We start from the raw sequence: 138742 nt of genomic DNA on the forward strand, positions 1-138742 counted from the left end.
CCTCAGCACGGTGTCATAAACCCGCATGGAGCGAAATCCTCTATGCCTGGGCAAACCCTCTGCCGGAGAGAGAAGCCCGGTGGAGCCTGTGGAAAGAGCCTTTAGGAAAGGGACACGTTTTTCACTGCACTCCCTAGGAGCATGTCTGTGGAAGGTGCAGCACGCTGCCCGGGGAGAAGAGCAGGAGCATTTGGCCTTCTGGTCTCGAAACGGTTGCGAAGCAGGAGAGCCGGCAATACAAGTATCACCCGCTCCCGGTGCAGAGAGAAAGAAGCCTGGCTGCTAAGGAGACAGGTGGTGATGAGGTGGGCAAGGCGCGTGCTCCACTCTTTAGAAGGAGTCTGGGCAGAGAACCTGCCTGTCCTGAGCCTCTGGGCCCAAGGAGACAGTAGCTCCTTGGCCAACTGTCCCTGGGGCAGACATGCGCTAGCCACCAGGCGCCAACGCTGAACTCGCAGAAACAGCTCCCTGAAATAACGGGGTGTCAGATGCCGTCTTCCTCCAAGATGTGGAGCTTGGAGGAGGCACGGGGTTTCAGTGGAAGGAGTGGGGACAGTTCCCCAAAGCTCCCTATTAGTGCAAGTGCGGTGTGAAGGGATCCTGTCACCTCTCCTTTCCTGTGGGGAGGGCACTGGCCTAGACCGAGAATCCGCCTGAGCGCCAGAGTAAAAGCCCAAGCGATGCATACACTGGGAGATGGTAGTGTGCCTAGAGTGCCATCCTAGACTACGCACGCTACTGCGGGGTTGTGGCTGTGTCTGCTTAGTTCGGCCTGGCTGGGTGAACCCAGGACGCGATCATGGAGCCCGGGAAAGCAAGGCCCAAGAGGCACCAGCTCTCCCGCAGCTCTTCTTCTCTGACGCGACTGAAGCCTTGCTGAGGAAGCAGCAGCGAAGTGCTGTTTGCTCCAAGCCAAAGCCTCTGCGAAAGCACAGCATTCGCTGAGAAATGTTCTGCGGGCTCCTGCTGCTTGCCTGAGCCCAGTCTCGCGGTGGGAGAAACCCGCATACAGCGAAAGCCTCTTTGCCTGGGCATCTCCCCTGGGAAAGCACAGCGTTCCTTGGGAAATCAGAGTTGGGTTTGGGGATGCTGCTGCTGCTTGCCTGAGCTCGTCTCTGCAGCTCTGTGGAAGATACACGCATGGAGCGAAATACTCTTTGCCCTAGCATCCCCTCTGCCTGAGAGAGAAGGCAAGTGTGGGGAAGGCGCAGAACGCCGCCCCCGGAGAAGAGAACGAGCCGTTGGCCTTGGGGTCGGGAAACGCTCGGAAAGCAGGATAGGCTGCCGTGGCACGAACAGCAGGCCGGTCGCAAGACAAGGGTCACCCGCTCCCTGTGCGGAGAGATGGAAGCCTGGCTGCTAAGGAGACATGAGGGGTCGACTAGGGCGGAGGCGCGTACTCCACTCTGAGGAAGGAGTCTGGGCAGATGGCAGACCTGTCCTGTGCCTCTGTTCCCAAGGGGAGAGCATCTCCTTGGCCACCTGTCCCAAGGGCAGACTTGGGCTTGCCACCAGGTGCCATACCCGGAACTCGCAGAAACAGCCACATGGAGAAACGAGCAGACAGATGCCGTCTTCCACCAAGATGTGGCAGCGATGTGGGTGGGAGGGGGTGTGCCGGGGAAAGAGTGGAGACAGTCCCCCACGGTTCCCCATCCCACTGCACGGGCGGTGTGCAGTGACCCTGTCGCCTCCTCCCTCCTGTGGTGAAGGACAGGCGTAACCCCGAGTCTGCCTGAGCACCAGAGCAAAAAGCAAAGCCTTACCTACCCCAGATGATCTTAATAGGCATAGAGTGCCATGCTAGGACACGCACGCTGCTGCAGAGTTGTGACTGTGTCTGCTTAGTTCGGCATAGCAAGGTGAACCCCGGGCTTGAACTTGGTTCCCGGGAAAGCAAGTCCCAAGAGGCACCAGCTCTCCCGCGGATCTTCTTCCCTGCCGCGCAGAGTGAACACCCAAAGCCTTTCTGAGATAGCAGCAGCGAAGTGCGCTTTGTGCCAAGCTGAAAACATCTGCGAAAGCATTGCAGTCGCGGGGAAATCAGAGTCGGTTCTGAGGGCTGCTGTTGCTGCTTGCCTTAGCCTAGTATTCGCAGCACTATGGGAGAAACCCGCATAGAGCGAAAGTCTCTTTGCCCTGGCATCCCATCTGGGAAAGCACAGCATTCTTTGGGAATTCAGAGTCCGGTCTGACCGATGCTCCTGTTTGCCTGAGCTGGTCTCCTCAGCACGGTGTCATAAACCCGCATGGAGCGAAATCCTCTATGCCTGGGCAAACCCTCTGCCGGAGAGAGAAGCCCGGTGGAGCCTGTGGAAAGAGCCTTTAGGAAAGGGACACGTTTTTCACTGCACTCCGTAGGAGCATGTCTGTGGAAGGTGCAGCACGCTGCCCGGGGAGAAGAGCAGGAGCATTTGGCCTTCTGGTCTCGAAACGGTTGCGAAGCAGGAGAGCCGGCAATACAAGTATCACCCGCTCCCGGTGCAGAGAGAAAGAAGCCTGGCTGCTAAGGAGACAGGAGGTGATGAGGTGGGCAAGGCGCGTGCTCCACTCTTTAGAAGGAGTCTGGGCAGAGAACCTGCCTGTCCTGAGCCTCTGGGCCCAAGGAGACAGTAGCTCCTTGGCCAACTGTCCCTGGGGCAGACATGCGCTAGCCACCAGGCGCCAACGCTGAACTCGCAGAAACAGCTCCCTGAAATAACGGGGTGTCAGATGCCGTCTTCCTCCAAGATGTGGAAGCTTGGAGGAGGCACGGGGTTTCAGTGGAAGGAGTGGGGACAGTTCCCCAAAGCTCCCTATTAGTGCACGTGCGGAGTGCAGGGATCCTGTCACCTCTCCTTTCCTGTGGGGAGGGCACTGGCCTAGACCGAGAATCCGCCTGAGCGCCAGAGTAAAAGCCCAAGCGATGCATACACTGGGAGATGGTAGTGTGCCTAGAGTGCCATCCTAGACTACGCACGCTACTGCGGGGTTGTGGATGTGTCTGCTTAGTTCGGCCTGGCTGGGTGAACCCAGGACGCGATCATGGAGCCCGGGAAAGCAAGGCCCAAGAGGCACCAGCTCTCCCGCAGCTCTTCTTCCCTGACGCGACTGAAGCCTTGCTGAGGAAGCAGCAGCGAAGTGCTGTTTGCTCCAAGCCAAAGCCTCTGCGGAAGCACAGCATTCGCTGAGAAATGTTCTGCGGGCTCCTGCTGCTTGCCTGAGCCCAGTCTCGCGGTGGGAGAAACCCGCATACAGCGAAAGCCTCTTTGCCTGGGCATCTCCCCTGGGAAAGCACAGCGTTCCTTGGGAAATCAGAGTTGGGTTTGGGGATGCTGCTGCTGCTTGCCTGAGCTCGTCTCTGCAGCTCTGTGGAAGATACACGCATGGAGCGAAATACTCTTTGCCCTAGCATCCCCTCTGCCTGAGAGAGAAGGCAAGTGTGGGGAAGGCGCAGAACGCCGCCCCCGGAGAAGAGAACGAGCCGTTGGCCTTGGGGTCGGGAAACGCTCGGAAAGCAGGATAGGCTGCCGTGGCACGAACGGCAGGCCGGTCGCAAGACAAGGGTCACCCGCTCCCTGTGCGGAGAGATGGAAGCCTGGCTGCTAAGGAGACATGAGGGGTCGACTAGGGCGGAGGCGCGTACTCCACTCTGAGGAAGGAGTCTGGGCAGATGGCAGACCTGTCCTGTGCCTCTGTTCCCAAGGGGAGAGCATCTCCTTGGCCACCTGTCCCAAGGGCAGACTTGGGCTTGCCACCAGGTGCCATACCCGGAACTCGCAGAAACAGCCACATGGAGAAACGAGCAGACAGATGCCGTCTTCCACCAAGATGTGGCAGCGATGTGGGTGGGAGGGGGTGTGCCGGGGAAAGAGTGGAGACAGTCCCCCACGGTTCCCCATCCCACTGCACGGGCGGTGTGCAGTGACCCTGTCGCCTCCTCCCTCCTGTGGTGAAGGACAGGCGTAACCCCGAGTCTGCCTGAGCACCAGAGCAAAAAGCAAAGCCTTACCTACCCCAGGAGATCTTAATAGGCATAGAGTGCCATGCTAGGACACGCACGCTGCTGCAGAGTTGTGACTGTGTCTGCTTAGTTCGGCATAGCAAGGTGAACCCCGGGCTTGAACTTGGTTCCCGGGAAAGCAAGTCCCAAGAGGCACCAGCTCTCCCGCGGATCTTCTTCCCTGCCGCGCAGAGTGAACACCCAAAGCCTTTCTGAGATAGCAGCAGCGAAGTGCGCTTTGTGCCAAGCTGAAAACATCTGCGAAAGCATTGCAGTCGCGGGGAAATCAGAGTCGGTTCTGAGGGCTGCTGTTGCTGCTTGCCTTAGCCTAGTATTCGCAGCACTATGGGAGAAACCCGCATAGAGCGAAAGTCTCTTTGCCCTGGCATCCCATCTGGGAAAGCACAGCATTCTTTGGGAATTCAGAGTCCGGTCTGACCGATGCTCCTGTTTGCCTGAGCTGGTCTCCTCAGCACGGTGTCATAAACCCGCATGGAGCGAAATCCTCTATGCCTGGGCAAACCCTCTGCCGGAGAGAGAAGCCCGGTGGAGCCTGTGGAAAGAGCCTTTAGGAAAGGGACACGTTTTTCACTGCACTCCCTAGGAGCATGTCTGTGGAAGGTGCAGCACGCTGCCCGGGGAGAAGAGCAAGAGCCGTTGGCCTTCTGGTCTGGAAACGGTTGCAAAGCAGAGGAGAGGGTAATACAAGTATCATCCGCTCCCAGTGTAGAGAGACAGAAGCGTGGCTGCTAAGGAGAGAGGAGGGAATGAGTAGGGCAGGGCGCGTGCTCCACCCTTAGGAAGGAGTCTGGGCAGAAAGCATGCCTGTCCTGAGGGACTGCGTCCAAGGAGACAGCAGCTCCTTGGCCACCTGTCCCTGGGGCAGACATGCGCTAGCCACAAGGCACCTACACTGACCACGCAGAAACAGCTCCCTGAAATTACGGGGAGTCAGATGCCGACTTCCTCCAGGATGTGGAAGCTTGGAGGAGGCACGGGGTTTAAGGGGAGGAGTTGGCACAGTCCCCCAATGCTCCCTATTCAGTTCACGGCCGTGTGCAGGTATCCTTTCGCCTCCTATCTCCTGTGGTGAAGGCACTGGCCTAGACCCCGAGTCTCTCCAAGAGCCGAAGCAAAAAGCAAAGCCTAACCTACCCCAGGAGATGGTAATAGGCATAAAGTGCCATGCTAGGCCTAGCACGCTGCTGCAGGGTTGTGACTGTGTCTGCTTAGGTCGGCATAGCAAGGTGAATCCCGCGAGTAAACTCGGAGCCCAGGAAAGCATGTCCCAAGAGGCACCAGCTCTCCCGCAGCTCTTCTTCCCTACCGTGCAGAGTGAACATCCAATGCCTTTCTGAGGAAGCAGCAGCAAAGTGCGGTTTGTGCCAAGCTGAAAACCTCTGTGAAAGCATAGCAGTCGCTGGGAAATCAGAGTCGGGTCTGAGGGCTGCTGTTGCTGCTTGCCTTAGCCTAGTATTCGCAGCACCATTGGACAAACACGCATAGAGCGAAATCCTCTTTGCCCTGGCATCCCCTCTGGGAAAGCACAGCATTCTTTGGGAAATCAGAGTCCGGTCTGAGGGATGCTCCTGTTTGCCTGAGCTGGTCTCCTCAGCACGGTGTCATATACCCGCATGGAGCGAAACCGTCTATGCCTGGGCATCCCCTCTGCCTGAGAGAGAAGCACGGTGGCGCCTGTGGAAAGAGCCTTAAGGAAAGGAACACGTTTTTCACAGCACTCCCTAGGAGCATGTCTGTGGAAGGTGCAGCACGCTGCCCGGGGAGAAGAGCAGAAGCATTTGGCCTTCTGGTCTCGAAACGGTTGCGAAGCAGGAGAGCCGGCAATACAAGTATCACCCGCTCCCGGTGCAGAGAGAAAGAAGCCTGGCTGCTAAGGAGACAGGAGGTGATGAGGTGGGCAAGGCGCGTGCTCCACTCTTTAGAAGGAGTCTGGGCAGAGAACCTGCCTGTCCTGAGCCTCTGGGCCCAAGGAGACAGTAGCTCCTTGGCCAACTGTCCCTGGGGCAGACATGCGCTAGCCACCAGGCGCCAACGCTGAACTCGCAGAAACAGCTCCCTGAAATAACGGGGTGTCAGATGCCGTCTTCCTCCAAGATGGGGAAGCTTGGAGGAGGCACGGGGTTTCAGTGGAAGGAGTGGGGACAGTTCCCCAAAGCTCCCTATTAGTGCACGTGCGGTGTGCAGGGATCCTGTCACCTCTCCTTTCCTGTGGGGAGGGCACTGGCCTAGACCGAGAATCCGCCTGAGCGCCAGAGTAAAAGCCCAAGCGATGCATACACTGGGAGATGGTAGTGTGCCTAGAGTGCCATCCTAGACTACGCACGCTACTGCGGGGTTGTGGCTGTGTCTGCTTAGTTCGGCCTGGCTGGGTGAACCCAGGACGCGATCATGGAGCCCGGGAAAGCAAGGCCCAAGAGGCACCAGCTCTCCCGCAGCTCTTCTTCCCTGACGCGACTGAAGCCTTGCTGAGGAAGCAGCAGCGAAGTGCTGTTTGCTCCAAGCCAAACCCTCTGCGAAAGCACAGCATTCGCTGAGAAATGTTCTGCGGGCTCCTGCTGCTTGCCTGAGCCCAGTCTCGCGGTGGGAGAAACCCGCATACAGCGAAAGCCTCTTTGCCTGGGCATCTCCCCTGGGAAAGCACAGCGTTCCTTGGGAAATCAGAGTTGGGTTTGGGGATGCTGCTGCTGCTTGCCTGAGCTCGTCTCTGCAGCTCTGTGGAAGATACACGCATGGAGCGAAATACTCTTTGCCCTAGCATCCCCTCTGCCTGAGAGAGAAGGCAAGTGTGGGGAAGGCGCAGAACGCCGCCCCCGGAGAAGAGAACGAGCCGTTGGCCTTGGGGTCGGGAAACGCTCGGAAAGCAGGATAGGCTGCCGTGGCACGAACAGCAGGCCGGTCGCAAGACAAGGGTCACCCGCTCCCTGTGCGGAGAGATGGAAGCCTGGCTGCTAAGGAGACATGAGGGGTCGACTAGGGCGGAGGCGCGTACTCCACTCTGAGGAAGGAGTCTGGGCAGATGGCAGACCTGTCCTGTGCCTCTGTTCCCAAGGGGAGAGCATCTCCTTGGCCACCTGTCCCAAGGGCAGACTTGGGCTTGCCACCAGGTGCCATACCCGGAACTCGCAGAAACAGCCACATGGAGAAACGAGCAGACAGATGCCGTCTTCCACCAAGATGTGGCAGCGATGTGGGTGGGAGGGGGTGTGCCGGGGAAAGAGTGGAGACAGTCCCCCACGGTTCCCCATCCCACTGCACGGGCGGTGTGCAGTGACCCTGTCGCCTCCTCCCTCCTGTGGTGAAGGACAGGCGTAACCCCGAGTCTGCCTGAGCACCAGAGCAAAAAGCAAAGCCTTACCTACCCCAGATGATCTTAATAGGCATAGAGTGCCATGCTAGGACACGCACGCTGCTGCAGAGTTGTGACTGTGTCTGCTTAGTTCGGCATAGCAAGGTGAACCCCGGGCTTGAACTTGGTTCCCGGGAAAGCAAGTCCCAAGAGGCACCAGCTCTCCCGCGGATCTTCTTCCCTGCCGCGCAGAGTGAACACCCAAAGCCTTTCTGAGATAGCAGCAGCGAAGTGCGCTTTGTGCCAAGCTGAAAACATCTGCGAAAGCATTGCAGTCGCGGGGAAATCAGAGTCGGTTCTGAGGGCTGCTGTTGCTGCTTGCCTTAGCCTAGTATTCGCAGCACTATGGGAGAAACCCGCATAGAGCGAAAGTCTCTTTGCCCTGGCATCCCATCTGGGAAAGCACAGCATTCTTTGGGAATTCAGAGTCCGGTCTGACGGATGCTCCTGTTTGCCTGAGCTGGTCTCCTCAGCACGGTGTCATAAACGCGCATGGAGCGAAATCCTCTATGCCTGGGCAAACCCTCTGCCGGAGAGAGAAGCCCGGTGGAGCCTGTGGAAAGAGCCTTTAGGAAAGGGACACGTTTTTCACTGCACTCCCTAGGAGCATGTCTGTGGAAGGTGCAGCACGCTGCCCGGGGAGAAGAGCAAGAGCCGTTGGCCTTCTGGTCTGGAAACGGTTGCAAAGCAGAGGAGAGGGTAATACAAGTATCATCCGCTCCCAGTGTAGAGAGACAGAAGCGTGGCTGCTAAGGAGAGAGGAGGGAATGAGTAGGGCAGGGCGCGTGCTCCACCCTTAGGAAGGAGTCTGGGCAGAAAGCATGCCTGTCCTGAGGGACTGCGTCCAAGGAGACAGCAGCTCCTTGGCCACCTGTCCCTGGGGCAGACATGCGCTAGCCACAAGGCACCTACACTGACCACGCAGAAACAGCTCCCTGAAATTACGGGGAGTCAGATGCCGACTTCCTCCAGGATGTGGAAGCTTGGAGGAGGCACGGGGTTTAAGGGGAGGAGTTGGCACAGTCCCCCAATGCTCCCTATTCAGTTCACGGCCGTGTGCAGGTATCCTGTCGCCTCCTATCTCCTGTGGTGAAGGCACTGGCCTAGACCCCGAGTCTCTCCAAGAGCCGAAGCAAAAAGCAAAGCCTAACCTACCCCAGGAGATGGTAATAGGCATAAAGTGCCATGCTAGGCCTAGCACGCTGCTGCAGGGTTGTGACTGTGTCTGCTTAGGTCGGCATAGCAAGGTGAATCCCGCGAGTAAACTCGGAGCCCAGGAAAGCATGTCCCAAGAGGCACCAGCTCTCCCGCAGCTCTTCTTCCCTACCGTGCAGAGTGAACATCCAATGCCTTTCTGAGGAAGCAGCAGCAAAGTGCGGTTTGTGCCAAGCTGAAAACCTCTGTGAAAGCATAGCAGTCGCTGGGAAATCAGAGTCGGGTCTGAGGGCTGCTGTTGCTGCTTGCCTTAGCCTAGTATTCGCAGCACCATTGGACAAACACGCATAGAGCGAAATCCTCTTTGCCCTGGCATCCCCTCTGGGAAAGCACAGCATTCTTTGGGAAATCAGAGTCCGGTCTGAGGGATGCTCCTGTTTGCCTGAGCTGGTCTCCTCAGCACGGTGTCATATACCCGCATGGAGCGAAACCGTCTATGCCTGGGCATCCCCTCTGCCTGAGAGAGAAGCGCGGTGGCGCCTGTGGAAAGAGCCTTAAGGAAAGGAACACGTTTTTCACAGCACTCCCTAGGAGCATGTCTGTGGAAGGTGCAGCACGCTGCCCGGGGAGAAGAGCAGGAGCATTTGGCCTTCTGGTCTCGAAACGGTTGCGAAGCAGGAGAGCCGGCAATACAAGTATCACCCGCTCCCGGTGCAGAGAGAAAGAAGCCTGGCTGCTAAGGAGACAGGAGGTGATGAGGTGGGCAAGGCGCGTGCTCCACTCTTTAGAAGGAGTCTGGGCAGAGAACCTGCCTGTCCTGAGCCTCTGGGCCCAAGGAGACAGTAGCTCCTTGGCCAACTGTCCCTGGGGCAGACATGCGCTAGCCACCAGGCGCCAACGCTGAACTCGCAGAAACAGCTCCCTGAAATAACGGGGTGTCAGATGCCGTCTTCCTCCAAGATGTGGAAGCTTGGAGGAGGCACGGGGTTTCAGTGGAAGGAGTGGGGACAGTTCCCCAAAGCTCCCTATTAGTGCACGTGCGGTGTGCAGGGATCCTGTCACCTCTCCTTTCCTGTGGGGAGGGCACTGGCCTAGACCGAGAATCCGCCTGAGCGCCAGAGTAAAAGCCCAAGCGATGCATACACTGGGAGATGGTAGTGTGCCTAGAGTGCCATCCTAGACTACGCACGCTACTGCGGGGTTGTGGCTGTGTCTGCTTAGTTCGGCCTGGCTGGGTGAACCCAGGACGCGATCATGGAGCCCGGGAAAGCAAGGCCCAAGAGGCACCAGCTCTCCCGCAGCTCTTCTTCCCTGACGCGACTGAAGCCTTGCTGAGGAAGCAGCAGCGAAGTGCTGTTTGCTCCAAGCCAAAGCCTCTGCGAAAGCACAGCATTCGCTGAGAAATGTTCTGCGGGCTCCTGCTGCTTGCCTGAGCCCAGTCTCGCGGTGGGAGAAACCCGCATACAGCGAAAGCCTCTTTGCCTGGGCATCTCCCCTGGGAAAGCACAGCGTTCCTTGGGAAATCAGAGTTGGGTTTGGGGATGCTGCTGCTGCTTGCCTGAGCTCGTCTCTGCAGCTCTGTGGAAGATACACGCATGGAGCGAAATACTCTTTGCCCTAGCATCCCCTCTGCCTGAGAGAGAAGGCAAGTGTGGGGAAGGCGCAGAACGCCGCCCCCGGAGAAGAGAACGAGCCGTTGGCCTTGGGGTCGGGAAACGCTCGGAAAGCAGGATAGGCTGCCGTGGCACGAACAGCAGGCCGGTCGCAAGACAAGGGTCACCCGCTCCCTGTGCGGAGAGATGGAAGCCTGGCTGCTAAGGAGACATGAGGGGTCGACTAGGGCGGAGGCGCGTACTCCACTCTGAGGAAGGAGTCTGGGCAGATGGCAGACCTGTCCTGTGCCTCTGTTCCCAAGGGGAGAGCATCTCCTTGGCCACCTGTCCCAAGGGCAGACTTGGGCTTGCCACCAGGTGCCATACCCGGAACTCGCAGAAACAGCCACATGGAGAAACGAGCAGACAGATGCCGTCTTCCACCAAGATGTGGCAGCGATGTGGGTGGGAGGGGGTGTGCCGGGGAAAGAGTGGAGACAGTCCCCCACGGTTCCCCATCCCACTGCACGGGCGGTGTGCAGTGACCCTGTCGCCTCCTCCCTCCTGTGGTGAAGGACAGGCGTAACCCCGAGTCTGCCTGAGCACCAGAGCAAAAAGCAAAGCCTTACCTACCCCAGATGATCTTAATAGGCATAGAGTGCCATGCTAGGACACGCACGCTGCTGCAGAGTTGTGACTGTGTCTGCTTAGTTCGGCATAGCAAGGTGAACCCCGGGCTTGAACTTGGTTCCCGGGAAAGCAAGTCCCAAGAGGCACCAGCTCTCCCGCGGATCTTCTTCCCTGCCGCGCAGAGTGAACACCCAAAGCCTTTCTGAGATAGCAGCAGCGAAGTGCGCTTTGTGCCAAGCTGAAAACATCTGCGAAAGCATTGCAGTCGCGGGGAAATCAGAGTCGGTTCTGAGGGCTGCTGTTGCTGCTTGCCTTAGCCTAGTATTCGCAGCACTATGGGAGAAACCCGCATAGAGCGAAAGTCTCTTTGCCCTGGCATCCCATCTGGGAAAGCACAGCATTCTTTGGGAATTCAGAGTCCGGTCTGACGGATGCTCCTGTTTGCCTGAGCTGGTCTCCTCAGCACGGTGTCATAAACGCGCATGGAGCGAAATCCTCTATGCCTGGGCAAACCCTCTGCCGGAGAGAGAAGCCCGGTGGAGCCTGTGGAAAGAGCCTTTAGGAAAGGGACACGTTTTTCACTGCACTCCCTAGGAGCATGTCTGTGGAAGGTGCAGCACGCTGCCCGGGGAGAAGAGCAAGAGCCGTTGGCCTTCTGGTCTGGAAACGGTTGCAAAGCAGAGGAGAGGGTAATACAAGTATCATCCGCTCCCAGTGTAGAGAGACAGAAGCGTGGCTGCTAAGGAGAGAGGAGGGAATGAGTAGGGCAGGGCGCGTGCTCCACCCTTAGGAAGGAGTCTGGGCAGAAAGCATGCCTGTCCTGAGGGACTGCGTCCAAGGAGACAGCAGCTCCTTGGCCACCTGTCCCTGGGGCAGACATGCGCTAGCCACAAGGCACCTACACTGACCACGCAGAAACAGCTCCCTGAAATTACGGGGAGTCAGATGCCGACTTCCTCCAGGATGTGGAAGCTTGGAGGAGGCACGGGGTTTAAGGGGAGGAGTTGGCACAGTCCCCCAATGCTCCCTATTCAGTTCACGGCCGTGTGCAGGTATCCTGTCGCCTCCTATCTCCTGTGGTGAAGGCACTGGCCTAGACCCCGAGTCTCTCCAAGAGCCGAAGCAAAAAGCAAAGCCTAACCTACCCCAGGAGATGGTAATAGGCATAAAGTGCCATGCTAGGCCTAGCACGCTGCTGCAGGGTTGTGACTGTGTCTGCTTAGGTCGGCATAGCAAGGTGAATCCCGCGAGTAAACTCGGAGCCCAGGAAAGCATGTCCCAAGAGGCACCAGCTCTCCCGCAGCTCTTCTTCCCTACCGTGCAGAGTGAACATCCAATGCCTTTCTGAGGAAGCAGCAGCAAAGTGCGGTTTGTGCCAAGCTGAAAACCTCTGTGAAAGCATAGCAGTCGCTGGGAAATCAGAGTCGGGTCTGAGGGCTGCTGTTGCTGCTTGCCTTAGCCTAGTATTCGCAGCACCATTGGACAAACACGCATAGAGCGAAATCCTCTTTGCCCTGGCATCCCCTCTGGGAAAGCACAGCATTCTTTGGGAAATCAGAGTCCGGTCTGAGGGATGCTCCTGTTTGCCTGAGCTGGTCTCCTCAGCACGGTGTCATATACCCGCATGGAGCGAAACCGTCTATGCCTGGGCATCCCCTCTGCCTGAGAGAGAAGCGCGGTGGCGCCTGTGGAAAGAGCCTTAAGGAAAGGAACACGTTTTTCACAGCACTCCCTAGGAGCATGTCTGTGGAAGGTGCAGCACGCTGCCCGGGGAGAAGAGCAGGAGCATTTGGCCTTCTGGTCTCGAAACGGTTGCGAAGCAGGAGAGCCGGCAATACAAGTATCACCCGCTCCCGGTGCAGAGAGAAAGAAGCCTGGCTGCTAAGGAGACAGGAGGTGATGAGGTGGGCAAGGCGCGTGCTCCACTCTTTAGAAGGAGTCTGGGCAGAGAACCTGCCTGTCCTGAGCCTCTGGGCCCAAGGAGACAGTAGCTCCTTGGCCAACTGTCCCTGGGGCAGACATGCGCTAGCCACCAGGCGCCAACGCTGAACTCGCAGAAACAGCTCCCTGAAATAACGGGGTGTCAGATGCGGTCTTCCTCCAAGATGTGGAAGCTTGGAGGAGGCACGGGGTTTCAGTGGAAGGAGTGGGGACAGTTCCCCAAAGCTCCCTATTAGTGCACGTGCGGTGTGCAGGGATCCTGTCACCTCTCCTTTCCTGTGGGGAGGGCACTGGCCTAGACCGAGAATCCGCCTGAGCGCCAGAGTAAAAGCCCAAGCGATGCATACACTGGGAGATGGTAGTGTGCCTAGAGTGCCATCCTAGACTACGCACGCTACTGCGGGGTTGTGGCTGTGTCTGCTTAGTTCGGCCTGGCTGGGTGAACCCAGGACGCGATCATGGAGCCCGGGAAAGCAAGGCCCAAGAGGCACCAGCTCTCCCGCAGCTCTTCTTCCCTGACGCGACTGAAGCCTTGCTGAGGAAGCAGCAGCGAAGTGCTGTTTGCTCCAAGCCAAAGCCTCTGCGAAAGCACAGCATTCGCTGAGAAATGTTCTGCGGGCTCCTGCTGCTTGCCTGAGCCCAGTCTCGCGGTGGGAGAAACCCGCATACAGCGAAAGCCTCTTTGCCTGGGCATCTCCCCTGGGAAAGCACAGCGTTCCTTGGGAAATCAGAGTTGGGTTTGGGGATGCTGCTGCTGCTTGCCTGAGCTCGTCTCTGCAGCTCTGTGAAGATACACGCATGGAGCGAAATACTCTTTGCCCTAGCATCCCCTCTGCCTGAGAGAGAAGGCAAGTGTGGGGAAGGCGCAGAACGCCGCCCCCGGAGAAGAGAACGAGCCGTTGGCCTTGGGGTCGGGAAACGCTCGGAAAGCAGGATAGGCTGCCGTGGCACGAACAGCAGGCCGGTCGCAAGACAAGGGTCACCCGCTCCCTGTGCGGAGAGATGGAAGCCTGGCTGCTAAGGAGACATGAGGGGTCGATTAGGGAGGAGGCGCGTACTCCACTCTGAGGAAGGAGTCTGGGCAGATGGCAGACCTGTCCTGTGCCTCTGTTCCCAAGGGGAGAGCATCTCCTTGGCCACCTGTCCCAAGGGCAGACTTGGGCTTGCCACCAGGTGCCATACCCGGAACTCGCAGAAACAGCCACATGGAGAAACGAGCAGACAGATGCCGTCTTCCACCAAGATGTGGCAGCGATGTGGGTGGGAGGGGGTGTGCCGGGGAAAGAGTGGAGACAGTCCCCCACGGTTCCCCATCCCACTGCACGGGCGGTGTGCAGTGACCCTGTCGCCTCCTCCCTCCTGTGGTGAAGGACAGGCGTAACCCCGAGTCTGCCTGAGCACCAGAGCAAAAAGCAAAGCCTTACCTACCCCAGGAGATCTTAATAGGCATAGAGTGCCATGGTAGGACACGCACGCTGCTGCAGAGTTGTGACTGTGTCTGCTTAGTTCGGCATAGCAAGGTGAACCCCGGGCTTGAACTTGGTTCCCGGGAAAGCAAGTCCCAAGAGGCACCAGCTCTCCCGCGGATCTTCTTCCCTGCCGCGCAGAGTGAACACCCAAAGCCTTTCTGAGATAGCAGCAGCGAAGTGCGCTTTGTGCCAAGCTGAAAACATCTGCGAAAGCATTGCAGTCGCGGGGAAATCAGAGTCGGTTCTGAGGGCTGCTGTTGCTGCTTGCCTTAGCCTAGTATTCGCAGCACTATGGGAGAAACCCGCATAGAGCGAAAGTCTCTTTGCCCTGGCATCCCATCTGGGAAAGCACAGCATTCTTTGGGAATTCAGAGTCCGGTCTGACGGATGCTCCTGTTTGCCTGAGCTGGTCTCCTCAGCACGGTGTCATAAACGCGCATGGAGCGAAATCCTCTATGCCTGGGCAAACCCTCTGCCGGAGAGAGAAGCCCGGTGGAGCCTGTGGAAAGAGCCTTTAGGAAAGGGACACGTTTTTCACTGCACTCCCTAGGAGCATGTCTGTGGAAGGTGCAGCACGCTGCCCGGGGAGAAGAGCAAGAGCCGTTGGCCTTCTGGTCTGGAAACGGTTGCAAAGCAGAGGAGAGGGTAATACAAGTATCATCCGCTCCCAGTGTAGAGAGACAGAAGCGTGGCTGCTAAGGAGAGAGGAGGGAATGTGTAGGGCAGGGCGCGTGCTCCACCCTTAGGAAGGAGTCTGGGCAGAAAGCATGCCTGTCCTGAGGGACTGCGTCCAAGGAGACAGCAGCTCCTTGGCCACCTGTCCCTGGGGCAGACATGCGCTAGCCACAAGGCACCTACACTGACCACGCAGAAACAGCTCCCTGAAATTACGGGGAGTCAGATGCCGACTTCCTCCAGGATGTGGAAGCTTGGAGGAGGCACGGGGTTTAAGGGGAGGAGTTGGCACAGTCCCCCAATGCTCCCTATTCAGTTCACGGCCGTGTGCAGGTATCCTGTCGCCTCCTATCTCCTGTGGTGAAGGCACTGGCCTAGACCCCGAGTCTCTCCAAGAGCCGAAGCAAAAAGCAAAGCCTAACCTACCCCAGGAGATGGTAATAGGCATAAAGTGCCATGCTAGGCCTAGCACGCTGCTGCAGGGTTGTGACTGTGTCTGCTTAGGTCGGCATAGCAAGGTGAATCCCGCGAGTAAACTCGGAGCCCAGGAAAGCATGTCCCAAGAGGCACCAGCTCTCCCGCAGCTCTTCTTCCCTACCGTGCAGAGTGAACATCCAATGCCTTTCTGAGGAAGCAGCAGCAAAGTGCGGTTTGTGCCAAGCTGAAAACCTCTGTGAAAGCATAGCAGTCGCTGGGAAATCAGAGTCGGGTCTGAGGGCTGCTGTTGCTGCTTGCCTTAGCCTAGTATTCGCAGCACCATTGGACAAACACGCATAGAGCGAAATCCTCTTTGCCCTGGCATCCCCTCTGGGAAAGCACAGCATTCTTTGGGAAATCAGAGTCCGGTCTGAGGGATGCTCCTGTTTGCCTGAGCTGGTCTCCTCAGCACGGTGTCATATACCCGCATGGAGCGAAACCGTCTATGCCTGGGCATCCCCTCTGCCTGAGAGAGAAGCGCGGTGGCGCCTGTGGAAAGAGCCTTAAGGAAAGGAACACGTTTTTCACAGCACTCCCTAGGAGCATGTCTGTGGAAGGTGCAGCACGCTGCCCGGGGAGAAGAGCAGAAGCATTTGGCCTTCTGGTCTCGAAACGGTTGCGAAGCAGGAGAGCCGGCAATACAAGTATCACCCGCTCCCGGTGCAGAGAGAAAGAAGCCTGGCTGCTAAGGAGACAGGAGGTGATGAGGTGGGCAAGGCGCGTGCTCCACTCTTTAGAAGGAGTCTGGGCAGAGAACCTGCCTGTCCTGAGCCTCTGGGCCCAAGGAGACAGTAGCTCCTTGGCCAACTGTCCCTGGGGCAGACATGCGCTAGCCACCAGGCGCCAACGCTGAACTCGCAGAAACAGCTCCCTGAAATAACGGGGTGTCAGATGCCGTCTTCCTCCAAGATGTGGAAGCTTGGAGGAGGCACGGGGTTTCAGTGGAAGGAGTGGGGACAGTTCCCCAAAGCTCCCTATTAGTGCACGTGCGGTGTGCAGGGATCCTGTCACCTCTCCTTTCCTGTGGGGAGGGCACTGGCCTAGACCGAGAATCCGCCTGAGCGCCAGAGTAAAAGCCCAAGCGATGCATACACTGGGAGATGGTAGTGTGCCTAGAGTGCCATCCTAGACTACGCACGCTACTGCGGGGTTGTGGCTGTGTCTGCTTAGTTCGGCCTGGCTGGGTGAACCCAGGACGCGATCATGGAGCCCGGGAAAGCAAGGCCCAAGAGGCACCAGCTCTCCCGCATCTCTTCTTCCCTGACGCGACTGAAGCCTTGCTGAGGAAGCAGCAGCGAAGTGCTGTTTGCTCCAAGCCAAAGCCTCTGCGAAAGCACAGCATTCGCTGAGAAATGTTCTGCGGGCTCCTGCTGCTTGCCTGAGCCCAGTCTCGCGGTGGGAGAAACCCGCATACAGCGAAAGCCTCTTTGCCTGGGCATCTCCCCTGGGAAAGCACAGCGTTCCTTGGGAAATCAGAGTTGGGTTTGGGGATGCTGCTGCTGCTTGCCTGAGCTCGTCTCTGCAGCTCTGTGGAAGATACACGCATGGAGCGAAGTACTCTTTGCCCTAGCATCCCCTCTGCCTGAGAGAGAAGGCAAGTGTGGGGAAGGCGCAGAACGCCGCCCCCGGAGAAGAGAACGAGCCGTTGGCCTTGGGGTCGGGAAACGCTCGGAAAGCAGGATAGGCTGCCGTGGCACGAACAGCAGGCCGGTCGCAAGACAAGGGTCACCCGCTCCCTGTGCGGAGAGATGGAAGCCTGGCTGCTAAGGAGACATGAGGGGTCGACTAGGGCAGAGGCGCGTACTCCACTCTGAGGAAGGAGTCTGGGCAGATGGCAGACCTGTCCTGTGCCTCTGTTCCCAAGGGGAGAGCATCTCCTTGGCCACCTGTCCCAAGGGCAGACTTGGGCTTGCCACCAGGTGCCATACCCGGAACTCGCAGAAACAGCCACATGGAGAAACGAGCAGACAGATGCCGTCTTCCACCAAGATGTGGCAGCGATGTGGGTGGGAGGGGGTGTGCCGGGGAAAGAGTGGAGACAGTCCCCCACGGTTCCCCATCCCACTGCACGGGCGGTGTGCAGTGACCCTGTCGCCTCCTCCCTCCTGTGGTGAAGGACAGGCGTAACCCCGAGTCTGCCTGAGCACCAGAGCAAAAAGCAAAGCCTTACCTACCCCAGGAGATCTTAATAGGCATAGAGTGCCATGCTAGGACACGCACGCTGCTGCAGAGTTGTGACTGTGTCTGCTTAGTTCGGCATAGCAAGGTGAACCCCGGGCTTGAACTTGGTTCCCGGGAAAGCAAGTCCCAAGAGGCACCAGCTCTCCCGCGGATCTTCTTCCCTGCCGCGCAGAGTGAACACCCAAAGCCTTTCTGAGATAGCAGCAGCGAAGTGCGCTTTGTGCCAAGCTGAAAACATCTGCGAAAGCATTGCAGTCGCGGGGAAATCAGAGTCGGTTCTGAGGGCTGCTGTTGCTGCTTGCCTTAGCCTAGTATTCGCAGCACTATGGGAGAAACCCGCATAGAGCGAAAGTCTCTTTGCCCTGGCATCCCATCTGGGAAAGCACAGCATTCTTTGGGAATTCAGAGTCCGGTCTGACGGATGCTCCTGTTTCCCTGAGCTGGTCTCCTCAGCACGGTGTCATAAACCCGCATGGAGCGAAATCCTCTATGCCTGGGCAAACCCTCTGCCGGAGAGAGAAGCCCGGTGGAGCCTGTGGAAATAGCCTTTAGGAAAGGGACACGTTTTTCACTGCACTCCCTAGGAGCATGTCTGTGGAAGGTGCAGCACGCTGCCCGGGGAGAAGAGCAGGATCATTTGGCCTTCTGGTCTCGAAACGGTTGCGAAGCAGGAGAGCCGGCAATACAAGTATCACCCGCTCCCGGTGCAGAGAGAAAGAAGCCTGGCTGCTAAGGAGACAGGAGGTGATGAGGTGGGCAAGGCGCGTGCTCCACTCTTTAGAAGGAGTCTGGGCAGAGAACCTGCCTGTCCTGAGCCTCTGGGCCCAAGGAGACAGTAGCTCCTTGGCCAACTGTCCCTGGGGCAGACATGCGCTAGCCACCAGGCGCCAACGCTGAACTCGCAGAAACAGCTCCCTGAAATAACGGGGTGTCAGATGCCGTCTTCCTCCAAGATGTGGAAGCTTGGAGGAGGCACGTGGTTTCAGTGGAAGGAGTGGGGACAGTTCCCCAAAGCTCCCTATTAGTGCACGTGCGGTGTGCAGGGATCCTGTCACCTCTCCTTTCCTGTGGGGGGGGCACTGGCCTAGACCGAGAATCCGCCTGAGCGCCAGAGTAAAAGCCCAAGCGATGCATACACTGGGAGATGGTAGTGTGCCTAGAGTGCCATCCTAGACTACGCACGCTACTGCGGGGTTGTGGCTGTGTCTGCTTAGTTCGGCCTGGCTGGGTGAACCCAGGACGCGATCATGGAGCCCGGGAAAGCAAGGCCCAAGAGGCACCAGCTCTCCCGCAGCTCTTCTTCCCTGACGCGACTGAAGCCTTGCTGAGGAAGCAGCAGCGAAGTGCTGTTTGCTCCAAGCCAAAGCCTCTGCGAAAGCACAGCATTCGCTGAGAAATGTTCTGCGGGCTCCTGCTGCTTGCCTGAGCCCAGTCTCGCGGTGGGAGAAACCCGCATACAGCGAAAGCCTCTTTGCCTGGGCATCTCCCCTGGGAAAGCACAGCGTTCCTTGGGAAATCAGAGTTGGGTTTGGGGATGCTGCTGCTGCTTGCCTGAGCTCGTCTCTGCAGCTCTGTGGAAGATACACGCATGGAGCGAAATACTCTTTGCACTAGCATCCCCTCTGCCTGAGAGAGAAGGCAAGTGTGGGGAAGGCGCAGAACGCCGCCCCCGGAGAAGAGAACGAGCCGTTGGCCTTGGGGTCGGGAAACGCTCGGAAAGCAGGATAGGCTGCCGTGGCACGAACAGCAGGCCGGTCGCAAGACAAGGGTCACCCGCTCCCTGTGCGGAGAGATGGAAGCCTGGCTGCTAAGGAGACATGAGGGGTCGATTAGGGAGGAGGCGCGTACTCCACTCTGAGGAAGGAGTCTGGGCAGATGGCAGACCTGTCCTGTGCCTCTGTTCCCAAGGGGAGAGCATCTCCTTGGCCACCTGTCCCAAGGGCAGACTTGGGCTTGCCACCAGGTGCCATACCCGGAACTCGCAGAAACAGCCACATGGAGAAACGAGCAGACAGATGCCGTCTTCCACCAAGATGTGGCAGCGATGTGGGTGGGAGGGGGTGTGCCGGGGAAAGAGTGGAGACAGTCCCCCACGGTTCCCCATCCCACTGCACGGGCGGTGTGCAGTGACCCTGTCGCCTCCTCCCTCCTGTGGTGAAGGACAGGCGTAACCCCGAGTCTGCCTGAGCACCAGAGCAAAAAGCAAAGCCTTACCTACCCCAGGAGATCTTAATAGGCATAGAGTGCCATGCTAGGACACGCACGCTGCTGCAGAGTTGTGACTGTGTCTGCTTAGTTCGGCATAGCAAGGTGAACCCCGGGCTTGAACTTGGTTCCCGGGAAAGCAAGTCCCAAGAGGCACCAGCTCTCCCGCGGATCTTCTTCCCTGCCGCGCAGAGTGAACACCCAAAGCCTTTCTGAGATAGCAGCAGCGAAGTGCGCTTTGTGCCAAGCTGAAAACATCTGCGAAAGCATTGCAGTCGCGGGGAAATCAGAGTCGGTTCTGAGGGCTGCTGTTGCTGCTTGCCTTAGCCTAGTATTCGCAGCACTATGGGAGAAACCCGCATAGAGCGAAAGTCTCTTTGCCCTGGCATCCCATCTGGGAAAGCACAGCATTCTTTGGGAATTCAGAGTCCGGTCTGACGGATGCTCCTGTTTGCCTGAGCTGGTCTCCTCAGCACGGTGTCATAAACCCGCATGGAGCGAAATCCTCTATGCCTGGGCAAACCCTCTGCCGGAGAGAGAAGCCCGGTGGAGCCTGTGGAAATAGCCTTTAGGAAAGGGACACGTTTTTCACTGCACTCCCTAGGAGCATGTCTGTGGAAGGTGCAGCACGCTGCCCGGGGAGAAGAGCAGGAGCATTTGGCCTTCTGGTCTCGAAACGGTTGCGAAGCAGGAGAGCCGGCAATACAAGTATCACCCGCTCCCGGTGCAGAGAGAAAGAAGCCTGGCTGCTAAGGAGACAGGAGGTGATGAGGTGGGCAAGGCGCGTGCTCCACTCTTTAGAAGGAGTCTGGGCAGAGAACCTGCCTGTCCTGAGCCTCTGGGCCCAAGGAGACAGTAGCTCCTTGGCCAACTGTCCCTGGGGCAGACATGCGCTAGCCACCAGGCGCCAACGCTGAACTCGCAGAAACAGCTCCCTGAAATAACGGGGTGTCAGATGCCGTCTTCCTCCAAGATGTGGAAGCTTGGAGGAGGCACGGGGTTTCAGTGGAAGGAGTGGGGACAGTTCCCCAAAGCTCCCTATTAGTGCACGTGCGGTGTGCAGGGATCCTGTCACCTCTCCTTTCCTGTGGCGAGGGCACTGGCCTAGACCGAGAATCCGCCTGAGCGCCAGAGTAAAAGCCCAAGCGATGCATACACTGGGAGATGGTAGTGTGCCTAGAGTGCCATCCTAGACTACGCACGCTACTGCGGGGTTGTGGCTGTGTCTGCTTAGTTCGGCCTGGCTGGGTGAACCCAGGACGCGATCATGGAGCCCGGGAAAGCAAGGCCCAAGAGGCACCAGCTCTCCCGCAGCTCTTCTTCCCTGACGCGACTGAAGCCTTGCTGAGGAAGCAGCAGCGAAGTGCTGTTTGCTCCAAGCCAAAGCCTCTGCGAAAGCACAGCATTCGCTGAGAAATGTTCTGCGGGCTCCTGCTGCTTGCCTGAGCCCAGTCTCGCGGTGGGAGAAACCCGCATACAGCGAAAGCCTCTTTGCCTGGGCATCTCCCCTGGGAAAGCACAGCGTTCCTTGGGAAATCAGAGTTGTGTTTGGGGATGCTGCTGCTGCTGCCTGAGCTCGTCTCTGCAGCTCTGTGGAAGATACACGCATGGAGCGAAATACTCTTTGCCCTAGCATCCCCTCTGCCTGAGAGAGAAGGCAAGTGTGGGGAAGGCGCAGAACGCCGCCCCCGGAGAAGAGAACGAGCCGTTGGCCTTGGGGTCGGGAAACGCTCGGAAAGCAGGATAGGCTGCCGTGGCACGAACAGCAGGCCGGTCGCAAGACAAGGGTCACCCGCTCCCTGTGCGGAGAGATGGAAGCCTGGCTGCTAAGGAGACATGAGGGGTCGACTAGGGCAGAGGCGCGTACTCCACTCTGAGGAAGGAGTCTGGGCAGATGGCAGACCTGTCCTGTGCCTCTGTTCCCAAGGGGAGAGCATCTCCTTGGCCACCTGTCCCAAGGGCAGACTTGGGCTTGCCACCAGGTGCCATACCCGGAACTCGCAGAAACAGCCACATGGAGAAACGAGCAGACAGATGCCGTCTTCCACCAAGATGTGGCAGCGATGTGGGTGGGAGGGGGTGTGCCGGGGAAAGAGTGGAGACAGTCCCCCACGGTTCCCCATCCCACTGCACGGGCGGTGTGCAGTGACCCTGTCGCCTCCTCCCTCCTGTGGTGAAGGACAGGCGTAACCCCGAGTCTGCCTGACACCAGAGCAAAAAGCAAAGCCTTACCTACCCCAGGAGATCTTAATAGGCATAGAGTGCCATGCTAGGACACGCACGCTGCTGCAGAGTTGTGACTGTGTCTGCTTAGTTCGGCATAGCAAGGTGAACCCCGGGCTTGAACTTGGTTCCCGGGAAAGCAAGTCCCAAGAGGCACCAGCTCTCCCGCGGATCTTCTTCCCTGCCGCGCAGAGTGAACACCCAAAGCCTTTCTGAGATAGCAGCAGCGAAGTGCGCTTTGTGCCAAGCTGAAAACATCTGCGAAAGCATTGCAGTCGCGGGGAAATCAGAGTCGGTTCTGAGGGCTGCTGTTGCTGCTTGCCTTAGCCTAGTATTCGCAGCACTATGGGAGAAACCCGCATAGAGCGAAAGTCTCTTTGCCCTGGCATCCCATCTGGGAAAGCACAGCATTCTTTGGGAATTCAGAGTCCGGTCTGACGGATGCTCCTGTTTGCCTGAGCTGGTCTCCTCAGCACGGTGTCATAAACCCGCATGGAGCGAAATCCTCTATGCCTGGGCTAACCCTCTGCCGGAGAGAGAAGCCCGGTGGAGCCTGTGGAAAGAGCCTTTAGGAAAGGGACACGTTTTTCACTGCATTCCCTAGGAGCATGTCTGTGGAAGGTGTAGCACGCTGCCCGGGGAGAAGAGCAGGAGCATTTGGCCTTCTGGTCTCGAAACGTTTGCGAAGCAGGAGAGCCGGCAATACAAGTATCACCCGCTCCCGGTGCAGAGAGAAAGAAGCCTGGCTGCTAAGGAGACAGGAGGTGATGAGGTGGGCAAGGCGCGTGCTCCACTCTTTAGAAGGAGTCTGGGCAGAGAACCTGCCTGTCCTGAGCCTCTGGGCCCAAGGAGACAGTAGCTCCTTGGCCAACTGTCCCTGGGGCAGACATGCGCTAGCCACCAGGCGCCAACGCTGAACTCGCAGAAACAGCTCCCTGAAATAACGGGGTGTCAGATGCCGTCTTCCTCCAAGATGTGGAAGCTTGGAGGAGGCACGGGGTTTCAGTGGAAGGAGTGGGGACAGTTCCCCAAAGCTCCCTATTAGTGCACGTGCGGTGTGCAGGGATCCTGTCACCTCTCCTTTCCTGTGGGGAGGGCACTGGCCTAGACCGAGAATCCGCCTGAGCGCCAGAGTAAAAGCCCAAGCGATGCATACACTGGGAGATGGTAGTGTGCCTAGAGTGCCATCCTAGACTACGCACGCTACTGCGGGGTTGTGGCTGTGTCTGCTTAGTTCGGCCTGGCTGGGTGAACCCAGGACGCGATCATGGAGCCCGGGAAAGCAAGGCCCAAGAGGCACCAGCTCTCCCGCAGCTCTTCTTCCCTGACGCGACTGAAGCCTTGCTGAGGAAGCAGCAGCGAAGTGCTGTTTGCTCCAAGCCAAAGCCTCTGCGAAAGCACAGCATTCGCTGAGAAATGTTCTGCGGGCTCCTGCTGCTTGCCTGAGCCCAGTCTCGCGGTGGGAGAAACCCGCATACAGCGAAAGCCTCTTTGCCTGGGCATCTCCCCTGGGAAAGCACAGCGTTCCTTGGGAAATCAGAGTTGGGTTTGGGGATGCTGCTGCTGCTTGCCTGAGCTCGTCTCTGCAGCTCTGTGGAAGATACACGCATGGAGCGAAATACTCTTTGCCCTAGCATCCCCTCTGCCTGAGAGAGAAGGCAAGTGTGGGGAAGGCGCAGAACGCCGCCCCCGGAGAAGAGAACGAGCCGTTGGCCTTGGGGTCGGGAAACGCTCGGAAAGCAGGATAGGCTGCCGTGGCACGAACAGCAGGCCGGTCGCAAGACAAGGGTCACCCGCTCCCTGTGCGGAGAGATGGAAGCCTGGCTGCTAAGGAGACATGAGGGGTCGACTAGGGCAGAGGCGCGTACTCCACTCTGAGGAAGGAGTCTGGGCAGATGGCAGACCTGTCCTGTGCCTCTGTTCCCAAGGGGAGAGCATCTCCTTGGCCACCTGTCCCAAGGGCAGACTTGGGCTTGCCACCAGGTGCCATACCCGGAACTCGCAGAAACAGCCACATGGAGAAACGAGCAGACAGATGCCGTCTTCCACCAAGATGTGGCAGCGATGTGGGTGGGAGGGGGTGTGCCGGGGAAAGAGTGGAGACAGTCCCCCACGGTTCCCCATCCCACTGCACGGGCGGTGTGCAGTGACCCTGTCGCCTCCTCCCTCCTGTGGTGAAGGACAGGCGTAACCCCGAGTCTGCCTGACACCAGAGCAAAAAGCAAAGCCTTACCTACCCCAGGAGATCTTAATAGGCATAGAGTGCCAAGCTAGGACACGCACGCTGCTGCAGAGTTGTGACTGTGTCTGCTTAGTTCGGCATAGCAAGGTGAACCCCGGGCTTGAACTTGGTTCCCGGGAAAGCAAGTCCCAAGAGGCACCAGCTCTCCCGCGGATCTTCTTCCCTGCCGCGCAGAGTGAACACCCAAAGCCTTTCTGAGATAGCAGCAGCGAAGTGCGCTTTGTGCCAAGCTGAAAACATCTGCGAAAGCATTGCAGTCGCGGGGAAATCAGAGTCGGTTCTGAGGGCTGCTGTTGCTGCTTGCCTTAGCCTAGTATTCGCAGCACTATGGGAGAAACCCGCATAGAGCGAAAGTCTCTTTGCCCTGGCATCCCATCTGGGAAAGCACAGCATTCTTTGGGAATTCAGAGTCCGGTCTGACGGATGCTCCTGTTTCCCTGAGCTGGTCTCCTCAGCACGGTGTCATAAACCCGCATGGAGCGAAATCCTCTATGCCTGGGCAAACCCTCTGCCGGAGAGAGAAGCCCGGTGGAGCCTGTGGAAATAGCCTTTAGGAAAGGGACACGTTTTTCACTGCACTCCCTAGGAGCATGTCTGTGGAAGGTGCAGCACGCTGCCCGGGGAGAAGAGCAGGATCATTTGGCCTTCTGGTCTCGAAACGGTTGCGAAGCAGGAGAGCCGGCAATACAAGTATCACCCGCTCCCGGTGCAGAGAGAAAGAAGCCTGGCTGCTAAGGAGACAGGAGGTGATGAGGTGGGCAAGGCGCGTGCTCCACTCTTTAGAAGGAGTCTGGGCAGAGAACCTGCCTGTCCTGAGCCTCTGGGCCCAAGGAGACAGTAGCTCCTTGGCCAACTGTCCCTGGGGCAGACATGCGCTAGCCACCAGGCGCCAACGCTGAACTCGCAGAAACAGCTCCCTGAAATAACGGGGTGTCAGATGCCGTCTTCCTCCAAGATGTGGAAGCTTGGAGGAGGCACGGGGTTTCAGTGGAAGGAGTGGGGACAGTTCCCCAAAGCTCCCTATTAGTGCACGTGCGGTGTGCAGGGATCCTGTCACCTCTCCTTTCCTGTGGGGGGGGCACTGGCCTAGACCGAGAATCCGCCTGAGCGCCAGAGTAAAAGCCCAAGCGATGCATACACTGGGAGATGGTAGTGTGCCTAGAGTGCCATCCTAGACTACGCACGCTACTGCGGGGTTGTGGCTGTGTCTGCTTAGTTCGGCCTGGCTGGGTGAACCCAGGACGCGATCATGGAGCCCGGGAAAGCAAGGCCCAAGAGGCACCAGCTCTCCCGCAGCTCTTCTTCCCTGACGCGACTGAAGCCTTGCTGAGGAAGCAGCAGCGAAGTGCTGTTTGCTCCAAGCCAAAGCCTCTGCGAAAGCACAGCATTCGCTGAGAAATGTTCTGCGGGCTCCTGCTGCTTGCCTGAGCCCAGTCTCGCGGTGGGAGAAACCCGCATACAGCGAAAGCCTCTTTGCCTGGGCATCTCCCCTGGGAAAGCACAGCGTTCCTTGGGAAATCAGAGTTGGGTTTGGGGATGCTGCTGCTGCTTGCCTGAGCTCGTCTCTGCAGCTCTGTGGAAGATACACGCATGGAGCGAAATACTCTTTGCACTAGCATCCCCTCTGCCTGAGAGAGAAGGCAAGTGTGGGGAAGGCGCAGAACGCCGCCCCCGGAGAAGAGAACGAGCCGTTGGCCTTGGGGTCGGGAAACGCTCGGAAAGCAGGATAGGCTGCCGTGGCACGAACAGCAGGCCGGTCGCAAGACAAGGGTCACCCGCTCCCTGTGCGGAGAGATGGAAGCCTGGCTGCTAAGGAGACATGAGGGGTCGATTAGGGAGGAGGCGCGTACTCCACTCTGAGGAAGGAGTCTGGGCAGATGGCAGACCTGTCCTGTGCCTCTGTTCCCAAGGGGAGAGCATCTCCTTGGCCACCTGTCCCAAGGGCAGACTTGGGCTTGCCACCAGGTGCCATACCCGGAACTCGCAGAAACAGCCACATGGAGAAACGAGCAGACAGATGCCGTCTTCCACCAAGATGTGGCAGCGATGTGGGTGGGAGGGGGTGTGCCGGGGAAAGAGTGGAGACAGTCCCCCACGGTTCCCCATCCCACTGCACGGGCGGTGTGCAGTGACCCTGTCGCCTCCTCCCTCCTGTGGTGAAGGACAGGCGTAACCCCGAGTCTGCCTGAGCACCAGAGCAAAAAGCAAAGCCTTACCTACCCCAGGAGATCTTAATAGGCATAGAGTGCCATGCTAGGACACGCACGCTGCTGCAGAGTTGTGACTGTGTCTGCTTAGTTCGGCATAGCAAGGTGAACCCCGGGCTTGAACTTGGTTCCCGGGAAAGCAAGTCCCAAGAGGCACCAGCTCTCCCGCGGATCTTCTTCCCTGCCGCGCAGAGTGAACACCCAAAGCCTTTCTGAGATAGCAGCAGCGAAGTGCGCTTTGTGCCAAGCTGAAAACATCTGCGAAAGCATTGCAGTCGCGGGGAAATCAGAGTCGGTTCTGAGGGCTGCTGTTGCTGCTTGCCTTAGCCTAGTATTCGCAGCACTATGGGAGAAACCCGCATAGAGCGAAAGTCTCTTTGCCCTGGCATCCCATCTGGGAAAGCACAGCATTCTTTGGGAATTCAGAGTCCGGTCTGACGGATGCTCCTGTTTGCCTGAGCTGGTCTCCTCAGCACGGTGTCATAAACCCGCATGGAGCGAAATCCTCTATGCCTGGGCAAACCCTCTGCCGGAGAGAGAAGCCCGGTGGAGCCTGTGGAAATAGCCTTTAGGAAAGGGACACGTTTTTCACTGCACTCCCTAGGAGCATGTCTGTGGAAGGTGCAGCACGCTGCCCGGGGAGAAGAGCAGGAGCATTTGGCCTTCTGGTCTCGAAACGGTTGCGAAGCAGGAGAGCCGGCAATACAAGTATCACCCGCTCCCGGTGCAGAGAGAAAGAAGCCTGGCTGCTAAGGAGACAGGAGGTGATGAGGTGGGCAAGGCGCGTGCTCCACTCTTTAGAAGGAGTCTGGGCAGAGAACCTGCCTGTCCTGAGCCTCTGGGCCCAAGGAGACAGTAGCTCCTTGGCCAACTGTCCCTGGGGCAGACATGCGCTAGCCACCAGGCGCCAACGCTGAACTCGCAGAAACAGCTCCCTGAAATAACGGGGTGTCAGATGCCGTCTTCCTCCAAGATGTGGAAGCTTGGAGGAGGCACGGGGTTTCAGTGGAAGGAGTGGGGACAGTTCCCCAAAGCTCCCTATTAGTGCACGTGCGGTGTGCAGGGATCCTGTCACCTCTCCTTTCCTGTGGCGAGGGCACTGGCCTAGACCGAGAATCCGCCTGAGCGCCAGAGTAAAAGCCCAAGCGATGCATACACTGGGAGATGGTAGTGTGCCTAGAGTGCCATCCTAGACTACGCACGCTACTGCGGGGTTGTGGCTGTGTCTGCTTAGTTCGGCCTGGCTGGGTGAACCCAGGACGCGATCATGGAGCCTGGGAAAGCAAGGCCCAAGAGGCACCAGCTCTCCCGCAGCTCTTCTTCCCTGACGCGACTGAAGCCTTGCTGAGGAAGCAGCAGCGAAGTGCTGTTTGCTCCAAGCCAAAGCCTCTGCGAAAGCACAGCATTCGCTGAGAAATGTTCTGCGGGCTCCTGCTGCTTGCCTGAGCCCAGTCTCGCGGTGGGAGAAACCCGCATACAGCGAAAGCCTCTTTGCCTGGGCATCTCCCCTGGGAAAGCACAGCGTTCCTTGGGAAATCAGAGTTGTGTTTGGGGATGCTGCTGCTGCTGCCTGAGCTCGTCTCTGCAGCTCTGTGGAAGATACACGCATGGAGCGAAATACTCTTTGCCCTAGCATCCCCTCTGCCTGAGAGAGAAGGCAAGTGTGGGGAAGGCGCAGAACGCCGCCCCCGGAGAAGAGAACGAGCCGTTGGCCTTGGGGTCGGGAAACGCTCGGAAAGCAGGATAGGCTGCCGTGGCACGAACAGCAGGCCGGTCGCAAGACAAGGGTCACCCGCTCCCTGTGCGGAGAGATGGAAGCCTGGCTGCTAAGGAGACATGAGGGGTCGACTAGGGCAGAGGCGCGTACTCCACTCTGAGGAAGGAGTCTGGGCAGATGGCAGACCTGTCCTGTGCCTCTGTTCCCAAGGGGAGAGCATCTCCTTGGCCACCTGTCCCAAGGGCAGACTTGGGCTTGCCACCAGGTGCCATACCCGGAACTCGCAGAAACAGCCACATGGAGAAACGAGCAGACAGATGCCGTCTTCCACCAAGATGTGGCAGCGATGTGGGTGGGAGGGGGTGTGCCGGGGAAAGAGTGGAGACAGTCCCCCACGGTTCCCCATCCCACTGCACGGGCGGTGTGCAGTGACCCTGTCGCCTCCTCCCTCCTGTGGTGAAGGACAGGCGTAACCCCGAGTCTGCCTGACACCAGAGCAAAAAGCAAAGCCTTACCTACCCCAGGAGATCTTAATAGGCATAGAGTGCCATGCTAGGACACGCACGCTGCTGCAGAGTTGTGACTGTGTCTGCTTAGTTCGGCATAGCAAGGTGAACCCCGGGCTTGAACTTGGTTCCCGGGAAAGCAAGTCCCAAGAGGCACCAGCTCTCCCGCGGATCTTCTTCCCTGCCGCGCAGAGTGAACACCCAAAGCCTTTCTGAGATAGCAGCAGCGAAGTGCGCTTTGTGCCAAGCTGAAAACATCTGCGAAAGCATTGCAGTCGCGGGGAAATCAGAGTCGGTTCTGAGGGCTGCTGTTGCTGCTTGCCTTAGCCTAGTATTCGCAGCACTATGGGAGAAACCCGCATAGAGCGAAAGTCTCTTTGCCCTGGCATCCCATCTGGGAAAGCACAGCATTCTTTGGGAATTCAGAGTCCGGTCTGACGGATGCTCCTGTTTCCCTGAGCTGGTCTCCTCAGCACGGTGTCATAAACCCGCATGGAGCGAAATCCTCTATGCCTGGGCAAACCCTCTGCCGGAGAGAGAAGCCCGGTGGAGCCTGTGGAAAGAGCCTTTAGGAAAGGGACACGTTTTTCACTGCACTCCCTAGGAGCATGTCTGTGGAAGGTGCAGCACGCTGCCCGGGGAGAAGAGCAGGATCATTTGGCCTTCTGGTCTCGAAACGGTTGCGAAGCAGGAGAGCCGGCAATACAAGTATCACCCGCTCCCGGTGCAGAGAGAAAGAAGCCTGGCTGCTAAGGAGACAGGAGGTGATGAGGTGGGCAAGGCGCGTGCTCCACTCTTTAGAAGGAGTCTGGGCAGAGAACCTGCCTGTCCTGAGCCTCTGGGCCCAAGGAGACAGTAGCTCCTTGGCCAACTGTCCCTGGGGCAGACATGCGCTAGCCACCAGGCGCCAACGCTGAACTCGCAGAAACAGCTCCCTGAAATAACGGGGTGTCAGATGCCGTCTTCCTCCAAGATGGGGAAGCTTGGAGGAGGCACGGGGTTTCAGTGGAAGGAGTGGGGACAGTTCCCCAAAGCTCCCTATTAGTGCACGTGCGGTGTGCAGGGATCCTGTCACCTCTCCTTTCCTGTGGGGGGGGCACTGGCCTAGACCGAGAATCCGCCTGAGCGCCAGAGTAAAAGCCCAAGCGATGCATACACTGGGAGATGGTAGTGTGCCTAGAGTGCCATCCTAGACTACGCACGCTACTGCGGGGTTGTGGCTGTGTCTGCTTAGTTCGGCCTGGCTGGGTGAACCCAGGACGCGATCATGGAGCCCGGGAAAGCAAGGCCCAAGAGGCACCAGCTCTCCCGCAGCTCTTCTTCCCTGACGCGACTGAAGCCTTGCTGAGGAAGCAGCAGCGAAGTGCTGTTTGCTCCAAGCCAAAGCCTCTGCGAAAGCACAGCATTCGCTGAGAAATGTTCTGCGGGCTCCTGCTGCTTGCCTGAGCCCAGTCTCGCGGTGGGAGAAACCCGCATACAGCGAAAGCCTCTTTGCCTGGGCATCTCCCCTGGGAAAGCACAGCGTTCCTTGGGAAATCAGAGTTGGGTTTGGGGATGCTGCTGCTGCTTGCCTGAGCTCGTCTCTGCAGCTCTGTGGAAGATACACGCATGGAGCGAAATACTCTTTGCACTAGCATCCCCTCTGCCTGAGAGAGAAGGCAAGTGTGGGGAAGGCGCAGAACGCCGCCCCCGGAGAAGAGAACGAGCCGTTGGCCTTGGGGTCGGGAAACGCTCGGAAAGCAGGATAGGCTGCCGTGGCACGAACAGCAGGCCGGTCGCAAGACAAGGGTCACCCGCTCCCTGTGCGGAGAGATGGAAGCCTGGCTGCTAAGGAGACATGAGGGGTCGATTAGGGAGGAGGCGCGTACTCCACTCTGAGGAAGGAGTCTGGGCAGATGGCAGACCTGTCCTGTGCCTCTGTTCCCAAGGGGAGATCATCTCCTTGGCCACCTGTCCCAAGGGCAGACTTGGGCTTGCCACCAGGTGCCATACCCGGAACTCGCAGAAACAGCCACATGGAGAAACGAGCAGACAGATGCCGTCTTCCACCAAGATGTGGCAGCGATGTGGGTGGGAGGGGGTGTGCCGGGGAAAGAGTGGAGACAGTCCCCCACGGTTCCCCATCCCACTGCACGGGCGGTGTGCAGTGACCCTGTCGCCTCCTCCCTCCTGTGGTGAAGGACAGGCGTAACCCCGAGTCTGCCTGAGCACCAGAGCAAAAAGCAAAGCCTTACCTACCCCAGGAGATCTTAATAGGCATAGAGTGCCATGCTAGGACACGCACGCTGCTGCAGAGTTGTGACTGTGTCTGCTTAGTTCGGCATAGCAAGGTGAACCCCGGGCTTGAACTTGGTTCCCGGGAAAGCAAGTCCCAAGAGGCACCAGCTCTCCCGCGGATCTTCTTCCCTGCCGCGCAGAGTGAACACCCAAAGCCTTTCTGAGATAGCAGCAGCGAAGTGCGCTTTGTGCCAAGCTGAAAACATCTGCGAAAGCATTGCAGTCGCGGGGAAATCAGAGTCGGTTCTGAGGGCTGCTGTTGCTGCTTGCCTTAGCCTAGTATTCGCAGCACTATGGGAGAAACCCGCATAGAGCGAAAGTCTCTTTGCCCTGGCATCCCATCTGGGAAAGCACAGCATTCTTTGGGAATTCAGAGTCCGGTCTGACGGATGCTCCTGTTTGCCTGAGCTGGTCTCCTCAGCACGGTGTCATAAACCCGCATGGAGCGAAATCCTCTATGCCTGGGCAAACCCTCTGCCGGAGAGAGAAGCCCGGTGGAGCCTGTGGAAAGAGCCTTTAGGAAAGGGACACGTTTTTCACTGCACTCCCTAGGAGCATGTCTGTGGAAGGTGCAGCACGCTGCCCGGGGAGAAGAGCAGGAGCATTTGGCCTTCTGGTCTCGAAACGGTTGCGAAGCAGGAGAGCCGGCAATACAAGTATCACCCGCTCCCGGTGCAGAGAGAAAGAAGCCTGGCTGCTAAGGAGACAGGAGGTGATGAGGTGGGCAAGGCGCGTGCTCCACTCTTTAGAAGGAGTCTGGGCAGAGAACCTGCCTGTCCTGAGCCTCTGGGCCCAAGGAGACAGTAGCTCCTTGGCCAACTGTCCCTGGGGCAGACATGCGCTAGCCACCAGGCGCCAACGCTGAACTCGCAGAAACAGCTCCCTGAAATAACGGGGTGTCAGATGCCGTATCCTCCAAGATGTGGAAGCTTAGAGGAGGCACGGGGTTTCAGTGGAAGGAGTGGGGACAGTTCCCCAAAGCTCCCTATTAGTGCACGTGCGGTGTGCAGGGATCCTGTCACCTCTCCTTTCCTGTGGCGAGGGCACTGGCCTAGACCGAGAATCCGCCTGAGCGCCAGAGTAAAAGCCCAAGCGATGCATACACTGGGAGATGGTAGTGTGCCTAGAGTGCCATCCTAGACTACGCACGCTACTGCGGGGTTGTGGCTGTGTCTGCTTAGTTCGGCCTGGCTGGGTGAACCCAGGACGCGATCATGGAGCCCGGGAAAGCAAGGCCCAAGAGGCACCAGCTCTCCCGCAGCTCTTCTTCCCTGACGCGACTGAAGCCTTGCTGAGGAAGCAGCAGCGAAGTGCTGTTTGCTCCAAGCCAAATCCTCTGCGAAAGCACAGCATTCGCTGAGAAATGTTCTGCGGGCTCCTGCTGCTTGCCTGAGCCCAGTCTCGCGGTGGGAGAAACCCGCATACAGCGAAAGCCTCTTTGCCTGGGCATCTCCCCTGGGAAAGCACAGCGTTCCTTGGGAAATCAGAGTTGGGTTTGGGGATGCTGCTGCTGCTTGCCTGAGCTCGTCTCTGCAGCTCTGTGGAAGATACACGCATGGAGCGAAATACTCTTTGCCCTAGCATCCCCTCTGCCTGAGAGAGAAGGCAAGTGTGGGGAAGGCGCAGAACGCCGCCCCCGGAGAAGAGAACGAGCCGTTGGCCTTGGGGTCGGGAAACGCTCGGAAAGAAGGATAGGCTGCCGTGGCACGAACAGCAGGCCGGTCGCAAGACAAGGGTCACCCGCTCCCTGTGCGGAGAGATGGAAGCCTGGCTGCTAAGGAGACATGAGGGGTCGATTAGGGAGGAGGCGCGTACTCCACTCTGAGGAAGGAGTCTGGGCAGATGGCAGACCTGTCCTGTGCCTCTGTTCCCAAGGGGAGAGCATCTCCTTGGCCACCTGTCCCAAGGGCAGACTTGGGCTTGCCACCAGGTGCCATACCCGGAACTCGCAGAAACAGCCACATGGAGAAACGAGCAGACAGATGCCGTCTTCCACCAAGATGTGGCAGCGATGTGGGTGGGAGGGGGTGTGCCGGGGAAAGAGTGGAGACAGTCCCCCACGGTTCCCCATCCCACTGCACGGGCGGTGTGCAGTGACCCTGTCGCCTCCTCCCTCCTGTGGTGAAGGACAGGCGTAACCCCGAGTCTGCCTGAGCACCAGAGCAAAAAGCAAAGCCTTACCTACCCCAGGAGATCTTAATAGGCATAGAGTGCCATGCTAGGACACGCACGCTGCTGCAGAGTTGTGACTGTGTCTGCTTAGTTCGGCATAGCAAGGTGAACCCCGGGCTTGAACTTGGTTCCCGGGAAAGCAAGTCCCAAGAGGCACCAGCTCTCCCGCGGATCTTCTTCCCTGCCGCGCAGAGTGAACACCCAAAGCCTTTCTGAGATAGCAGCAGCGAAGTGCGCTTTGTGCCAAGCTGAAAACATCTGCGAAAGCATTGCAGTCGCGGGGAAATCAGAGTCGGTTCTGAGGGCTGCTGTTGCTGCTTGCCTTAGCCTAGTATTCGCAGCACTATGGGAGAAACCCGCATAGAGCGAAAGTCTCTTTGCCCTGGCATCCCATCTGGGAAAGCACAGCATTCTTTGGGAATTCAGAGTCCGGTCTGACGGATGCTCCTGTTTGCCTGAGCTGGTCTCCTCAGCACGGTGTCATAAACCCGCATGGAGCGAAATCCTCTATGCCTGGGCAAACCCTCTGCCGGAGAGAGAAGCCCGGTGGAGCCTGTGGAAAGAGCCTTTAGGAAAGGGACACGTTTTTCACTGCACTCCCTAGGAGCATGTCTGTGGAAGGTGCAGCACGCTGCCCGGGGAGAAGAGCAGGAGCATTTGGCCTTCTGGTCTCGAAACGGTTGCGAAGCAGGAGAGCCGGCAATACAAGTATCACCCGCTCCCGGTGCAGAGAGAAAGAAGCCTGGCTGCTAAGGAGACAGGAGGTGATGAGGTGGGCAAGGCGCGTGCTCCACTCTTTAGAAGGAGTCTGGGCAGAGAACCTGCCTGTCCTGAGCCTCTGGGCCCAAGGAGACAGTAGCTCCTTGGCCAACTGTCCCTGGGGCAGACATGCGCTAGCCACCAGGCGCCAACGCTGAACTCGCAGAAACAGCTCCCTGAAATAACGGGGTGTCAGATGCCGTCTTCCTCCAAGATGTGGAAGCTTGGAGGAGGCACGGGGTTTCAGTGGAAGGAGTGGGGACAGTTCCCCAAAGCTCCCTATTAGTGCACGTGCGGTGTGCAGGGATCCTGTCACCTCTCCTTTCCTGTGGGGGGGGCACTGGCCTAGACCGAGAATCCGCCTGAGCGCCAGAGTAAAAGCCCAAGCGATGCATACACTGGGAGATGGTAGTGTGCCTAGAGTGCCATCCTAGACTACGCACGCTACTGCGGGGTTGTGGCTGTGTCTGCTTAGTTCGGCCTGGCTGGGTGAACCCAGGACGCGATCATGGAGCCCGGGAAAGCAAGGCCCAGGAGGCACCAGCTCTCCCGCAGCTCTTCTTCCCTGACGCGACTGAAGCCTTGCTGAGGAAGCAGCAGCGAAGTGCTGTTTGCTCCAAGCCAAAGCCTCTGCGAAAGCACAGCATTCGCTGAGAAATGTTCTGCGGGCTCCTGCTGCTTGCCTGAGCCCAGTCTCGCGGTGGGAGAAACCCGCATACAGCGAAAGCCTCTTTGCCTGGGCATCTCCCCTGGGAAAGCACAGCGTTCCTTGGGAAATCAGAGTTGGGTTTGGGGATGCTGCTGCTGCTTGCCTGAGCTCGTCTCTGCAGCTCTGTGGAAGATACACGCATGGAGCGAAATACTCTTTGCACTAGCATCCCCTCTGCCTGAGAGAGAAGGCAAGTGTGGGGAAGGCGCAGAACGCCGCCCCCGGAGAAGAGAACGAGCCGTTGGCCTTGGGGTCGGGAAACGCTCGGAAAGCAGGATAGGCTGCCGTGGCACGAACAGCAGGCCGGTCGCAAGACAAGGGTCACCCGCTCCCTGTGCGGAGAGATGGAAGCCTGGCTGCTAAGGAGACATGAGGGGTCGATTAGGGAGGAGGCGCGTACTCCACTCTGAGGAAGGAGTCTGGGCAGATGGCAGACCTGTCCTGTGCCTCTGTTCCCAAGGGGAGAGCATCTCCTTGGCCACCTGTCCCAAGGGCAGACTTGGGCTTGCCACCAGGTGCCATACCCGGAACTCGCAGAAACAGCCACATGGAGAAACGAGCAGACAGATGCCGTCTTCCACCAAGATGTGGCAGCGATGTGGGTGGGAGGGCGTGTGCCGGGGAAAGAGTGGAGACAGTCCCCCACGGTTCCCCATCCCACTGCACGGGCGGTGTGCAGTGACCCTGTCGCCTCCTCCCTCCTGTGGTGAAGGACAGGCGTAACCCCGAGTCTGCCTGAGCACCAGAGCAAAAAGCAAAGCCTTACCTACCCCAGGAGATCTTAATAGGCATAGAGTGCCATGCTAGGACACGCACGCTGCTGCAGAGTTGTGACTGTGTCTGCTTAGTTCGGCATAGCAAGGTGAACCCCGGGCTTGAACTTGGTTCCCGGGAAAGCAAGTCCCAAGAGGCACCAGCTCTCCCGCGGATCTTCTTCCCTGCCGCGCAGAGTGAACACCCAAAGCCTTTCTGAGATAGCAGCAGCGAAGTGCGCTTTGTGCCAAGCTGAAAACATCTGCGAAAGCATTGCAGTCGCGGGGAAATCAGAGTCGGTTCTGAGGGCTGCTGTTGCTGCTTGCCTTAGCCTAGTATTCGCAGCACTATGGGAGAAACCCGCATAGAGCGAAAGTCTCTTTGCCCTGGCATCCCATCTGGGAAAGCACAGCATTCTTTGGGAATTCAGAGTCCGGTCTGACGGATGCTCCTGTTTGCCTGAGCTGGTCTCCTCAGCACGGTGTCATAAACCCGCATGGAGCGAAATCCTCTATGCCTGGGCAAACCCTCTGCCGGAGAGAGAAGCCCGGTGGAGCCTGTGGAAAGAGCCTTTAGGAAAGGGACACGTTTTTCACTGCACTCCCTAGGAGCATGTCTGTGGAAGGTGCAGCACGCTGCCCGGGGAGAAGAGCAGGAGCATTTGGCCTTCTGGTCTCGAAACGGTTGCGAAGCAGGAGAGCCGGCAATACAAGTATCACCCGCTCCCGGTGCAGAGAGAAAGAAGCCTGGCTGCTAAGGAGACAGGAGGTGATGAGGTGGGCAAGGCGCGTGCTCCACTCTTTAGAAGGAGTCTGGGCAGAGAACCTGCCTGTCCTGAGCCTCTGGGCCCAAGGAGACAGTAGCTCCTTGGCCAACTGTCCCTGGGGCAGACATGCGCTAGCCACCAGGCGCCAACGCTGAACTCGCAGAAACAGCTCCCTGAAATAACGGGGTGTCAGATGCCGTCTTCCTCCAAGATGTGGAAGCTTGGAGGAGGCACGGGGTTTCAGTGGAAGGAGTGGGGACAGTTCCCCAAAGCTCCCTATTAGTGCACGTGCGGTGTGCAGGGATCCTGTCACCTCTCCTTTCCTGTGGCGAGGGCACTGGCCTAGACCGAGAATCCGCCTGAGCGCCAGAGTAAAAGCCCAAGCGATGCATACACTGGGAGATGGTAGTGTGCCTAGAGTGCCATCCTAGACTACGCACGCTACTGCGGGGTTGTGGCTGTGTCTGCTTAGTTCGGCCTGGCTGGGTGAACCCAGGACGCGATCATGGAGCCCGGGAAAGCAAGGCCCAAGAGGCACCAGCTCTCCCGCAGCTCTTCTTCCCTGACGCGACTGAAGCCTTGCTGAGGAAGCAGCAGCGAAGTGCTGTTTGCTCCAAGCCAAAGCCTCTGCGAAAGCACAGCATTCGCTGAGAAATGTTCTGCGGGCTCCTGCTGCTTGCCTGAGCCCAGTCTCGCGGTGGGAGAAACCCGCATACAGCGAAAGCCTCTTTGCCTGGGCATCTCCCCTGGGAAAGCACAGCGTTCCTTGGGAAATCAGAGTTGGGTTTGGGGATGCTGCTGCTGCTTGCCTGAGCTCGTCTCTGCAGCTCTGTGGAAGATACACGCATGGAGCGAAATACTCTTTGCACTAGCATCCCCTCTGCCTGAGAGAGAAGGCAAGTGTGGGGAAGGCGCAGAACGCCGCCCCCGGAGAAGAGAACGAGCCGTTGGCCTTGGGGTCGGGAAACGCTCGGAAAGCAGGATAGGCTGCCGTGGCACGAACAGCAGGCCGGTCGCAAGACAAGGGTCACCCGCTCCCTGTGCGGAGAGATGGAAGCCTGGCTGCTAAGGAGATATGAGGGGTCGATTAGGGAGGAGGCGCGTACTCCACTCTGAGGAAGGAGTCTGGGCAGATGGCAGACCTGTCCTGTGCCTCTGTTCCCAAGGGGAGAGCATCTCCTTGGCCACCTGTCCCAAGGGCAGACTTGGGCTTGCCACCAGGTGCCATACCCGGAACTCGCAGAAACAGCCACATGGAGAAACGAGCAGACAGATGCCGTCTTCCACCAAGATGTGGCAGCGATGTGGGTGGGAGGGGGTGTGCCGGGGAAAGAGTGGAGACAGTCCCCCACGGTTCCCCATCCCACTGCACGGGCGGTGTGCAGTGACCCTGTCGCCTCCTCCCTCCTGTGGTGAAGGACAGGCGTAACCCCGAGTCTGCCTGAGCACCAGAGCAAAAAGCAAAGCCTTACCTACCCCAGGAGATCTTAATAGGCATAGAGTGCCATGCTAGGACACGCACGCTGCTGCAGAGTTGTGACTGTGTCTGCTTAGTTCGGCATAGCAAGGTGAACCCCGGGCTTGAACTTGGTTCCCGGGAAAGCAAGTCCCAAGAGGCACCAGCTCTCCCGCGGATCTTCTTCCCTGCCGCGCAGAGTGAACACCCAAAGCCTTTCTGAGATAGCAGCAGCGAAGTGCGCTTTGTGCCAAGCTGAAAACATCTGCGAAAGCATTGCAGTCGCGGGGAAATCAGAGTCGGTTCTGAGGGCTGCTGTTGCTGCTTGCCTTAGCCTAGTATTCGCAGCACTATGGGAGAAACCCGCATAGAGCGAAAGTCTCTTTGCCCTGGCATCCCATCTGGGAAAGCACAGCATTCTTTGGGAATTCAGAGTCCGGTCTGACGGATGCTCCTGTTTGCCTGAGCTGGTCTCCTCAGCACGGTGTCATAAACCCGCATGGAGCGAAATCCTCTATGCCTGGGCAAACCCTCTGCCGGAGAGAGAAGCCCGGTGGAGCCTGTGGAAAGAGCCTTTAGGAAAGGGACACGTTTTTCACTGCATTCCCTAGGAGCATGTCTGTGGAAGGTGCAGCACGCTGCCCGGGGAGAAGAGCAGGAGCATTTGGCCTTCTGGTCTCGAAACGTTTGCGAAGCACGAGAGCCGGCAATACAAGTATCACCCGCTCCCGGTGCAGAGAGAAAGAAGCCTGGCTGCTAAGGAGACAGGAGGTGATGAGGTGGGCAAGGCGCGTGCTCCACTCTTTAGAAGGAGTCTGGGCAGAGAACCTGCCTGTCCTGAGCCTCTGGGCCCAAGGAGACAGTAGCTCCTTGGCCAACTGTCCCTGGGGCAGACATGCGCTAGCCACCAGGCGCCAACGCTGAACTCGCAGAAACAGCTCCCTGAAATAACGGGGTGTCAGATGCCGTCTTCCTCCAAGATGGGGAAGCTTGGAGGAGGCACGGGGTTTCAGTGGAAGGAGTGGGGACAGTTCCCCAAAGCTCCCTATTAGTGCACGTGCGGTGTGCAGGGATCCTGTCACCTCTCCTTTCCTGTGGGGAGGGCACTGGCCTAGACCGAGAATCCGCCTGAGCGGCAGAGTAAAAGCCCAAGCGATGCATACACTGGGAGATGGTAGTGTGCCTAGAGTGCCATCCTAGACTACGCACGCTACTGCGGGGTTGTGGCTGTGTCTGCTTAGTTCGGCCTGGCTGGGTGAACCCAGGACGCGATCATGGAGCCCGGGAAAGCAAGGCCCAAGAGGCACCAGCTCTCCCGCAGCTCTTCTTCCCTGACGCGACTGAAGCCTTGCTGAGGAAGCAGCAGCGAAGTGCTGTTTGCTCCAAGCCAAAGCCTCTGCGAAAGCACAGCATTCGCTGAGAAATGTTCTGCGGGCTCCTGCTGCTTGCCTGAGCCCAGTCTCGCGGTGGGAGAAACCCGCATACAGCGAAAGCCTCTTTGCCTGGGCATCTCCCCTGGGAAAGCACAGCGTTCCTTGGGAAATCAGAGTTGGGTTTGGGGATGCTGCTGCTGCTTGCCTGAGCTCGTCTCTGCAGCTCTGTGGAAGATACACGCATGGAGCGAAATACTCTTTGCCCTAGCATCCCCTCTGCCTGAGAGAGAAGGCAAGTGTGGGGAAGGCGCAGAACGCCGCCCCCGGAGAAGAGAACGAGCCGTTGGCCTTGGGGTCGGGAAACGCTCGGAAAGCAGGATATGCTGCCGTGGCACGAACAGCAGGCCGGTCGCAAGACAAGGGTCACCCGCTCCCTGTGCGGAGAGATGGAAGCCTGGCTGCTAAGGAGACATGAGGGGTCGACTAGGGCGGAGGCGCGTACTCCACTCTGAGGAAGGAGTCTGGGCAGATGGCAGACCTGTCCTGTGCCTCTGTTCCCAAGGGGAGAGCATCTCCTTGGCCACCTGTCCCAAGGGCAGACTTGGGCTTGCCACCAGGTGCCATACCCGGAACTCGCAGAAACAGCCACATGGAGAAACGAGCAGACAGATGCCGTCTTCCACCAAGATGTGGCAGCGATGTGGGTGGGAGGGGGTGTGCCGGGGAAAGAGTGGAGACAGTCCCCCACGGTTCCCCATCCCACTGCACGGGCGGTGTGCAGTGACCCTGTCGCCTCCTCCCTCCTGTGGTGAAGGACAGGCGTAACCCCGAGTCTGCCTGAGCACCAGAGCAAAAAGCAAAGCCTTACCTACCCCAGGAGATCTTAATAGGCATAGAGTGCCATGGTAGGACACGCACGCTGCTGCAGAGTTGTGACTGTGTCTGCTTAGTTCGGCATAGCAAGGTGAACCCCGGGCTTGAACTTGGTTCCCGGGAAAGCAAGTCCCAAGAGGCACCAGCTCTCCCGCGGATCTTCTTCCCTGCCGCGCAGAGTGAACACCCAAAGCCTTTCTGAGATAGCAGCAGCGAAGTGCGCTTTGTGCCAAGCTGAAAACATCTGCGAAAGCATTGCAGTCGCGGGGAAATCAGAGTCGGTTCTGAGGGCTGCTGTTGCTGCTTGCCTTAGCCTAGTATTCGCAGCACTATGGGAGAAACCCGCATAGAGCGAAAGTCTCTTTGCCCTGGCATCCCATCTGGGAAAGCACAGCATTCTTTGGGAATTCAGAGTCCGGTCTGACGGATGCTCCTGTTTGCCTGAGCTGGTCTCCTCAGCACGGTGTAATAAACCCGCATGGAGCGAAATCCTCTATGCCTGGGCAAACCCTCTGCCGGAGAGAGAAGCCCGGTGGAGCCTGTGGAAAGAGCCTTTAGGAAAGGGACACGTTTTTCACTGCATTCCCTAGGAGCATGTCTGTGGAAGGTGCAGCACGCTGCCCGGGGAGAAGAGCAGGAGCATTTGGCCTTCTGGTCTCGAAACGTTTGCGAAGCAGGAGAGCCGGCAATACAAGTATCACCCGCTCCCGGTGCAGAGAGAAAGAAGCCTGGCTGCTAAGGAGACAGGAGGTGATGAGGTGGGCAAGGCGCGTGCTCCACTCTTTAGAAGGAGTCTGGGCAGAGAACCTGCCTGTCCTGAGCCTCTGGGCCCAAGGAGACAGTAGCTCCTTGGCCAACTGTCCCTGGGGCAGACATGCGCTAGCCACCAGGCGCCAACGCTGAACTCGCAGAAACAGCTCCCTGAAATAACGGGGTGTCAGATGCCGTCTTTCTCCAAGATGTGGAAGCTTGGAGGAGGCACGGGGTTTCAGTGGAAGGAGTGGGGACAGTTCCCCAAAGCTCCCTATTAGTGCACGTGCGGTGTGCAGGGATCCTGTCACCTCTCCTTTCCTGTGGGAGGGGCACTGGCCTAGACCGAGAATCCGCCTGAGCGCCAGAGTAAAAGCCCAAGCGATGCATACACTGGGAGATGGTAGTGTGCCTAGAGTGCCATCCTAGACTACGCACGCTACTGCGGGGTTGTGGCTGTGTCTGCTTAGTTCGGCCTGGCTGGGTGAACCCAGGACGCGATCATGGAGCCCGGGAAAGCAAGGCCCAAGAGGCACCAGCTCTCCCGCAGCTCTTCTTCCCTGACGCGACTGAAGCCTTGCTGAGGAAGCAGCAGCGAAGTGCTGTTTGCTCCAAGCCAAAGCCTCTGCGAAAGCACAGCATTCGCTGAGAAATGTTCTGCGGGCTCCTGCTGCTTGCCTGAGCCCAGTCTCGCGGTGGGAGAAACCCGCATACAGCGAAAGCCTCTTTGCCTGGGCATCTCCCCTGGGAAAGCACAGCGTTCCTTGGGAAATCAGAGTTGGGTTTGGGGATGCTGCTGCTGCTTGCCTGAGCTCGTCTCTGCAGCTCTGTGGAAGATACACGCATGGAGCGAAATACTCTTTGCCCTAGCATCCCCTCTGCCTGAGAGAGAAGGCAAGTGTGGGGAAGGCGCAGAACGCCGCCCCCGGAGAAGAGAACGAGCCGTTGGCCTTGGGGTCGGGAAACGCTCGGAAAGCAGGATAGGCTGCCGTGGCACGAACAGCAGGCCGGTCGCAAGACAAGGGTCACCCGCTCCCTGTGCGGAGAGATGGAAGCCTGGCTGCTAAGGAGACATGAGGGGTCGACTAGGGCAGAGGCGCGTACTCCACTCTGAGGAAGGAGTCTGGGCAGATGGCAGACCTGTCCTGTGCCTCTGTTCCCAAGGGGAGAGCATCTCCTTGGCCACCTGTCCCAAGGGCAGACTTGGGCTTGCCACCAGGTGCCATACCCGGAACTCGCAGAAACAGCCACATGGAGAAACGAGCAGACAGATGCCGTCCTCCACCAAGATGTGGCAGCGATGTGGGTGGGAGGGGGTGTGCCGGGGAAAGAGTGGAGACAGTCCCCCACGGTTCCCCATCCCACTGCACGGGCGGTGTGCAGTGACCCTGTCGCCTCCTCCCTCCTGTGGTGAAGGACAGGCGTAACCCCGAGTCTGCCTGAGCACCAGAGCAAAAAGCAAAGCCTTACCTACCCCAGGAGATCTTAATAGGCATAGAGTGCCATGGTAGGACACGCACGCTGCTGCAGAGTTGTGACTGTGTCTGCTTAGTTCGGCATAGCAAGGTGAACCCCGGGCTTGAACTTGGTTCCCGGGAAAGCAAGTCCCAAGAGGCACCAGCTCTCCCGCGGATCTTCTTCCCTGCCGCGCAGAGTGAACACCCAAAGCCTTTCTGAGATAGCAGCAGCGAAGTGCGCTTTGTGCCAAGCTGAAAACATCTGCGAAAGCATTGCAGTCGCGGGGAAATCAGAGTCGGTTCTGAGGGCTGCTGTTGCTGCTTGCCTTAGCCTAGTATTCGCAGCACTATGGGAGAAACCCGCATAGAGCGAAAGTCTCTTTGCCCTGGCATCCCATCTGGGAAAGCACAGCATTCTTTGGGAATTCAGAGTCCGGTCTGACGGATGCTCCTGTTTCCCTGAGCTGGTCTCCTCAGCACGGTGTCATAAACCCGCATGGAGCGAAATCCTCTATGCCTGGGCAAACCCTCTGCCGGAGAGAGAAGCCCGGTGGAGCCTGTGGAAAGAGCCTTTAGGAAAGGGACACGTTTTTCACTGCACTCCCTAGGAGCATGTCTGTGGAAGGTGCAGCACGCTGCCCGGGGAGAAGAGCAGGAGCATTTGGCCTTCTGGTCTCGAAACGGTTGCGAAGCAGGAGAGCCGGCAATACAAGTATCACCCGCTCCCGGTGCAGAGAGAAAGAAGCCTGGCTGCTAAGGAGACAGGAGGTGATGAGGTGGGCAAGGCGCGTGCTCCACTCTTTAGAAGGAGTCTGGGCAGAGAACCTGCCTGTCCTGAGCCTCTGGGCCCAAGGAGACAGTAGCTCCTTGGCCAACTGTCCCTGGGGCAGACATGCGCTAGCCACCAGGCGCCAACGCTGAACTCGCAGAAACAGCTCCCTGAAATAACGGGGTGTCAGATGCCGTCTTCCTCCAAGATGTGGAAGCTTGGAGGAGGCACGGGGTTTCAGTGGAAGGAGTGGGGACAGTTCCCCAAAGCTCCCTATTAGTGCACGTGCGGTGTGCAGGGATCCTGTCACCTCTCCTTTCCTGTGGGGGGGGCACTGGCCTAGACCGAGAATCCGCCTGAGCGCCAGAGTAAAAGCCCAAGCGATGCATACACTGGGAGATGGTAGTGTGCCTAGAGTGCCATCCTAGACTACGCACGCTACTGCGGGGTTGTGGCTGTGTCTGCTTAGTTCGGCCTGGCTGGGTGAACCCAGGACGCGATCATGGAGCCCGGGAAAGCAAGGCCCAGGAGGCACCAGCTCTCCCGCAGCTCTTCTTCCCTGACGCGACTGAAGCCTTGCTGAGGAAGCAGCAGCGAAGTGCTGTTTGCTCCAAGCCAAAGCCTCTGCGAAAGCACAGCATTCGCTGAGAAATGTTCTGCGGGCTCCTGCTGCTTGCCTGAGCCCAGTCTCGCGGTGGGAGAAACCCGCATACAGCGAAAGCCTCTTTGCCTGGGCATCTCCCCTGGGAAAGCACAGCGTTCCTTGGGAAATCAGAGTTGGGTTTGGGGATGCTGCTGCTGCTTGCCTGAGCTCGTCTCTGCAGCTCTGTGGAAGATACACGCATGGAGCGAAATACTCTTTGCACTAGCATCCCCTCTGCCTGAGAGAGAAGGCAAGTGTGGGGAAGGCGCAGAACGCCGCCCCCGGAGAAGAGAACGAGCCGTTGGCCTTGGGGTCGGGAAACGCTCGGAAAGCAGGATAGGCTGCCGTGGCACGAACAGCAGGCCGGTCGCAAGACAAGGGTCACCCGCTCCCTGTGCGGAGAGATGGAAGCCTGGCTGCTAAGGAGACATGAGGGGTCGATTAGGGAGGAGGCGCGTACTCCACTCTGAGGAAGGAGTCTGGGCAGATGGCAGACCTGTCCTGTGCCTCTGTTCCCAAGGGGAGAGCATCTCCTTGGCCACCTGTCCCAAGGGCAGACTTGGGCTTGCCACCAGGTGCCATACCCGGAACTCGCAGAAACAGCCACATGGAGAAACGAGCAGACAGATGCCGTCTTCCACCAAGATGTGGCAGCGATGTGGGTGGGAGGGGGTGTGCCGGGGAAAGAGTGGAGACAGTCCCCCACGGTTCCCCATCCCACTGCACGGGCGGTGTGCAGTGACCCTGTCGCCTCCTCCCTCCTGTGGTGAAGGACAGGCGTAACCCCGAGTCTGCCTGAGCACCAGAGCAAAAAGCAAAGCCTTACCTACCCCAGGAGATCTTAATAGGCATAGAGTGCCATGCTAGGACACGCACGCTGCTGCAGAGTTGTGACTGTGTCTGCTTAGTTCGGCATAGCAAGGTGAACCCCGGGCTTGAACTTGGTTCCCGGGAAAGCAAGTCCCAAGAGGCACCAGCTCTCCCGCGGATCTTCTTCCCTGCCGCGCAGAGTGAACACCCAAAGCCTTTCTGAGATAGCAGCAGCGAAGTGCGCTTTGTGCCAAGCTGAAAACATCTGCGAAAGCATTGCAGTCGCGGGGAAATCAGAGTCGGTTCTGAGGGCTGCTGTTGCTGCTTGCCTTAGCCTAGTATTCGCAGCACTATGGGAGAAACCCGCATAGAGCGAAAGTCTCTTTGCCCTGGCATCCCATCTGGGAAAGCACAGCATTCTTTGGGAATTCAGAGTCCGGTCTGACGGATGCTCCTGTTTGCCTGAGCTGGTCTCCTCAGCACGGTGTCATAAACCCGCATGGAGCGAAATCCTCTATGCCTGGGCAAACCCTCTGCCGGAGAGAGAAGCCCGGTGGAGCCTGTGGAAAGAGCCTTTAGGAAAGGGACACGTTTTTCACTGCACTCCCTAGGAGCATGTCTGTGGAAGGTGCAGCACGCTGCCCGGGGAGAAGAGCAGGAGCATTTGGCCTTCTGGTCTCGAAACGGTTGCGAAGCAGGAGAGCCGGCAATACAAGTATCACCCGCTCCCGGTGCAGAGAGAAAGAAGCCTGGCTGCTAAGGAGACAGGAGGTGATGAGGTGGGCAAGGCGCGTGCTCCACTCTTTAGAAGGAGTCTGGGCAGAGAACCTGCCTGTCCTGAGCCTCTGGGCCCAAGGAGACAGTAGCTCCTTGGCCAACTGTCCCTGGGGCAGACATGCGCTAGCCACCAGGCGCCAACGCTGAACTCGCAGAAACAGCTCCCTGAAATAACGGGGTGTCAGATGCCGTCTTCCTCCAAGATGTGGAAGCTTGGAGGAGGCACGGGGTTTCAGTGGAAGGAGTGGGGACAGTTCCCCAAAGCTCCCTATTAGTGCACGTGCGGTGTGCAGGGATCCTGTCACCTCTCCTTTCCTGTGGCGAGGGCACTGGCCTAGACCGAGAATCCGCCTGAGCGCCAGAGTAAAAGCCCAAGCGATGCATACACTGGGAGATGGTAGTGTGCCTAGAGTGCCATCCTAGACTACGCACGCTACTGCGGGGTTGTGGCTGTGTCTGCTTAGTTCGGCCTGGCTGGGTGAACCCAGGACGCGATCATGGAGCCCGGGAAAGCAAGGCCCAAGAGGCACCAGCTCTCCCGCAGCTCTTCTTCCCTGACGCGACTGAAGCCTTGCTGAGGAAGCAGCAGCGAAGTGCTGTTTGCTCCAAGCCAAAGCCTCTGCGAAAGCACAGCATTCGCTGAGAAATGTTCTGCGGGCTCCTGCTGCTTGCCTGAGCCCAGTCTCGCGGTGGGAGAAACCCGCATACAGCGAAAGCCTCTTTGCCTGGGCATCTCCCCTGGGAAAGCACAGCGTTCCTTGGGAAATCAGAGTTGGGTTTGGGGATGCTGCTGCTGCTTGCCTGAGCTCGTCTCTGCAGCTCTGTGGAAGATACACGCATGGAGCGAAATACTCTTTGCTCTAGCATCCCCTCTGCCTGAGAGAGAAGGCAAGTGTGGGGAAGGCGCAGAACGCCGCCCCCGGAGAAGAGAACGAGCCGTTGGCCTTGGGGTCGGGAAACGCTCGGAAAGCAGGATAGGCTGCCGTGGCACGAACAGCAGGCCGGTCGCAAGACAAGGGTCACCCGCTCCCTGTGCGGAGAGATGGAAGCCTGGCTGCTAAGGAGACATGAGGGGTCGATTAGGGAGGAGGCGCGTACTCCACTCTGAGGAAGGAGTCTGGGCAGATGGCAGAACTGTCCTGTGCCTCTGTTCCCAAGGGGAGAGCATCTCCTTGGCCACCTGTCCCAAGGGCAGACTTGGGCTTGCCACCAGGTGCCATACCCGGAACTCGCAGAAACAGCCACATGGAGAAACGAGCAGACAGATGCCGTCTTCCACCAAGATGTGGCAGCGATGTGGGTGGGAGGGGGTGTGCCGGGGAAAGAGTGGAGACAGTCCCCCACGGTTCCCCATCCCACTGCACGGGCGGTGTGCAGTGACCCTGTCGCCTCCTCCCTCCTGTGGTGAAGGACAGGCGTAACCCCGAGTCTGCCTGAGCACCAGAGCAAAAAGCAAAGCCTTACCTACCCCAGGAGATCTTAATAGGCATAGAGTGCCATGCTAGGACACGCACGCTGCTGCAGAGTTGTGACTGTGTCTGCTTAGTTCGGCATAGCAAGGTGAACCCCGGGCTTGAACTTGGTTCCCGGGAAAGCAAGTCCCAAGAGGCACCAGCTCTCCCGCGGATCTTCTTCCCTGCCGCGCAGAGTGAACACCCAAAGCCTTTCTGAGATAGCAGCAGCGAAGTGCGCTTTGTGCCAAGCTGAAAACATCTGCGAAAGCATTGCAGTCGCGGGGAAATCAGAGTCGGTTCTGAGGGCTGCTGTTGCTGCTTGCCTTAGCCTAGTATTCGCAGCACTATGGGAGAAACCCGCATAGAGCGAAAGTCTCTTTGCCCTGGCATCCCATCTGGGAAAGCACAGCATTCTTTGGGAATTCAGAGTCCGGTCTGACGGATGCTCCTGTTTGCCTGAGCTGGTCTCCTCAGCACGGTGTCATAAACCCGCATGGAGCGAAATCCTCTATGCCTGGGCAAACCCTCTGCCGGAGAGAGAAGCCCGGTGGAGCCTGTGGAAAGAGCCTTTAGGAAAGGGACACGTTTTTCACTGCATTCCCTAGGAGCATGTCTGTGGAAGGTGCAGCACGCTGCCCGGGGAGAAGAGCAGGAGCATTTGGCCTTCTGGTCTCGAAACGTTTGCGAAGCACGAGAGCCGGCAATACAAGTATCACCCGCTCCCGGTGCAGAGAGAAAGAAGCCTGGCTGCTAAGGAGACAGGAGGTGATGAGGTGGGCAAGGCGCGTGCTCCACTCTTTAGAAGGAGTCTGGGCAGAGAACCTGCCTGTCCTGAGCCTCTGGGCCCAAGGAGACAGTAGCTCCTTGGCCAACTGTCCCTGGGGCAGACATGCGCTAGCCACCAGGCGCCAACGCTGAACTCGCAGAAACAGCTCCCTGAAATAACGGGGTGTCAGATGCCGTCTTCCTCCAAGATGGGGAAGCTTGGAGGAGGCACGGGGTTTCAGTGGAAGGAGTGGGGACAGTTCCCCAAAGCTCCCTATTAGTGCACGTGCGGTGTGCAGGGATCCTGTCACCTCTCCTTTCCTGTGGGGAGGGCACTGGCCTAGACCGAGAATCCGCCTGAGCGGCAGAGTAAAAGCCCAAGCGATGCATACACTGGGAGATGGTAGTGTGCCTAGAGTGCCATCCTAGACTACGCACGCTACTGCGGGGTTGTGGCTGTGTCTGCTTAGTTCGGCCTGGCTGGGTGAACCCAGGACGCGATCATGGAGCCCGGGAAAGCAAGGCCCAAGAGGCACCAGCTCTCCCGCAGCTCTTCTTCCCTGACGCGACTGAAGCCTTGCTGAGGAAGCAGCAGCGAAGTGCTGTTTGCTCCAAGCCAAAGCCTCTGCGAAAGCACAGCATTCGCTGAGAAATGTTCTGCGGGCTCCTGCTGCTTGCCTGAGCCCAGTCTCGCGGTGGGAGAAACCCGCATACAGCGAAAGCCTCTTTGCCTGGGCATCTCCCCTGGGAAAGCACAGCGTTCCTTGGGAAATCAGAGTTGGGTTTGGGGATGCTGCTGCTGCTTGCCTGAGCTCGTCTCTGCAGCTCTGTGGAAGATACACGCATGGAGCGAAATACTCTTTGCCCTAGCATCCCCTCTGCCTGAGAGAGAAGGCAAGTGTGGGGAAGGCGCAGAACGCCGCCCCCGGAGAAGAGAACGAGCCGTTGGCCTTGGGGTCGGGAAACGCTCGGAAAGCAGGATAGGCTGCCGTGGCACGAACAGCAGGCCGGTCGCAAGACAAGGGTCACCCGCTCCCTGTGCGGAGAGATGGAAGCCTGGCTGCTAAGGAGACATGAGGGGTCGACTAGGGCGGAGGCGCGTACTCCACTCTGAGGAAGGAGTCTGGGCAGATGGCAGACCTGTCCTGTGCCTCTGTTCCCAAGGGGAGAGCATCTCCTTGGCCACCTGTCCCAAGGGCAGACTTGGGCTTGCCACCAGGTGCCATACCCGGAACTCGCAGAAACAGCCACATGGAGAAACGAGCAGACAGATGCCGTCCTCCACCAAGATGTGGCAGCGATGTGGGTGGGAGGGGGTGTGCCGGGGAAAGAGTGGAGACAGTCCCCCACGGTTCCCCATCCCACTGCACGGGCGGTGTGCAGTGACCCTGTCGCCTCCTCCCTCCTGTGGTGAAGGACAGGCGTAACCCCGAGTCTGCCTGAGCACCAGAGCAAAAAGCAAAGCCTTACCTACCCCAGGAGATCTTAATAGGCATAGAGTGCCATGGTAGGACACGCACGCTGCTGCAGAGTTGTGACTGTGTCTGCTTAGTTCGGCATAGCAAGGTGAACCCCGGGCTTGAACTTGGTTCCCGGGAAAGCAAGTCCCAAGAGGCACCAGCTCTCCCGCGGATCTTCTTCCCTGCCGCGCAGAGTGAACACCCAAAGCCTTTCTGAGATAGCAGCAGCGAAGTGCGCTTTGTGCCAAGCTGAAAACATCTGCGAAAGCATTGCAGTCGCGGGGAAATCAGAGTCGGTTCTGAGGGCTGCTGTTGCTGCTTGCCTTAGCCTAGTATTCGCAGCACTATGGGAGAAACCCGCATAGAGCGAAAGTCTCTTTGCCCTGGCATCCCATCTGGGAAAGCACAGCATTCTTTGGGAATTCAGAGTCCGGTCTGACGGATGCTCCTGTTTGCCTGAGCTGGTCTCCTCAGCACGGTGTAATAAACCCGCATGGAGCGAAATCCTCTATGCCTGGGCAAACCCTCTGCCGGAGAGAGAAGCCCGGTGGAGCCTGTGGAAAGAGCCTTTAGGAAAGGGACACGTTTTTCACTGCATTCCCTAGGAGCATGTCTGTGGAAGGTGCAGCACGCTGCCCGGGGAGAAGAGCAGGAGCATTTGGCCTTCTGGTCTCGAAACGTTTGCGAAGCAGGAGAGCCGGCAATACAAGTATCACCCGCTCCCGGTGCAGAGAGAAAGAAGCCTGGCTGCTAAGGAGACAGGAGGTGATGAGGTGGGCAAGGCGCGTGCTCCACTCTTTAGAAGGAGTCTGGGCAGAGAACCTGCCTGTCCTGAGCCTCTGGGCCCAAGGAGACAGTAGCTCCTTGGCCAACTGTCCCTGGGGCAGACATGCGCTAGCCACCAGGCGCCAACGCTGAACTCGCAGAAACAGCTCCCTGAAATAACGGGGTGTCAGATGCCGTCTTTCTCCAAGATGTGGAAGCTTGGAGGAGGCACGGGGTTTCAGTGGAAGGAGTGGGGACAGTTCCCCAAAGCTCCCTATTAGTGCACGTGCGGTGTGCAGGGATCCTGTCACCTCTCCTTTCCTGTGGGAGGGGCACTGGCCTAGACCGAGAATCCGCCTGAGCGCCAGAGTAAAAGCCCAAGCGATGCATACACTGGGAGATGGTAGTGTGCCTAGAGTGCCATCCTAGACTACGCACGCTACTGCGGGGTTGTGGCTGTGTCTGCTTAGTTCGGCCTGGCTGGGTGAACCCAGGACGCGATCATGGAGCCCGGGAAAGCAAGGCCCAAGAGGCACCAGCTCTCCCGCAGCTCTTCTTCCCTGACGCGACTGAAGCCTTGCTGAGGAAGCAGCAGCGAAGTGCTGTTTGCTCCAAGCCAAAGCCTCTGCGAAAGCACAGCATTCGCTGAGAAATGTTCTGCGGGCTCCTGCTGCTTGCCTGAGCCCAGTCTCGCGGTGGGAGAAACCCATATACAGCGAAAGCCTCTTTGCCTGGGCATCTCCCCTGGGAAAGCACAGCGTTCCTTGGGAAATCAGAGTTGGGTTTGGGGATGCTGCTGCTGCTTGCCTGAGCTCGTCTCTGCAGCTCTGTGGAAGATACACGCATGGAGCGAAATACTCTTTGCCCTAGCATCCCCTCTGCCTGAGAGAGAAGGCAAGTGTGGGGAAGGCGCAGAACGCCGCCCCCGGAGAAGAGAACGAGCCGTTGGCCTTGGGGTCGGGAAACGCTCGGAAAGCAGGATAGGCTGCCGTGGCACGAACAGCAGGCCGGTCGCAAGACAAGGGTCACCCGCTCCCTGTGCGGAGAGATGGAAGCCTGGCTGCTAAGGAGACATGAGGGGTCGACTAGGGCAGAGGCGCGTACTCCACTCTGAGGAAGGAGTCTGGGCAGATGGCAGACCTGTCCTGTGCCTCTGTTCCCAAGGGGAGAGCATCTCCTTGGCCACCTGTCCCAAGGGCAGACTTGGGCTTGCCACCAGGTGCCATACCCGGAACTCGCAGAAACAGCCACATGGAGAAACGAGCAGACAGATGCCGTCCTCCACCAAGATGTGGCAGCGATGTGGGTGGGAGGGGGTGTGCCGGGGAAAGAGTGGAGACAGTCCCCCACGGTTCCCCATCCCACTGCACGGGCGGTGTGCAGTGACCCTGTCGCCTCCTCCCTCCTGTGGTGAAGGACAGGCGTAACCCCGAGTCTGCCTGAGCACCAGAGCAAAAAGCAAAGCCTTACCTACCCCAGGAGATCTTAATAGGCATAGAGTGCCATGCTAGGACACGCACGCTGCTGCAGAGTTGTGACTGTGTCTGCTTAGTTCGGCATAGCAAGGTGAACCCCGGGCTTGAACTTGGTTCCCGGGAAAGCAAGTCCCAAGAGGCACCAGCTCTCCCGCCGATCTTCTTCCCTGCCGCGCAGAGTGAACACCCAAAGCCTTTCTGAGATAGCAGCAGCGAAGTGCGCTTTGTGCCAAGCTGAAAACATCTGCGAAAGCATTGCAGTCGCGGGGAAATCAGAGTCGGTTCTGAGGGCTGCAGTTGCTGCTTGCCTTAGCCTAGTATTCGCAGCACTATGGGAGAAACCCGCATAGAGCGAAAGTCTCTTTGCCCTGGCATCCCATCTGGGAAAGCACAGCATTCTTTGGGAATTCAGAGTCCGGTCTGACGGATGCTCCTGTTTGCCTGAGCTGGTCTCCTCAGCACGGTGTCATAAACCCGCATGGAGCGAAACCGTCTATGCCTGGGCATCCCCTCTGCCGGGGAGAGAAGCGCGGTGGTGCCTGTGGAAAGAGCCTTAAGGAAAGGAACACGTTTTTCACTGCACTCCCTAGGAGCATGTCTGTGGAAGGTGCAGCACGCTGCCCGGGGAGAAGAGCAGGAGCATTTGGCCTTCTGGTCTCGAAAAGGTTGCGAAGCAAGAGAGCCGGCAATACAAGTATCACCCGCTCCCGGTGCAGAGAGAAAGAAGCCTGGCTGCTAAGGAGACAGGAGGTGATGAGGTGGGCAAGGCGCGTGCTCCACTCTTTAGAAGGAGTCTGGGCAGAGAACCTGCCTGTCCTGAGCCTCTGGGCCCAAGGAGACAGTAGCTCCTTGGCCAACTGTCCCTGGGGCAGACATGCGCTAGCCACCAGGCGCCAACGCTGAACTCGCAGAAACAGCTCCCTGAAATAACGGGGTGTCAGATGCCGTCTTCCTCCAAGATGGGGAAGCTTGGAGGAGGCACGGGGTTTCAGTGGAAGGAGTGGGGACAGTTCCCCAAAGCTCCCTATTAGTGCACGTGCGGTGTGCAGGGATCCTGTCACCTCTCCTTTCCTGTGGGGAGGGCACTGGCCTAGACCGAGAATCCGCCTGAGCGCCAGAGTAAAAGCCCAAGCGATGCATACACTGGGAGATGGTAGTGTGCCTAGAGTGCCATCCTAGACTACGCACGCTACTGCGGGGTTGTGGCTGTGTCTGCTTAGTTCGGCCTGGCTGGGTGAACCCAGGACGCGATCATGGAGCCCGGGAAAGCAAGGCCCAAGAGGCACCAGCTCTCCCGCAGCTCTTCTTCCCTGACGCGACTGAAGCCTTGCTGAGGAAGCAGCAGCGAAGTGCTGTTTGCTCCAAGCCAAAGCCTCTGCGAAAGCACAGCATTCGCTGAGAAATGTTCTGCGGGCTCCTGCTGCTTGCCTGAGCCCAGTCTCGCGGTGGGAGAAACCCGCATACAGCGAAAGCCTCTTTGCCTGGGCATCTCCCCTGGGAAAGCACAGCGTTCCTTGGGAAATCAGAGTTGGGTTTGGGGATGCTGCTGCTGCTTGCCTGAGCTCGTCTCTGCAGCTCTGTGGAAGATACACGCATGGAGCGAAATACTCTTTGCCCTAGCATCCCCTCTGCCTGAGAGAGAAGGCAAGTGTGGGGAAGGCGCAGAACGCCGCCCCCGGAGAAGAGAACGAGCCGTTGGCCTTGGGGTCGGGAAACGCTCGGAAAGCAGGATAGGCTGCCGTGGCACGAACAGCAGGCCGGTCGCAAGACAAGGGTCACCCGCTCCCTGTGCGGAGAGATGGAAGCCTGGCTGCTAAGGAGACATGAGGGGTCGACTAGGGCAGAGGCGCGTACTCCACTCTGAGGAAGGAGTCTGGGCAGATGGCAGACCTGTCCTGTGCCTCTGTTCCCAAGGGGAGAGTATCTCCTTGGCCACCTGTCCCAAGGGCAGACTTGGGCTTGCCACCAGGTGCCATACCCGGAACTCGCAGAAACAGCCACATGGTGAAACGAGCAGACAGATGCCGTCCTCCACCAAGATGTGGCAGCGATGTGGGTGGGAGGGGGTGTGCCGGGGAAAGAGTGGAGACAGTCCCCCACAGTACCCCATCCCACTGCACGGGCGGTGTGCAGTGACCCTGTCGCCTCCTCCCTCCTGTGGTGAAGGACAGGCGTAACCCCGAGTCTGCCTGAGCACCAGAGCAAAAAGCAAAGCCTTACCTACCCCAGGAGATCTTAATAGGCATAGAGTGCCATGCTAGGACACGCACGCTGCTGCAGAGTTGTGACTGTGTCTGCTTAGTTCGGCATAGCAAGGTGAACCCCGGGCTTGAACTTGGTTCCCGGGAAAGCAAGTCCCAAGAGGCACCAGCTCTCCCGCGGATCTTCTTCCCTGCCGCGCAGAGTGAACACCCAAAGCCTTTCTGAGATAGCAGCAGCGAAGTGCGCTTTGTGCCAAGCTGAAAACATCTGCGAAAGCATTGCAGTCGCGGGGAAATCAGAGTCGGTTCTGAGGGCTGCAGTTGCTGCTTGCCTTAGCCTAGTATTCGCAGCACTATGGGAGAAACCCGCATAGAGCGAAAGTCTCTTTGCCCTGGCATCCCATCTGGGAAAGCACAGCATTCTTTGGGAATTCAGAGTCCGGTCTGACGGATGCTCCTGTTTTCCTGAGCTGGTCTCCTCAGCACGGTGTCATAAACCCGCATGGAGCGAAACCGTCTATGCCTGGGCATCCCCTCTGCCGGAGAGAGAAGCGCGGTGGTGCCTGTGGAAAGAGCCTTAAGGAAAGGAACACGTTTTTCACTGCACTCCCTAGGAGCATGTCTGTGGAAGGTGCAGCACGCTGCCCGGGGAGAAGAGCAGGAGCATTTGGCCTTCTGGTCTCGAAACGGTTGCAAAGCAGAGGAGAGGGTAATACAAGTATCATCCGCTCCCAGTGTAGAGAGACAGAAGCGTGGCTGCTAAGGAGAGAGGAGGGAATGAGTAGGGCAGGGCGCGTGCTCCACCCTTAGGAAGGAGTCTGGGCAGAAAGCATGCCTGTCCTGAGGGACTGCGTCCAAGGAGACAGCAGCTCCTTGGCCACCTGTCCCTGGGGCAGACATGCGCTAGCCACAAGGCACCTACACTGACCACGCAGAAACAGCTCCCTGAAATTACGGGGAGTCAGATGCCGACTTCCTCCAGGATGTGGAAGCTTGGAGGAGGCACGGGTTTAAGGGGAGGAGTTGGCACAGTCCCCCAATGCTCCCTATTCAGTTCACGGCCGTGTGCAGGTATCCTGTCGCCTCCTATCTCCTGTGGTGAAGGCACTGGCCTAGACCCCGAGTCTCTCCAAGAGCCGAAGCAAAAAGCAAAGCCTAACCTACCCCAGGAGATGGTAATAGGCATAAAGTGCCATGCTAGGCCTAGCACGCTGCTGCAGGGTTGTGACTGTGTCTGCTTAGGTCGGCATAGCAAGGTGAATCCCGCGAGTAAACTCGGAGCCCAGGAAAGCATGTCCCAAGAGGCACCAGCTCTCCCGCAGCTCTTCTTCCCTACCGTGCAGAGTGAACATCCAATGCCTTTCTGAGGAAGCAGCAGCAAAGTGCGGTTTGTGCCAAGCTGAAAACCTCTGTGAAAGCATAGCAGTCGCTGGGAAATCAGAGTCGGGTCTGAGGGCTGCTGTTGCTGCTTGCCTTAGCCTAGTATTCGCAGCACCATTGGACAAACACGCATAGAGCGAAATCCTCTTTGCCCTGGCATCCCCTCTGGGAAAGCACAGCATTCTTTGGGAAATCAGAGTCCGGTCTGAGGGATGCTCCTGTTTGCCTGAGCTGGTCTCCTCAGCACGGTGTCATATACCCGCATGGAGCGAAACCGTCTATGCCTGGGCATCCCCTCTGCCTGAGAGAGAAGCGCGGTGGCGCCTGTGGAAAGAGCCTTAAGGAAAGGAACACGTTTTTCACAGCACTCCCTAGGAGCATGTCTGTGGAAGGTGCAGCACGCTGCCCGGGGAGAAGAGCAGGAGCATTTGGCCTTCTGGTCTCGAAACGGTTGCGAAGCAGGAGAGCCGGCAATACAAGTATCACCCGCTCCCGGTGCAGAGAGAAAGAAGCCTGGCTGCTAAGGAGACAGGAGGTGATGAGGTGGGCAAGGCGCGTGCTCCACTCTTTAGAAGGAGTCTGGGCAGAGAACCTGCCTGTCCTGAGCCTCTGGGCCCAAGGAGACAGTAGCTCCTTGGCCAACTGTCCCTGGGGCAGACATGCGCTAGCCACCAGGCGCCAACGCTGAACTCGCAGAAACAGCTCCCTGAAATAACGGGGTGTCAGATGCGGTCTTCCTCCAAGATGTGGAAGCTTGGAGGAGGCACGGGGTTTCAGTGGAAGGAGTGGGGACAGTTCCCCAAAGCTCCCTATTAGTGCACGTGCGGTGTGCAGGGATCCTGTCACCTCTCCTTTCCTGTGGGGAGGGCACTGGCCTAGACCGAGAATCCGCCTGAGCGCCAGAGTAAAAGCCCAAGCGATGCATACACTGGGAGATGGTAGTGTGCCTAGAGTGCCATCCTAGACTACGCACGCTACTGCGGGGTTGTGGCTGTGTCTGCTTAGTTCGGCCTGGCTGGGTGAACCCAGGACGCGATCATGGAGCCCGGGAAAGCAAGGCCCAAGAGGCACCAGCTCTCCCGCAGCTCTTCTTCCCTGACGCGACTGAAGCCTTGCTGAGGAAGCAGAAGCGAAGTGCTGTTTGCTCCAAGCCAAAGCCTCTGCGAAAGCACAGCATTCGCTGAGAAATGTTCTGCGGGCTCCTGCTGCTTGCCTGAGCCCAGTCTCGCGGTGGGAGAAACCCGCATACAGCGAAAGCCTCTTTGCCTGGGCATCTCCCCTGGGAAAGCACAGCGTTCCTTGGGAAATCAGAGTTGGGTTTGGGGATGCTGCTGCTGCTTGCCTGAGCTCGTCTCTGCAGCTCTGTGGAAGATACACGCATGGAGCGAAATACTCTTTGCCCTAGCATCCCCTCTGCCTGAGAGAGAAGGCAAGTGTGGGGAAGGCGCAGAACGCCGCCCCCGGAGAAGAGAACGAGCCGTTGGCCTTGGGGTCGGGAAACGCTCGGAAAGCAGGATAGGCTGCCGTGGCACGAACAGCAGGCCGGTCGCAAGACAAGGGTCACCCGCTCCCTGTGCGGAGAGATGGAAGCCTGGCTGCTAAGGAGACATGAGGGGTCGACTAGGGCGGAGGCGCGTACTCCACTCTGAGGAAGGAGTCTGGGCAGATGGCAGACCTGTCCTGTGCCTCTGTTCCCAAGGGGAGAGCATCTCCTTGGCCACCTGTCCCAAGGGCAGACTTGGGCTTGCCACCAGGTGCCATACCCGGAACTCGCAGAAACAGCCACATGGAGAAACGAGCAGACAGATGCCGTCCTCCACCAAGATGTGGCAGCGATGTGGGTGGGAGGGGGTGTGCCGGGGAAAGAGTGGAGACAGTCCCCCACGGTTCCCCATCCCACTGCACGGGCGGTGTGCAGTGACCCTGTCGCCTCCTCCCTCCTGTGGTGAAGGACAGGCGTAACCCCGAGTCTGCCTGAGCACCAGAGCAAAAAGCAAAGCCTTACCTACCCCAGGAGATCTTAATAGGCATAGAGTGCCATGCTAGGACACGCACGCTGCTGCAGAGTTGTGACTGTGTCTGCTTAGTTCGGCATAGCAAGGTGAACCCCGGGCTTGAACTTGGTTCCCGGGAAAGCAAGTCCCAAGAGGCACCAGCTCTCCCGCGGATCTTCTTCCCTGCCGCGCAGAGTGAACACCCAAAGCCTTTCTGAGATAGCAGCAGCGAAGTGCGCTTTGTGCCAAGCTGAAAACATCTGCGAAAGCATTGCAGTCGCGGGGAAATCAGAGTCGGTTCTGAGGCCTGCAGTTGCTGCTTGCCTTAGCCTAGTATTCGCAGCACTATGGGAGAAACCCTCATAGAGCGAAAGTCTCTTTGCCCTGGCATCCCATCTGGGAAAGCACAGCATTCTTTGGGAATTCAGAGTCCGGTCTGACGGATGCTCCTGTTTGCCTGAGCTGGTCTCCTCAGCACGGAGTCATAAACCCACATGGAGCGAAACCGTCTATGCCTGGGCATCCCCTCTGCCGGAGAGAGAAGCGCGGTGGTGCCTGTGGAAAGAGCCTTAAGGAAAGGAACACGTTTTTCACTGCACTCCCTAGGAGCATGTCTGTGGAAGGTGCAGCACGCTGCCCGGGGAGAAGAGCAGGAGCATTTGGCCTTCTGGTCTCGAAAAGGTTGCGAAGCAAGAGAGCCGGCAATACAAGTATCACCCGCTCCCGGTGCAGAGAGAAAGAAGCCTGGCTGCTAAGGAGACAGGAGGTGATGAGGTGGGCAAGGCGCGTGCTCCACTCTTTAGAAGGAGTCTGGGCAGAGAACCTGCCTGTCCTGAGCCTCTGGGCCCAAGGAGACAGTAACTCCTTGGCCAACTGTCCCTGGGGCAGACATGCGCTAGCCACCAGGCGCCAACGCTGAACTCGCAGAAACAGCTCCCTGAAATAACGGGGTGTCAGATGCCGTCTTTCTCCAAGATGTGGAAGCTTGGAGGAGGCACGGGGTTTCAGTGGAAGGAGTGGGGACAGTTCCCCAAAGCTCCCTATTAGTGCACTTGCGGTGTGCAGGGATCCTGTCACCTCTCCTTTCCTGTGGGGGGGGGGCCCTGGCCTAGACCGAGAATCCGCCTGAGCGCCAGAGTAAAAGCCCAAGCGATGCATACACTGGGAGTTGGTAGTGTGCCTAGAGTGCCATCCTAGACTACGCACGCTACTGCGGGGTTGTGGCTGTGTCTGCTTAGTTCGGCCTGGCTGGGTGAACCCAGGACGCGATCATGGAGCCCGGGAAAGCAAGGCCCAAGAGGCACCAGCTCTCCCGCAGCTCTTCTTCCCTGACGCGACTGAAGCCTTGCTGAGGAAGCAGCAGCGAAGTGCTGTTTGCTCCAAGCCAAATCCTCTGCGAAAGCACAGCATTCGCTGAGAAATGTTCTGCGGGCTCCTGCTGCTTGCCTGAGCCCAGTCTCGCGGTGGGAGAAACCCGCATACAGCGAAAGCCTCTTTGCCTGGGCATCTCCCCTGGGAAAGCACAGCGTTCCTTGGGAAATCAGAGTTGGGTTTGGGGATGCTGCTGCTGCTTGCCTGAGCTCGTCTCTGCAGCTCTGTGGAAGATACACGCATGGAGCGAAATACTCTTTGCCCTAGCATCCCCTCTGCCTGAGAGAGAAGGCAAGTGTGGGGAAGGCGCAGAACGCCGCCCCCGGAGAAGAGAACGAGCCGTTGGCCTTGGGGTCGGGAAACGCTCGGAAAGCAGGATAGGCTGCCGTGGCAGGAACAGCAGGCCGGTCGCAAGACAAGGGTCACCCGCTCCCTGTGCGGAGAGATGGAGGCCTGGCTGCTAAGGAGACATGAGGGGTCGACTAGGGCAGAGGCGCGTACTCCACTCTGAGGAAGGAGTCTGGGCAGATGGCAGACCTGTCCTGTGCCTCTGTTCCCAAGGGGAGAGCATCTCCTTGGCCACCTGTCCCAAGGGCAGACTTGGGCTTGCCACCAGGTGCCATACCCGGAACTCGCAGAAACAGCCACATGGAGAAACGAGCAGACAGATGCCGTCCTCCACCAAGATGTGGCAGCGATGTGGGTGGGAGGGGGTGTGCCGGGGAAAGAGTGGAGACAGTCCCCCACGGTTCCCCATCCCACTGCACGGGCGGTGTGCAGTGACCCTGTCGCCTCCTCCCTCCTGTGGTGAAGGACAGGCGTAACCCCGAGTCTGCCTGAGCACCAGAGCAAAAAGCAAAGCCTTACCTACCCCAGGAGATCTTAATAGGCATAGAGTGCCATGCTAGGACACGCACGCTGCTGCAGAGTTGTGACTGTGTCTGCTTAGTTCGGCATAGCAAGGTGAACCCCGGGCTTGAACTTGGTTCCCGGGAAAGCAAGTCCCAAGAGGCACCAGCTCTCCCGCGGATCCTCTTCCCTGCCGCGCAGAGTGAACACCCAAAGCCTTTCTGAGATAGCAGCAGCGAAGTGCGCTTTGTGCCAAGCTGAAAACATCTGCGAAAGCATTGCAGTCGCGGGGAAATCAGAGTCGGTTCTGAGGGCTGCTGTTGCTGCTTGCCTTAGCCTAGTATTCGCAGCACTATGGGAGAAACCCGCATAGAGCGAAAGTCTCTTTGCCCTGGCATCCCATCTGGGAAAGCACAGCATTCTTTGGGAATTCAGAGTCCGGTCTGACGGATGCTCCTGTTTGCCTGAGCTGGTCTCCTCAGCACGGTGTCATAAACCCGCATGGAGCGAAACCGTCTATGCCTGGGCATCCCCTCTGCCGGGGAGAGAAGCGCGGTGGTGCCTGTGGAAAGAGCCTTAAGGAAAGGAACACGTTTTTCACTGCACTCCCTAGGAGCATGTCTGTGGAAGGTGCAGCACGCTGCCCGGGGAGAAGAGCAGGAGCATTTGGCCTTCTGGTCTCGAAAAGGTTGCGAAGCAAGAGAGCCGGCAATACAAGTATCACCCGCTCCCGGTGCAGAGAGAAAGAAGCCTGGCTGCTAAGGAGACAGGAGGTGATGAGGTGGGCAAGGCGCGTGCTCCACTCTTTAGAAGGAGTCTGGGCAGAGAACCTGCCTGTCCTGAGCCTCTGGGCCCAAGGAGACAGTAGCTCCTTGGCCAACTGTCCCTGGGGCAGACATGCGCTAGCCACCAGGCGCCAACGCTGAACTCGCAGAAACAGCTCCCTGAAATAACGGGGTGTCAGATGCCGTCTTCCTCCAAGATGGGGAAGCTTGGAGGAGGCACGGGGTTTCAGTGGAAGGAGTGGGGACAGTTCCCCAAAGCTCCCTATTAGTGCACGTGCGGTGTGCAGGGATCCTGTCACCTCTCCTTTCCTGTGGGGAGGGCACTGGCCTAGACCGAGAATCCGCCTGAGCGCCAGAGTAAAAGCCCAAGCGATGCATACACTGGGAGATGGTAGTGTGCCTAGAGTGCCATCCTAGACTACGCACGCTACTGCGGGGTTGTGGCTGTGTCTGCTTAGTTCGGCCTGGCTGGGTGAACCCAGGACGCGATCATGGAGCCCGGGAAAGCAAGGCCCAAGAGGCACCAGCTCTCCCGCAGCTCTTCTTCCCTGACGCGACTGAAGCCTTGCTGAGGAAGCAGCAGCGAAGTGCTGTTTGCTCCAAGCCAAAGCCTCTGCGAAAGCACAGCATTCGCTGAGAAATGTTCTGCGGGCTCCTGCTGCTTGCCTGAGCCCAGTCTCGCGGTGGGAGAAACCCGCATACAGCGAAAGCCTCTTTGCCTGGGCATCTCCCCTGGGAAAGCACAGCGTTCCTTGGGAAATCAGAGTTGGGTTTGGGGATGCTGCTGCTGCTTGCCTGAGCTCGTCTCTGCAGCTCTGTGGAAGATACACGCATGGAGCGAAATACTCTTTGCCCTAGCATCCCCTCTGCCTGAGAGAGAAGGCAAGTGTGGGGAAGGCGCAGAACGCCGCCCCCGGAGAAGAGAACGAGCCGTTGGCCTTGGGGTCGGGAAACGCTCGGAAAGCAGGATAGGCTGCCGTGGCACGAACAGCAGGCCGGTCGCAAGACAAGGGTCACCCGCTCCCTGTGCGGAGAGATGGAAGCCTGGCTGCTAAGGAGACATGAGGGGTCGACTAGGGCAGAGGCGCGTACTCCACTCTGAGGAAGGAGTCTGGGCAGATGGCAGACCTGTCCTGTGCCTCTGTTCCCAAGGGGAGAGTATCTCCTTGGCCACCTGTCCCAAGGGCAGACTTGGGCTTGCCACCAGGTGCCATACCCGGAACTCGCAGAAACAGCCACATGGTGAAACGAGCAGACAGATGCCGTCCTCCACCAAGATGTGGCAGCGATGTGGGTGGGAGGGGGTGTGCCGGGGAAAGAGTGGAGACAGTCCCCCACAGTACCCCATCCCACTGCACGGGCGGTGTGCAGTGACCCTGTCGCCTCCTCCCTCCTGTGGTGAAGGACAGGCGTAACCCCGAGTCTGCCTGAGCACCAGAGCAAAAAGCAAAGCCTTACCTACCCCAGGAGATCTTAATAGGCATAGAGTGCCATGCTAGGACACGCACGCTGCTGCAGAGTTGTGACTGTGTCTGCTTAGTTCGGCATAGCAAGGTGAACCCCGGGCTTGAACTTGGTTCCCGGGAAAGCAAGTCCCAAGAGGCACCAGCTCTCCCGCGGATCTTCTTCCCTGCCGCGCAGAGTGAACACCCAAAGCCTTTCTGAGATAGCAGCAGCGAAGTGCGCTTTGTGCCAAGCTGAAAACATCTGCGAAAGCATTGCAGTCGCGGGGAAATCAGAGTCGGTTCTGAGGGCTGCAGTTGCTGCTTGCCTTAGCCTAGTATTCGCAGCACTATGGGAGAAACCCGCATAGAGCGAAAGTCTCTTTGCCCTGGCATCCCATCTGGGAAAGCACAGCATTCTTTGGGAATTCAGAGTCCGGTCTGACGGATGCTCCTGTTTTCCTGAGCTGGTCTCCTCAGCACGGTGTCATAAACCCGCATGGAGCGAAACCGTCTATGCCTGGGCATCCCCTCTGCCGGAGAGAGAAGCGCGGTGGTGCCTGTGGAAAGAGCCTTAAGGAAAGGAACACGTTTTTCACTGCACTCCCTAGGAGCATGTCTGTGGAAGGTGCAGCACGCTGCCCGGGGAGAAGAGCAGGAGCATTTGGCCTTCTGGTCTCGAAACGGTTGCAAAGCAGAGGAGAGGGTAATACAAGTATCATCCGCTCCCAGTGTAGAGAGACAGAAGCGTGGCTGCTAAGGAGAGAGGAGGGAATGAGTAGGGCAGGGCGCGTGCTCCACCCTTAGGAAGGAGTCTGGGCAGAAAGCATGCCTGTCCTGAGGGACTGCGTCCAAGGAGACAGCAGCTCCTTGGCCACCTGTCCCTGGGGCAGACATGCGCTAGCCACAAGGCACCTACACTGACCACGCAGAAACAGCTCCCTGAAATTACGGGGAGTCAGATGCCGACTTCCTCCAGGATGTGGAAGCTTGGAGGAGGCACGGGTTTAAGGGGAGGAGTTGGCACAGTCCCCCAATGCTCCCTATTCAGTTCACGGCCGTGTGCAGGTATCCTGTCGCCTCCTATCTCCTGTGGTGAAGGCACTGGCCTAGACCCCGAGTCTCTCCAAGAGCCGAAGCAAAAAGCAAAGCCTAACCTACCCCAGGAGATGGTAATAGGCATAAAGTGCCATGCTAGGCCTAGCACGCTGCTGCAGGGTTGTGACTGTGTCTGCTTAGGTCGGCATAGCAAGGTGAATCCCGCGAGTAAACTCGGAGCCCAGGAAAGCATGTCCCAAGAGGCACCAGCTCTCCCGCAGCTCTTCTTCCCTACCGTGCAGAGTGAACATCCAATGCCTTTCTGAGGAAGCAGCAGCAAAGTGCGGTTTGTGCCAAGCTGAAAACCTCTGTGAAAGCATAGCAGTCGCTGGGAAATCAGAGTCGGGTCTGAGGGCTGCTGTTGCTGCTTGCCTTAGCCTAGTATTCGCAGCACCATTGGACAAACACGCATAGAGCGAAATCCTCTTTGCCCTGGCATCCCCTCTGGGAAAGCACAGCATTCTTTGGGAAATCAGAGTCCGGTCTGAGGGATGCTCCTGTTTGCCTGAGCTGGTCTCCTCAGCACGGTGTCATATACCCGCATGGAGCGAAACCGTCTATGCCTGGGCATCCCCTCTGCCTGAGAGAGAAGCGCGGTGGCGCCTGTGGAAAGAGCCTTAAGGAAAGGAACACGTTTTTCACAGCACTCCCTAGGAGCATGTCTGTGGAAGGTGCAGCACGCTGCCCGGGGAGAAGAGCAGGAGCATTTGGCCTTCTGGTCTCGAAACGGTTGCGAAGCAGGAGAGCCGGCAATACAAGTATCACCCGCTCCCGGTGCAGAGAGAAAGAAGCCTGGCTGCTAAGGAGACAGGAGGTGATGAGGTGGGCAAGGCGCGTGCTCCACTCTTTAGAAGGAGTCTGGGCAGAGAACCTGCCTGTCCTGAGCCTCTGGGCCCAAGGAGACAGTAGCTCCTTGGCCAACTGTCCCTGGGGCAGACATGCGCTAGCCACCAGGCGCCAACGCTGAACTCGCAGAAACAGCTCCCTGAAATAACGGGGTGTCAGATGCGGTCTTCCTCCAAGATGTGGAAGCTTGGAGGAGGCACGGGGTTTCAGTGGAAGGAGTGGGGACAGTTCCCCAAAGCTCCCTATTAGTGCACGTGCGGTGTGCAGGGATCCTGTCACCTCTCCTTTCCTGTGGGGAGGGCACTGGCCTAGACCGAGAATCCGCCTGAGCGCCAGAGTAAAAGCCCAAGCGATGCATACACTGGGAGATGGTAGTGTGCCTAGAGTGCCATCCTAGACTACGCACGCTACTGCGGGGTTGTGGCTGTGTCTGCTTAGTTCGGCCTGGCTGGGTGAACCCAGGACGCGATCATGGAGCCCGGGAAAGCAAGGCCCAAGAGGCACCAGCTCTCCCGCAGCTCTTCTTCCCTGACGCGACTGAAGCCTTGCTGAGGAAGCAGAAGCGAAGTGCTGTTTGCTCCAAGCCAAAGCCTCTGCGAAAGCACAGCATTCGCTGAGAAATGTTCTGCGGGCTCCTGCTGCTTGCCTGAGCCCAGTCTCGCGGTGGGAGAAACCCGCATACAGCGAAAGCCTCTTTGCCTGGGCATCTCCCCTGGGAAAGCACAGCGTTCCTTGGGAAATCAGAGTTGGGTTTGGGGATGCTGCTGCTGCTTGCCTGAGCTCGTCTCTGCAGCTCTGTGGAAGATACACGCATGGAGCGAAATACTCTTTGCCCTAGCATCCCCTCTGCCTGAGAGAGAAGGCAAGTGTGGGGAAGGCGCAGAACGCCGCCCCCGGAGAAGAGAACGAGCCGTTGGCCTTGGGGTCGGGAAACGCTCGGAAAGCAGGATAGGCTGCCGTGGCACGAACAGCAGGCCGGTCGCAAGACAAGGGTCACCCGCTCCCTGTGCGGAGAGATGGAAGCCTGGCTGCTAAGGAGACATGAGGGGTCGACTAGGGCGGAGGCGCGTACTCCACTCTGAGGAAGGAGTCTGGGCAGATGGCAGACCTGTCCTGTGCCTCTGTTCCCAAGGGGAGAGCATCTCCTTGGCCACCTGTCCCAAGGGCAGACTTGGGCTTGCCACCAGGTGCCATACCCGGAACTCGCAGAAACAGCCACATGGAGAAACGAGCAGACAGATGCCGTCCTCCACCAAGATGTGGCAGCGATGTGGGTGGGAGGGGGTGTGCCGGGGAAAGAGTGGAGACAGTCCCCCACGGTTCCCCATCCCACTGCACGGGCGGTGTGCAGTGACCCTGTCGCCTCCTCCCTCCTGTGGTGAAGGACAGGCGTAACCCCGAGTCTGCCTGAGCACCAGAGCAAAAAGCAAAGCCTTACCTACCCCAGGAGATCTTAATAGGCATAGAGTGCCATGCTAGGACACGCACGCTGCTGCAGAGTTGTGACTGTGTCTGCTTAGTTCGGCATAGCAAGGTGAACCCCGGGCTTGAACTTGGTTCCCGGGAAAGCAAGTCCCAAGAGGCACCAGCTCTCCCGCGGATCTTCTTCCCTGCCGCGCAGAGTGAACACCCAAAGCCTTTCTGAGATAGCAGCAGCGAAGTGCGCTTTGTGCCAAGCTGAAAACATCTGCGAAAGCATTGCAGTCGCGGGGAAATCAGAGTCGGTTCTGAGGCCTGCAGTTGCTGCTTGCCTTAGCCTAGTATTCGCAGCACTATGGGAGAAACCCTCATAGAGCGAAAGTCTCTTTGCCCTGGCATCCCATCTGGGAAAGCACAGCATTCTTTGGGAATTCAGAGTCCGGTCTGACGGATGCTCCTGTTTGCCTGAGCTGGTCTCCTCAGCACGGAGTCATAAACCCACATGGAGCGAAACCGTCTATGCCTGGGCATCCCCTCTGCCGGAGAGAGAAGCGCGGTGGTGCCTGTGGAAAGAGCCTTAAGGAAAGGAACACGTTTTTCACTGCACTCCCTAGGAGCATGTCTGTGGAAGGTGCAGCACGCTGCCCGGGGAGAAGAGCAGGAGCATTTGGCCTTCTGGTCTCGAAAAGGTTGCGAAGCAAGAGAGCCGGCAATACAAGTATCACCCGCTCCCGGTGCAGAGAGAAAGAAGCCTGGCTGCTAAGGAGACAGGAGGTGATGAGGTGGGCAAGGCGCGTGCTCCACTCTTTAGAAGGAGTCTGGGCAGAGAACCTGCCTGTCCTGAGCCTCTGGGCCCAAGGAGACAGTAACTCCTTGGCCAACTGTCCCTGGGGCAGACATGCGCTAGCCACCAGGCGCCAACGCTGAACTCGCAGAAACAGCTCCCTGAAATAACGGGGTGTCAGATGCCGTCTTTCTCCAAGATGTGGAAGCTTGGAGGAGGCACGGGGTTTCAGTGGAAGGAGTGGGGACAGTTCCCCAAAGCTCCCTATTAGTGCACTTGCGGTGTGCAGGGATCCTGTCACCTCTCCTTTCCTGTGGGGGGGGGGCCCTGGCCTAGACCGAGAATCCGCCTGAGCGCCAGAGTAAAAGCCCAAGCGATGCATACACTGGGAGTTGGTAGTGTGCCTAGAGTGCCATCCTAGACTACGCACGCTACTGCGGGGTTGTGGCTGTGTCTGCTTAGTTCGGCCTGGCTGGGTGAACCCAGGACGCGATCATGGAGCCCGGGAAAGCAAGGCCCAAGAGGCACCAGCTCTCCCGCAGCTCTTCTTCCCTGACGCGACTGAAGCCTTGCTGAGGAAGCAGCAGCGAAGTGCTGTTTGCTCCAAGCCAAATCCTCTGCGAAAGCACAGCATTCGCTGAGAAATGTTCTGCGGGCTCCTGCTGCTTGCCTGAGCCCAGTCTCGCGGTGGGAGAAACCCGCATACAGCGAAAGCCTCTTTGCCTGGGCATCTCCCCTGGGAAAGCACAGCGTTCCTTGGGAAATCAGAGTTGGGTTTGGGGATGCTGCTGCTGCTTGCCTGAGCTCGTCTCTGCAGCTCTGTGGAAGATACACGCATGGAGCGAAATACTCTTTGCCCTAGCATCCCCTCTGCCTGAGAGAGAAGGCAAGTGTGGGGAAGGCGCAGAACGCCGCCCCCGGAGAAGAGAACGAGCCGTTGGCCTTGGGGTCGGGAAACGCTCGGAAAGCAGGATAGGCTGCCGTGGCACGAACAGCAGGCCGGTCGCAAGACAAGGGTCACCCGCTCTCTGTGCGGAGAGATGGAGGCCTGGCTGCTAAGGAGACATGAGGGGTCGACTAGGGCAGAGGCGCGTACTCCACTCTGAGGAAGGAGTCTGGGCAGATGGCAGACCTGTCCTGTGCCTCTGTTCCCAAGGGGAGAGCATCTCCTTGGCCACCTGTCCCAAGGGCAGACTTGGGCTTGCCACCAGGTGCCATACCCGGAACTCGCAGAAACAGCCACATGGAGAAACGAGCAGACAGATGCCGTCCTCCACCAAGATGTGGCAGCGATGTGGGTGGGAGGGGGTGTGCCGGGGAAAGAGTGGAGACAGTCCCCCACGGTTCCCCATCCCACTGCACGGGCGGTGTGCAGTGACCCTGTCGCCTCCTCCCTCCTGTGGTGAAGGACAGGCGTAACCCCGAGTCTGCCTGAGCACCAGAGCAAAAAGCAAAGCCTTACCTACCCCAGGAGATCTTAATAGGCATAGAGTGCCATGCTAGGACACGCACGCTGCTGCAGAGTTGTGACTGTGTCTGCTTAGTTCGGCATAGCAAGGTGAACCCCGGGCTTGAACTTGGTTCCCGGGAAAGCAAGTCCCAAGAGGCACCAGCTCTCCCGCGGATCCTCTTCCCTGCCGCGCAGAGTGAACACCCAAAGCCTTTCTGAGATAGCAGCAGCGAAGTGCGCTTTGTGCCAAGCTGAAAACATCTGCGAAAGCATTGCAGTCGCGGGGAAATCAGAGTCGGTTCTGAGGGCTGCTGTTGCTGCTTGCCTTAGCCTAGTATTCGCAGCACTATGGGAGAAACCCGCATAGAGCGAAAGTCTCTTTGCCCTGGCATCCCATCTGGGAAAGCACAGCATTCTTTGGGAATTCAGAGTCCGGTCTGACGGATGCTCCTGTTTGCCTGAGCTGGTCTCCTCAGCACGGTGTAATAAACCCGCATGGAGCGAAATCCTCTATGCCTGGGCAAACCCTCTGCCGGAGAGAGAAGCCCGGTGGAGCCTGTGGAAAGAGCCTTTAGGAAAGGGACACGTTTTTCACTGCACTCCCTAGGAGCATGTCTGTGGAAGGTGCAGCACGCTGCCCGGGGAGAAGAGCAGGAGCATTTGGCCTTCTGGTCTCGAAACGGTTGCAAAGCAGAGGAGAGGGTAATACAAGTATCATCCGCTCCCAGTGTAGAGAGACAGAAGCGTGGCTGCTAAGGAGAGAGGAGGGAATGAGTAGGGCAGGGCGCGTGCTCCACCCTTAGGAAGGAGTCTGGGCAGAAAGCATGCCTGTCCTGAGGGACTGCGTCCAAGGAGACAGCAGCTCCTTGGCCACCTGTCCCTGGGGCAGACATGCGCTAGCCACAAGGCACCTACACTGACCACGCAGAAACAGCTCCCTGAAATTACGGGGAGTCAGATGCCGACTTCCTCCAGGATGTGGAAGCTTGGAGGAGGCACGGGTTTAAGGGGAGGAGTTGGCACAGTCCCCCAATGCTCCCTATTCAGTTCACGGCCGTGTGCAGGTATCCTGTCGCCTCCTATCTCCTGTGGTGAAGGCACTGGCCTAGACCCCGAGTCTCTCCAAGAGCCGAAGCAAAAAGCAAAGCCTAACCTACCCCAGGAGATGGTAATAGGCATAAAGTGCCATGCTAGGCCTAGCACGCTGCTGCAGGGTTGTGACTGTGTCTGCTTAGGTCGGCATAGCAAGGTGAATCCCGCGAGTAAACTCGGAGCCCAGGAAAGCATGTCCCAAGAGGCACCAGCTCTCCCGCAGCTCTTCTTCCCTACCGTGCAGAGTGAACATCCAATGCCTTTCTGAGGAAGCAGCAGCAAAGTGCGGTTTGTGCCAAGCTGAAAACCTCTGTGAAAGCATAGCAGTCGCTGGGAAATCAGAGTCGGGTCTGAGGGCTGCTGTTGCTGCTTGCCTTAGCCTAGTATTCGCAGCACCATTGGACAAACACGCATAGAGCGAAATCCTCTTTGCCCTGGCATCCCCTCTGGGAAAGCACAGCATTCTTTGGGAAATCAGAGTCCGGTCTGAGGGATGCTCCTGTTTGCCTGAGCTGGTCTCCTCAGCACGGTGTCATATACCCGCATGGAGCGAAACCGTCTATGCCTGGGCATCCCCTCTGCCTGAGAGAGAAGCGCGGTGGCGCCTGTGGAAAGAGCCTTAAGGAAAGGAACACGTTTTTCACAGCACTCCCTAGGAGCATGTCTGTGGAAGGTGCAGCACGCTGCCCGGGGAGAAGAGCAGGAGCATTTGGCCTTCTGGTCTCGAAACGGTTGCGAAGCAGGAGAGCCGGCAATACAAGTATCACCCGCTCCCGGTGCAGAGAGAAAGAAGCCTGGCTGCTAAGGAGACAGGAGGTGATGAGGTGGGCAAGGCGCGTGCTCCACTCTTTAGAAGGAGTCTGGGCAGAGAACCTGCCTGTCCTGAGCCTCTGGGCCCAAGGAGACAGTAGCTCCTTGGCCAACTGTCCCTGGGGCAGACATGCGCTAGCCACCAGGCGCCAACGCTGAACTCGCAGAAACAGCTCCCTGAAATAACGGGGTGTCAGATGCGGTCTTCCTCCAAGATGTGGAAGCTTGGAGGAGGCACGGGGTTTCAGTGGAAGGAGTGGGGACAGTTCCCCAAAGCTCCCTATTAGTGCACGTGCGGTGTGCAGGGATCCTGTCACCTCTCCTTTCCTGTGGGGAGGGCACTGGCCTAGACCGAGAATCCGCCTGAGCGCCAGAGTAAAAGCCCAAGCGATGCATACACTGGGAGATGGTAGTGTGCCTAGAGTGCCATCCTAGACTACGCACGCTACTGCAGGGTTGTGGCTGTGTCTGCTTAGTTCGGCCTGGCTGGGTGAACCCAGGACGCGATCATGGAGCCCGGGAAAGCAAGGCCCAAGAGGCACCAGCTCTCCCGCAGCTCTTCTTCCCTGACGCGACTGAAGCCTTGCTGAGGAAGCAGCAGCGAAGTGCTGTTTGCTCCAAGCCAAAGCCTCTGCGAAAGCACAGCATTCGCTGAGAAATGTTCTGCGGGCTCCTGCTGCTTGCCTGAGCCCAGTCTCGCGGTGGGAGAAACCCGCATACAGCGAAAGCCTCTTTGCCTGGGCATCTCCCCTGGGAAAGCACAGCGTTCCTTGGGAAATCAGAGTTGGGTTTGGGGATGCTGCTGCTGCTTGCCTGAGCTCGTCTCTGCAGCTCTGTGGAAGATACACGCATGGAGCGAAATACTCTTTGCCCTAGCATCCCCTCTGCCTGAGAGAGAAGGCAAGTGTGGGGAAGGCGCAGAACGCCGCCCCCGGAGAAGAGAACGAGCCGTTGGCCTTGGGGTCGGGAAACGCTCGGAAAGCAGGATAGGCTGCCGTGGCACGAACAGCAGGCCGGTCGCAAGACAAGGGTCACCCGCTCCCTGTGCGGAGAGATGGAAGCCTGGCTGCTAAGGAGACATGAGGGGTCGACTAGGGCGGAGGCGCGTACTCCACTCTGAGGAAGGAGTCTGGGCAGATGGCAGACCTGTCCTGTGCCTCTGTTCCCAAGGGGAGAGCATCTCCTTGGCCACCTGTCCCAAGGGCAGACTTGGGCTTGCCACCAGGTGCCATACCCGGAACTCGCAGAAACAGCCACATGGAGAAACGAGCAGACAGATGCCGTCCTCCACCAAGATGTGGCAGCGATGTGGGTGGGAGGGGGTGTGCCGGGGAAAGAGTGGAGACAGTCCCCCACGGTTCCCCATCCCACTGCACGGGCGGTGTGCAGTGACCCTGTCGCCTCCTCCCTCCTGTGGTGAAGGACAGGCGTAACCCCGAGTCTGCCTGAGCACCAGAGCAAAAAGCAAAGCCTTACCTACCCCAGGAGATCTTAATAGGCATAGAGTGCCATGCTAGGACACGCACGCTGCTGCAGAGTTGTGACTGTGTCTGCTTAGTTCGGCATAGCAAGGTGAACCCCGGGCTTGAACTTGGTTCCCGGGAAAGCAAGTCCCAAGAGGCACCAGCTCTCCCGCGGATCTTCTTCCCTGCCGCGCAGAGTGAACACCCAAAGCCTTTCTGAGATAGCAGCAGCGAAGTGCGCTTTGTGCCAAGCTGAAAACATCTGCGAAAGCATTGCAGTCGCGGGGAAATCAGAGTCGGTTCTGAGGCCTGCAGTTGCTGCTTGCCTTAGCCTAGTATTCGCAGCACTATGGGAGAAACCCTCATAGAGCGAAAGTCTCTTTGCCCTGGCATCCCATCTGGGAAAGCACAGCATTCTTTGGGAATTCAGAGTCCGGTCTGACGGATGCTCCTGTTTGCCTGAGCTGGTCTCCTCAGCACGGAGTCATAAACCCACATGGAGCGAAACCGTCTATGCCTGGGCATCCCCTCTGCCGGAGAGAGAAGCGCGGTGGTGCCTGTGGAAAGAGCCTTAAGGAAAGGAACACGTTTTTCACTGCACTCCCTAGGAGCATGTCTGTGGAAGGTGCAGCACGCTGCCCGGGGAGAAGAGCAGGAGCATTTGGCCTTCTGGTCTCGAAAAGGTTGCGAAGCAAGAGAGCCGGCAATACAAGTATCACCCGCTCCCGGTGCAGAGAGAAAGAAGCCTGGCTGCTAAGGAGACAGGAGGTGATGAGGTGGGCAAGGCGCGTGCTCCACTCTTTAGAAGGAGTCTGGGCAGAGAACCTGCCTGTCCTGAGCCTCTGGGCCCAAGGAGACAGTAACTCCTTGGCCAACTGTCCCTGGGGCAGACATGCGCTAGCCACCAGGCGCCAACGCTGAACTCGCAGAAACAGCTCCCTGAAATAACGGGGTGTCAGATGCCGTCTTTCTCCAAGATGTGGAAGCTTGGAGGAGGCACGGGGTTTCAGTGGAAGGAGTGGGGACAGTTCCCCAAAGCTCCCTATTAGTGCACTTGCGGTGTGCAGGGATCCTGTCACCTCTCCTTTCCTGTGGGGGGGGGGGGCCCTGGCCTAGACCGAGAATCCGCCTGAGCGCCAGAGTAAAAGCCCAAGCGATGCATACACTGGGAGTTGGTAGTGTGCCTAGAGTGCCATCCTAGACTACGCACGCTACTGCGGGGTTGTGGCTGTGTCTGCTTAGTTCGGCCTGGCTGGGTGAACCCAGGACGCGATCATGGAGCCCGGGAAAGCAAGGCCCAAGAGGCACCAGCTCTCCCGCAGCTCTTCTTCCCTGACGCGACTGAAGCCTTGCTGAGGAAGCAGCAGCGAAGTGCTGTTTGCTCCAAGCCAAATCCTCTGCGAAAGCACAGCATTCGCTGAGAAATGTTCTGCGGGCTCCTGCTGCTTGCCTGAGCCCAGTCTCGCGGTGGGAGAAACCCGCATACAGCGAAAGCCTCTTTGCCTGGGCATCTCCCCTGGGAAAGCACAGCGTTCCTTGGGAAATCAGAGTTGGGTTTGGGGATGCTGCTGCTGCTTGCCTGAGCTCGTCTCTGCAGCTCTGTGGAAGATACACGCATGGAGCGAAATACTCTTTGCCCTAGCATCCCCTCTGCCTGAGAGAGAAGGCAAGTGTGGGGAAGGCGCAGAACGCCGCCCCCGGAGAAGAGAACGAGCCGTTGGCCTTGGGGTCGGGAAACGCTCGGAAAGCAGGATAGGCTGCCGTGGCACGAACAGCAGGCCGGTCGCAAGACAAGGGTCACCCGCTCTCTGTGCGGAGAGATGGAGGCCTGGCTGCTAAGGAGACATGAGGGGTCGACTAGGGCAGAGGCGCGTACTCCACTCTGAGGAAGGAGTCTGGGCAGATGGCAGACCTGTCCTGTGCCTCTGTTCCCAAGGGGAGAGCATCTCCTTGGCCACCTGTCCCAAGGGCAGACTTGGGCTTGCCACCAGGTGCCATACCCGGAACTCGCAGAAACAGCCACATGGAGAAACGAGCAGACAGATGCCGTCCTCCACCAAGATGTGGCAGCGATGTGGGTGGGAGGGGGTGTGCCGGGGAAAGAGTGGAGACAGTCCCCCACGGTTCCCCATCCCACTGCACGGGCGGTGTGCAGTGACCCTGTCGCCTCCTCCCTCCTGTGGTGAAGGACAGGCGTAACCCCGAGTCTGCCTGAGCACCAGAGCAAAAAGCAAAGCCTTACCTACCCCAGGAGATCTTAATAGGCATAGAGTGCCATGCTAGGACACGCACGCTGCTGCAGAGTTGTGACTGTGTCTGCTTAGTTCGGCATAGCAAGGTGAACCCCGGGCTTGAACTTGGTTCCCGGGAAAGCAAGTCCCAAGAGGCACCAGCTCTCCCGCGGATCCTCTTCCCTGCCGCGCAGAGTGAACACCCAAAGCCTTTCTGAGATAGCAGCAGCGAAGTGCGCTTTGTGCCAAGCTGAAAACATCTGCGAAAGCATTGCAGTCGCGGGGAAATCAGAGTCGGTTCTGAGGGCTGCTGTTGCTGCTTGCCTTAGCCTAGTATTCGCAGCACTATGGGAGAAACCCGCATAGAGCGAAAGTCTCTTTGCCCTGGCATCCCATCTGGGAAAGCACAGCATTCTTTGGGAATTCAGAGTCCGGTCTGACGGATGCTCCTGTTTGCCTGAGCTGGTCTCCTCAGCACGGTGTAATAAACCCGCATGGAGCGAAATCCTCTATGCCTGGGCAAACCCTCTGCCGGAGAGAGAAGCCCGGTGGAGCCTGTGGAAAGAGCCTTTAGGAAAGGGACACGTTTTTCACTGCACTCCCTAGGAGCATGTCTGTGGAAGGTGCAGCACGCTGCCCGGGGAGAAGAGCAGGAGCATTTGGCCTTCTGGTCTCGAAACGGTTGCAAAGCAGAGGAGAGGGTAATACAAGTATCATCCGCTCCCAGTGTAGAGAGACAGAAGCGTGGCTGCTAAGGAGAGAGGAGGGAATGAGTAGGGCAGGGCGCGTGCTCCACCCTTAGGAAGGAGTCTGGGCAGAAAGCATGCCTGTCCTGAGGGACTGCGTCCAAGGAGACAGCAGCTCCTTGGCCACCTGTCCCTGGGGCAGACATGCGCTAGCCACAAGGCACCTACACTGACCACGCAGAAACAGCTCCCTGAAATTACGGGGAGTCAGATGCCGACTTCCTCCAGGATGTGGAAGCTTGGAGGAGGCACGGGTTTAAGGGGAGGAGTTGGCACAGTCCCCCAATGCTCCCTATTCAGTTCACGGCCGTGTGCAGGTATCCTGTCGCCTCCTATCTCCTGTGGTGAAGGCACTGGCCTAGACCCCGAGTCTCTCCAAGAGCCGAAGCAAAAAGCAAAGCCTAACCTACCCCAGGAGATGGTAATAGGCATAAAGTGCCATGCTAGGCCTAGCACGCTGCTGCAGGGTTGTGACTGTGTCTGCTTAGGTCGGCATAGCAAGGTGAATCCCGCGAGTAAACTCGGAGCCCAGGAAAGCATGTCCCAAGAGGCACCAGCTCTCCCGCAGCTCTTCTTCCCTACCGTGCAGAGTGAACATCCAATGCCTTTCTGAGGAAGCAGCAGCAAAGTGCGGTTTGTGCCAAGCTGAAAACCTCTGTGAAAGCATAGCAGTCGCTGGGAAATCAGAGTCGGGTCTGAGGGCTGCTGTTGCTGCTTGCCTTAGCCTAGTATTCGCAGCACCATTGGACAAACACGCATAGAGCGAAATCCTCTTTGCCCTGGCATCCCCTCTGGGAAAGCACAGCATTCTTTGGGAAATCAGAGTCCGGTCTGAGGGATGCTCCTGTTTGCCTGAGCTGGTCTCCTCAGCACGGTGTCATATACCCGCATGGAGCGAAACCGTCTATGCCTGGGCATCCCCTCTGCCTGAGAGAGAAGCGCGGTGGCGCCTGTGGAAAGAGCCTTAAGGAAAGGAACACGTTTTTCACAGCACTCCCTAGGAGCATGTCTGTGGAAGGTGCAGCACGCTGCCCGGGGAGAAGAGCAGGAGCATTTGGCCTTCTGGTCTCGAAACGGTTGCGAAGCAGGAGAGCCGGCAATACAAGTATCACCCGCTCCCGGTGCAGAGAGAAAGAAGCCTGGCTGCTAAGGAGACAGGAGGTGATGAGGTGGGCAAGGCGCGTGCTCCACTCTTTAGAAGGAGTCTGGGCAGAGAACCTGCCTGTCCTGAGCCTCTGGGCCCAAGGAGACAGTAGCTCCTTGGCCAACTGTCCCTGGGGCAGACATGCGCTAGCCACCAGGCGCCAACGCTGAACTCGCAGAAACAGCTCCCTGAAATAACGGGGTGTCAGATGCGGTCTTCCTCCAAGATGTGGAAGCTTGGAGGAGGCACGGGGTTTCAGTGGAAGGAGTGGGGACAGTTCCCCAAAGCTCCCTATTAGTGCACGTGCGGTGTGCAGGGATCCTGTCACCTCTCCTTTCCTGTGGGGAGGGCACTGGCCTAGACCGAGAATCCGCCTGAGCGCCAGAGTAAAAGCCCAAGCGATGCATACACTGGGAGATGGTAGTGTGCCTAGAGTGCCATCCTAGACTACGCACGCTACTGCGGGGTTGTGGCTGTGTCTGCTTAGTTCGGCCTGGCTGGGTGAACCCAGGACGCGATCATGGAGCCCGGGAAAGCAAGGCCCAAGAGGCACCAGCTCTCCCGCAGCTCTTCTTCCCTGACGCGACTGAAGCCTTGCTGAGGAAGCAGAAGCGAAGTGCTGTTTGCTCCAAGCCAAAGCCTCTGCGAAAGCACAGCATTCGCTGAGAAATGTTCTGCGGGCTCCTGCTGCTTGCCTGAGCCCAGTCTCGCGGTGGGAGAAACCCGCATACAGCGAAAGCCTCTTTGCCTGGGCATCTCCCCTGGGAAAGCACAGCGTTCCTTGGGAAATCAGAGTTGGGTTTGGGGATGCTGCTGCTGCTTGCCTGAGCTCGTCTCTGCAGCTCTGTGGAAGATACACGCATGGAGCGAAATACTCTTTGCCCTAGCATCCCCTCTGCCTGAGAGAGAAGGCAAGTGTGGGGAAGGCGCAGAACGCCGCCCCCGGAGAAGAGAACGAGCCGTTGGCCTTGGGGTCGGGAAACGCTCGGAAAGCAGGATAGGCTGCCGTGGCACGAACAGCAGGCCGGTCGCAAGACAAGGGTCACCCGCTCCCTGTGCGGAGAGATGGAAGCCTGGCTGCTAAGGAGACATGAGGGGTCGACTAGGGCGGAGGCGCGTACTCCACTCTGAGGAAGGAGTCTGGGCAGATGGCAGACCTGTCCTGTGCCTCTGTTCCCAAGGGGAGAGCATCTCCTTGGCCACCTGTCCCAAGGGCAGACTTGGGCTTGCCACCAGGTGCCATACCCGGAACTCGCAGAAACAGCCACATGGAGAAACGAGCAGACAGATGCCGTCCTCCACCAAGATGTGGCAGCGATGTGGGTGGGAGGGGGTGTGCCGGGGAAAGAGTGGAGACAGTCCCCCACGGTTCCCCATCCCACTGCACGGGCGGTGTGCAGTGACCCTGTCGCCTCCTCCCTCCTGTGGTGAAGGACAGGCGTAACCCCGAGTCTGCCTGAGCACCAGAGCAAAAAGCAAAGCCTTACCTACCCCAGGAGATCTTAATAGGCATAGAGTGCCATGCTAGGACACGCACGCTGCTGCAGAGTTGTGACTGTGTCTGCTTAGTTCGGCATAGCAAGGTGAACCCCGGGCTTGAACTTGGTTCCCGGGAAAGCAAGTCCCAAGAGGCACCAGCTCTCCCGCGGATCTTCTTCCCTGCCGCGCAGAGTGAACACCCAAAGCCTTTCTGAGATAGCAGCAGCGAAGTGCGCTTTGTGCCAAGCTGAAAACATCTGCGAAAGCATTGCAGTCGCGGGGAAATCAGAGTCGGTTCTGAGGCCTGCAGTTGCTGCTTGCCTTAGCCTAGTATTCGCAGCACTATGGGAGAAACCCTCATAGAGCGAAAGTCTCTTTGCCCTGGCATCCCATCTGGGAAAGCACAGCATTCTTTGGGAATTCAGAGTCCGGTCTGACGGATGCTCCTGTTTGCCTGAGCTGGTCTCCTCAGCACGGAGTCATAAACCCACATGGAGCGAAACCGTCTATGCCTGGGCATCCCCTCTGCCGGAGAGAGAAGCGCGGTGGTGCCTGTGGAAAGAGCCTTAAGGAAAGGAACACGTTTTTCACTGCACTCCCTAGGAGCATGTCTGTGGAAGGTGCAGCACGCTGCCCGGGGAGAAGAGCAGGAGCATTTGGCCTTCTGGTCTCGAAAAGGTTGCGAAGCAAGAGAGCCGGCAATACAAGTATCACCCGCTCCCGGTGCAGAGAGAAAGAAGCCTGGCTGCTAAGGAGACAGGAGGTGATGAGGTGGGCAAGGCGCGTGCTCCACTCTTTAGAAGGAGTCTGGGCAGAGAACCTGCCTGTCCTGAGCCTCTGGGCCCAAGGAGACAGTAACTCCTTGGCCAACTGTCCCTGGGGCAGACATGCGCTAGCCACCAGGCGCCAACGCTGAACTCGCAGAAACAGCTCCCTGAAATAACGGGGTGTCAGATGCCGTCTTTCTCCAAGATGTGGAAGCTTGGAGGAGGCACGGGGTTTCAGTGGAAGGAGTGGGGACAGTTCCCCAAAGCTCCCTATTAGTGCACTTGCGGTGTGCAGGGATCCTGTCACCTCTCCTTTCCTGTGGGGGGGGGGCCCTGGCCTAGACCGAGAATCCGCCTGAGCGCCAGAGTAAAAGCCCAAGCGATGCATACACTGGGAGTTGGTAGTGTGCCTAGAGTGCCATCCTAGACTACGCACGCTACTGCGGGGTTGTGGCTGTGTCTGCTTAGTTCGGCCTGGCTGGGTGAACCCAGGACGCGATCATGGAGCCCGGGAAAGCAAGGCCCAAGAGGCACCAGCTCTCCCGCAGCTCTTCTTCCCTGACGCGACTGAAGCCTTGCTGAGGAAGCAGCAGCGAAGTGCTGTTTGCTCCAAGCCAAATCCTCTGCGAAAGCACAGCATTCGCTGAGAAATGTTCTGCGGGCTCCTGCTGCTTGCCTGAGCCCAGTCTCGCGGTGGGAGAAACCCGCATACAGCGAAAGCCTCTTTGCCTGGGCATCTCCCCTGGGAAAGCACAGCGTTCCTTGGGAAATCAGAGTTGGGTTTGGGGATGCTGCTGCTGCTTGCCTGAGCTCGTCTCTGCAGCTCTGTGGAAGATACACGCATGGAGCGAAATACTCTTTGCCCTAGCATCCCCTCTGCCTGAGAGAGAAGGCAAGTGTGGGGAAGGCGCAGAACGCCGCCCCCGGAGAAGAGAACGAGCCGTTGGCCTTGGGGTCGGGAAACGCTCGGAAAGCAGGATAGGCTGCCGTGGCACGAACAGCAGGCCGGTCGCAAGACAAGGGTCACCCGCTCTCTGTGCGGAGAGATGGAGGCCTGGCTGCTAAGGAGACATGAGGGGTCGACTAGGGCAGAGGCGCGTACTCCACTCTGAGGAAGGAGTCTGGGCAGATGGCAGACCTGTCCTGTGCCTCTGTTCCCAAGGGGAGAGCATCTCCTTGGCCACCTGTCCCAAGGGCAGACTTGGGCTTGCCACCAGGTGCCATACCCGGAACTCGCAGAAACAGCCACATGGAGAAACGAGCAGACAGATGCCGTCCTCCACCAAGATGTGGCAGCGATGTGGGTGGGAGGGGGTGTGCCGGGGAAAGAGTGGAGACAGTCCCCCACGGTTCCCCATCCCACTGCACGGGCGGTGTGCAGTGACCCTGTCGCCTCCTCCCTCCTGTGGTGAAGGACAGGCGTAACCCCGAGTCTGCCTGAGCACCAGAGCAAAAAGCAAAGCCTTACCTACCCCAGGAGATCTTAATAGGCATAGAGTGCCATGCTAGGACACGCACGCTGCTGCAGAGTTGTGACTGTGTCTGCTTAGTTCGGCATAGCAAGGTGAACCCCGGGCTTGAACTTGGTTCCCGGGAAAGCAAGTCCCAAGAGGCACCAGCTCTCCCGCGGATCTTCTTCCCTGCCGCGCAGAGTGAACACCCAAAGCCTTTCTGAGATAGCAGCAGCGAAGTGCGCTTTGTGCCAAGCTGAAAACATCTGCGAAAGCATTGCAGTCGCGGGGAAATCAGAGTCGGTTCTGAGGGCTGCTGTTGCTGCTTGCCTTAGCCTAGTATTCGCAGCACTATGGGAGAAACCCGCATAGAGCGAAAGTCTCTTTGCCCTGGCATCCCATCTGGGAAAGCACAGCATTCTTTGGGAATTCAGAGTCCGGTCTGACGGATGCTCCTGTTTGCCTGAGCTGGTCTCCTCAGCACGGTGTCATAAACCCGCATGGAGCGAAATCCTCTATGCCTGGGCAAACCCTCTGCCGGAGAGAGAAGCCCGGTGGAGCCTGTGGAAAGAGCCTTTAGGAAAGGGACACGTTTTTCACTGCACTCCCTAGGAGCATGTCTGTGGAAGGTGCAGCACGCTGCCCGGGGAGAAGAGCAGGAGCATTTGGCCTTCTGGTCTCGAAACGTTTGCGAAGCAGGAGAGCCGGCAATACAAGTATCACCCGCTCCCGGTGCAGAGAGAAAGAAGCCTGGCTGCTAAGGAGACAGGAGGTGATGAGGTGGGCAAGGCGCGTGCTCCACTCTTTAGAAGGAGTCTGGGCAGAGAACCTGCCTGTCCTGAGCCTCTGGGCCCAAGGAGACAGTAGCTCCTTGGCCAACTGTCCCTGGGGCAGACATGCGCTAGCCACCAGGCGCCAACGCTGAACTCGCAGAAACAGCTCCCTGAAATAACGGGGTGTCAGATGCGGTCTTCCTCCAAGATGTGGAAGCTTGGAGGAGGCACGGGGTTTCAGTGGAAGGAGTGGGGACAGTTCCCCAAAGCTCCCTATTAGTGCACGTGCGGTGTGCAGGGATCCTGTCACCTCTCCTTTCCTGTGGGGAGGGCACTGGCCTAGACCGAGAATCCGCCTGAGCGCCAGAGTAAAAGCCCAAGCGATGCATACACTGGGAGATGGTAGTGTGCCTAGAGTGCCATCCTAGACTACGCACGCTACTGCGGGGTTGTGGCTGTGTCTGCTTAGTTCGGCCTGGCTGGGTGAACCCAGGACGCGATCATGGAGCCCGGGAAAGCAAGGCCCAAGAGGCACCAGCTCTCCCGCAGCTCTTCTTCCCTGACGCGACTGAAGCCTTGCTGAGGAAGCAGAAGCGAAGTGCTGTTTGCTCCAAGCCAAAGCCTCTGCGAAAGCACAGCATTCGCTGAGAAATGTTCTGCGGGCTCCTGCTGCTTGCCTGAGCCCAGTCTCGCGGTGGGAGAAACCCGCATACAGCGAAAGCCTCTTTGCCTGGGCATCTCCCCTGGGAAAGCACAGCGTTCCTTGGGAAATCAGAGTTGGGTTTGGGGATGCTGCTGCTGCTTGCCTGAGCTCGTCTCTGCAGCTCTGTGGAAGATACACGCATGGAGCGAAATACTCTTTGCCCTAGCATCCCCTCTGCCTGAGAGAGAAGGCAAGTGTGGGGAAGGCGCAGAACGCCGCCCCCGGAGAAGAGAACGAGCCGTTGGCCTTGGGGTCGGGAAACGCTCGGAAAGCAGGATAGGCTGCCGTGGCACGAACAGCAGGCCGGTCGCAAGACAAGGGTCACCCGCTCCCTGTGCGGAGAGATGGAAGCCTGGCTGCTAAGGAGACATGAGGGGTCGACTAGGGCGGAGGCGCGTACTCCACTCTGAGGAAGGAGTCTGGGCAGATGGCAGACCTGTCCTGTGCCTCTGTTCCCAAGGGGAGAGCATCTCCTTGGCCACCTGTCCCAAGGGCAGACTTGGGCTTGCCACCAGGTGCCATACCCGGAACTCGCAGAAACAGCCACATGGAGAAACGAGCAGACAGATGCCGTCTTCCACCAAGATGTGGCAGCGATGTGGGTGGAGGGGGTGTGCCGGGGAAAGAGTGGAGACAGTCCCCCACGGTTCCCCATCCCACTGCACGGGCGGTGTGCAGTGACCCTGTCGCCTCCTCCCTCCTGTGGTGAAGGACAGGCGTAACCCCGAGTCTGCCTGAGCACCAGAGCAAAAAGCAAAGCCTTACCTACCCCAGATAATCTTAATAGGCATAGAGTGCCATGCTAGGACACGCACGCTGCTGCAGAGTTGTGACTGTGTCTGCTTAGTTCGGCATAGCAAGGTGAACCCCGGGCTTGAACTTGGTTCCCGGGAAAGCAAGTCCCAAGAGGCACCAGCTCTCCCGCGGATCTTCTTCCCTGCCGCGCAGAGTGAACACCCAAAGCCTTTCTGAGATAGCAGCAGCGAAGTGCGCTTTGTGCCAAGCTGAAAACATCTGCGAAAGCATTGCAGTCGCGGGGAAATCAGAGTCGGTTCTGAGGGCTGCAGTTGCTGCTTGCCTTAGCCTAGTATTCGCAGCACTATGGGAGAAACCCGCATAGAGCGAAAGTCTCTTTGCCCTGGCATCCCATCTGGGAAAGCACAGCATTCTTTGGGAATTCAGAGTCCGGTCTGACGGATGCTCCTGTTTTCCTGAGCTGGTCTCCTCAGCACGGTGTCATAAACCCGCATGGAGCGAAACCGTCTATGCCTGGGCATCCCCTCTGCCGGAGAGAGAAGCGCGGTGGTGCCTGTGGAAAGAGCCTTAAGGAAAGGAACACGTTTTTCACTGCACTCCCTAGGAGCATGTCTGTGGAAGGTGCAGCACGCTGCCCGGGGAGAAGAGCAGGAGCATTTGGCTTTCTGGTCTCGAAAAGGTTGCGAAGCAAGAGAGCCGGCAATACAAGTATCACCCGCTCCCGGTGCAGAGAGAAAGAAGCCTGGCTGCTAAGGAGACAGGAGGTGATGAGGTGGGCAAGGCGCGTGCTCCACTCTTTAGAAGGAGTCTGGGCAGAGAACCTGCCTGTCCTGAGCCTCTGGGCCCAAGGAGACAGTAGCTCCTTGGCCAACTGTCCCTGGGGCAGACATGCGCTAGCCACCAGGCGCCAACGCTGAACTCGCAGAAACAGCTCCCTGAAATAACGGGGTGTCAGATGCCGTCTTTCTCCAAGATGTGGAAGCTTGGAGGAGGCACGGGGTTTCAGTGGAAGGAGTGGGGACAGTTCCCCAAAGCTCCCTATTAGTGCACGTGCGGTGTGCAGGGATCCTGTCACCTCTCCTTTCCTGTGGGAGGGGCACTGGCCTAGACCGAGAATCCGCCTGAGCGCCAGAGTAAAAGCCCAAGCGATGCATACACTGGGAGATGGTAGTGTGCCTAGAGTGCCATCCTAGACTACGCACGCTACTGCGGGGTTGTGGCTGTGTCTGCTTAGTTCGGCCTGGCTGGGTGAACCCAGGACGCGATCATGGAGCCCGGGAAAGCAAGGCCCAAGAGGCACCAGCTCTCCCGCAGCTCTTCTTCCCTGACGCGACTGAAGCCTTGCTGAGGAAGCAGCAGCGAAGTGCTGTTTGCTCCAAGCCAAAGCCTCTGCGAAAGCACAGCATTCGCTGAGAAATGTTCTGCGGGCTCCTGCTGCTTGCCTGAGCCCAGTCTCGCGGTGGGAGAAACCCGCATACAGCGAAAGCCTCTTTGCCTGGGCATCTCCCCTGGGAAAGCACAGCGTTCCTTGGGAAATCAGAGTTGGGTTTGGGGATGCTGCTGCTGCTTGCCTGAGCTCGTCTCTGCAGCTCTGTGGAAGATACACGCATGGAGCGAAATACTCTTTGCCCTAGCATCCCCTCTGCCTGAGAGAGAAGGCAAGTGTGGGGAAGGCGCAGAACGCCGCCCCCGGAGAAGAGAACGAGCCGTTGGCCTTGGGGTCGGGAAACGCTCGGAAAGCAGGATAGGCTGCCGTGGCACGAACAGCAGGCCGGTCGCAAGACAAGGGTCACCCGCTCCCTGTGCGGAGAGATGGAAGCCTGGCTGCTAAGGAGACATGAGGGGTCGACTAGGGCAGAGGCGCGTACTCCACTCTGAGGAAGGAGTCTGGGCAGATGGCAGACCTGTCCTGTGCCTCTGTTCCCAAGGGGAGAGCATCTCCTTGGCCACCTGTCCCAAGGGCAGACTTGGGCTTGCCACCAGGTGCCATACCCGGAACTCGCAGAAACAGCCACATGGAGAAACGAGCAGACAGATGCCGTCTTCCACCAAGATGTGGCAGCGATGTGGGTGGGAGGGGGTGTGCCGGGGAAAGAGTGGAGACAGTCCCCCACGGTTCCCCATCCCACTGCACGGGCGGTGTGCAGTGACCCTGTCGCCTCCTCCCTCCTGTGGTGAAGGACAGGCGTAACCCCGAGTCTGCCTGAGCACCAGAGCAAAAAGCAAAGCCTTACCTACCCCAGGAGATCTTAATAGGCATAGAGTGCCATGCTAGGACACGCACGCTGCTGCAGAGTTGTGACTGTGTCTGCTTAGTTCGGCATAGCAAGGTGAACCCCGGGCTTGAACTTGGTTCCCGTGAAAGCAAGTCCCAAGAGGCACCAGCTCTCCCGCGGATCTTCTTCCCTGCCGCGCAGAGTGAACACCCAAAGCCTTTCTGAGATAGCAGCAGCGAAGTGCGCTTTGTGCCAAGCTGAAAACATCTGCGAAAGCATTGCAGTCGCGGGGAAATCAGAGTCGGTTCTGAGGGCTGCAGTTGCTGCTTGCCTTAGCCTAGTATTCGCAGCACTATGGGAGAAACCCGCATAGAGCGAAAGTCTCTTTGCCCTGGCATCCCATCTGGGAAAGCACAGCATTCTTTGGGAATTCAGAGTCCGGTCTGACGGATGCTCCTGTTTGCCTGAGCTGGTCTCCTCAGCACGGTGTAATAAACCCGCATGGAGCGAAATCCTCTATGCCTGGGCAAACCCTCTGCCGGAGAGAGAAGCCCGGTGGAGCCTGTGGAAAGAGCCTTTAGGAAAGGGACACGTTTTTCACTGCACTCCCTAGGAGCATGTCTGTGGAAGGTGCAGCACGCTGCCCGGGGAGAAGAGCAGGAGCATTTGGCCTTCTGGTCTCGAAACGGTTGCAAAGCAGAGGAGAGGGTAATACAAGTATCATCCGCTCCCAGTGTAGAGAGACAGAAGCGTGGCTGCTAAGGAGAGAGGAGGGAATGAGTAGGGCAGGGCGCGTGCTCCACCCTTAGGAAGGAGTCTGGGCAGAAAGCATGCCTGTCCTGAGGGACTGCGTCCAAGGAGACAGCAGCTCCTTGGCCACCTGTCCCTGGGGCAGACATGCGCTAGCCACAAGGCACCTACACTGACCACGCAGAAACAGCTCCCTGAAATTACGGGGAGTCAGATGCCGACTTCCTCCAGGATGTGGAAGCTTGGAGGAGGCACGGGTTTAAGGGGAGGAGTTGGCACAGTCCCCCAATGCTCCCTATTCAGTTCACGGCCGTGTGCAGGTATCCTGTTGCCTCCTATCTCCTGTGGTGAAGGCACTGGCCTAGACCCCGAGTCTCTCCAAGAGACGAAGCAAAAAGCAAAGCCTAACCTACCCCAGGAGATGGTAATAGGCATAAAGTGCCATGCTAGGCCTAGCACGCTGCTGCAGGGTTGTGACTGTGTCTGCTTAGGTCGGCATAGCAAGGTGAATCCCGCGAGTAAACTCGGAGCCCAGGAAAGCATGTCCCAAGAGGCACCAGCTCTCCCGCAGCTCTTCTTCCCTACCGTGCAGAGTGAACATCCAATGACTTTCTGAGGAAGCAGCAGCAAAGTGCGGTTTGTGCCAAGCTGAAAACCTCTGTGAAAGCATAGCAGTCGCTGGGAAATCAGAGTCGGGTCTGAGGGCTGCTGTTGCTGCTTGCCTTAGCCTAGTATTCGCAGCACCATTGGACAAACACGCATAGAGCGAAATCCTCTTTGCCCTGGCATCCCCTCTGGGAAAGCACAGCATTCTTTGGGAAATCAGAGTCCGGTCTGAGGGATGCTCCTGTTTGCCTGAGCTGGTCTCCTCAGCACGGTGTCATATACCCGCATGGAGCGAAACCGTCTATGCCTGGGCATCCCCTCTGCCTGAGAGAACAGCGCGGTGGCGCCTGTGGAAAGAGCCTTAAGGAAAGGAACACGTTTTTCACAGCACTCCCTAGGAGCATGTCTGTGGAAGGTGCAGCACGCTGCCCGGGGAGAAGAGCAGGAGCATTTGGCCTTCTGGTCTCGAAACGGTTGCGAAGCAGGAGAGCCGGCAATACAAGTATCACCCGCTCCCGGTGCAGAGAGAAAGAAGCCTGGCTGCTAAGGAGACAGGAGGTGATGAGGTGGGCAAGGCGCGTGCTCCACTCTTTAGAAGGAGTCTGGGCAGAGAACCTGCCTGTCCTGAGCCTCTGGGCCCAAGGAGACAGTAGCTCCTTGGCCAACTGTCCCTGGGGCAGACATGCGCTAGCCACCAGGCGCCAACGCTGAACTCGCAGAAACAGCTCCCTGAAATAACGGGGTGTCAGATGCGGTCTTCCTCCAAGATGTGGAAGCTTGGAGGAGGCACGGGGTTTCAGTGGAAGGAGTGGGGACAGTTCCCCAAAGCTCCCTATTAGTGCACGTGCGGTGTGCAGGGATCCTGTCACCTCTCCTTTCCTGTGGCGAGGGCACTGGCCTAGACCGAGAATCCGCCTGAGCGCCAGAGTAAAAGCCCAAGCGATGCATACACTGGGAGATGGTAGTGTGCCTAGAGTGCCATCCTAGACTACGCACGCTACTGCGGGGTTGTGGCTGTGTCTGCTTAGTTCGGCCTGGCTGGGTGAACCCAGGACGCGATCATGGAGCCCGGGAAAGCAAGGCCCAAGAGGCACCAGCTCTCCCGCAGCTCTTCTTCCCTGACGCGACTGAAGCCTTGCTGAGGAAGCAGAAGCGAAGTGCTGTTTGCTCCAAGCCAAAGCCTCTGCGAAAGCACAGCATTCGCTGAGAAATGTTCTGCGGGCTCCTGCTGCTTGCCTGAGCCCAGTCTCGCGGTGGGAGAAACCCGCATACAGCGAAAGCCTCTTTGCCTGGGCATCTCCCCTGGGAAAGCACAGCGTTCCTTGGGAAATCAGAGTTGGGTTTGGGGATGCTGCTGCTGCTTGCCTGAGCTCGTCTCTGCAGCTCTGTGGAAGATACACGCATGGAGCGAAATACTCTTTGCCCTAGCATCCCCTCTGCCTGAGAGAGAAGGCAAGTGTGGGGAAGGCGCAGAACGCCGCCCCCGGAGAAGAGAACGAGCCGTTGGCCTTGGGGTCGGGAAACGCTCGGAAAGCAGGATAGGCTGCCGTGGCACGAACAGCAGGCCGGTCGCAAGACAAGGGTCACCCGCTCCCTGTGCGGAGAGATGGAAGCCTGGCTGCTAAGGAGACATGAGGGGTCGACTAGGGCGGAGGCGCGTACTCCACTCTGAGGAAGGAGTCTGGGCAGATGGCAGACCTGTCCTGAGCCTCTGTTCCCAAGGGGAGAGCATCTCCTTGGCCACCTGTCCCAAGGGCAGACTTGGGCTTGCCACCAGGTGCCATACCCGGAACTCGCAGAAACAGCCACATGGAGAAACGAGCAGACAGATGCCGTCTTCCACCAAGATGTGGCAGCGATGTGGGTGGAGGGGGTGTGCCGGGGAAAGAGTGGAGACAGTCCCCCACGGTTCCCCATCCCACTGCACGGGCGGTGTGCAGTGACCCTGTCGCCTCCTCCCTCCTGTGGTGAAGGACAGGCGTAACCCCGAGTCTGCCTGAGCACCAGAGCAAAAAGCAAAGCCTTACCTACCCCAGATGATCTTAATAGGCATAGAGTGCCATGCTAGGACACGCACGCTGCTGCAGAGTTGTGACTGTGTCTGCTTAGTTCGGCATAGCAAGGTGAACCCCGGGCTTGAACTTGGTTCCCGTGAAAGCAAGTCCCAAGAGGCACCAGCTCTCCCGCGGATCTTCTTCCCTGCCGCGCAGAGTGAACACCCAAAGCCTTTCTGAGATAGCAGCAGCGAAGTGCGCTTTGTGCCAAGCTGGAAACATCTGCGAAAGCATTGCAGTCGCGGGGAAATCAGAGTCGGTTCTGAGGGCTGCTGTTGCTGCTTGCCTTAGCCTAGTATTCGCAGCACTATGGGAGAAACCCGCATAGAGCGAAAGTCTCTTTGCCCTGGCATCCCATCTGGGAAAGCACAGCATTCTTTGGGAATTCAGAGTCCGGTCTGACGGATGCTCCTGTTTGCCTGAGCTGGTCTCCTCAGCACGGTGTCATAAACCCGCATGGAGCGAAATCCTCTATGCCTGGGCAAACCCTCTGCCGGAGAGAGAAGCCCGGTGGAGCCTGTGGACAGAGCCTTTAGGAAAGGGACACGTTTTTCACTGCACTCCCTAGGAGCATGTCTGTGGAAGGTGCAGCACGCTGCCCGGGGAGAAGAGCAAGAGCCGTTGGCCTTCTGGTCTGGAAACGGTTGCAAAGCAGAGGAGAGGGTAATACAAGTATCATCCGCTCCCAGTGTAGAGAGACAGAAGCGTGGCTGCTAAGGAGAGAGGAGGGAATGAGTAGGGCAGGGCGCGTGCTCCACCCTTAGGAAGGAGTCTGGGCAGAAAGCATGCCTGTCCTGAGGGACTGCGTCCAAGGAGACAGCAGCTCCTTGGCCACCTGTCCCTGGGGCAGACATGCGCTAGCCACAAGGCACCTACACTGACCACGCAGAAACAGCTCCCTGAAATTACGGGGAGTCAGATGCCGACTTCCTCCACGATGTGGAAGCTTGGAGGAGGCACGGGGTTTAAGGGGAGGAGTTGGCACAGTCCCCCAATGCTCCCTATTCAGTTCACGGCCGTGTGCAGGTATCCTGTCGCCTCCTATCTCCTGTGGTGAAGGCACTGGCCTAGACCCCGAGTCTCTCCAAGAGCCGAAGCAAAAAGCAAAGCCTAACCTACCCCAGGAGATGGTAATAGGCATAAAGTGCCATGCTAGGCCTAGCACGCTGCTGCAGGGTTGTGACTGTGTCTGCTTAGGTCGGCATAGCAAGGTGAATCCCGCGAGTAAACTCGGAGCCCAGGAAAGCATGTCCCAAGAGGCACCAGCTCTCCCGCAGCTCTTCTTCCCTACCGTGCAGAGTGAACATCCAATGCCTTTCTGAGGAAGCAGCAGCAAAGTGCGGTTTGTGCCAAGCTGAAAACCTCTGTGAAAGCATAGCAGTCGCTGGGAAATCAGAGTCGGGTCTGAGGGCTGCTGTTGCTGCTTGCCTTAGCCTAGTATTCGCAGCACCATTGGACAAACACGCATAGAGCGAAATCCTCTTTGCCCTGGCATCCCCTCTGGGAAAGCACAGCATTCTTTGGGAAATCAGAGTCCGGTCTGAGGGATGCTCCTGTTTGCCTGAGCTGGTCTCCTCAGCACGGTGTCATATACCCGCATGGAGCGAAACCGTCTATGCCTGGGCATCCCCTCTGCCTGAGAGAGAAGCGCGGTGGCGCCTGTGGAAAGAGCCTTAAGGAAAGGAACACGTTTTTCACAGCACTCCCTAGGAGCATGTCTGTGGAAGGTGCAGCACGCTGCCCGGGGAGAAGAGCAGGAGCATTTGGCCTTCTGGTCTCGAAACGGTTGCGAAGCAGGAGAGCCGGCAATACAAGTATCACCCGCTCCCGGTGCAGAGAGAAAGAAGCCTGGCTGCTAAGGAGACAGGAGGTGATGAGGTGGGCAAGGCGCGTGCTCCACTCTTTAGAAGGAGTCTGGGCAGAGAACCTGCCTGTCCTGAGCCTCTGGGCCCAAGGAGACAGTAGCTCCTTGGCCAACTGTCCCTGGGGCAGACATGCGCTAGCCACCAGGCGCCAACGCTGAACTCGCAGAAACAGCTCCCTGAAATAACGGGGTGTCAGATGCGGTCTTCCTCCAAGATGTGGAAGCTTGGAGGAGGCACGGGGTTTCAGTGGAAGGAGTGGGGACAGTTCCCCAAAGCTCCCTATTAGTGCACGTGCGGTGTGCAGGGATCCTGTCACCTCTCCTTTCCTGTGGCGAGGGCACTGGCCTAGACCGAGAATCCGCCTGAGCGCCAGAGTAAAAGCCCAAGCGATGCATACACTGGGAGATGGTAGTGTGCCTAGAGTGCCATCCTAGACTACGCACGCTACTGCGGGGTTGTGGCTGTGTCTGCTTAGTTCGGCCTGGCTGGGTGAACCCAGGACGCGATCATGGAGCCCGGGAAAGCAAGGCCCAAGAGGCACCAGCTCTCCCGCAGCTCTTCTTCCCTGACGCGACTGAAGCCTTGCTGAGGAAGCAGCAGCGAAGTGCTGTTTGCTCCAAGCCAAAGCCTCTGCGAAAGCACAGCATTCGCTGAGAAATGTTCTGCGGGCTCCTGCTGCTTGCCTGAGCCCAGTCTCGCGGTGGGAGAAACCCGCATACAGCGAAAGCCTCTTTGCCTGGGCATCTCCCCTGGGAAAGCACAGCGTTCCTTGGGAAATCAGAGTTGGGTTTGGGGATGCTGCTGCTGCTTGCCTGAGCTCGTCTCTGCAGCTCTGTGGAAGATACACGCATGGAGCGAAATACTCTTTGCCCTAGCATCCCCTCTGCCTGAGAGAGAAGGCAAGTGTGGGGAAGGCGCAGAACGCCGCCCCCGGAGAAGAGAACGAGCCGTTGGCCTTGGGGTCGGGAAACGCTCGGAAAGCAGGATAGGCTGCCGTGGCACGAACAGCAGGCCGGTCGCAAGACAAGGGTCACCCGCTCCCTGTGCGGAGAGATGGAAGCCTGGCTGCTAAGGAGACATGAGGGGTCGACTAGGGCGGAGGCGCGTACTCCACTCTGAGGAAGGAGTCTGGGCAGATGGCAGACCTGTCCTGTGCCTCTGTTCCCAAGGGGAGAGCATCTCCTTGGCCACCTGTCCCAAGGGCAGACTTGGGCTTGCCACCAGGTGCCATACCCGGAACTCGCAGAAACAGCCACATGGAGAAACGAGCAGACAGATGCCGTCCTCCACCAAGATGTGGCAGCGATGTGGGTGGGAGGGGGTGTGCCGGGGAAAGAGTGGAGACAGTCCCCCACGGTTCCCCATCCCACTGCACGGGCGGTGTGCAGTGACCCTGTCGCCTCCTCCCTCCTGTGGTGAAGGACAGGCGTAACCCCGAGTCTGCCTGAGCACCAGAGCAAAAAGCAAAGCCTTACCTACCCCAGGAGATCTTAATAGGCATAGAGTGCCATGCTAGGACACGCACGCTGCTGCAGAGTTGTGACTGTGTCTGCTTAGTTCAGCATAGCAAGGTGAACCCCGGGCTTGAACTTGGTTCCCGGGAAAGCAAGTCCCAAGAGGCACCAGCTCTCCCGCGGATCTTCTTCCCTGCCGCGCAGAGTGAACACCCAAAGCCTTTCTGAGATAGCAGCAGCGAAGTGCGCTTTGTGCCAAGCTGAAAACATCTGCGAAAGCATTGCAGTCGCGGGGAAATCAGAGTCGGTTCTGAGGCCTGCAGTTGCTGCTTGCCTTAGCCTAGTATTCGCAGCACTATGGTAGAAACCCGCATAGAGCGAAAGTCTCTTTGCCCTGGCATCCCATCTGGGAAAGCACAGCATTCTTTGGGAATTCAGAGTCCGGTCTGACGGATGCTCCTGTTTGCCTGAGCTGGTCTCCTCAGCACGGAGTCATAAACCCACATGGAGCGAAACCGTCTATGCCTGGGCATCCCCTCTGCCGGAGAGAGAAGCGCGGTGGTGCCTGTGGAAAGAGCCTTAAGGAAAGGAACACGTTTTTCACTGCACTCCCTAGGAGCATGTCTGTGGAAGGTGCAGCACGCTGCCCGGGGAGAAGAGCAGGAGCATTTGGCCTTCTGGTCTCGAAAAGGTTGCGAAGCAAGAGAGCCGGCAATACAAGTATCACCCGCTCCCGGTGCAGAGAGAAAGAAGCCTGGCTGCTAAGGAGACAGGAGGTGATGAGGTGGGCAAGGCGCGTGCTCCACTCTTTAGAAGGAGTCTGGGCAGAGAACCTGCCTGTCCTGAGCCTCTGGGCCCAAGGAGACAGTAACTCCTTGGCCAACTGTCCCTGGGGCAGACATGCGCTAGCCACCAGGCGCCAACGCTGAACTCGCAGAAACAGCTCCCTGAAATAACGGGGTGTCAGATGCCGTCTTTCTCCAAGATGTGGAAGCTTGGAGGAGGCACGGGGTTTCAGTGGAAGGAGTGGGGACAGTTCCCCAAAGCTCCCTATTAGTGCACTTGCGGTGTGCAGGGATCCTGTCACCTCTCCTTTCCTGTGGGGGGGGGGCCCTGGCCTAGACCGAGAATCCGCCTGAGCGCCAGAGTAAAAGCCCAAGCGATGCATACACTGGGAGTTGGTAGTGTGCCTAGAGTGCCATCCTAGACTACGCACGCTACTGCGGGGTTGTGGCTGTGTCTGCTTAGTTCGGCCTGGCTGGGTGAACCCAGGACGCGATCATGGAGCCCGGGAAAGCAAGGCCCAAGAGGCACCAGCTCTCCCGCAGCTCTTCTTCCCTGACGCGACTGAAGCCTTGCTGAGGAAGCAGCAGCGAAGTGCTGTTTGCTCCAAGCCAAATCCTCTGCGAAAGCACAGCATTCGCTGAGAAATGTTCTGCGGGCTCCTGCTGCTTGCCTGAGCCCAGTCTCGCGGTGGGAGAAACCCGCATACAGCGAAAGCCTCTTTGCCTGGGCATCTCCCCTGGGAAAGCACAGCGTTCCTTGGGAAATCAGAGTTGGGTTTGGGGATGCTGCTGCTGCTTGCCTGAGCTCGTCTCTGCAGCTCTGTGGAAGATACACGCATGGAGCGAAATACTCTTTGCCCTAGCATCCCCTCTGCCTGAGAGAGAAGGCAAGTGTGGGGAAGGCGCAGAACGCCGCCCCCGGAGAAGAGAACGAGCCGTTGGCCTTGGGGTCGGGAAACGCTCGGAAAGCAGGATAGGCTGCCGTGGCAGGAACAGCAGGCCGGTCGCAAGACAAGGGTCACCCGCTCTCTGTGCGGAGAGATGGAGGCCTGGCTGCTAAGGAGACATGAGGGGTCGACTAGGGCAGAGGCGCGTACTCCACTCTGAGGAAGGAGTCTGGGCAGATGGCAGACCTGTCCTGTGCCTCTGTTCCCAAGGGGAGAGCATCTCCTTGGCCACCTGTCCCAAGGGCAGACTTGGGCTTGCCACCAGGTGCCATACCCGGAACTCGCAGAAACAGCCACATGGAGAAACGAGCAGACAGATGCCGTCCTCCACCAAGATGTGGCAGCGATGTGGGTGGGAGGGGGTGTGCCGGGGAAAGAGTGGAGACAGTCCCCCACGGTTCCCCATCCCACTGCACGGGCGGTGTGCAGTGACCCTGTCGCCTCCTCCCTCCTGTGGTGAAGGACAGGCGTAACCCCGAGTCTGCCTGAGCACCAGAGCAAAAAGCAAAGCCTTACCTACCCCAGGAGATCTTAATAGGCATAGAGTGCCATGCTAGGACACGCACGCTGCTGCAGAGTTGTGACTGTGTCTGCTTAGTTCGGCATAGCAAGGTGAACCCCGGGCTTGAACTTGGTTCCCGGGAAAGCAAGTCCCAAGAGGCACCAGCTCTCCCGCGGATCCTCTTCCCTGCCGCGCAGAGTGAACACCCAAAGCCTTTCTGAGATAGCAGCAGCGAAGTGTGCTTTGTGCCAAGCTGAAAACATCTGCGAAAGCATTGCAGTCGCGGGGAAATCAGAGTCGGTTCTGAGGGCTGCTGTTGCTGCTTGCCTTAGCCTAGTATTCGCAGCACTATGGGAGAAACCCGCATAGAGCGAAAGTCTCTTTGCCCTGGCATCCCATCTGGGAAAGCACAGCATTCTTTGGGAATTCAGAGTCCGGTCTGACGGATGCTCCTGTTTGCCTGAGCTGGTCTCCTCAGCACGGTGTAATAAACCCGCATGGAGCGAAATCCTCTATGCCTGGGCAAACCCTCTGCCGGAGAGAGAAGCCCGGTGGAGCCTGTGGAAAGAGCCTTTAGGAAAGGGACACGTTTTTCACTGCACTCCCTAGGAGCATGTCTGTGGAAGGTGCAGCACGCTGCCCGGGGAGAAGAGCAGGAGCATTTGGCCTTCTGGTCTCGAAACGGTTGCAAAGCAGAGGAGAGGGTAATACAAGTATCATCCGCTCCCAGTGTAGAGAGACAGAAGCGTGGCTGCTAAGGAGAGAGGAGGGAATGAGTAGGGCAGGGCGCGTGCTCCACCCTTAGGAAGGAGTCTGGGCAGAAAGCATGCCTGTCCTGAGGGACTGCGTCCAAGGAGACAGCAGCTCCTTGGCCACCTGTCCCTGGGGCAGACATGCGCTAGCCACAAGGCACCTACACTGACCACGCAGAAACAGCTCCCTGAAATTACGGGGAGTCAGATGCCGACTTCCTCCAGGATGTGGAAGCTTGGAGGAGGCACGGGTTTAAGGGGAGGAGTTGGCACAGTCCCCCAATGCTCCCTATTCAGTTCACGGCCGTGTGCAGGTATCCTGTCGCCTCCTATCTCCTGTGGTGAAGGCACTGGCCTAGACCCCGAGTCTCTCCAAGAGCCGAAGCAAAAAGCAAAGCCTAACCTACCCCAGGAGATGGTAATAGGCATAAAGTGCCATGCTAGGCCTAGCACGCTGCTGCAGGGTTGTGACTGTGTCTGCTTAGGTCGGCATAGCAAGGTGAATCCCGCGAGTAAACTCGGAGCCCAGGAAAGCATGTCCCAAGAGGCACCAGCTCTCCCGCAGCTCTTCTTCCCTACCGTGCAGAGTGAACATCCAATGCCTTTCTGAGGAAGCAGCAGCAAAGTGCGGTTTGTGCCAAGCTGAAAACCTCTGTGAAAGCATAGCAGTCGCTGGGAAATCAGAGTCGGGTCTGAGGGCTGCTGTTGCTGCTTGCCTTAGCCTAGTATTCGCAGCACCATTGGACAAACACGCATAGAGCGAAATGCTCTTTGCCCTGGCATCCCCTCTGGGAAAGCACAGCATTCTTTGGGAAATCAGAGTCCGGTCTGAGGGATGCTCCTGTTTGCCTGAGCTGGTCTCCTCAGCACGGTGTCATATACCCGCATGGAGCGAAACCGTCTATGCCTGGGCATCCCCTCTGCCTGAGAGAGAAGCGCGGTGGCGCCTGTGGAAAGAGCCTTAAGGAAAGGAACACGTTTTTCACAGCACTCCCTAGGAGCATGTCTGTGGAAGGTGCAGCACGCTGCCCGGGGAGAAGAGCAGGAGCATTTGGCCTTCTGGTCTCGAAACGGTTGCGAAGCAGGAGAGCCGGCAATACAAGTATCACCCGCTCCCGGTGCAGAGAGAAAGAAGCCTGGCTGCTAAGGAGACAGGAGGTGATGAGGTGGGCAAGGCGCGTGCTCCACTCTTTAGAAGGAGTCTGGGCAGAGAACCTGCCTGTCCTGAGCCTCTGGGCCCAAGGAGACAGTAGCTCCTTGGCCAACTGTCCCTGGGGCAGACATGCGCTAGCCACCAGGCGCCAACGCTGAACTCGCAGAAACAGCTCCCTGAAATAACGGGGTGTCAGATGCCGTCTTCCTCCAAGATGTGGAAGCTTGGAGGAGGCACGGGGTTTCAGTGGAAGGAGTGGGGACAGTTCCCCAAAGCTCCCTATTAGTGCACGTGCGGTGTGCAGGGATCCTGTCACCTCTCCTTTCCTGTGGGGAGGGCACTGGCCTAGACCGAGAATCCGCCTGAGCGCCAGAGTAAAAGCCCAAGCGATGCATACACTGGGAGATGGTAGTGTGCCTAGAGTGCCATCCTAGACTACCCACGCTACTGCGGGGTTGTGGCTGTGTCTGCTTAGTTCGGCCTGGCTGGGTGAACCCAGGGCGCGATCATGGAGCCCGGGAAAGCAAGGCCCAAGAGGCACCAGCTCTCCCGCAGCTCTTCTTCCCTGACGCGACTGAAGCCTTGCTGAGGAAGCAGCAGCGAAGTGCTGTTTGCTCCAAGCCAAAGCCTCTGCGAAAGCACAGCATTCGCTGAGAAATGTTCTGCGGGCTCCTGCTGCTTGCCTGAGCCCAGTCTCGCGGTGGGAGAAACCCGCATACAGCGAAAGCCTCTTTGCCTGGGCATCTCCCCTGGGAAAGCACAGCGTTCCTTGGGAAATCAGAGTTGGGTTTGGGGATGCTGCTGCTGCTTGCCTGAGCTCGTCTCTGCAGCTCTGTGGAAGATACACGCATGGAGCGAAATACTCTTTGCCCTAGCATCCCCTCTGCCTGAGAGAGAAGGCAAGTGTGGGGAAGGCGCAGAACGCCGCCCCCGGAGAAGAGAACGAGCCGTTGGCCTTGGGGTCGGGAAACGCTCGGAAAGCAGGATAGGCTGCCGTGGCACGAACAGCAGGCCGGTCGCAAGACAAGGGTCACCCGCTCCCTGTGCGGAGAGATGGAAGCCTGGCTGCTAAGGAGACATGAGGGGTCGACTAGTGCGGAGGCGCGTACTCCACTCTGAGGAAGGAGTCTGGGTAGATGGCAGACCTGTCCTGTGCCTCTGTTCCCAAGGGGAGAGCATCTCCTTGGCCACCTGTCCCAAGGGCAGACTTGGGCTTGCCACCAGGTGCCATACCCGGAACTCGCAGAAACAGCCACATGGAGAAACGAGCAGACAGATGCCGTCCTCCACCAAGATGTGGCAGCGATGTGGGTGGGAGGGGGTGTGCCGGGGAAAGAGTGGAGACAGTCCCCCACGGTTCCCCATCCCACTGCACGGGCGGTGTGCAGTGACCCTGTCGCCTCCTCCCTCCTGTGGTGAAGGACAGGCGTAACCCCGAGTCTGCCTGAGCACCAGAGCAAAAAGCAAAGCCTTACCTACCCCAGGAGATCTTAATAGGCATAGAGTGCCATGCTAGGACACGCACGCTGCTGCAGAGTTGTGACTGTGTCTGCTTAGTTCGGCATAGCAAGGTGAACCCCGGGCTTGAACTTGGTTCCCGGGAAAGCAAGTCCCAAGAGGCACCAGCTCTCCCGCGGATCTTCTTCCCTGCCGCGCAGAGTGAACACCCAAAGCCTTTCTGAGATAGCAGCAGCGAAGTGCGCTTTGTGCCAAGCTGAAAACATCTGCGAAAGCATTGCAGTCGCGGGGAAATCAGAGTCGGTTCTGAGGCCTGCAGTTGCTGCTTGCCTTAGCCTAATATTCGCAGCACTATGGTAGAAACCCGCATAGAGCGAAAGTCTCTTTGCCCTGGCATCCCATCTGGGAAAGCACAGCATTCTTTGGGAATTCAGAGTCCGGTCTGACGGATGCTCCTGTTTGCCTGAGCTGGTCTCCTCAGCACGGAGTCATAAACCCGCATGGAGCGAAACCGTCTATGCCTGGGCATCCCCTCTGCCGGAGAGAGAAGCGCGGTGGTGCCTGTGGAAAGAGCCTTAAGGAAAGGGACACGTTTTTCACTGCACTCCCTAGGAGCATGTCTGTGGAAGGTGCAGCACGCTGCCCGGGGAGAAGAGCAGGAGCATTTGGCCTTCTGGTCTCGAAAAGGTTGCGAAGCAAGAGAGCCGGCAATACAAGTATCACCCGCTCCCGGTGCAGAGAGAAAGAAGCCTGGCTGCTAAGGAGACAGGAGGTGATGAGGTGGGCAAGGCGCGTGCTCCACTCTTTAGAAGGAGTCTGGGCAGAGAACCTGCCTGTCCTGAGCCTCTGGGCCCAAGGAGACAGTAACTCCTTGGCCAACTGTCCCTGGGGCAGACATGCGCTAGCCACCAGGCGCCAACGCTGAACTCGCAGAAACAGCTCCCTGAAATAACGGGGTGTCAGATGCCGTCTTTCTCCAAGATGTGGAAGCTTGGAGGAGGCACGGGGTTTCAGTGGAAGGAGTGGGGACAGTTCCCCAAAGCTCCCTATTAGTGCACTTGCGGTGTGCAGGGATCCTGTCACCTCTCCTTTCCTGTGGGGGGGGGGCCCTGGCCTAGACCGAGAATCCGCCTGAGCGCCAGAGTAAAAGCCCAAGCGATGCATACACTGGGAGTTGGTAGTGTGCCTAGAGTGCCATCCTAGACTACGCACGCTACTGCGGGGTTGTGGCTGTGTCTGCTTAGTTCGGCCTGGCTGGGTGAACCCAGGACGCGATCATGGAGCCCGGGAAAGCAAGGCCCAAGAGGCACCAGCTCTCCCGCAGCTCTTCTTCCCTGACGCGACTGAAGCCTTGCTGAGGAAGCAGCAGCGAAGTGCTGTTTGCTCCAAGCCAAATCCTCTGCGAAAGCACAGCATTCGCTGAGAAATGTTCTGCGGGCTCCTGCTGCTTGCCTGAGCCCAGTCTCGCGGTGGGAGAAACCCGCATACAGCGAAAGCCTCTTTGCCTGGGCATCTCCCCTGGGAAAGCACAGCGTTCCTTGGGAAATCAGAGTTGGGTTTGGGGATGCTGCTGCTGCTTGCCTGAGCTCGTCTCTGCAGCTCTGTGGAAGATACACGCATGGAGCGAAATACTCTTTGCCCTAGCATCCCCTCTGCCTGAGAGAGAAGGCAAGTGTGGGGAAGGCGCAGAACGCCGCCCCCGGAGAAGAGAACGAGCCGTTGGCCTTGGGGTCGGGAAACGCTCGGAAAGCAGGATAGGCTGCCGTGGCAGGAACAGCAGGCCGGTCGCAAGACAAGGGTCACCCGCTCCCTGTGCGGAGAGATGGAGGCCTGGCTGCTAAGGAGACATGAGGGGTCGACTAGGGCAGAGGCGCGTACTCCACTCTGAGGAAGGAGTCTGGGCAGATGGCAGACCTGTCCTGTGCCTCTGTTCCCAAGGGGAGAGCATCTCCTTGGCCACCTGTCCCAAGGGCAGACTTGGGCTTGCCACCAGGTGCCATACCCGGAACTCGCAGAAACAGCCACATGGAGAAACGAGCAGACAGATGCCGTCCTCCACCAAGATGTGGCAGCGATGTGGGTGGGAGGGGGTGTGCCGGGGAAAGAGTGGAGACAGTCCCCCACGGTTCCCCATCCCACTGCACGGGCGGTGTGCAGTGACCCTGTCGCCTCCTCCCTCCTGTGGTGAAGGACAGGCGTAACCCCGAGTCTGCCTGAGCACCAGAGCAAAAAGCAAAGCCTTACCTACCCCAGGAGATCTTAATAGGCATAGAGTGCCATGCTAGGACACGCACGCTGCTGCAGAGTTGTGACTGTGTCTGCTTAGTTCGGCATAGCAAGGTGAACCCCGGGCTTGAACTTGGTTCCCGGGAAAGCAAGTCCCAAGAGGCACCAGCTCTCCCGCGGATCCTCTTCCCTGCCGCGCAGAGTGAACACCCAAAGCCTTTCTGAGATAGCAGCAGCGAAGTGTGCTTTGTGCCAAGCTGAAAACATCTGCGAAAGCATTGCAGTCGCGGGGAAATCAGAGTCGGTTCTGAGGGCTGCTGTTGCTGCTTGCCTTAGCCTAGTATTCGCAGCACTATGGGAGAAACCCGCATAGAGCGAAAGTCTCTTTGCCCTGGCATCCCATCTGGGAAAGCACAGCATTCTTTGGGAATTCAGAGTCCGGTCTGACGGATGCTCCTGTTTGCCTGAGCTGGTCTCCTCAGCACGGTGTAATAAACCCGCATGGAGCGAAATCCTCTATGCCTGGGCAAACCCTCTGCCGGAGAGAGAAGCCCGGTGGAGCCTGTGGAAAGAGCCTTTAGGAAAGGGACACGTTTTTCACTGCACTCCCTAGGAGCATGTCTGTGGAAGGTGCAGCACGCTGCCCGGGGAGAAGAGCAGGAGCATTTGGCCTTCTGGTCTCGAAACGGTTGCAAAGCAGAGGAGAGGGTAATACAAGTATCATCCGCTCCCAGTGTAGAGAGACAGAAGCGTGGCTGCTAAGGAGAGAGGAGGGAATGAGTAGGGCAGGGCGCGTGCTCCACCCTTAGGAAGGAGTCTGGGCAGAAAGCATGCCTGTCCTGAGGGACTGCGTCCAAGGAGACAGCAGCTCCTTGGCCACCTGTCCCTGGGGCAGACATGCGCTAGCCACAAGGCACCTACACTGACCACGCAGAAACAGCTCCCTGAAATTACGGGGAGTCAGATGCCGACTTCCTCCAGGATGTGGAAGCTTGGAGGAGGCACGGGGTTTAAGGGGAGGAGTTGGCACAGTCCCCCAATGCTCCCTATTCAGTTCACGGCCGTGTGCAGGTATCCTGTCGCCTCCTATCTCCTGTGGTGAAGGCACTGGCCTAGACCCCGAGTCTCTCCAAGAGCCGAAGCAAAAAGCAAAGCCTAACCTACCCCAGGAGATGGTAATAGGCATAAAGTGCCATGCTAGGCCTAGCACGCTGCTGCAGGGTTGTGACTGTGTCTGCTTAGGTCGGCATAGCAAGGTGAATCCCGCGAGTAAACTCGGAGCCCAGGAAAGCATGTCCCAAGAGGCACCAGCTCTCCCGCAGCTCTTCTTCCCTACCGTGCAGAGTGAACATCCAATGCCTTTCTGAGGAAGCAGCAGCAAAGTGCGGTTTGTGCCAAGCTGAAAACCTCTGTGAAAGCATAGCAGTCGCTGGGAAATCAGAGTCGGGTCTGAGGGCTGCTGTTGCTGCTTGCCTTAGCCTAGTATTCGCAGCACCATTGGACAAACACGCATAGAGCGAAATCCTCTTTGCCCTGGCATCCCCTCTGGGAAAGCACAGCATTCTTTGGGAAATCAGAGTCCGGTCTGAGGGATGCTCCTGTTTGCCTGAGCTGGTCTCCTCAGCACGGTGTCATATACCCGCATGGAGCGAAACCGTCTATGCCTGGGCATCCCCTCTGCCTGAGAGAGAAGCGCGGTGGCGCCTGTGGAAAGAGCCTTAAGGAAAGGAACACGTTTTTCACAGCACTCCCTAGGAGCATGTCTGTGGAAGGTGCAGCACGCTGCCCGGGGAGAAGAGCAGGAGCATTTGGCCTTCTGGTCTCGAAACGGTTGCGAAGCAGGAGAGCCGGCAATACAAGTATCACCCGCTCCCGGTGCAGAGAGAAAGAAGCCTGGCTGCTAAGGAGACAGGAGGTGATGAGGTGGGCAAGGCGCGTGCTCCACTCTTTAGAAGGAGTCTGGGCAGAGAACCTGCCTGTCCTGAGCCTCTGGGCCCAAGGAGACAGTAGCTCCTTGGCCAACTGTCCCTGGGGCAGACATGCGCTAGCCACCAGGCGCCAACGCTGAACTCGCAGAAACAGCTCCCTGAAATAACGGGGTGTCAGATGCCGTCTTCCTCCAAGATGTGGAAGCTTGGAGGAGGCACGGGGTTTCAGTGGAAGGAGTGGGGACAGTTCCCCAAAGCTCCCTATTAGTGCACGTGCGGTGTGCAGGGATCCTGTCACCTCTCCTTTCCTGTGGGGAGGGCACTGGCCTAGACCGAGAATCCGCCTGAGCGCCAGAGTAAAAGCCCAAGCGATGCATACACTGGGAGATGGTAGTGTGCCTAGAGTGCCATCCTAGACTACGCACGCTACTGCGGGGTTGTGGCTGTGTCTGCTTAGTTCGGCCTGGCTGGGTGAACCCAGGACGCGATCATGGAGCCCGGGAAAGCAAGGCCCAAGAGGCACCAGCTCTCCCGCAGCTCTTCTTCCCTGACGCGACTGAAGCCTTGCTGAGGAAGCAGCAGCGAAGTGCTGTTTGCTCCAAGCCAAAGCCTCTGCGAAAGCACAGCATTCGCTGAGAAATGTTCTGCGGGCTCCTGCTGCTTGCCTGAGCCCAGTCTCGCGGTGGGAGAAACCCGCATACAGCGAAAGCCTCTTTGCCTGGGCATCTCCCCTGGGAAAGCACAGCGTTCCTTGGGAAATCAGAGTTGGGTTTGGGGATGCTGCTGCTGCTTGCCTGAGCTCGTCTCTGCAGCTCTGTGGAAGATACACGCATGGAGCGAAATACTCTTTGCCCTAGCATCCCCTCTGCCTGAGAGAGAAGGCAAGTGTGGGGAAGGCGCAGAACGCCGCCCCCGGAGAAGAGAACGAGCCGTTGGCCTTGGGGTCGGGAAACGCTCGGAAAGCAGGATAGGCTGCCGTGGCACGAACAGCAGGCCGGTCGCAAGACAAGGGTCACCCGCTCCCTGTGCGGAGAGATGGAAGCCTGGCTGCTAAGGAGACATGAGGGGTCGATTAGGGAGGAGGCGCGTACTCCACTCTGAGGAAGGAGTCTGGGCAGATGGCAGACCTGTCCTGTGCCTCTGTTCCCAAGGGGAGAGCATCTCCTTGGCCACCTGTCCCAAGGGCAGACTTGGGCTTGCCACCAGGTGCCATACCCGGAACTCGCAGAAACAGCCACATGGAGAAACGAGCAGACAGATGCCGTCTTCCACCAAGATGTGGCAGCGATGTGGGTGGGAGGGGGTGTGCCGGGGAAAGAGTGGAGACAGTCCCCCACGGTTCCCCATCCCACTGCACGGGCGGTGTGCAGTGACCCTGTCGCCTCCTCCCTCCTGTGGTGAAGGACAGGCGTAACCCCGAGTCTGCCTGAGCACCAGAGCAAAAAGCAAAGCCTTACCTACCCCAGGAGATCTTAATAGGCATAGAGTGCCATGCTAGGACACGCACGCTGCTGCAGAGTTGTGACTGTGTCTGCTTAGTTCGGCATAGCAAGGTGAACCCCGGGCTTGAACTTGGTTCCCGGGAAAGCAAGTCCCAAGAGGCACCAGCTCTCCCGCGGATCTTCTTCCCTGCCGCGCAGAGTGAACACCCAAAGCCTTTCTGAGATAGCAGCAGCGAAGTGCGCTTTGTGCCAAGCTGAAAACATCTGCGAAAGCATTGCAGTCGCGGGGAAATCAGAGTCGGTTCTGAGGGCTGCTGTTGCTGCTTGCCTTAGCCTAGTATTCGCAGCACTATGGGAGAAACCCGCATAGAGCGAAAGTCTCTTTGCCCTGGCATCCCATCTGGGAAAGCACAGCATTCTTTGGGAATTCAGAGTCCGGTCTGACGGATGCTCCTGTTTGCCTGAGCTGGTCTCCTCAGCACGGTGTCATAAACCCGCATGGAGCGAAATCCTCTATGCCTGGTCAATCCCTCTGCCGGAGAGAGAAGCCCGGTGGAGCCTGTGGAAAGAGCCTTTAGGAAAGGGACACGTTTTTCACTGCATTCCCTAGGAGCATGTCTGTGGAAGGTGCAGCACGCTGCCCGGGGAGAAGAGCAGGAGTATTTGGCCTTCTGGTCTCGAAACGTTTGCGAAGCACGAGAGCCGGCAATACAAGTATCACCCGCTCCCGGTGCAGAGAGAAAGAAGCCTGGCTGCTAAGGAGACAGGAGGTGATGAGGTGGGCAAGGCGCGTGCTCCACTCTTTAGAAGGAGTCTGGGCAGAGAACCTGCCTGTCCTGAGCCTCTGGGCCCAAGGAGACAGTAGCTCCTTGGCCAACTGTCCCTGGGGCAGACATGCGCTAGCCACCAGGCGCCAACGCTGAACTCGCAGAAACAGCTCCCTGAAATAACGGGGTGTCAGATGCCGTCTTCCTCCAAGATGTGGAAGCTTGGAGGAGGCACGGGGTTTCAGTGGAAGGAGTGGGGACAGTTCCCCAAAGCTCCCTATTAGTGCACGTGCGGTGTGCAGGGATCCTGTCACCTCTCCTTTCCTGTGGGGAGGGCACTGGCCTAGACCGAGAATCCGCCTGAGCGCCAGAGTAAAAGCCCAAGCGATGCATACACTGGGAGATGGTAGTGTGCCTAGAGTGCCATCCTAGACTACGCACGCTACTGCGGGGTTGTGGCTGTGTCTGCTTAGTTCGGCCTGGCTGGGTGAACCCAGGACGCGATCATGGAGCCCGGGAAAGCAAGGCCCAAGAGGCACCAGCTCTCCCGCAGCTCTTCTTCCCTGACGCGACTGAAGCCTTGCTGAGGAAGCAGCAGCGAAGTGCTGTTTGCTCCAAGCCAAAGCCTCTGCGAAAGCACAGCATTCGCTGAGAAATGTTCTGCGGGCTCCTGCTGCTTGCCTGAGCCCAGTCTCGCGGTGGGAGAAACCCGCATACAGCGAAAGCCTCTTTGCCTGGGCATCTCCCCTGGGAAAGCACAGCGTTCCTTGGGAAATCAGAGTTGGGTTTGGGGATGCTGCTGCTGCTTGCCTGAGCTCGTCTCTGCAGCTCTGTGGAAGATACACGCATGGAGCGAAATACTCTTTGCCCTAGCATCCCCTCTGCCTGAGAGAGAAGGCAAGTGTGGGGAAGGCGCAGAACGCCGCCCCCGGAGAAGAGAACGAGCCGTTGGCCTTGGGGTCGGGAAACGCTCGGAAAGCAGGATAGGCTGCCGTGGCACGAACAGCAGGCCGGTCGCAAGACAAGGGTCACCCGCTCCCTGTGCGGAGAGATGGAAGCCTGGCTGCTAAGGAGACATGAGGGGTCGACTAGGGCGGAGGCGCGTACTCCACTCTGAGGAAGGAGTCTGGGCAGATGGCAGACCTGTCCTGTGCCTCTGTTCCCAAGGGGAGAGCATCTCCTTGGCCACCTGTCCCAAGGGCAGACTTGGGCTTGCCACCAGGTGCCATACCCGGAACTCGCAGAAACAGCCACATGGAGAAACGAGCAGACAGATGCCGTCTTCCACCAAGATGTGGCAGCGATGTGGGTGGGAGGGGGTCTGCCGGGGAAAGAGTGGAGACAGTCCCCCACGGTTCCCCATCCCACTGCACGGGCGGTGTGCAGTGACCCTGTCGCCTCCTCCCTCCTGTGGTGAAGGACAGGCGTAACCCCGAGTCTGCCTGAGCACCAGAGCAAAAAGCAAAGCCTTACCTACCCCAGGAGATCTTAATAGGCATAGAGTGCCATGCTAGGACACGCACGCTGCTGCAGAGTTGTGACTGTGTCTGCTTAGTTCGGCATAGCAAGGTGAACCCCGGGCTTGAACTTGGTTCCCGGGAAAGCAAGTCCCAAGAGGCACCAGCTCTCCCGCGGATCTTCTTCCCTGCCGCGCAGAGTGAACACCCAAAGCCTTTCTGAGATAGCAGCAGCGAAGTGCGCTTTGTGCCAAGCTGAAAATATCTGCGAAAGCATTGCAGTCGCGGGGAAATCAGAGTCGGTTCTGAGGGCTGCTGTTGCTGCTTGCCTTAGCCTAGTATTCGCAGCACTATGGGAGAAACCCGCATAGAGCGAAAGTCTCTTTGCCCTGGCATCCCATCTGGGAAAGCACAGCATTCTTTGGGAATTCAGAGTCCGGTCTGACGGATGCTCCTGTTTGCCTGAGCTGGTCTCCTCAGCACGGTGTCATAAACCCGCATGGAGCGAAATCCTCTATGCCTGGTCAATCCCTCTGCCGGAGAGAGAAGCCCGGTGGAGCCTGTGGAAAGAGCCTTTAGGAAAGGGACACGTTTTTCACTGCATTCCCTAGGAGCATGTCTGTGGAAGGTGCAGCACGCTGCCCGGGGAGAAGAGCAGGAGCATTTGGCCTTCTGGTCTCGAAACGTTTGCGAAGCAGGAGAGCCGGCAATACAAGTATCACCCGCTCCCGGTGCAGAGAGAAAGAAGCCTGGCTGCTAAGGAGACAGGAGGTGATGAGGTGGGCAAGGCGCGTGCTCCACTCTTTAGAAGGAGTCTGGGCAGAGAACCCTCCTGTCCTGAACCTCTGGGCCCAAGGAGACAGTAGCTCCTTGGCCAACTGTCCCTGGGGCAGACATGCGCTAGCCACCAGGCGCCAACGCTGAACTCGCAGAAACAGCTCCCTGAAATAACGGGGTGTCAGATGCCGTCTTCCTCCAAGATGTGGAAGCTTGGAGGAGGCACGGGGTTTCAGTGGAAGGAGTGGGGACAGTTCCCCAAAGCTCCCTATTAGTGCACGTGCGGTGTGCAGGGATCCTGTCACCTCTCCTTTCCTGTGGGGAGGGCACTGGCCTAGACCGAGAATCCGCCTGAGCGCCAGAGTAAAAGCCCAAGCGATGCATACACTGGGAGATGGTAGTGTGCCTAGAGTGCCATCCTAGACTACGCACGCTACTGCGGGGTTGTGGCTGTGTCTGCTTAGTTCGGCCTGGCTGGGTGAACCCAGGACGCGATCATGGAGCCCGGGAAAGCAAGGCCCAAGAGGCACCAGCTCTCCCGCAGCTCTTCTTCCCTGACGCGACTGAAGCCTTGCTGAGGAAGCAGCAGCGAAGTGCTGTTTGCTCCAAGCCAAAGCCTCTGCGAAAGCACAGCATTCGCTGAGAAATGTTCTGCGGGCTCCTGCTGCTTGCCTGAGCCCAGTCTCGCGGTGGGAGAAACCCGCATACAGCGAAAGCCTCTTTGCCTGGGCATCTCCCCTGGGAAAGCACAGCGTTCCTTGGGAAATCAGAGTTGGGTTTGGGGATGCTGCTGCTGCTTGCCTGAGCTCGTCTCTGCAGCTCTGTGGAAGATACACGCATGGAGCGAAATACTCTTTGCCCTAGCATCCCCTCTGCCTGAGAGAGAAGGCAAGTGTGGGGAAGGCGCAGAACGCCGCCCCCGGAGAAGAGAACGAGCCGTTGGCCTTGGGGTCGGGAAACGCTCGGAAAGCAGGATAGGCTGCCGTGGCACGAACAGCAGGCCGGTCGCAAGACAAGGGTCACCCGCTCCCTGTGCGGAGAGATGGAAGCCTGGCTGCTAAGGAGACATGAGGGGTCGACTAGGGCGGAGGCGCGTACTCCACTCTGAGGAAGGAGTCTGGGCAGATGGCAGACCTGTCCTGTGCCTCTGTTCCCAAGGGGAGAGCATCTCCTTGGCCACCTGTCCCAAGGGCAGACTTGGGCTTGCCACCAGGTGCCATACCCGGAACTCGCAGAAACAGCCACATGGAGAAACGAGCAGACAGATGCCGTCTTCCACCAAGATGTGGCAGCGATGTGGGTGGGAGGGGGTGTGCCGGGGAAAGAGTGGAGACAGTCCCCCACGGTTCCCCATCCCACTGCACGGGCGGTGTGCAGTGACCCTGTCGCCTCCTCCCTCCTGTGGTGAAGGACAGGCGTAACCCCGAGTCTGCCTGAGCACCAGAGCAAAAAGCAAAGCCTTACCTACCCCAGGAGATCTTAATAGGCATAGAGTGCCATGCTAGGACACACACGCTGCTGCAGAGTTGTGACTGTGTCTGCTTAGTTCGGCATAGCAAGGTGAACCCCGGGCTTGAACTTGGTTCCCGGGAAAGCAAGTCCCAAGAGGCACCAGCTCTCCCGCGGATCTTCTTCCCTGCCGCGCAGAGTGAACACCCAAAGCCTTTCTGAGATAGCAGCAGCGAAGTGCGCTTTGTGCCAAGCTGAAAACATCTGCGAAAGCATTGCAGTCGCGGGGAAATCAGAGTCGGTTCTGAGGGCTGCTGTTGCTGCTTGCCTTAGCCTAGTATTCGCAGCACTATGGGAGAAACCCGCATAGAGCGAAAGTCTCTTTGCCCTGGCATCCCATCTGGGAAAGCACAGCATTCTTTGGGAATTCAGAGTCCGGTCTGACGGATGCTCCTGTTTGCCTGAGCTGGTCTCCTCAGCACGGTGTCATAAACCCGCATGGAGCGAAATCCTCTATGCCTGGGCAAACCCTCTGCCGGAGAGAGAAGCCCGGTGGAGCCTGTGGAAAGAGCCTTTAGGAAAGGGACACGTTTTTCACTGCATTCCCTAGGAGCATGTCTGTGGAAGGTGCAGCACGCTGCCCGGGGAGAAGAGCAGGAGCATTTGGCCTTCTGGTCTCGAAACGTTTGCGAAGCACGAGAGCCGGCAATACAAGTATCACCCGCTCCCGGTGCAGAGAGAAAGAAGCCTGGCTGCTAAGGAGACAGGAGGTGATGAGGTGGGCAAGGCGCGTGCTCCACTCTTTAGAAGGAGTCTGGGCAGAGAACCTGCCTGTCCTGAGCCTCTGGGCCCAAGGAGACAGTAGCTCCTTGGCCAACTGTCCCTGGGGCAGACATGCGCTAGCCACCAGGCGCCAACGCTGAACTCGCAGAAACAGCTCCCTGAAATAACGGGGTGTCAGATGCCGTCTTCCTCCAAGATGTGGAAGCTTGGAGGAGGCACGGGGTTTCAGTGGAAGGAGTGGGGACAGTTCCCCAAAGCTCCCTATTAGTGCACGTGCGGTGTGCAGGGATCCTGTCACCTCTCCTTTCCTGTGGGGAGGGCACTGGCCTAGACCGAGAATCCGCCTGAGCGCCAGAGTAAAAGCCCAAGCGATGCATACACTGGGAGATGGTAGTGTGCCTAGAGTGCCATCCTAGACTACGCACGCTACTGCGGGGTTGTGGCTGTGTCTGCTTAGTTCGGCCTGGCTGGGTGAACCCAGGACGCGATCATGGAGCCCGGGAAAGCAAGGCCCAAGAGGCACCAGCTCTCCCGCAGCTCTTCTTCCCTGACGCGACTGAAGCCTTGCTGAGGAAGCAGCAGCGAAGTGCTGTTTGCTCCAAGCCAAAGCCTCTGCGAAAGCACAGCATTCGCTGAGAAATGTTCTGCGGGCTCCTGCTGCTTGCCTGAGCCCAGTCTCGCGGTGGGAGAAACCCGCATACAGCGAAAGCCTCTTTGCCTGGGCATCTCCCCTGGGAAAGCACAGCGTTCCTTGGGAAATCAGAGTTGGGTTTGGGGATGCTGCTGCTGCTTGCCTGAGCTCGTCTCTGCAGCTCTGTGGAAGATACACGCATGGAGCGAAATACTCTTTGCACTAGCATCCCCTCTGCCTGAGAGAGAAGGCAAGTGTGGGGAAGGCGCAGAACGCCGCCCCCGGAGAAGAGAACGAGCCGTTGGCCTTGGGGTCGGGAAACGCTCGGAAAGCAGGATAGGCTGCCGTGGCACGAACAGCAGGCCGGTCGCAAGACAAGGGTCACCCGCTCCCTGTGCGGAGAGATGGAAGCCTGGCTGCTAAGGAGACATGAGGGGTCGACTAGGGAGGAGGCGCGTACTCCACTCTGAGGAAGGAGTCTGGGCAGATGGCAGACCTGTCCTGTGCCTCTGTTCCCAAGGGGAGAGCATCTCCTTGGCCACCTGTCCCAAGGGCAGACTTGGGCTTGCCACCAGGTGCCATACCCGGAACTCGCAGAAACAGCCACATGGAGAAACGAGCAGACAGATGCCGTCTTCCACCAAGATGTGGCAGCGATGTGGGTGGGAGGGGGTGTGCCGGGGAAAGAGTGGAGACAGTCCCCCACGGTTCCCCATCCCACTGCACGGGCGGTGTGCAGTGACCCTGTCGCCTCCTCCCTCCTGTGGTGAAGGACAGGCGTAACCCCGAGTCTGCCTGAGCACCAGAGCAAAAGGCAAAGCCTTACCGCCCCAGGAGATGGTAATAGGCATAGAGTGCCATGCTAGGACACACACGCTGCTGCAGAGTTGTGACTGTGTCTGCTTAGTTCGGCATAGCAAGGTGAACCCCGGGCTTGAACTTGGTTCCCGGGAAAGCAAGTCCCAAGAGGCACCAGCTCTCCCGCGGATCTTCTTCCCTGCCGCGCAGAGTGAACACCCAAAGCCTTTCTGAGATAGCAGCAGCGAAGTGCGCTTTGTGCCAAGCTGAAAACATCTGCGAAAGCATTGCAGTCGCGGGGAAATCAGAGTCGGTTCTGAGGGCTGCTGTTGCTGCTTGCCTTAGCCTAGTATTCGCAGCACTATGGGAGAAACCCGCATAGAGCGAAAGTCTCTTTGCCCTGGCATCCCATCTGGGAAAGCACAGCATTCTTTGGGAATTCAGAGTCCGGTCTGACGGATGCTCCTGTTTGCCTGAGCTGGTCTCCTCAGCACGGTGTCATAAACCCGCATGGAGCGAAATCCTCTATGCCTGGTCAATCCCTCTGCCGGAGAGAGAAGCCCGGTGGAGCCTGTGGAAAGAGCCTTTAGGAAAGGGACACGTTTTTCACTGCATTCCCTAGGAGCATGTCTGTGGAAGGTGCAGCACGCTGCCCGGGGAGAAGAGCAGGAGCATTTGGCCTTCTGGTCTCGAAACGTTTGCGAAGCAGGAGAGCCGGCAATACAAGTATCACCCGCTCCCGGTGCAGAGAGAAAGAAGCCTGGCTGCTAAGGAGACAGGAGGTGATGAGGTGGGCAAGGCGCGTGCTCCACTCTTTAGAAGGAGTCTGGGCAGAGAACCCTCCTGTCCTGAGCCTCTGGGCCCAAGGAGACAGTAGCTCCTTGGCCAACTGTCCCTGGGGCAGACATGCGCTAGCCACCAGGCGCCAACGCTGAACTCGCAGAAACAGCTCCCTGAAATAACGGGGTGTCAGATGCCGTCTTCCTCCAAGATGTGGAAGCTTGGAGGAGGCACGGGGTTTCAGTGGAAGGAGTGGGGACAGTTCCCCAAAGCTCCCTATTAGTGCACGTGCGGTGTGCAGGGATCCTGTCACCTCTCCTTTCCTGTGGGGAGGGCACTGGCCTAGACCGAGAATCCGCCTGAGCGCCAGAGTAAAAGCCCAAGCGATGCATACACTGGGAGATGGTAGTGTGCCTAGAGTGCCATCCTAGACTACGCACGCTACTGCGGGGTTGTGGCTGTGTCTGCTTAGTTCGGCCTGGCTGGGTGAACCCAGGACGCGATCATGGAGCCCGGGAAAGCAAGGCCCAAGAGGCACCAGCTCTCCCGCAGCTCTTCTTCCCTGACGCGACTGAAGCCTTGCTGAGGAAGCAGCAGCGAAGTGCTGTTTGCTCCAAGCCAAAGCCTCTGCGAAAGCACAGCATTCGCTGAGAAATGTTCTGCGGGCTCCTGCTGCTTGCCTGAGCCCAGTCTCGCGGTGGGAGAAACCCGCATACAGCGAAAGCCTCTTTGCCTGGGCATCTCCCCTGGGAAAGCACAGCGTTCCTTGGGAAATCAGAGTTGGGTTTGGGGATGCTGCTGCTGCTTGCCTGAGCTCGTCTCTGCAGCTCTGTGGAAGATACACGCATGGAGCGAAATACTCTTTGCCCTAGCATCCCCTCTGCCTGAGAGAGAAGGCAAGTGTGGGGAAGGCGCAGAACGCCGCCCCCGGAGAAGAGAACGAGCCGTTGGCCTTGGGGTCGGGAAACGCTCGGAAAGCAGGATAGGCTGCCGTGGCACGAACAGCAGGCCGGTCGCAAGACAAGGGTCACCCGCTCCCTGTGCGGAGAGATGGAAGCCTGGCTGCTAAGGAGACATGAGGGGTCGACTAGGGCGGAGGCGCGTACTCCACTCTGATGAAGGAGTCTGGGCAGATGGCAGACCTGTCCTGTGCCTCTGTTCCCAAGGGGAGAGCATCTCCTTGGCCACCTGTCCCAAGGGCAGACTTGGGCTTGCCACCAGGTGCCATACCCGGAACTCGCAGAAACAGCCACATGGAGAAACGAGCAGACAGATGCCGTCTTCCACCAAGATGTGGCAGCGATGTGGGTGGGAGGGGGTGTGCCGGGGAAAGAGTGGAGACAGTCCCCCACGGTTCCCCATCCCACTGCACGGGCGGTGTGCAGTGACCCTGTCGCCTCCTCCCTCCTGTGGTGAAGGACAGGCGTAACCCCGAGTCTGCCTGAGCACCAGAGCAAAAAGCAAAGCCTTACCTACCCCAGGAGATCTTAATAGGCATAGAGTGCCATGCTAGGACACACACGCTGCTGCAGAGTTGTGACTGTGTCTGCTTAGTTCGGCATAGCAAGGTGAACCCCGGGCTTGAACTTGGTTCCCGGGAAAGCAAGTCCCAAGAGGCACCAGCTCTCCCGCGGATCTTCTTCCCTGCCGCGCAGAGTGAACACCCAAAGCCTTTCTGAGATAGCAGCAGCGAAGTGCGCTTTGTGCCAAGCTGAAAACATCTGCGAAAGCATTGCAGTCGCGGGGAAATCAGAGTCGGTTCTGAGGGCTGCTGTTGCTGCTTGCCTTAGCCTAGTATTCGCAGCACTATGGGAGAAACCCGCATAGAGCGAAAGTCTCTTTGCCCTGGCATCCCATCTGGGAAAGCACAGCATTCTTTGGGAATTCAGAGTCCGGTCTGACGGATGCTCCTGTTTGCCTGAGCTGGTCTCCTCAGCACGGTGTCATAAACCCGCATGGAGCGAAATCCTCTATGCCTGGGCAAACCCTCTGCCGGAGAGAGAAGCCCGGTGGAGCCTGTGGAAAGAGCCTTTAGGAAAGGGACACGTTTTTCACTGCATTCCCTAGGAGCATGTCTGTGGAAGGTGCAGCACGCTGCCCGGGGAGAAGAGCAGGAGCATTTGGCCTTCTGGTCTCGAAACGTTTGCGAAGCACGAGAGCCGGCAATACAAGTATCACCCGCTCCCGGTGCAGAGAGAAAGAAGCCTGGCTGCTAAGGAGACAGGAGGTGATGAGGTGGGCAAGGCGCGTGCTCCACTCTTTAGAAGGAGTCTGGGCAGAGAACCTGCCTGTCCTGAGCCTCTGGGCCCAAGGAGACAGTAGCTCCTTGGCCAACTGTCCCTGGGGCAGACATGCGCTAGCCACCAGGCGCCAACGCTGAACTCGCAGAAACAGCTCCCTGAAATAACGGGGTGTCAGATGCCGTCTTCCTCCAAGATGTGGAAGCTTGGAGGAGGCACGGGGTTTCAGTGGAAGGAGTGGGGACAGTTCCCCAAAGCTCCCTATTAGTGCACGTGCGGTGTGCAGGGATCCTGTCACCTCTCCTTTCCTGTGGGGAGGGCACTGGCCTAGACCGAGAATCCGCCTGAGCGCCAGAGTAAAAGCCCAAGCGATGCATACACTGGGAGATGGTAGTGTGCCTAGAGTGCCATCCTAGACTACGCACGCTACTGCGGGGTTGTGGCTGTGTCTGCTTAGTTCGGCCTGGCTGGGTGAACCCAGGACGCGATCATGGAGCCCGGGAAAGCAAGGCCCAAGAGGCACCAGCTCTCCCGCAGCTCTTCTTCCCTGACGCGACTGAAGCCTTGCTGAGGAAGCAGCAGCGAAGTGCTGTTTGCTCCAAGCCAAAGCCTCTGCGAAAGCACAGCATTCGCTGAGAAATGTTCTGCGGGCTCCTGCTGCTTGCCTGAGCCCAGTCTCGCGGTGGGAGAAACCCGCATACAGCGAAAGCCTCTTTGCCTGGGCATCTCCCCTGGGAAAGCACAGCGTTCCTTGGGAAATCAGAGTTGGGTTTGGGGATGCTGCTGCTGCTTGCCTGAGCTCGTCTCTGCAGCTCTGTGGAAGATACACGCATGGAGCGAAATACTCTTTGCACTAGCATCCCCTCTGCCTGAGAGAGAAGGCAAGTGTGGGGAAGGCGCAGAACGCCGCCCCCGGAGAAGAGAACGAGCCGTTGGCCTTGGGGTCGGGAAACGCTCGGAAAGCAGGATAGGCTGCCGTGGCACGAACAGCAGGCCGGTCGCAAGACAAGGGTCACCCGCTCCCTGTGCGGAGAGATGGAAGCCTGGCTGCTAAGGAGACATGAGGGGTCGATTAGGGAGGAGGCGCGTACTCCACTCTGAGGAAGGAGTCTGGGCAGATGGCAGACCTGTCCTGTGCCTCTGTTCCCAAGGGGAGAGCATCTCCTTGGCCACCTGTCCCAAGGGCAGACTTGGGCTTGCCACCAGGTGCCATACCCGGAACTCGCAGAAACAGCCACATGGAGAAACGAGCAGACAGATGCCGTCTTCCACCAAGATGTGGCAGCGATGTGGGTGGGAGGGGGTGTGCCGGGGAAAGAGTGGAGACAGTCCCCCACGGTTCCCCATCCCACTGCACGGGCGGTGTGCAGTGACCCTGTCGCCTCCTCCCTCCTGTGGTGAAGGACAGGCGTAACCCCGAGTCTGCCTGAGCACCAGAGCAAAAGGCAAAGCCTTACCGCCACAGGAGATGGTAATAGGCATAGAGTGCCATGCTAGGACACACACGCTGCTGCAGAGTTGTGACTGTGTCTGCTTAGTTCGGCATAGCAAGGTGAACCCCGGGCTTGAACTTGGTTCCCGGGAAAGCAAGTCCCAAGAGGCACCAGCTCTCCCGCGGATCTTCTTCCCTGCCGCGCAGAGTGAACACCCAAAGCCTTTCTGAGATAGCAGCAGCGAAGTGCGCTTTGTGCCAAGCTGAAAACATCTGCGAAAGCATTGCAGTCGCGGGGAAATCAGAGTCGGTTCTGAGGGCTGCTGTTGCTGCTTGCCTTAGCCTAGTATTCGCAGCACTATGGGAGAAACCCGCATAGAGCGAAAGTCTCTTTGCCCTGGCATCCCATCTGGGAAAGCACAGCATTCTTTGGGAATTCAGAGTCCGGTCTGACGGATGCTCCTGTTTGCCTGAGCTGGTCTCCTCAGCACGGTGTAATAAACCCGCATGGAGCGAAATCCTCTATGCCTGGGCAAACCCTCTGCTGGAGAGAGAAGCCCGGTGGAGCCTGTGGAAAGAGCCTTTAGGAAAGGGACACGTTTTTCACTGCATTCCCTAGGAGCATGTCTGTGGAAGGTGCAGCACGCTGCCCGGGGAGAAGAGCAGGAGCATTTGGCCTTCTGGTCTCGAAACGTTTGCGAAGCAGGAGAGCCGGCAATACAAGTATCACCCGCTCCCGGTGCAGAGAGAAAGAAGCCTGGCTGCTAAGGAGACAGGAGGTGATGAGGTGGGCAAGGCGCGTGCTCCACTCTTTAGAAGGAGTCTGGGCAGAGAACCTGCCTGTCCTGAGCCTCTGGGCCCAAGGAGACAGTAGCTCCTTGGCCAACTGTCCCTGGGGCAGACATGCGCTAGCCACCAGGCGCCAACGCTGAACTCGCAGAAACAGCTCCCTGAAATAACGGGGTGTCAGATGCCGTCTTCCTCCAAGATGTGGAAGCTTGGAGGAGGCACGGGGTTTCAGTGGAAGGAGTGGGGACAGTTCCCCAAAGCTCCCTATTAGTGCACGTGCGGTGTGCAGGGATCCTGTCACCTCTCCTTTCCTGTGGGGAGGGCACTGGCCTAGACCGAGAATCCGCCTGAGCGCCAGAGTAAAAGCCCAAGCGATGCATACACTGGGAGATGGTAGTGTGCCTAGAGTGCCATCCTAGACTACGCACGCTACTGCGGGGTTGTGGCTGTGTCTGCTTAGTTCGGCCTGGCTGGGTGAACCCAGGACGCGATCATGGAGCCCGGGAAAGCAAGGCCCAAGAGGCACCAGCTCTCCCGCAGCTCTTCTTCCCTGACGCGACTGAAGCCTTGCTGAGGAAGCAGCAGCGAAGTGCTGTTTGCTCCAAGCCAAAGCCTCTGCGAAAGGACAGCATTCGCTGAGAAATGTTCTGCGGGCTCCTGCTGCTTGCCTGAGCCCAGTCTCGCGGTGGGAGAAACCCGCATACAGCGAAAGCCTCTTTGCCTGGGCATCTCCCCTGGGAAAGCACAGGGTTCCTTGGGAAATCAGAGTTGGGTTTGGGGATGCTGCTGCTGCTTGCCTGAGCTCGTCTCTGCAGCTCTGTGGAAGATACACGCATGGAGCGAAATACTCTTTGCCCTAGCATCCCCTCTGCCTGAGAGAGAAGGCAAGTGTGGGGAAGGCGCAGAACGCCGCCCCCGGAGAAGAGAACGAGCCGTTGGCCTTGGGGTCGGGAAACGCTCGGAAAGCAGGATAGGCTGCCGTGGCACGAACAGCAGGCCGGTCGCAAGACAAGGGTCACCCGCTCCCTGTGCGGAGAGATGGAAGCCTGGCTGCTAAGGAGACATGAGGGGTCGACTAGGGCGGAGGCGCGTACTCCACTCTGAGGAAGGAGTCTGGGCAGATGGCAGACCTGTCCTGTGCCTCTGTTCCCAAGGGGAGAGCATCTCCTTGGCCACCTGTCCCAAGGGCAGACTTGGGCTTGCCACCAGGTGCCATACCCGGAACTCGCAGAAACAGCCACATGGAGAAACGAGCAGACAGATGCCGTCTTCCACCAAGATGTGGCAGCGATGTGGGTGGGAGGGGGTGTGCCGGGGAAAGAGTGGAGACAGTCCCCCACGGTTCCCCATCCCACTGCACGGGCGGTGTGCAGTGACCCTGTCGCCTCCTCCCTCCTGTGGTGAAGGACAGGCGTAACCCCGAGTCTGCCTGAGCACCAGAGCAAAAAGCAAAGCCTTACCTACCCCAGGAGATCTTAATAGGCATAGAGTGCCATGCTAGGACACGCACGCTGCTGCAGAGTTGTGACTGTGTCTGCTTAGTTCGGCATAGCAAGGTGAACCCCGGGCTTGAACTTGGTTCCCGGGAAAGCAAGTCCCAAGAGGCACCAGCTCTCCCGCGGATCTTCTTCCCTGCCGCGCAGAGTGAACACCCAAAGCCTTTCTGAGATAGCAGCAGCGAAGTGCGCTTTGTGCCAAGCTGAAAATATCTGCGAAAGCATTGCAGTCGCGGGGAAATCAGAGTCGGTTCTGAGGGCTGCTGTTGCTGCTTGCCTTAGCCTAGTATTCGCAGCACTATGGGAGAAACCCGCATAGAGCGAAAGTCTCTTTGCCCTGGCATCCCATCTGGGAAAGCACAGCATTCTTTGGGAATTCAGAGTCCGGTCTGACGGATGCTCCTGTTTGCCTGAGCTGGTCTCCTCAGCACGGTGTCATAAACCCGCATGGAGCGAAATCCTCTATGCCTGGGCAAACCCTCTGCCGGAGAGAGAAGCCCGGTGGAGCCTGTGGAAAGAGCCTTTAGGAAAGGGACACGTTTTTCACTGCATTCCCTAGGAGCATGTCTGTGGAAGGTGCAGCACGCTGCCCGGGGAGAAGAGCAGGAGCATTTGGCCTTCTGGTCTCGAAACGTTTGCGAAGCAGGAGAGCCGGCAATACAAGTATCACCCGCTCCCGGTGCAGAGAGAAAGAAGCCTGGCTGCTAAGGAGACAGGAGGTGATGAGGTGGGCAAGGCGCGTGCTCCACTCTTTAGAAGGAGTCTGGGCAGAGAACCTGCCTGTCCTGAGCCTCTGGGCCCAAGGAGACAGTAGCTCCTTGGCCAACTGTCCCTGGGGCAGACATGCGCTAGCCACCAGGCGCCAACGCTGAACTCGCAGAAACAGCTCCCTGAAATAACGGGGTGTCAGATGCCGTCTTCCTCCAAGATGTGGAAGCTTGGAGGAGGCACGGGGTTTCAGTGGAAGGAGTGGGGACAGTTCCCCAAAGCTCCCTATTAGTGCACGTGCGGTGTGCAGGGATCCTGTCACCTCTCCTTTCCTGTGGGGAGGGCACTGGCCTAGACCGAGAATCCGCCTGAGCGCCAGAGTAAAAGCCCAAGCGATGCATACACTGGGAGATGGTAGTGTGCCTAGAGTGCCATCCTAGACTACGCACGCTACTGCGGGGTTGTGGCTGTGTCTGCTTAGTTCGGCCTGGCTGGGTGAACCCAGGACGCGATCATGGAGCCCGGGAAAGCAAGGCCCAAGAGGCACCAGCTCTCCCGCAGCTCTTCTTCCCTGACGCGACTGAAGCCTTGCTGAGGAAGCAGCAGCGAAGTGCTGTTTGCTCCAAGCCAAAGCCTCTGCGAAAGCACAGCATTCGCTGAGAAATGTTCTGCGGGCTCCTGCTGCTTGCCTGAGCCCAGTCTCGCAGTGGGAGAAACCCGCATACAGCGAAAGCCTCTTTGCCTGGGCATCTCCCCTGGGAAAGCACAGCGTTCCTTGGGAAATCAGAGTTGGGTTTGGGGATGCTGCTGCTGCTTGCCTGAGCTCGTCTCTGCAGCTCTGTGGAAGATACACGCATGGAGCGAAATACTCTTTGCCCTAGCATCCCCTCTGCCTGAGAGAGAAGGCAAGTGTGGGGAAGGCGCAGAACGCCGCCCCCGGAGAAGAGAACGAGCCGTTGGCCTTGGGGTCGGGAAACGCTCGGAAAGCAGGATAGGCTGCCGTGGCACGAACAGCAGGCCGGTCGCAAGACAAGGGTCACCCGCTCCCTGTGCGGAGAGATGGAAGCCTGGCTGCTAAGGAGACATGAGGGGTCGACTAGGGCGGAGGCGCGTACTCCACTCTGAGGAAGGAGTCTGGGCAGATGGCAGACCTGTCCTGTGCCTCTGTTCCCAAGGGGAGAGCATCTCCTTGGCCACCTGTCCCAAGGGCAGACTTGGGCTTGCCACCAGGTGCCATACCCGGAACTCGCAGAAACAGCCACATGGAGAAACGAGCAGACAGATGCCGTCTTCCACCAAGATGTGGCAGCGATGTGGGTGGGAGGGGGTGTGCCGGGGAAAGAGTGGAGACAGTCCCCCACGGTTCCCCATCCCACTGCACGGGCGGTGTGCAGTGACCCTGTCGCCTCCTCCCTCCTGTGGTGAAGGACAGGCGTAACCCCGAGTCTGCCTGAGCACCAGAGCAAAAAGCAAAGCCTTACCTACCCCAGGAGATCTTAATAGGCATAGAGTGCCATGCTAGGACACGCACGCTGCTGCAGAGTTGTGACTGTGTCTGCTTAGTTCGGCATAGCAAGGTGAACCCCGGGCTTGAACTTGGTTCCCGGGAAAGCAAGTCCCAAGAGGCACCAGCTCTCCCGCGGATCTTCTTCCCTGCCGCGCAGAGTGAACACCCAAAGCCTTTCTGAGATAGCAGCAGCGAAGTGCGCTTTGTGCCAAGCTGAAAATATCTGCGAAAGCATTGCAGTCGCGGGGAAATCAGAGTCGGTTCTGAGGGCTGCTGTTGCTGCTTGCCTTAGCCTAGTATTCGCAGCACTATGGGAGAAACCCGCATAGAGCGAAAGTCTCTTTGCCCTGGCATCCCATCTGGGAAAGCACAGCATTCTTTGGGAATTCAGAGTCCGGTCTGACGGATGCTCCTGTTTGCCTGAGCTGGTCTCCTCAGCACGGTGTCATAAACCCGCATGGAGCGAAATCCTCTATGCCTGGTCAATCCCTCTGCCGGAGAGAGAAGCCCGGTGGAGCCTGTGGAAAGAGCCTTTAGGAAAGGGACACGTTTTTCACTGCATTCCCTAGGAGCATGTCTGTGGAAGGTGCAGCACGCTGCCCGGGGAGAAGAGCAGGAGCATTTGGCCTTCTGGTCTCGAAACGTTTGCGAAGCAGGAGAGCCGGCAATACAAGTATCACCCGCTCCCGGTGCAGAGAGAAAGAAGCCTGGCTGCTAAGGAGACAGGAGGTGATGAGGTGGGCAAGGCGCGTGCTCCACTCTTTAGAAGGAGTCTGGGCAGAGAACCCTCCTGTCCTGAGCCTCTGGGCCCAAGGAGACAGTAGCTCCTTGGCCAACTGTCCCTGGGGCAGACATGCGCTAGCCACCAGGCGCCAACGCTGAACTCGCAGAAACAGCTCCCTGAAATAACGGGGTGTCAGATGCCGTCTTCCTCCAAGATGTGGAAGCTTGGAGGAGGCACGGGGTTTCAGTGGAAGGAGTGGGGACAGTTCCCCAAAGCTCCCTATTAGTGCACGTGCGGTGTGCAGGGATCCTGTCACCTCTCCTTTCCTGTGGGGAGGGCACTGGCCTAGACCGAGAATCCGCCTGAGCGCCAGAGTAAAAGCCCAAGCGATGCATACACTGGGAGATGGTAGTGTGCCTAGAGTGCCATCCTAGACTACGCACGCTACTGCGGGGTTGTGGCTGTGTCTGCTTAGTTCGGCCTGGCTGGGTGAACCCAGGACGCGATCATGGAGCCCGGGAAAGCAAGGCCCAAGAGGCACCAGCTCTCCCGCAGCTCTTCTTCCCTGACGCGACTGAAGCCTTGCTGAGGAAGCAGCAGCGAAGTGCTGTTTGCTCCAAGCCAAAGCCTCTGCGAAAGCACAGCATTCGCTGAGAAATGTTCTGCGGGCTCCTGCTGCTTGCCTGAGCCCAGTCTCGCGGTGGGAGAAACCCGCATACAGCGAAAGCCTCTTTGCCTGGGCATCTCCCCTGGGAAAGCACAGCGTTCCTTGGGAAATCAGAGTTGGGTTTGGGGATGCTGCTGCTGCTTGCCTGAGCTCGTCTCTGCAGCTCTGTGGAAGATACACGCATGGAGCGAAATACTCTTTGCCCTAGCATCCCCTCTGCCTGAGAGAGAAGGCAAGTGTGGGGAAGGCGCAGAACGCCGCCCCCGGAGAAGAGAACGAGCCGTTGGCCTTGGGGTCGGGAAACGCTCGGAAAGCAGGATAGGCTGCCGTGGCACGAACAGCAGGCCGGTCGCAAGACAAGGGTCACCCGCTCCCTGTGCGGAGAGATGGAAGCCTGGCTGCTAAGGAGACATGAGGGGTCGACTAGGGCGGAGGCGCGTACTCCACTCTGATGAAGGAGTCTGGGCAGATGGCAGACCTGTCCTGTGCCTCTGTTCCCAAGGGGAGAGCATCTCCTTGGCCACCTGTCCCAAGGGCAGACTTGGGCTTGCCACCAGGTGCCATACCCGGAACTCGCAGAAACAGCCACATGGAGAAACGAGCAGACAGATGCCGTCTTCCACCAAGATGTGGCAGCGATGTGGGTGGGAGGGGGTGTGCCGGGGAAAGAGTGGAGACAGTCCCCCACGGTTCCCCATCCCACTGCACGGGCGGTGTGCAGTGACCCTGTCGCCTCCTCCCTCCTGTGGTGAAGGACAGGCGTAACCCCGAGTCTGCCTGAGCACCAGAGCAAAAAGCAAAGCCTTACCTACCCCAGGAGATCTTAATAGGCATAGAGTGCCATGCTAGGACACACACGCTGCTGCAGAGTTGTGACTGTGTCTGCTTAGTTCGGCATAGCAAGGTGAACCCCGGGCTTGAACTTGGTTCCCGGGAAAGCAAGTCCCAAGAGGGACCAGCTCTCCCGCGGATCTTCTTCCCTGCCGCGCAGAGTGAACACCCAAAGCCTTTCTGAGATAGCAGCAGCGAAGTGCGCTTTGTGCCAAGCTGAAAACATCTGCGAAAGCATTGCAGTCGCGGGGAAATCAGAGTCGGTTCTGAGGGCTGCTGTTGCTGCTTGCCTTAGCCTAGTATTCGCAGCACTATGGGAGAAACCCGCATAGAGCGAAAGTCTCTTTGCCCTGGCATCCCATCTGGGAAAGCACAGCATTCTTTGGGAATTCAGAGTCCGGTCTGACGGATGCTCCTGTTTGCCTGAGCTGGTCTCCTCAGCACGGTGTCATAAACCCGCATGGAGCGAAATCCTCTATGCCTGGGCAAACCCTCTGCCGGAGAGAGAAGCCCGGTGGAGCCTGTGGAAAGAGCCTTTAGGAAAGGGACACGTTTTTCACTGCATTCCCTAGGAGCATGTCTGTGGAAGGTGCAGCACGCTGCCCGGGGAGAAGAGCAGGAGCATTTGGCCTTCTGGTCTCGAAACGTTTGCGAAGCACGAGAGCCGGCAATACAAGTATCACCCGCTCCCGGTGCAGAGAGAAAGAAGCCTGGCTGCTAAGGAGACAGGAGGTGATGAGGTGGGCAAGGCGCGTGCTCCACTCTTTAGAAGGAGTCTGGGCAGAGAACCTGCCTGTCCTGAGCCTCTGGGCCCAAGGAGACAGTAGCTCCTTGGCCAACTGTCCCTGGGGCAGACATGCGCTAGCCACCAGGCGCCAACGCTGAACTCGCAGAAACAGCTCCCTGAAATAACGGGGTGTCAGATGCCGTCTTCCTCCAAGATGTGGAAGCTTGGAGGAGGCACGGGGTTTCAGTGGAAGGAGTGGGGACAGTTCCCCAAAGCTCCCTATTAGTGCACGTGCGGTGTGCAGGGATCCTGTCACCTCTCCTTTCCTGTGGGGAGGGCACTGGCCTAGACCGAGAATCCGCCTGAGCGCCAGAGTAAAAGCCCAAGCGATGCATACACTGGGAGATGGTAGTGTGCCTAGAGTGCCATCCTAGACTACGCACGCTACTGCGGGGTTGTGGCTGTGTCTGCTTAGTTCGGCCTGGCTGGGTGAACCCAGGACGCGATCATGGAGCCCGGGAAAGCAAGGCCCAAGAGGCACCAGCTCTCCCGCAGCTCTTCTTCCCTGACGCGACTGAAGCCTTGCTGAGGAAGCAGCAGCGAAGTGCTGTTTGCTCCAAGCCAAAGCCTCTGCGAAAGCACAGCATTCGCTGAGAAATGTTCTGCGGGCTCCTGCTGCTTGCCTGAGCCCAGTCTCGCGGTGGGAGAAACCCGCATACAGCGAAAGCCTCTTTGCCTGGGCATCTCCCCTGGGAAAGCACAGCGTTCCTTGGGAAATCAGAGTTGGGTTTGGGGATGCTGCTGCTGCTTGCCTGAGCTCGTCTCTGCAGCTCTGTGGAAGATACACGCATGGAGCGAAATACTCTTTGCACTAGCATCCCCTCTGCCTGAGAGAGAAGGCAAGTGTGGGGAAGGCGCAGAACGCCGCCCCCGGAGAAGAGAACGAGCCGTTGGCCTTGGGGTCGGGAAACGCTCGGAAAGCAGGATAGGCTGCCGTGGCACGAACAGCAGGCCGGTCGCAAGACAAGGGTCACCCGCTCCCTGTGCGGAGAGATGGAAGCCTGGCTGCTAAGGAGACATGAGGGGTCGATTAGGGAGGAGGCGCGTACTCCACTCTGAGGAAGGAGTCTGGGCAGATGGCAGACCTGTCCTGTGCCTCTGTTCCCAAGGGGAGAGCATCTCCTTGGCCACCTGTCCCAAGGGCAGACTTGGGCTTGCCACCAGGTGCCATACCCGGAACTCGCAGAAACAGCCACATGGAGAAACGAGCAGACAGATGCCGTCTTCCACCAAGATGTGGCAGCGATGTGGGTGGGAGGGGGTGTGCCGGGGAAAGAGTGGAGACAGTCCCCCACGGTTCCCCATCCCACTGCACGGGCGGTGTGCAGTGACCCTGTCGCCTCCTCCCTCCTGTGGTGAAGGACAGGCGTAACCCCGAGTCTGCCTGAGCACCAGAGCAAAAGGCAAAGCCTTACCGCCCCAGGAGATGGTAATAGGCATAGAGTGCCATGCTAGGACACACACGCTGCTGCAGAGTTGTGACTGTGTCTGCTTAGTTCGGCATAGCAAGGTGAACCCCGGGCTTGAACTTGGTTCCCGGGAAAGCAAGTCCCAAGAGGCACCAGCTCTCCCGCGGATCTTCTTCCCTGCCGCGCAGAGTGAACACCCAAAGCCTTTCTGAGATAGCAGCAGCGAAGTGCGCTTTGTGCCAAGCTGAAAACATCTGCGAAAGCATTGCAGTCGCGGGGAAATCAGAGTCGGTTCTGAGGGCTGCTGTTGCTGCTTGCCTTAGCCTAGTATTCGCAGCACTATGGGAGAAACCCGCATAGAGCGAAAGTCTCTTTGCCCTGGCATCCCATCTGGGAAAGCACAGCATTCTTTGGGAATTCAGAGTCCGGTCTGACGGATGCTCCTGTTTGCCTGAGCTGGTCTCCTCAGCACGGTGTAATAAACCCGCATGGAGCGAAATCCTCTATGCCTGGGCAAACCCTCTGCTGGAGAGAGAAGCCCGGTGGAGCCTGTGGAAAGAGCCTTTAGGAAAGGGACACGTTTTTCACTGCATTCCCTAGGAGCATGTCTGTGGAAGGTGCAGCACGCTGCCCGGGGAGAAGAGCAGGAGCATTTGGCCTTCTGGTCTCGAAACGTTTGCGAAGCAGGAGAGCCGGCAATACAAGTATCACCCGCTCCCGGTGCAGAGAGAAAGAAGCCTGGCTGCTAAGGAGACAGGAGGTGATGAGGTGGGCAAGGCGCGTGCTCCACTCTTTAGAAGGAGTCTGGGCAGAGAACCTGCCTGTCCTGAGCCTCTGGGCCCAAGGAGACAGTAGCTCCTTGGCCAACTGTCCCTGGGGCAGACATGCGCTAGCCACCAGGCGCCAACGCTGAACTCGCAGAAACAGCTCCCTGAAATAACGGGGTGTCAGATGCCGTCTTCCTCCAAGATGTGGAAGCTTGGAGGAGGCACGGGGTTTCAGTGGAAGGAGTGGGGACAGTTCCCCAAAGCTCCCTATTAGTGCACGTGCGGTGTGCAGGGATCCTGTCACCTCTCCTTTCCTGTGGGGAGGGCACTGGCCTAGACCGAGAATCCGCCTGAGCGCCAGAGTAAAAGCCCAAGCGATGCATACACTGGGAGATGGTAGTGTGCCTAGAGTGCCATCCTAGACTACGCACGCTACTGCGGGGTTGTGGCTGTGTCTGCTTAGTTCGGCCTGGCTGGGTGAACCCAGGACGCGATCATGGAGCCCGGGAAAGCAAGGCCCAAGAGGCACCAGCTCTCCCGCAGCTCTTCTTCCCTGACGCGACTGAAGCCTTGCTGAGGAAGCAGCAGCGAAGTGCTGTTTGCTCCAAGCCAAAGCCTCTGCGAAAGGACAGCATTCGCTGAGAAATGTTCTGCGGGCTCCTGCTGCTTGCCTGAGCCCAGTCTCGCGGTGGGAGAAACCCGCATACAGCGAAAGCCTCTTTGCCTGGGCATCTCCCCTGGGAAAGCACAGGGTTCCTTGGGAAATCAGAGTTGGGTTTGGGGATGCTGCTGCTGCTTGCCTGAGCTCGTCTCTGCAGCTCTGTGGAAGATACACGCATGGAGCGAAATACTCTTTGCCCTAGCATCCCCTCTGCCTGAGAGAGAAGGCAAGTGTGGGGAAGGCGCAGAACGCCGCCCCCGGAGAAGAGAACGAGCCGTTGGCCTTGGGGTCGGGAAACGCTCGGAAAGCAGGATAGGCTGCCGTGGCACGAACAGCAGGCCGGTCGCAAGACAAGGGTCACCCGCTCCCTGTGCGGAGAGATGGAAGCCTGGCTGCTAAGGAGACATGAGGGGTCGACTAGGGCGGAGGCGCGTACTCCACTCTGAGGAAGGAGTCTGGGCAGATGGCAGACCTGTCCTGTGCCTCTGTTCCCAAGGGGAGAGCATCTCCTTGGCCACCTGTCCCAAGGGCAGACTTGGGCTTGCCACCAGGTGCCATACCAGGAACTCGCAGAAACAGCCACATGGAGAAACGAGCAGACAGATGCCGTCTTCCACCAAGATGTGGCAGCGATGTGGGTGGGAGGGGGTGTGCCGGGGAAAGAGTGGAGACAGTCCCCCACGGTTCCCCATCCCACTGCACGGGCGGTGTGCAGTGACCCTGTCGCCTCCTCCCTCCTGTGGTGAAGGACAGGCGTAACCCCGAGTCTGCCTGAGCACCAGAGCAAAAAGCAAAGCCTTACCTACCCCAGGAGATCTTAATAGGCATAGAGTGCCATGCTAGGACACGCACGCTGCTGCAGAGTTGTGACTGTGTCTGCTTAGTTCGGCATAGCAAGGTGAACCCCGGGCTTGAACTTGGTTCCCGGGAAAGCAAGTCCCAAGAGGCACCAGCTCTCCCGCGGATCTTCTTCCCTGCCGCGCAGAGTGAACACCCAAAGCCTTTCTGAGATAGCAGCAGCGAAGTGCGCTTTGTGCCAAGCTGAAAATATCTGCGAAAGCATTGCAGTCGCGGGGAAATCAGAGTCGGTTCTGAGGGCTGCTGTTGCTGCTTGCCTTAGCCTAGTATTCGCAGCACTATGGGAGAAACCCGCATAGAGCGAAAGTCTCTTTGCCCTGGCATCCCATCTGGGAAAGCACAGCATTCTTTGGGAATTCAGAGTCCGGTCTGACGGATGCTCCTGTTTGCCTGAGCTGGTCTCCTCAGCACGGTGTCATAAACCCGCATGGAGCGAAATCCTCTATGCCTGGGCAAACCCTCTGCCGGAGAGAGAAGCCCGGTGGAGCCTGTGGAAAGAGCCTTTAGGAAAGGGACACGTTTTTCACTGCATTCCCTAGGAGCATGTCTGTGGAAGGTGCAGCACGCTGCCCGGGGAGAAGAGCAGGAGCATTTGGCCTTCTGGTCTCGAAACGTTTGCGAAGCAGGAGAGCCGGCAATACAAGTATCACCCGCTCCCGGTGCAGAGAGAAAGAAGCCTGGCTGCTAAGGAGACAGGAGGTGATGAGGTGGGCAAGGCGCGTGCTCCACTCTTTAGAAGGAGTCTGGGCAGAGAACCTGCCTGTCCTGAGCCTCTGGGCCCAAGGAGACAGTAGCTCCTTGGCCAACTGTCCCTGGGGCAGACATGCGCTAGCCACCAGGCGCCAACGCTGAACTCGCAGAAACAGCTCCCTGAAATAACGGGGTGTCAGATGCCGTCTTCCTCCAAGATGTGGAAGCTTGGAGGAGGCACGGGGTTTCAGTGGAAGGAGTGGGGACAGTTCCCCAAAGCTCCCTATTAGTGCACGTGCGGTGTGCAGGGATCCTGTCACCTCTCCTTTCCTGTGGGGAGGGCACTGGCCTAGACCGAGAATCCGCCTGAGCGCCAGAGTAAAAGCCCAAGCGATGCATACACTGGGAGATGGTAGTGTGCCTAGAGTGCCATCCTAGACTACGCACGCTACTGCGGGGTTGTGGCTGTGTCTGCTTAGTTCGGCCTGGCTGGGTGAACCCAGGACGCGATCATGGAGCCCGGGAAAGCAAGGCCCAAGAGGCACCAGCTCTCCCGCAGCTCTTCTTCCCTGACGCGACTGAAGCCTTGCTGAGGAAGCAGCAGCGAAGTGCTGTTTGCTCCAAGCCAAAGCCTCTGCGAAAGCACAGCATTCGCTGAGAAATGTTCTGCGGGCTCCTGCTGCTTGCCTGAGCCCAGTCTCGCGGTGGGAGAAACCCGCATACAGCGAAAGCCTCTTTGCCTGGGCATCTCCCCTGGGAAAGCACAGCGTTCCTTGGGAAATCAGAGTTGGGTTTGGGGATGCTGCTGCTGCTTGCCTGAGCTCGTCTCTGCAGCTCTGTGGAAGATACACGCATGGAGCGAAATACTCTTTGCCCTAGCATCCCCTCTGCCTGAGAGAGAAGGCAAGTGTGGGGAAGGCGCAGAACGCCGCCCCCGGAGAAGAGAACGAGCCGTTGGCCTTGGGGTCGGGAAACGCTCGGAAAGCAGGATAGGCTGCCGTGGCACGAACAGCAGGCCGGTCGCAAGACAAGGGTCACCCGCTCCCTGTGCGGAGAGATGGAAGCCTAGCTGCTAAGGAGACATGAGGGGTCGACTAGGGCGGAGGCGCGTACTCCACTCTGATGAAGGAGTCTGGGCAGATGGCAGACCTGTCCTGTGCCTCTGTTCCCAAGGGGAGAGCATCTCCTTGGCCACCTGTCCCAAGGGCAGACTTGGGCTTGCCACCAGGTGCCATACCCGGAACTCGCAGAAACAGCCACATGGAGAAACGAGCAGACAGATGCCGTCTTCCACCAAGATGTGGCAGCGATGTGGGTGGGAGGGGGTGTGCCGGGGAAAGAGTGGAGACAGTCCCCCACGGTTCCCCATCCCACTGCACGGGCGGTGTGCAGTGACCCTGTCGCCTCCTCCCTCCTGTGGTGAAGGACAGGCGTAACCCCGAGTCTGCCTGAGCACCAGAGCAAAAAGCAAAGCCTTACCTACCCCAGGAGATCTTAATAGGCATAGAGTGCCATGCTAGGACACACACGCTGCTGCAGAGTTGTGACTGTGTCTGCTTAGTTCGGCATAGCAAGGTGAACCCCGGGCTTGAACTTGGTTCCCGGGAAAGCAAGTCCCAAGAGGCACCAGCTCTCCCGCGGATCTTCTTCCCTGCCGCGCAGAGTGAACACCCAAAGCCTTTCTGAGATAGCAGCAGCGAAGTGCGCTTTGTGCCAAGCTGAAAACATCTGCGAAAGCATTGCAGTCGCGGGGAAATCAGAGTCGGTTCTGAGGGCTGCTGTTGCTGCTTGCCTTAGCCTAGTATTCGCAGCACTATGGGAGAAACCCGCATAGAGCGAAAGTCTCTTTGCCCTGGCATCCCATCTGGGAAAGCACAGCATTCTTTGGGAATTCAGAGTCCGGTCTGACGGATGCTCCTGTTTGCCTGAGCTGGTCTCCTCAGCACGGTGTCATAAACCCGCATGGAGCGAAATCCTCTATGCCTGGGCAAACCCTCTGCCGGAGAGAGAAGCCCGGTGGAGCCTGTGGAAAGAGCCTTTAGGAAAGGGACACGTTTTTCACTGCACTCCCTAGGAGCATGTCTGTGGAAGGTGCAGCACGCTGCCCGGGGAGAAGAGCAGGAGCATTTGGCCTTCTGGTCTCGAAACGGTTGCGAAGCAGGAGAGCCGGCAATACAAGTATCACCCGCTCCCGGTGCAGAGAGAAAGAAGCCTGGCTGCTAAGGAGACAGGAGGTGATGAGGTGGGCAAGGCGCGTGCTCCACTCTTTAGAAGGAGTCTGGGCAGAGAACCTGCCTGTCCTGAGCCTCTGGGCCCAAGGAGACAGTAGCTCCTTGGCCAACTGTCCCTGGGGCAGACATGCGCTAGCCACCAGGCGCCAACGCTGAACTCGCAGAAACAGCTCCCTGAAATAACGGGGTGTCAGATGCCGTCTTCCTCCAAGATGTGGAAGCTTGGAGGAGGCACGGGGTTTCAGTGGAAGGAGTGGGGACAGTTCCCCAAAGCTCCCTATTAGTGCACGTGCGGTGTGCAGGGATCCTGTCACCTCTCCTTTCCTGTGGGGGGGGCACTGGCCTAGACCGAGAATCCGCCTGAGCGCCAGAGTAAAAGCCCAAGCGATGCATACACTGGGAGATGGTAGTGTGCCTAGAGTGCCATCCTAGACTACGCACGCTACTGCGGGGTTGTGGCTGTGTCTGCTTAGTTCGGCCTGGCTGGGTGAACCCAGGACGCGATCATGGAGCCCGGGAAAGCAAGGCCCAAGAGGCACCAGCTCTCCCGCAGCTCTTCTTCCCTGACGCGACTGAAGCCTTGCTGAGGAAGCAGCAGCGAAGTGCTGTTTGCTCCAAGCCAAAGCCTCTGCGAAAGCACAGCATTCGCTGAGAAATGTTCTGCGGGCTCCTGCTGCTTGCCTGAGCCCAGTCTCGCGGTGGGAGAAACCCGCATACAGCGAAAGCCTCTTTGCCTGGGCATCTCCCCTGGGAAAGCACAGGGTTCCTTGGGAAATCAGAGTTGGGTTTGGGGATGCTGCTGCTGCTTGCCTGAGCTCGTCTCTGCAGCTCTGTGGAAGATACACGCATGGAGCGAAATACTCTTTGCCCTAGCATCCCCTCTGCCTGAGAGAGAAGGCAAGTGTGGGGAAGGCGCAGAACGCCGCCCCCGGAGAAGAGAACGAGCCGTTGGCCTTGGGGTCGGGAAACGCTCGGAAAGCAGGATAGGCTGCCGTGGCACGAACAGCAGGCCGGTCGCAAGACAAGGGTCACCCGCTCCCTGTGCGGAGAGATGGAAGCCTGGCTGCTAAGGAGACATGAGGGGTCGATTAGGGAGGAGGCGCGTACTCCACTCTGAGGAAGGAGTCTGGGCAGATGGCAGACCTGTCCTGTGCCTCTGTTCCCAAGGCGAGAGCATCTCCTTGGCCACCTGTCCCAAGGGCAGACTTGGGCTTGCCACCAGGTGCCATACCCGGAACTCGCAGAAACAGCCACATGGAGAAACGAGCAGACAGATGCCGTCTTCCACCAAGATGTGGCAGCGATGTGGGTGGGAGGGGGTGTGCCGGGGAAAGAGTGGAGACAGTCCCCCACGGTTCCCCATCCCACTGCACGGGCGGTGTGCAGTGACCCTGTCGCCTCCTCCCTCCTGTGGTGAAGGACAGGCGTAACCCCGAGTCTGCCTGAGCACCAGAGCAAAAAGCAAAGCCTTACCTACCCCAGGAGATCTTAATAGGCATAGAGTGCCATGCTAGGACACGCACGCTGCTGCAGAGTTGTGACTGTGTCTGCTTAGTTCGGCATAGCAAGGTGAACCCCGGGCTTGAACTTGGTTCCCGGGAAAGCAAGTCCCAAGAGGCACCAGCTCTCCCGCGGATCTTCTTCCCTGCCGCGCAGAGTGAACACCCAAAGCCTTTCTGAGATAGCAGCAGCGAAGTGCGCTTTGTGCCAAGCTGAAAACATCTGCGAAAGCATTGCAGTCGCGGGGAAATCAGAGTCGGTTCTGAGGGCTGCTGTTGCTGCTTGCCTTAGCCTAGTATTCGCAGCACTATGGGAGAAACCCGCATAGAGCGAAAGTCTCTTTGCCCTGGCATCCCATCTGGGAAAGCACAGCATTCTTTGGGAATTCAGAGTCCGGTCTGACGGATGCTCCTGTTTGCCTGAGCTGGTCTCCTCAGCACGGTGTCATAAACCCGCATGGAGCGAAATCCTCTATGCCTGGGCAAACCCTCTGCCGGAGAGAGAAGCCCGGTGGAGCCTGTGGAAAGAGCCTTTAGGAAAGGGACACGTTTTTCACTGCATTCCCTAGGAGCATGTCTGTGGAAGGTGCAGCACGCTGCCCGGGGAGAAGAGCAGGAGCATTTGGCCTTCTGGTCTCGAAACGTTTGCGAAGCAAGAGAGCCGGCAATACAAGTATCACCCGCTCCCGGTGCAGAGAGAAAGAAGCCTGGCTGCTAAGGAGACAGGAGGTGATGAGGTGGGCAAGGCGCGTGCTCCACTCTTTAGAAGGAGTCTGGGCAGAGAACCCTCCTGTCCTGAGCCTCTGGGCCCAAGGAGACAGTAGCTCCTTGGCCAACTGTCCCTGGGGCAGACATGCGCTAGCCACCAGGCGCCAACGCTGAACTCGCAGAAACAGCTCCCTGAAATAACGGGGTGTCAGATGCCGTCTTCCTCCAAGATGTGGAAGCTTGGAGGAGGCACGGGGTTTCAGTGGAAGGAGTGGGGACAGTTCCCCAAAGCTCCCTATTAGTGCACGTGCGGTGTGCAGGGATCCTGTCACCTCTCCTTTCCTGTGGGGAGGGCACTGGCCTAGACCGAGAATCCGCCTGAGCGCCAGAGTAAAAGCCCAAGCGATGCATACACTGGGAGATGGTAGTGTGCCTAGAGTGCCATCCTAGACTACGCACGCTACTGCGGGGTTGTGGCTGTGTCTGCTTAGTTCGGCCTGGCTGGGTGAACCCAGGACGCGATCATGGAGCCCGGGAAAGCAAGGCCCAAGAGGCACCAGCTCTCCCGCAGCTCTTCTTCCCTGACGCGACTGAAGCCTTGCTGAGGAAGCAGCAGCGAAGTGCTGTTTGCTCCAAGCCAAAGCCTCTGCGAAAGCACAGCATTCGCTGAGAAATGTTCTGCGGGCTCCTGCTGCTTGCCTGAGCCCAGTCTCGCGGTGGGAGAAACCCGCATACAGCGAAAGCCTCTTTGCCTGGGCATCTCCCCTGGGAAAGCACAGCGTTCCTTGGGAAATCAGAGTTGGGTTTGGGGATGCTGCTGCTGCTTGCCTGAGCTCGTCTCTGCAGCTCTGTGGAAGATACACGCATGGAGCGAAATACTCTTTGCCCTAGCATCCCCTCTGCCTGAGAGAGAAGGCAAGTGTGGGGAAGGCGCAGAACGCCGCCCCCGGAGAAGAGAACGAGCCGTTGGCCTTGGGGTCGGGAAACGCTCGGAAAGCAGGATAGGCTGCCGTGGCACGAACAGCAGGCCGGTCGCAAGACAAGGGTCACCCGCTCCCTGTGCGGAGAGATGGAAGCCTGGCTGCTAAGGAGACATGAGGGGTCGACTAGGGCGGAGGCGCGTACTCCACTCTGAGGAAGGAGTCTGGGCAGATGGCAGACCTGTCCTGTGCCTCTGTTCCCAAGGGGAGAGCATCTCCTTGGCCACCTGTCCCAAGGGCAGACTTGGGCTTGCCACCAGGTGCCATACCCGGAACTCGCAGAAACAGCCACATGGAGAAACGAGCAGACAGATGCCGTCTTCCACCAAGATGTGGCAGCGATGTGGGTGGGAGGGGGTGTGCCGGGGAAAGAGTGGAGACAGTCCCCCACGGTTCCCCATCCCACTGCACGGGCGGTGTGCAGTGACCCTGTCGCCTCCTCCCTCCTGTGGTGAAGGACAGGCGTAACCCCGAGTCTGCCTGAGCACCAGAGCAAAAAGCAAAGCCTTACCTACCCCAGGAGATCTTAATAGGCATAGAGTGCCATGCTAGGACACGCACGCTGCTGCAGAGTTGTGACTGTGTCTGCTTAGTTCGGCATAGCAAGGTGAACCCCGGGCTTGAACTTGGTTCCCGGGAAAGCAAGTCCCAAGAGGCACCAGCTCTCCCGCGGATCTTCTTCCCTGCCGCGCAGAGTGAACACCCAAAGCCTTTCTGAGATAGCAGCAGCGAAGTGCGCTTTGTGCCAAGCTGAAAATATCTGCGAAAGCATTGCAGTCGCGGGGAAATCAGAGTCGGTTCTGAGGGCTGCTGTTGCTGCTTGCCTTAGCCTAGTATTCGCAGCACTATGGGAGAAACCCGCATAGAGCGAAAGTCTCTTTGCCCTGGCATCCCATCTGGGAAAGCACAGCATTCTTTGGGAATTCAGAGTCCGGTCTGACGGATGCTCCTGTTTGCCTGAGCTGGTCTCCTCAGCACGGTGTCATAAACCCGCATGGAGCGAAATCCTCTATGCCTGGTCAATCCCTCTGCCGGAGAGAGAAGCCCGGTGGAGCCTGTGGAAAGAGCCTTTAGGAAAGGGACACGTTTTTCACTGCATTCCCTAGGAGCATGTCTGTGGAAGGTGCAGCACGCTGCCCGGGGAGAAGAGCAGGAGCATTTGGCCTTCTGGTCTCGAAACGTTTGCGAAGCAGGAGAGCCGGCAATACAAGTATCACCCGCTCCCGGTGCAGAGAGAAAGAAGCCTGGCTGCTAAGGAGACAGGAGGTGATGAGGTGGGCAAGGCGCGTGCTCCACTCTTTAGAAGGAGTCTGGGCAGAGAACCCTCCTGTCCTGAGCCTCTGGGCCCAAGGAGACAGTAGCTCCTTGGCCAACTGTCCCTGGGGCAGACATGCGCTAGCCACCAGGCGCCAACGCTGAACTCGCAGAAACAGCTCCCTGAAATAACGGGGTGTCAGATGCCGTCTTCCTCCAAGATGTGGAAGCTTGGAGGAGGCACGGGGTTTCAGTGGAAGGAGTGGGGACAGTTCCCCAAAGCTCCCTATTAGTGCACGTGCGGTGTGCAGGGATCCTGTCACCTCTCCTTTCCTGTGGGGAGGGCACTGGCCTAGACCGAGAATCCGCCTGAGCGCCAGAGTAAAAGCCCAAGCGATGCATACACTGGGAGATGGTAGTGTGCCTAGAGTGCCATCCTAGACTACGCACGCTACTGCGGGGTTGTGGCTGTGTCTGCTTAGTTCGGCCTGGCTGGGTGAACCCAGGACGCGATCATGGAGCCCGGGAAAGCAAGGCCCAAGAGGCACCAGCTCTCCCGCAGCTCTTCTTCCCTGACGCGACTGAAGCCTTGCTGAGGAAGCAGCAGCGAAGTGCTGTTTGCTCCAAGCCAAAGCCTCTGCGAAAGCACAGCATTCGCTGAGAAATGTTCTGCGGGCTCCTGCTGCTTGCCTGAGCCCAGTCTCGCGGTGGGAGAAACCCGCATACAGCGAAAGCCTCTTTGCCTGGGCATCTCCCCTGGGAAAGCACAGCGTTCCTTGGGAAATCAGAGTTGGGTTTGGGGATGCTGCTGCTGCTTGCCTGAGCTCGTCTCTGCAGCTCTGTGGAAGATACACGCATGGAGCGAAATACTCTTTGCCCTAGCATCCCCTCTGCCTGAGAGAGAAGGCAAGTGTGGGGAAGGCGCAGAACGCCGCCCCCGGAGAAGAGAACGAGCCGTTGGCCTTGGGGTCGGGAAACGCTCGGAAAGCAGGATAGGCTGCCGTGGCACGAACAGCAGGCCGGTCGCAAGACAAGGGTCACCCGCTCCCTGTGCGGAGAGATGGAAGCCTGGCTGCTAAGGAGACATGAGGGGTCGACTAGGGCGGAGGCGCGTACTCCACTCTGATGAAGGAGTCTGGGCAGATGGCAGACCTGTCCTGTGCCTCTGTTCCCAAGGGGAGAGCATCTCCTTGGCCACCTGTCCCAAGGGCAGACTTGGGCTTGCCACCAGGTGCCATACCCGGAACTCGCAGAAACAGCCACATGGAGAAACGAGCAGACAGATGCCGTCTTCCACCAAGATGTGGCAGCGATGTGGGTGGGAGGGGGTGTGCCGGGGAAAGAGTGGAGACAGTCCCCCACGGTTCCCCATCCCACTGCACGGGCGGTGTGCAGTGACCCTGTCGCCTCCTCCCTCCTGTGGTGAAGGACAGGCGTAACCCCGAGTCTGCCTGAGCACCAGAGCAAAAAGCAAAGCCTTACCTACCCCAGGAGATCTTAATAGGCATAGAGTGCCATGCTAGGACACGCACGCTGCTGCAGAGTTGTGACTGTGTCTGCTTAGTTCGGCATAGCAAGGTGAACCCCGGGCTTGAACTTGGTTCCCGGGAAAGCAAGTCCCAAGAGGCACCAGCTCTCCCGCGGATCTTCTTCCCTGCCGCGCAGAGTGAACACCCAAAGCCTTTCTGAGATAGCAGCAGCGAAGTGCGCTTTGTGCCAAGCTGAAAACATCTGCGAAAGCATTGCAGTCGCGGGGAAATCAGAGTCGGTTCTGAGGGCTGCTGTTGCTGCTTGCCTTAGCCTAGTATTCGCAGCACTATGGGAGAAACCCGCATAGAGCGAAAGTCTCTTTGCCCTGGCATCCCATCTGGGAAAGCACAGCATTCTTTGGGAATTCAGAGTCCGGTCTGACGGATGCTCCTGTTTGCCTGAGCTGGTCTCCTCAGCACGGTGTCATAAACCCGCATGGAGCGAAATCCTCTATGCCTGGGCAAACCCTCTGCCGGAGAGAGAAGCCCGGTGGAGCCTGTGGAAAGAGCCTTTAGGAAAGGGACACGTTTTTCACTGCACTCCCTAGGAGCATGTCTGTGGAAGGTGCAGCACGCTGCCCGGGGAGAAGAGCAGGAGCATTTGGCCTTCTGGTCTCGAAACGGTTGCGAAGCAGGAGAGCCGGCAATACAAGTATCACCCGCTCCCGGTGCAGAGAGAAAGAAGCCTGGCTGCTAAGGAGACAGGAGGTGATGAGGTGGGCAAGGCGCGTGCTCCACTCTTTAGAAGGAGTCTGGGCAGAGAACCTGCCTGTCCTGAGCCTCTGGGCCCAAGGAGACAGTAGCTCCTTGGCCAACTGTCCCTGGGGCAGACATGCGCTAGCCACCAGGCGCCAACGCTGAACTCGCAGAAACAGCTCCCTGAAATAACGGGGTGTCAGATGCCGTCTTCCTCCAAGATGTGGAAGCTTGGAGGAGGCACGGGGTTTCAGTGGAAGGAGTGGGGACAGTTCCCCAAAGCTCCCTATTAGTGCACGTGCGGTGTGCAGGGATCCTGTCACCTCTCCTTTCCTGTGGGGGGGGCACTGGCCTAGACCGAGAATCCGCCTGAGCGCCAGAGTAAAAGCCCAAGCGATGCATACACTGGGAGATGGTAGTGTGCCTAGAGTGCCATCCTAGACTACGCACGCTACTGCGGGGTTGTGGCTGTGTCTGCTTAGTTCGGCCTGGCTGGGTGAACCCAGGACGCGATCATGGAGCCCGGGAAAGCAAGGCCCAAGAGGCACCAGCTCTCCCGCAGCTCTTCTTCCCTGACGCGACTGAAGCCTTGCTGAGGAAGCAGCAGCGAAGTGCTGTTTGCTCCAAGCCAAAGCCTCTGCGAAAGCACAGCATTCGCTGAGAAATGTTCTGCGGGCTCCTGCTGCTTGCCTGAGCCCAGTCTCGCGGTGGGAGAAACCCGCATACAGCGAAAGCCTCTTTGCCTGGGCATCTCCCCTGGGAAAGCACAGCGTTCCTTGGGAAATCAGAGTTGGGTTTGGGGATGCTGCTGCTGCTTGCCTGAGCTCGTCTCTGCAGCTCTGTGGAAGATACACGCATGGAGCGAAATACTCTTTGCCCTAGCATCCCCTCTGCCTGAGAGAGAAGGCAAGTGTGGGGAAGGCGCAGAACGCCGCCCCCGGAGAAGAGAACGAGCCGTTGGCCTTGGGGTCGGGAAACTCTCGGAAAGCAGGATAGGCTGCCGTGGCACGAACAGCAGGCCGGTCGCAAGACAAGGGTCACCCGCTCCCTGTGCGGAGAGATGGAAGCCTGGCTGCTAAGGAGACATGAGGGGTCGACTAGGGCGGAGGCGCGTACTCCACTCTGAGGAAGGAGTCTGGGCAGATGGCAGACCTGTCCTGTGCCTCTGTTCCCAAGGGGAGAGCATCTCCTTGGCCACCTGTCCCAAGGGCAGACTTGGGCTTGCCACCAGGTGCCATACCCGGAACTCGCAGAAACAGCCACATGGAGAAACGAGCAGACAGATGCCGTCTTCCACCAAGATGTGGCAGCGATGTGGGTGGGAGGGGGTGTGCCGGGGAAAGAGTGGAGACAGTCCCCCACGGTTCCCCATCCCACTGCACGGGCGGTGTGCAGTGACCCTGTCGCCTCCTCCCTCCTGTGGTGAAGGACAGGCGTAACCCCGAGTCTGCCTGAGCACCAGAGCAAAAAGCAAAGCCTTACCTACCCCAGGAGATCTTAATAGGCATAGAGTGCCATGCTAGGACACGCACGCTGCTGCAGAGTTGTGACTGTGTCTGCTTAGTTCGGCATAGCAAGGTGAACCCCGGGCTTGAACTTGGTTCCCGGGAAAGCAAGTCCCAAGAGGCACCAGCTCTCCCGCGGATCTTCTTCCCTGCCGCGCAGAGTGAACACCCAAAGCCTTTCTGAGATAGCAGCAGCGAAGTGCGCTTTGTGCCAAGCTGAAAACATCTGCGAAAGCATTGCAGTCGCGGGGAAATCAGAGTCGGTTCTGAGGGCTGCTGTTGCTGCTTGCCTTAGCCTAGTATTCGCAGCACTATGGGAGAAACCCGCATAGAGCGAAAGTCTCTTTGCCCTGGCATCCCATCTGGGAAAGCACAGCATTCTTTGGGAATTCAGAGTCCGGTCTGACGGATGCTCCTGTTTGCCTGAGCTGGTCTCCTCAGCACGGTGTCATAAACCCGCATGGAGCGAAATCCTCTATGCCTGGGCAAACCCTCTGCCGGAGAGAGAAGCCCGGTGGAGCCTGTGGAAAGAGCCTTTAGGAAAGGGACACGTTTTTCACTGCACTCCCTAGGAGCATGTCTGTGGAAGGTGCAGCACGCTGCCCGGGGAGAAGAGCAGGAGCATTTGGCCTTCTGGTCTCGAAACGGTTGCGAAGCAGGAGAGCCGGCAATACAAGTATCACCCGCTCCCGGTGCAGAGAGAAAGAAGCCTGGCTGCTAAGGAGACAGGAGGTGATGAGGTGGGCAAGGCGCGTGCTCCACTCTTTAGAAGGAGTCTGGGCAGAGAACCTGCCTGTCCTGAGCCTCTGGGCCCAAGGAGACAGTAGCTCCTTGGCCAACTGTCCCTGGGGCAGACATGCGCTAGCCACCAGGCGCCAACGCTGAACTCGCAGAAACAGCTCCCTGAAATAACGGGGTGTCAGATGCCGTCTTCCTCCAAGATGTGGAAGCTTGGAGGAGGCACGGGGTTTCAGTGGAAGGAGTGGGGACAGTTCCCCAAAGCTCCCTATTAGTGCACGTGCGGTGTGCAGGGATCCTGTCACCTCTCCTTTCCTGTGGGGAGGGCACTGGCCTAGACCGAGAATCCGCCTGAGCGCCAGAGTAAAAGCCCAAGCGATGCATACACTGGGAGATGGTAGTGTGCCTAGAGTGCCATCCTAGACTACGCACGCTACTGCGGGGTTGTGGCTGTGTCTGCTTAGTTCGGCCTGGCTGGGTGAACCCAGGACGCGATCATGGAGCCCGGGAAAGCAAGGCCCAAGAGGCACCAGCTCTCCCGCAGCTCTTCTTCCCTGACGCGACTGAAGCCTTGCTGAGGAAGCAGCAGCGAAGTGCTGTTTGCTCCAAGCCAAAGCCTCTGCGAAAGCACAGCATTCGCTGAGAAATGTTCTGCGGGCTCCTGCTGCTTGCCTGAGCCCAGTCTCGCGGTGGGAGAAACCCGCATACAGCGAAAGCCTCTTTGCCTGGGCATCTCCCCTGGGAAAGCACAGCGTTCCTTGGGAAATCAGAGTTGGGTTTGGGGATGCTGCTGCTGCTTGCCTGAGCTCGTCTCTGCAGCTCTGTGGAAGATACACGCATGGAGCGAAATACTCTTTGCCCTAGCATCCCCTCTGCCTGAGAGAGAAGGCAAGTGTGGGGAAGGCGCAGAACGCCGCCCCCGGAGAAGAGAACGAGCCGTTGGCCTTGGGGTCGGGAAACGCTCGGAAAGCAGGATAGGCTGCCGTGGCACGAACAGCAGGCCGGTCGCAAGACAAGGGTCACCCGCTCCCTGTGCGGAGAGATGGAAGCCTGGCTGCTAAGGAGACATGAGGGGTCGACTAGGGCGGAGGCGCGTACTCCACTCTGATGAAGGAGTCTGGGCAGATGGCAGACCTGTCCTGTGCCTCTGTTCCCAAGGGGAGAGCATCTCCTTGGCCACCTGTCCCAAGGGCAGACTTGGGCTTGCCACCAGGTGCCATACCCGGAACTCGCAGAAACAGCCACATGGAGAAACGAGCAGACAGATGCCGTCTTCCACCAAGATGTGGCAGCGATGTGGGTGGGAGGGGGTGTGCCGGGGAAAGAGTGGAGACAGTCCCCCACGGTTCCCCATCCCACTGCACGGGCGGTGTGCAGTGACCCTGTCGCCTCCTCCCTCCTGTGGTGAAGGACAGGCGTAACCCCGAGTCTGCCTGAGCACCAGAGCAAAAAGCAAAGCCTTACCTACCCCAGGAGATCTTAATAGGCATAGAGTGCCATGCTAGGACACGCACGCTGCTGCAGAGTTGTGACTGTGTCTGCTTAGTTCGGCATAGCAAGGTGAACCCCGGGCTTGAACTTGGTTCCCGGGAAAGCAAGTCCCAAGAGGCACCAGCTCTCCCGCGGATCTTCTTCCCTGCCGCGCAGAGTGAACACCCAAAGCCTTTCTGAGATAGCAGCAGCGAAGTGCGCTTTGTGCCAAGCTGAAAACATCTGCGAAAGCATTGCAGTCGCGGGGAAATCAGAGTCGGTTCTGAGGGCTGCTGTTGCTGCTTGCCTTAGCCTAGTATTCGCAGCACTATGGGAGAAACCCGCATAGAGCGAAAGTCTCTTTGCCCTGGCATCCCATCTGGGAAAGCACAGCATTCTTTGGGAATTCAGAGTCCGGTCTGACGGATGCTCCTGTTTGCCTGAGCTGGTCTCCTCAGCACGGTGTCATAAACCCGCATGGAGCGAAATCCTCTATGCCTGGGCAAACCCTCTGCCGGAGAGAGAAGCCCGGTGGAGCCTGTGGAAAGAGCCTTTAGGAAAGGGACACGTTTTTCACTGCACTCCCTAGGAGCATGTCTGTGGAAGGTGCAGCACGCTGCCCGGGGAGAAGAGCAGGAGCATTTGGCCTTCTGGTCTCGAAACGGTTGCGAAGCAGGAGAGCCGGCAATACAAGTATCACCCGCTCCCGGTGCAGAGAGAAAGAAGCCTGGCTGCTAAGGAGACAGGAGGTGATGAGGTGGGCAAGGCGCGTGCTCCACTCTTTAGAAGGAGTCTGGGCAGAGAACCTGCCTGTCCTGAGCCTCTGGGCCCAAGGAGACAGTAGCTCCTTGGCCAACTGTCCCTGGGGCAGACATGCGCTAGCCACCAGGCGCCAACGCTGAACTCGCAGAAACAGCTCCCTGAAATAACGGGGTGTCAGATGCCGTCTTCCTCCAAGATGTGGAAGCTTGGAGGAGGCACGGGGTTTCAGTGGAAGGAGTGGGGACAGTTCCCCAAAGCTCCCTATTAGTGCACGTGCGGTGTGCAGGGATCCTGTCACCTCTCCTTTCCTGTGGGGGGGGCACTGGCCTAGACCGAGAATCCGCCTGAGCGCCAGAGTAAAAGCCCAAGCGATGCATACACTGGGAGATGGTAGTGTGCCTAGAGTGCCATCCTAGACTACGCACGCTACTGCGGGGTTGTGGCTGTGTCTGCTTAGTTCGGCCTGGCTGGGTGAACCCAGGACGCGATCATGGAGCCCGGGAAAGCAAGGCCCAAGAGGCACCAGCTCTCCCGCAGCTCTTCTTCCCTGACGCGACTGAAGCCTTGCTGAGGAAGCAGCAGCGAAGTGCTGTTTGCTCCAAGCCAAAGCCTCTGCGAAAGCACAGCATTCGCTGAGAAATGTTCTGCGGGCTCCTGCTGCTTGCCTGAGCCCAGTCTCGCGGTGGGAGAAACCCGCATACAGCGAAAGCCTCTTTGCCTGGGCATCTCCCCTGGGAAAGCACAGCGTTCCTTGGGAAATCAGAGTTGGGTTTGGGGATGCTGCTGCTGCTTGCCTGAGCTCGTCTCTGCAGCTCTGTGGAAGATACACGCATGGAGCGAAATACTCTTTGCCCTAGCATCCCCTCTGCCTGAGAGAGAAGGCAAGTGTGGGGAAGGCGCAGAACGCCGCCCCCGGAGAAGAGAACGAGCCGTTGGCCTTGGGGTCGGGAAACGCTCGGAAAGCAGGATAGGCTGCCGTGGCACGAACAGCAGGCCGGTCGCAAGACAAGGGTCACCCGCTCCCTGTGCGGAGAGATGGAAGCCTGGCTGCTAAGGAGACATGAGGGGTCGACTAGGGCGGAGGCGCGTACTCCACTCTGAGGAAGGAGTCTGGGCAGATGGCAGACCTGTCCTGTGCCTCTGTTCCCAAGGGGAGAGCATCTCCTTGGCCACCTGTCCCAAGGGCAGACTTGGGCTTGCCACCAGGTGCCATACCCGGAACTCGCAGAAACAGCCACATGGAGAAACGAGCAGACAGATGCCGTCTTCCACCAAGATGTGGCAGCGATGTGGGTGGGAGGGGGTGTGCCGGGGAAAGAGTGGAGACAGTCCCCCACGGTTCCCCATCCCACTGCACGGGCGGTGTGCAGTGACCCTGTCGCCTCCTCCCTCCTGTGGTGAAGGACAGGCGTAACCCCGAGTCTGCCTGAGCACCAGAGCAAAAAGCAAAGCCTTACCTACCCCAGGAGATCTTAATAGGCATAGAGTGCCATGCTAGGACACGCACGCTGCTGCAGAGTTGTGACTGTGTCTGCTTAGTTCGGCATAGCAAGGTGAACCCCGGGCTTGAACTTGGTTCCCGGGAAAGCAAGTCCCAAGAGGCACCAGCTCTCCCGCGGATCTTCTTCCCTGCCGCGCAGAGTGAACACCCAAAGCCTTTCTGAGATAGCAGCAGCGAAGTGCGCTTTGTGCCAAGCTGAAAACATCTGCGAAAGCATTGCAGTCGCGGGGAAATCAGAGTCGGTTCTGAGGGCTGCTGTTGCTGCTTGCCTTAGCCTAGTATTCGCAGCACTATGGGAGAAACCCGCATAGAGCGAAAGTCTCTTTGCCCTGGCATCCCATCTGGGAAAGCACAGCATTCTTTGGGAATTCAGAGTCCGGTCTGACGGATGCTCCTGTTTGCCTGAGCTGGTCTCCTCAGCACGGTGTCATAAACCCGCATGGAGCGAAATCCTCTATGCCTGGGCAAACCCTCTGCCGGAGAGAGAAGCCCGGTGGAGCCTGTGGAAAGAGCCTTTAGGAAAGGGACACGTTTTTCACTGCACTCCCTAGGAGCATGTCTGTGGAAGGTGCAGCACGCTGCCCGGGGAGAAGAGCAGGAGCATTTGGCCTTCTGGTCTCGAAACGGTTGCGAAGCAGGAGAGCCGGCAATACAAGTATCACCCGCTCCCGGTGCAGAGAGAAAGAAGCCTGGCTGCTAAGGAGACAGGAGGTGATGAGGTGGGCAAGGCGCGTGCTCCACTCTTTAGAAGGAGTCTGGGCAGAGAACCTGCCTGTCCTGAGCCTCTGGGCCCAAGGAGACAGTAGCTCCTTGGCCAACTGTCCCTGGGGCAGACATGCGCTAGCCACCAGGCGCCA

Source organism: Mustela lutreola, chromosome 2 (genome assembly GCF_030435805.1).
Source record: "Mustela lutreola isolate mMusLut2 chromosome 2, mMusLut2.pri, whole genome shotgun sequence".
In the NCBI taxonomy this organism is placed as follows: domain Eukaryota; kingdom Metazoa; phylum Chordata; class Mammalia; order Carnivora; family Mustelidae; genus Mustela; species Mustela lutreola.